We start from the raw sequence: 144,179 nt of genomic DNA, 5'->3' as shown, positions 1-144,179 counted from the left end.
ATAAAAAATATTAGAAATCAAAGGGCCACAAGATCAAGGACCTCTTCTGGGAGGCAGACTTGAGTTACATGAAGCAGAGAAAAGCAAGTCCCTAGGGCACAGACAGTGGGGAATTTCTGTGATTATGCTGAAAAGATCTCAGCATAATCACAGAAATTAATACTTATAGGTACAGAGATGATATTGATGGAGCCAAAAAAATCTGATTGTTATTAATGGGTTGTCCATATTAAAATATCAATTAAATTCACAGCTTATTAAATTGATGATCTTGATTGAAAAAGAGTTAGAAAATTTAAATGAGGCTATTTTTGAAACTTCAAAGGAGTGACATTGTAATATGCTTCCACTGAATGTAACAAAGGCAATATGTCAAAGCTAAATGTCAATAAGTGGGGGATATGGAGAAAGGGTTTGGGATTCTTTGGGGAAGAAATGGAAAGATCCTCATTTATACTGTGGTGGTGAAGTCATGACTATGTGATTATACCAGGAACCATTGATTTTTTACTTGGATATCACGGTGTGTGAATAAAACTGTTTAAAAACAAACAGAGAGATATAAGGTTTGGAGGAAATATGGAGAGAAACAAGTATCTATTCACTGTTGGTAGGAAATTAGAGATGCAGCCCCTCTGAAGGGTAGTGTGGTGCCTCCATGGCGGGCTAGAAGTGAGGTTGCCATATGATCCTGTAACCCCGTAGTTAAGTGCATATTTGGAGGAACTGAGAGTGGAGATTTGAATGAACATTTGCACACTGGTGTTTGTGGTGGCAGTGTTCATGATTTGCAATGGATGGAGGTGACTTAAGGATGCATTGACTGAAGAATGGAAGGGGAAATGGTGATGTATACCTAAAACGGACTATTGGGTGGCTGCGAGAAGAAATGAAGTCATGAGGCATGTGAAAAGTGAATGAACCTTGAGGACAGTATATTGGTTGAAATATACCAGAAATGAGAAGACAAATATTATTGTGCCCCACTAACATGGACTAACTATAATGGGCAAACTCTGAGAATTGAATTTGAGAGTATAAGTTATCAGGTAAAGACCTATTAGAAAGGTTCCTAGATTGTTTGCTCTTACAGCAGTCACGTCTATTCCAAGGTAATAACTGTTACTTCTAAGTTCTGAGATACTGAGTTCTTTGTGTATAATCTTATTGTTCCCTGAAACTCGAGACATTTGTGTGACACCTAATAGTCAGAGCTAAATTTCTGCAGCTATGAAAGTCTGCAGTATCCCATAAAGCAACTGTTAAAAACACTGAAAAAGTGAATCAGACACTAATTACAAATATGAATGAAGCTGATCTAAGTAGGACTAAAGTAAATCAGACTAACAGGGGAAGGATGATATTGACTGAATTTTAAAACTTCGACTTCTGTGTGAGACCAAAGGAAGGGATGTTTGGTGCAAAATTTTTATTTTCAGTGGTACACTATCTAATCTAACTTGTATGGTCAGCTGATGAGAACACCATAATTACATGGAACCTTGATTAGAGAGTGAGATCCTGTTGGTTTGTACAGGTTGGGATGATGTCCTGTTATATCCCAGAGTAATCTGGACAGAAAATTAAAAACTATTTTCAAAGCCCCCTTGAGGGGCAGGAGATAAAGGTGGAAATATTAAACTTCCCAACCTGGGGAAAGCCTAATATTCTCCCAATCATTGGGACCACTAATTTGAATGGACCAGGTCCCCAATCTTGGGGCTTGCCTTTATGAAACTTATTTCTGCAAAGGAGAAGCTAAGCCTACTTATGATTATGCCTATGCATTACCCCCAGAGATTTTTCTCATTGTCATTAGTACCCTGTGATTATAATGTATACCCATACAGCTGCAGAAGGATTTCTCCACCTGGTAATAGAAAAGGCAACACCCTGATTCTTAAGGAGAAAAAAAAAATCAAAGCATCTATTCTTTCAAATTACATAATCTTCTTGAGTTTGCTTCCTTGCAACACTCAAATGCACATGCATGAAAATACACACATACACAGGGACACACACAGTTTAAGATATCCTTTGTATTGCAATGAGATGGGTTGTTGTAATCATGAAAGGAAATGTACCTTGTAGAAACTTGCATTGATGGACAAAAATAGAGAATTTTATAATTTTAATGTAGATTTTCTTCCTATCAATTGACTCATCAAATGACCTGCCTCTCAGAAAAGATATGTACTTTAGTTAGGAAAAGAAAAAATGGAAATAATGGAATTCTCCTTTCCAATGCACAGGACTATGATATGTTGCATTCTAATATAGCAATGAAAGGTTTTTGCATATTTAACAGATACTTATTTCATTTGTATTATGTGCCAGTCAATGGAGCTAAAGTAGTTATGTTACAATCTTGAAAGAATATAATTTCTGAAACAATGGCATATTCTTTGAAGTTTGTAATGCAGGTTTTCAGTTATCCCAATGACATTTTTTCAAGAAACACAGTAATTACAAATTATTTTAATACTCAGTCTTTATGGGAAAATCCTTCTGTTTTTCTCTGTATTCTCAATGACATTGATGGCAGAAGTTAAGGGTTATAACAATTATCATTGAAACATCTTGAGCAGTTACTTTATAGCAGGCATATGTGTTACTTCATTCCACCCCCACAACAACCCTATATGATAGACATTATTATCACCTTCATTTTACAAATTCAGACACTGAGGCTTAGAAACATGAAGCTAGTGCTTTTTGTTCAACATTGGGTTTGCATACATTTTAAAAATTGCCTTTTCTTACTAAAACCCTAACTTTTAAAGATTTTACTTCTGTTTTCACACTGAATTTTTGCTGTACTTCTTGATGTTGCTGTTTTTTTTTTCCTTCATAAGCTAACTTCATTTCTACTACCATAATCCACTAGCTCATTATGTTGGCTTACTATGTGGCAAAAAATGGTGCTGAGTACAATGTCAAACAATGCTTAGAACAAACCCTGCCTGTGCTCACAAATTTTGCCTTTGTAAGTGAAAGGATAAGGGATTCTCAAATGTCTTTGTGAGATATTTCTATCTTAGCAATGGTGTTTTGGAACGTAATGCTCTTGGCTCTCTCTTCTCACTGGACATTCACTTTCTATAAGATCCAATTAATAAAATGTGGTATAAAGGACAAAGAAAAAGAATAAATAATATATCTGCCATTTGCTAAAATGCTTTAAAACAGCAATGAGCTTAAATAAATGTTTTATTTCAAATTTTTAAAATTTTGTTTTGTGAATTTAGAGGAATTACACATATATTACAACATTTCTTAGACTGTGAAAATTCATTAACCCCATACCCATTATGTCTTGGATAATTTTTCCTCTTAAAATGATGTGCCTAAATACAATATAATTTAGCTTACTCTCAAACTCACATATGTTCAAAATATTCATTCATAATAAGAAGAAATGGGGATTAAGCTGCAATAGATGTTTCTGCTTGGATAAGATACTTAACTCCTCTCAAGCTCAGTTACATCATCTTGAAGTTAATAATACTTCAGAAAGATGCTTGAGGGTGAAACTACTTAATGCATGTGAATGTGATTTTTTTTCTTTTTTTTTGCATGGGCAGGAACCTGGAATCAAACCCGGGTCTCCGGCATGGCAGGCGAGAACTCTACCTACTGAGCCACAGTGGCCCGCCCTGTAAATGTAATTTAACTTGTGAAAGTATATCTAAACAATCAGGTTTTATTTTTGCATAGCCATATGTAAACTTCACCAACTTTCCCAAAACCTGTGACCACGAACATGACTATAAAATACTACACGTTTTTTTACTTTTCAAGAATATTACATTAACACCTGGAAAGCTGCAAGGTCACTTCCTCAATGAACCCCCTGTTCTACCTTCTGGGAAAATAATTCAGAATTCTCATCACTTTAGTCCAATAGCACATTATCCAGTCATTTATTTGGATAATTGGTTCATTGTATGATCCTTATTTATTTTATCAATTTCCTCTGGACTGGGAGAAACTTAGTGGCTTATTTATCTTATTATCCTGTGTAACATAAGACATTGCAAATACTAGGTGCCTGAAACAGACATTTTATTGATCTAACAATATATTTACACCTCTTTACCTTTGCAAACAAACTTTGAGTTTAGTGAGCTTTCTACCACTTTAAAATTTGAAATTAATATTTATTTCAATATTTGTTTTACTTAATCATAATTGCATTTCCATATTACCCAGTAAAACAAGCAAAAATGATACCAGAGCTGGGGGGCAGGATACGTTTCTTAACATAGTCTAAGAAACATGTAATATACATGTAATTCTTCTAAACTCACTAAACGGAATAAAAAAATTTGAAATCAATCATTTAAATAAACTCATCATTGTATCAAATGTAATAGCAAATGGCAGAGAGATTATTCATTCATTTTTCCTTTCATCCCATATTTAATTAGCTGGATCTTATTACAAGTGAACATACAATGAGAATTAAGGTCAAAGCCAATAGTGTTATGTTCCAAAGCACTGTCGCTGAGATAGAAATACTGGGTACTATATGTGAGAACCCCTCAAAGATCCAATAGTAGGGAAGGGAGCATAATGAATATCATTTTATCAAAGAAAATTCAGAAGATAGCTCCAGCCTTGGTTCTGCCATGTAAAAGCTGTGTAACCTTGAGACCTAAAGAACATGTATTACTTTCTATTTAACTCGTAAATCACCCCTACTTCATATTCAAATGCTCAAGACGTGGAAACTCAGTGACTCCTCATAACTCTTTACTTCATAGTGGGTGCCAGAATCTTAAATCCTCCAATGATCAGCTTTCCTTTGGGGTAAGATGTGTCCATGCCTAAAAGCTGCTTGTTGAGTCAATTCTGTTACATACTATCCTTCTCTCACAGATTTGTGGCTTGTGTTATAAACCACAAATTCAGATGCATTCAGCATCTTAATCCACACTCCTGTGTGAGTGAACCCATTTAAAATAGGATCTCTTAAAGATGTTTTTAGTTATGTGGCCCAACTGAATTAAGTTTGGGTTTCGTGTGCATTACTAGAATGCTTTATAATCAGAAGTATTTCAGAAATAGTGGCAAAAGCAATGGGAGAAATGGACAGCACAATACTACCTTACTGTAATACAATTATGTTAAAACACTGAATGAAGCTGAATGTGAGAATGATAGAGGGAGGAGGGCTGGGGGCACAGATGAAATCAGAAAGAAAGACGATAAAGATTGAGATGGTATAATCTGGGAGTGCCTAGAGTGTATAATGATAGTGACTAAATGTACAAATTTAAAAAATGTTTTTGCATGAGGAAGAACAAAGGAATGTCATTACTGCAGGGTGCTGAAAATAGATTGTAATTAATATTTTAAAATTCCAACTTATGTGTGAGACTAAAGCAAAAAATGTTTATTTGGTACAAAATTTATATTTTGACTAGTGCATTTCCTAATATGACTTATATAGACAGCTTAATTGAACACCATAAGCACTTGGAACCTTAAGTAGGACATGAGATTTTGTTGGTGTGTCCAGAGTGATGCCCCTGATAAATCCCAGAGTAATTTGAACAGCGAATAAAAAAGCATTTGCAAAGTCCCCTTCAGGGAATGGTAAGAATGGGGAAAAATTCAACTTCCCCAAGTTGAATTCTTGATATTCTCACAAGCACTGTGGACAACCAAAGCTATAGGCTGAGCTCCCAGTCTTGGTGTTTGTTCATATGAAACTTAACCCCACAAAGGCTAGGTCAAGCCTACTTAAAATTAGACCTAAGACTCACCCCCAAGACAACCTCTTTTGTTGCTCAGATGTGGCGTCTCTTTCCAGCCAACACAACAAGCAAACTCACCACCTTCCCCCTGTCTACGGGGGACATGACTCCCAGGGGTGTGGACCTTCCTGGCAATGTGGGATGGAAATCCTGGAATAAGCTGAGACTCAGCATCAAGGGATTGAGAAAAACCCTATAATGAGCTGAGACTCAGAATCAAGGAATTGAGAAAATCTTCTCGACCAAAAGCAGGAAAGTGAAACAAGACAAAATGTCAATGGCTGAGAGATTCCAAACAAAGTTGAGAGGTTATCCTGGAGGTTATTCTTACACATTAAGTAGATATCACCTTGTTAGTCAAAATGTAATGGAGAAGCTGGAGGGAACTGCCTGAAAATGTAGAGCTGTGTTCCAGTAGCCATGTTTCTTGAAGATAATTGTGTAATGATGAAGCTTTCACAATGTGACTGTGTGTGATTGTGAAAACCTTGTGTCTGATGCTCCCTTTATGTACCTTGTCAGCAGGCGAATAGAACATATGGAATAAAAATAAATAATAGGAGGAACAAATGTTAAAATAAATTTAGTTTGAAATGCTAGTGATCAATGAAAGGGAGGGGTAAAGGGTATGGTATGTATAAATTTTTTTTTCCGTTTTCATTTTATTTCTTTTTCTGAATACATGTGAATGTTCCAAGAAATGATCATAATGATGAATACGCAACTATGAGATGATATTGTGAATTACTGATTATATATGTAGAACAGAATGATCAAAATAGGAATGTTTGCATTTGTTTGGTATTTTTTGGTATTTAAAAAGATAAAATAAAATAATTATTAAAAAAAAATGCAATGGGAAAAGTCGGTGTCAGTAGCCAGAGTTAAAGCCCAAGCAGTTGGAGGGACCATGGCCAGCAGTAAGTGCACATTCATTGCCATCAAGCCTGATGGGGCTCACCGGGGCTTCGTGGGAGAGATCATCAAGCATTTTAAGCAGAAAGGATTCTGCCTTTTGGATCTGAAATTCTTGCTGGCTTCTGAAGACCTTCTCAAGGAATGCTACATTGACCTGAAGGACCATTCATTCTATGCCAGCCTGGTGAGTACATGCACTCAGGGCAAGTGGTTGCCATGGTGTGGGAAAGGTTTGTTGTGGTGAAGACAGGCCAAGTAATGCACGGAGAGACCAATCCTGCTGACTCCAAGCCTGGGATCACGGTGGGGACTTTTGCATCCAAGTTGGCAGGAATATCATTCATGGCAGTGATTCTGTGGAGAGTGCAGAAAAGGAGAGTGGCTTGTGGTTTCTCCTTGAGGAACTGGTAGATTATAAGGGCTGTTCTCAGGCTCCACCAGTAACAGGAAGGCAGATCATGGAGCTTTTCCCACCTCACTTGCTCTCCCTCCTACGGTAGGAGACCAGGCTGTAATACATCTGGTTACTTCTAGCAACTTCTTAAAATCTGGATGGAAGCTCTTTTTGAGTTTTGAGTGTTCCCTGAACAGTGTTATGTATGCTGCCATCAGCTTAAAGTGTTTCATTCCAAAGTAGGACTTGCGGGGGGGGAAAAAAAAAGCAATAGGAAAGAACCAGAAGCAGGAACCCGTGGGAAAGGTGAGGACATTGCCATATGATAGGAAGGACAAGGAACACCAAGTATTACTTGTCAGTCAGAGACTATTAACTCCCAGAGGAAGGAAGATTTTCAGCCTCAAAACAGCGAGACAATCAATTGCTATTGTTTAAGCCAACAACCTTTGTATAGTATTTGTCATAGCAACCTTTAAAGTAAGACATGAGTATTGAAGGAAAGTGCATATTTCATTCAAATCTGCATTCTTGATAATAGATGAAAATTCAAAAATAAATATCGTAATTTAGAAGTATAGAAGAAAAGGGTAAAAAAATGAGTTACTTATGACATAGGATAGGAGGTCAACGAAATACCACAATTTATAATTGACAAAAATAGGGCTTTAAAAAATACTGTGTGGTTTTCCTTAGTCTTTTAGCAATGTGCGTTGTGATGGAAAAAGAAGGATTAACTCCCGTTTTTAAATATGCAATACTTTTTTCCAAATGACATTTACCTTTAGTAGTTTCTAGCAAAAGAGGCTCTAGATGAATTAGTTATCCAGAGTGATTTGAGAAATTAAACCGAATATTTTCAGTATCTCAGCGAAGTCTGAAATAGAAATTATGGTGCCTTTTACCTAGTTTGTTGGATTTTTCAAGTTTGGTTTTTTGTTCTCCATACTTTTTTTGGAAAGACCAAAAAGGAAAAAGAACTGCTTTGTAGCACCAGAAAAGCAATGCAATATCAAGCATGCTTCCACCCTGGTGCCAGTTATCTGGAAGAGACCCACAGCAACTCGTAATGAAAGATTGTTTGGGCGAGGAAGCAGTTAAACATTGTCCATTTTCTAACTATGTGACCCTGGCCAATCAGCATCTCAACTCTTAATTTCTATTCTCCTGAGAAGATCTTACACAATGATGTTAGAGGGCTTTCAACTGCCACTTTCTTGAAGACAAACTTATTGCCTCTGGCATAGGAAAGAACACAGTCTTCTCAGCAAATTCATTTGATACCCAGTTTACCCTTTCATATTGAATTTCAGCTCAATGTCTAGAACATTGATATATTTCCTACAATATAAATCAGTGATTAGGAGAAGAAAATAGTGATGAAAATAATTTAATCTAACTGCCCTCCAAACACAGAGCATATGCCTTTCATTGTATTTCTTTACCACAGTGAATTACTTTGTGAAAGCCAAGCTTTTCTATCTCAATCAATATAAATTTGTCATGAAAATAACACTATCTTCCCTAAAGGGTTGATGTAAAAAACAAAAACAAAACAGAAATAATACTTGTAAAGTGCATTCAACAAAGCCTGGAAAACATAGTGAATTACCAAGAAGTGGTAGTTAATAAAGATGTCTTCAGTGTCCTCCTGTCACTTTGGTAGAAAGCTCAAGCTCCTAGAGTATCTGTCCAATCTACTCCCCCTATATTTACTCCTAGTTACAGTTCCATAAAAAATCGTTCTGATCCTGGAGTCCTTACTATTCTGAATATATTTCTGTATATGGGCTTTCCTATTACTGCTCACTTCATACAAAATGCTTCTAGCTCAGTCACAAAACTTGCATAAAGATGTCTCTGACTAAAACTCCTTATTGTCTACAAGTCCACCTCCCTCATTTGTTCATGACATTTATTTGGCATTCACTTTGCCATTCAATCTGGACTGGAACATTTTTTGCTGGATGTGGGTCTTTTCTTTTCCTAGAGGGCAGGTGTGCCTTGTCTCATTATTCTGTTTCAGACATCAAAATTCCTTCTAAAACAAACCATCTCCATCTCCATTATACAGTTCAATTAGATTTCCTAAATCACTTCATGTTACTGAAAAAGTAAGTGTATTTATGAGAAATCACAATTAGTTTTATGCCGTAAGTAACGATAAGGTCTCTCACATATAGGATAGCTAGAGCGTATTTTTAAAAATGGAGTTTAAAAAATATGCTAAGCCCACAAACCAAAACTTCAGACAGTAGACCACATTCTTTGGTAAAGCAAGTGTCCTTTTCTCATCTTTGTTTACAGCAGGCAATTCTAGACTAAACTTCATTAAGCTGGGAGATTCTGATGGTCTCTCCCTGCACACAAACAGTGCGTTCATTGTAAACACAATGAGGGAGGTAGGAAGTAAACATCACCAAACACTACACAAAAAAGAATACTGAGCATCATGTATTTTTTCAAAATAGATAATTAGATCAAAAAAGTAAAAGATTTTTAGCACCTAATGTGTAAGCTAAATGAAATCAGTACTATTTTACTTCTGATTCTGCAGTGTTAAATGTTGTACAAATTTAGTTTTCAACCAAAATCAGAAGCTGATCGAGAGGATCTGTTTTTTTAAAAATCATTTACATATGTAATTGATAAATGGCCTACAATACTATCCAGTGTCTTTTGAGTTTTAACTTAATTCTCCGCGTTTATAAAATGTTCAGATTATTTCCTACGTACTAGAAAAGTTTTCTGTACATTCCCAGACTTTCTATGATATAATCTTCTCATCTATGCTAGAGAAATTGTGTATGTGTGTGTATGTATATAGACATATTTATGCAATTTAGTTTCCAATATGTTTTAAAATGAACCTTGATCAAGTCAAATTATTTAACTGGAAATTTCAATGGGTGTTTTTCAAAAATAGTCTCAAAAAATCAATCTATAATCTGTGCTTGAAGTTTAAATGATCAGTCTTTAATGCCCACTTTGGCCTTTCAAAACAGATCATGCTATGATTATAATTCAGCCCAAACACCTAGATCACTACTTTCACTTTCAGGTCAATATAAAGAAGTGTTGTGTAAATACCAACACCTAAACTACATGCTGCTATGGACTCATTAAGGTGAACAGACTCTAATAAAAGGCCTTTGGGCAATTTCCCTAATGCTGTATCACAGTATATCTTTGCCATTGATAGGGTTTTCTTAGATATGCTGGAATATTGCCATCTCAAACTCATCTGGAAAACTGGTGACTTTTTTATTCCTAGGCTATTACACTGCTAGTTTGGATTCTAAGTCATATTATGACTTCAGGAGCTATATCAAACAGAACATTTTACATGCCCTTTGAGGTTTAAAAACTTCCTTAGGACATCAAAATTATGAAGGAGTATTTTTTAAGAAAAAATGACTAATCAACCTTCCATGAAATACAAATAATAGAAATTAATAGATTTGAAAAAAAAAAAGAAGGAAGGAAAGGAGGGAGGGAGGGAGGGAGGAAGGAAAGAAAGCATCTTTAGTTATTTCATCACCCTAAGAGAGAAGGAAAAAAAAATCAGTGATGGATACCAGCTTCAAAGCATCTTCAATTAGTCCGGACTTCTGACAGTTTACTGAGACCAAACAAGAAAAGAGAATTGAAAGAGAGGGAGGAATTTTATATCAAGTTGGTATGAAATGAATGGAGACTATTTAGTTTTCACATATAAGATCCACTATATTGTGTTTTAATTTTCCTCAGACAGACATTGATTTCATTACAAATAAATATCCAATTTCTTGAATTCATTCGTTGGCTATGCTGTTGTTTTCATTTGCCATAAGAAAAATATATATTCTTTAAAAATACTGTGCTGCTCAGTAAAGGCAAAGCTCTTCAGTCTGAACTTCTTATAACAATGGATAGGCAGAATCATCAGAGCCTTCTTTAGAGTATCCAGTCACCATGCTTATATATTCTCAGCTCCATTTCTCATACTAATATTTTGAATTTAAGACACGAGTTAGACTGTAGAGGTTTGCTCTGACAGAACTGAGCAAAATGAATAATATTGTGAAATCTAGAGATATGTTTGGGTATAGTGAAATTTTTAAGGGCATGTTAAAGAAAGATATGTCTTTATTCATGAAGACACATACATTTAAAAAATAATTTGCTGTTTCTCGATATCTTAATATATTTCGTGAATGATATTGTGAATGATATTATATAGAAGTTTTTTACATAAACACACATATAATTGAATAAATCTGAATGATTTCCAGTGCACTAAAAAGAAACATAATTTCAAAATTACCCACTATATTAAAACTTTTGAAGTTCGAATTTTCTATGATATTAGTAGTGAGAGCAAACCCAAATTACTTATAATTGTTGAAGTATCCCTCACAATATTTACTAGTTGATAAAAAAAAAATCAGTACCAGCACCATTTCTTTTTCACAAGTAATGCAAATAGTCATTGACTCAAGTGACCTAATGTCCTTTACCAGACCAGTTCCTTTGATGGAAGCACCCATTTGCGGGTCACCCTGCAGGCTGATCTCCTCACTTGGCCCCTAAAAATCTAAAGTGCCCAAGTGGTCACTACAAAGGACTAAGAAACAACCAGGAACTTCTTTCTTTCTTTTGATATTTAAATAATTCAACTTCATCTGGATTTTTCTAAACTGCCAAATGAGTATCACAAATACAAGTAAGAAAAGGGACAAACACATAATAAAATGAAAAGCAAAGAAGAATGGGAGGGAAAGACTACCATTTAATGCAATGTAAGCATCAGATCATAGTTTTGAAATGTTAAGTTCATGTAATTTTAAGACAATATCTACTTATATAACTAATAGACAGGGAGCAAATGTTAGCAATAAACCAGCCATGAAGAAAGAGCTTTTATACAATTTCCCTGTCCTCAAAACTGTCTTGGGAGAGAAAACTTTCACCTTCTTAATGTGTGAACTTAAGAAGTTCAGCGTCCTATATTTCAAACTTATTAAAGTTATGGAACAATTATAACCAAAGAAAATGTCAATAAAGAGCTCTTCAGATTGGTACATTTTTTAGTGGTTCACTAACTACGTATATTTTAAAAGATTTTGTTAAATCACAGCTTTAAGAATTGTATTATGTAACACAGGATCAATAAAACTGTAGGCTAAATTACTATGCAAACTTATTTCAAATAAAATAACACACTACTTAATTCTGTTAATCATACTACACTTAACCATTACTACAAACAATGGCAATCAAAAAAATATTTATTTTACATTTGCAAATTAGCTCTAATTTTAGGAAATTAAAATTTTGTGGTTTTGTGTGTTTGGATAAGTGTTATAGAAATATAACTTTTCCTATCAGAGGGTGTAATATCTATAACTCCAAATTATTTAAAAATTTTCCAGGCATCACAATATTTTGGTATGTCTGATATGAAATACTGAATAGTGAGATTTACCAGACAAAACTATTTTCATATTTTCTCTTTTAAATAGATTTTTTAAATTAAATTTTCATTTTCCATTTAATTCCATTTAGATTAATATGGCTCAAGAAAGACATATATTTATGAATAATTATTTTTTACATAAATCAAACTGCATTCCATGTAGAAAAGGAAAGTAAGCCGGTTTCATCGAACATGAAAACTGATCCTTAAGCAATTTTTTGAAAAACATATCTAAATAAAGTGGAATCCCTTCAGCATTTTAGAAACTACCAAAATTAGTAAAATCGATACACTTCTAAGAGATATTTCAAGTTACTGTCTTCATGTTTTAGTATACATTTTTTTTTTCAAATAGATATTGTGAAATATTAACATTAGAATGTTGGTCGATGTATATGCTGACATCTCTTTCTTCCTTATACACCACCTAGTCACAAAATACACAAAATACATTTTAAGAAATTAGGTCGTATAATGTCAACAATTGAATTTTTCATCTCCAAGTAATTGAGATACAGTATTATTTTTTAAAAAATCAGATTTCTAACCCCTTCTGTCCGTAATCAGCAACCTGGAGCCAAATAAAAAACACAGGGTTTATTTAATTGCTATTCATCTATGTCTTTTGGACAGTGATACAAATATTCACATTTTATTTGTTTGAGTAAAATGTGCCAGCAAATAAAAAATACAAAAGACATTTGAAAATAATTGTGCAATTAAACATACAAGTTGCCATTGTGATTTCTTGGTCAAAATTATAAAATCAAACAAGCAAGATGTACAAACTAGGATACCTTTTATACTTCTTTGAGATAAATTGAGACTAAACTCCTTGCTGCGCTAAGCAAGATTTTTAAATGTTGTCAAAGGGCCAAAGCAATGCCGGAATAGCTCTGTGTATATTCTCAGGCCAGGGAAATTTTTCCATTTCATAACTCATTCTCCAGATGTATAATCATACCTCATATACACAGAAAACAGAACAATAAACCCTTAAATATGCTTGAGGGCAGCTTTTCATAGGGCAAGTTTACAGGATAACAGGGCTGCTTTGAGAATTATTCCTTTGCTTTCCCCACTTGTTCTCAAAGTATCCATTTCCAACAAGCTTTAAAGGTATGAAAATGTACCTCAGATGGCTGGTTTACTTGGAAACCACTTTGTCAGTATTTAGACACTGAGTTTTCACCATCTCATAATTCAGTTCAGCTTTAATAATTTTCTCTCCACTAGGAGCTTTTGGTGGTGGAAAATTGTTTAAAAAGCTCTCCATATGTTGCTGGTGTGTTGTAGGTGACTGTTGTGCTCCAAGAAATAATATATATATATTATATATGTTTCTTATATATAAAGGCATATATAAAATCCACCACCATAAACCTCTTTAAGGTAATGTTATAAAGTAAGCAACATTATCTCAGTTCTGTGAAGAGACTGTGGAACCATGAACAATGCAGACTTCTGAGGATTCTAGTCAATGTGTTTCTAAAAAAGGATGCATGTGATGGAATCAGAAGGACATTGAGGAGTCTTAGACCACTAAGAATCTGTACACTAATAGAAATCATTTCTGTTAAGGAAGAAATGTCTTATTGATTTAAAAATATAATCTCTTTCTTTATGAAAACTTCGTTGTAATAGTGCCCAATAAAACGTTAAATCCAAGAACACTGTATCTATTGAATGAGCTATATCTTTTGGAAAATTTTGAATGTAATTCGGAGTCACCTATTTTGCATAAATGCATGGTTTCCATTCACATGCAATACAAAGTGAGAGCCGCTTTCTTGAAGTGTACTATATACTGATGTTGAACTAGTATCATTTACAGAAAGGAATTTGCAAACAAATAGCAGTAGTTTTTTTGAAACCACTGTGCCATTTTTTAAATATTGAAATGTTCTGAAAATGTATATACTCTTTCATTTATTATTTATAATGATTACATTTTAAAATCAAAATAATACATTTCAGTGACATTCCAATCATTTAATGTTATTATTAATGTTGTATGTACACTAATGACTCAATAAACATTATGAGAGTAGGTATTAATATGCATACATTTAGTATCATATATTACTAAATTAAAATAACATTAAAAAAATTGATCAATTGTAGCATCAGATATACATATAATGACCACATAGTTCATAGGAAAAGTAAAATTAATCATGATAGAAATAGCTCGGTGCAGTCATTAGGAGATTCTAAACACTTTTTCACTTAATTCTTCAGAATCAATTTCTTCTAAAACTAATTAAGCTGATACAATATGCTTATGTGAATTAATTATCAAAATGTTATGTTATCAAAACTGCCCAAAATGTCCTGTCAAATCTATTCACAGTCTTCAACTTTTGTGACCCTCAGAGATACGACTTAAAAAATAATTCAGATCAGCTTAAATTCTGAATTCAGAATTCAAGGTCACATCAGGAATTGAAAATAGTCAGGTGACCTCTTGGTTACATCAATAACTACTTTCCAGCATGCATATTTGCAAAAATCTCCTCACTTGACTAACCCTATGTCTAAAAGAGATATGATGAGGACAGTCTTTTTACCCAGAACATGAAGTATAAAGATTTTGAAGATAATAAGTTTTCTTTAAAGTCAGGTTACAGCAAAGCTCTTCAGTTTTATATTGTCCACTCTTCGAAAATCCATGATTAGGGCAACCAGATATCCTGGTTTGAATATCATAATCCCTGGTTTTATGTGTTATTTTGACTGATTTAAATGATAACTTAATCTTGAACCTTACAACCATATATCTCACATCTCACCTTGATTCTTTTATCTCTGAAATTTTGCATGTTCTGATCATTCTCTTTCCTCTCTTAAGTTTTTCTGATCTCCTTACATTTCCTGCTCTCCAAATTACAGAACTGAGATGACTATCTACATTAGAGCTTGGTAGTAGATATTTGCTCTTTGCGTTAGCCCACAATCCTCTCTCGCTTCTTCTGAATGAGCATCCAAAAAATCCTTTGTGGAGCCTTACTTTCCTCAGTAAATGTAAACTTTTTCTTATGTGCAGGAGTGGACCTATGAGCCAAGCCAATTGGAGTATCAGGCTACCGTGATTACTCCAGGATGGGCTTGTGATCTACATGACTTTAGTGAGAGCTAACCTTAGCTGACCTTCTGCCCAGACAGAAGGGGTGTGTAGATCCAGTTTCAATACAGTGCAGCAAGGGAAGAGAGGCTCAGCCATCACAAAAACTTTCAGCAAATGGCTGCTTTATTATTTATGTAGCCAAAAGAGCAGGGGAAGAGATCCCATTGTGGCCAGTGCCCCTGGGAGGTCAGCTGCTTGGTCAGGGTTGGTAAAGGAAGCTCCGCAGGCCCTATTTCCATCAGAGAGAGAGAGAGAGACAAATCTGTGCTGACCCAGGGTGTGGTACTTATATAACTCAGGCAGAGGTGACCCTGCCACTGACAGTTCCCACCTTGATAAGTATTTGGGGCTTTGTTCCTGGTTTCTAGGTTTAATTTATGATCAGGCCTTTTCTTTAGACCTAACATCTCTCCCAGGCAGCTGAATGGACACAGATTGAAATAATTGTGCACAAAAGAAAAGAAGACAGATGGAGGAAGTAGATGGCTGGGTAAGCCATGGCTGGGAGATGGCCGCTATGTGTATATGTGTGACTTACCCAGAAAGAAGAGACTTCTTCAGGAGGAAGTAAAGGTGCTAAATTGTGTGCTTGGATTAGGAGCATCATAATCAAATGAGTACTTGCTAGATATGCAAATTCTCAGGCCCTACCCTAGACATATTGAATCAAAAACTCTGGGAGTAAGACCTAGCAATTTATGGTACCATGCTGGTACATTTTTGCCAATATGACTTTATTTTACTATGTTATTTCTGCTTATGTTTTTCCTTCTGGCAGCATGTTTGAGCAATTCAAAGACTAACTCAAAAGCTTTCTTTTCTGTGAAGCCATTCCTGATTTATTTTTGCAGTATTTTTTAATCCCATTTTCACTTTATGTGTGCCATATTCAAACATCTAAAATAGCTTAGCTTGTATTCTGTATTATTTATATGCATATCTCATTTACTGCATTGCTTGAAACTATTCAAAGAACAAAAGACTGCATCCCTAATTGCTTTTCCATATGTGTGTTGGTGGTTGAATAAATGAATGAATTTCCAGAGTTTAATAGAAATTAAGGTGTGTATGTGAATTAGACGAGCTGAAAGAATTTGTTTTTGGAACAAATCAATTTGAAATCTCTTGAAAAATTCCACTCAGTGCTTCTTTCTAATGCTTTTTATAGATTAATAATTTATTTAACTAGCTAATACGTTTAGCTTCTTCTGAAAACTACTTCATATTTTTAGGTTATCAGATAATAAGAGATTTAAATCACTATCTTTTTCACATCTATATAGACTATCCCTTGCCTTTCAAAAGCTGAAACAGATAAAGAGCCATGGGTAAGTTGCTGTCACAGCTAAGGCCTCATTCCAGGAATGAGCTGCTATATCTATCAGACCTGTGTACCTCAATTTCTGCCTCAGATGAACACATTACTTCTAGATTTAAAATACTGTGATTTAAATTTGTTTTATTAGTGTAGGTAATGAAAAGGCAAACAAATATATGTTGACATGTAGAAATTTAGAGTACTGATTTTATATCTTTATATAGATATAGATAGATATGCATGATATATTGCATAGTTTTCTTAGGATTGGAAAGATATGTCTAGGGTTGCATTAAATATTGTGATAAATTTTCCACTAATAATTGGATTAGAATAGATAAATTTACCTGAAGAAGTTAAGAAAGAATATTGAGTAAGCATTCCTTCCTCATGCCCAATCTGTCTTGCTAAAACAAAAGCAATAGGAATTGTGGAATAAAAAGGACAGGAAATCATTGAGAAGCAAAATATTATGTTGGTTGTGAAGTAAAAATTAAATTGTTCTAAATTATAAAAAACTCAAAACATCATCTTCTGGAAGAGGCTGGAACAATTTTAATATGAATAGACTCTGCTTTATTTCCTCTTTTTATGTCCATTTATCATTCATTCTTAAATGTTTACATAGCACCAATACTGTATCAGGTATGTGTCAGGACTGTGGATGTACATGAAGGCTATGTACACAAATTTTGCACCCTTAATGAAGTTAACTGCTACTGAATGTTTTCTTTTTAAAGTAAACCATGTAATTCCAGTGGGCAGATACTTACATTCTGATATCCCAGAAAAATTGTAGAGTCAAGAAAACCCAGATTGTGGATTCTGTTTGGAAACAGATACTCTTGCTTTTACAATGGAAACCTAATCGCTTGTCTCCATAGCGCACGCAGAGCCTGTTCTTCACACTCTCTGTGAAACACCTTGTAGGGACTTTGTGACCTTTACCTGGCTCTCTGGTCAGCCTCTTCTTTTTCAATCTTTCCAAACTCTATTCTATGAGCTACTTACAGCTAACTATTTGCAGCTTCTCAGGTTATTTCACCCTTTGGGATTTTACACAAATACTTCTAACTTTTTGAAATGCCTTCCTGCCATCACACAATTAGGAGGTCCTTGATCATCCTTAACAAGTTTGGGGTGAGGAAAACACTGAAGTGGAAAACAACATTATTAATCAAATAAAGAAGAGCTACCAAAAACCTACCACAAATATTGTGCTGTATTGGTGAAATATGGCCATCTTTCCCCCAATACAGGTGAACAATACTCTGTATTAGATATCTATCCATTGCAGCAAAGCCAGGAAAAAGAAAGAATTTGTCACTATTCATAGATAAACTCTTGGAATTAATAATTGAAATTCAGAGGGTAAGTCAATATAATAATATAATAATTCTATATGGATGCCAAAAATTAGAAAGTTAAATTTTTAAAAACACCGTTTGTAATAATAAATGCCTGAAAAAAATCTAATGAACAATGTGCAAGATTCTTCCATGGAAGACAAAAATCAACTTTGCTAGAAAAACTGAAGGATAAAATAAATAAGTGTACAATGTTCATGAACAGGACTTAGTAATATAAAGATGCCATTTCTTCCACTTTGGTTCATGGTGTCAATGTAATCCACATCACAATCACATATTTTTGCATACAGAAATTGACCGATTAAATATATTCACTCTCAAAATTCATCAAGCTGCAGCATATAACCTGTGCAGCTTTCTGCATATATGATGTACTTCAGTATTTTCAAGTCTAAGGTATATATACTTCTCATAAGAAATAAAATATTTTATTTCATTCACAATTTACTGTCTCTATGCATGTGTCTTTTCCAAAACTCTAAACATGTTTTTAAACCTTTTATATCTTTATTGAACCAGCTTTTAAATGAGAGGCATAGCCTTCTTTTTCTTTCTGCTCTGAAATGAGATTAGGTAAAATATATTTTTTGGCATTTATGAATGGGAACAAAAGGAACTTTAATATGTATTTGTCCTGAAGGGCTCATTGACCTTTGAAAACTCATAAGTCAGATGTTCACATTTTATATAATACTACGAGCATTTTTAAACCATGCCATCCTATAAATTGCCAAAGTGTTTTACAATGTGAAACACAGGGAGATGGGAGAATTTAAAGCAAATAATTAAAATAATTCTAATTTAAGTAGATTAATTCATTAAAACTTAGCCAAGTTTGTTTAAGTTACCCTGTCCTTTGAGACTTTAGATAAAGCTGGCTCATATCCTCATGGCAAGTGTTATGGAATTTCCAGTGCCATAGCTAAAGTTTCTTTCATTTTCTATGAAATTGTGTTTCCACAGTAATAATATTTGCCCAAGTTCCTACTCCCTTTGCACTCAATCTCTTCTGTTTCTTGCATAAGTGACTGTTTTCTTTTATCTATTCAGTTAGTGGTAATTTGATTCAAATAATGGACTTATATACAATTTTAAATGATTAACTGTGATCCCTTGTTAAAATATTTATTGAGCTTCAGAATTTATATAAATATGTATTCTTGTTTTATCGAAAGGGATATTGGGGCTCAGTCTAGCTAGGAAGATAACCAGATGTCTTAAAGCAGCAAAGACATGCCAACAACACTTAGTCTATTTTTCATCTCTATTCAGCATAGTTAGGATGTATCAATAATCACATGAAAAATACTGTTTATAAACAGCAACAGCAAGAACAGAAATTTTATGTTGTTTACACATAAACATTACAATTCATAAGGGTATGGAAAGTTTGAATGTAAAGATATAGGAAAATGAGCTTAAGAATAGCAAAAGAAAGCTGGTAAAACTTTGTTCACATTTCACAAAAAATTTTAAGACATAATCTTTACTTAACAACAAAAGAGTTACTTCAGCATGATAATTTTTTTCAGTTTCACCAAGAAAATATAATAAACACTTGTCTTTAACTAATAATGTGTACTTAAAATGTAGAATCAAAATTTTGAAAAAAAAACTAAAAAGAGAGTTAGACAAATTCACAATAATGGTGGAAATTTTTACCAAATATTTGTTAAAATATATAGACAACCAATTGTAAGGATATAGAAGAATTGAACAACATATTCTATTTCCTGCATCTTTATAGAATGCTACCAAAACTGCTTAGCAGCATTAGTAACAGACGTGAATACAAGAAACATTTGCAAAAAATGACCAAACAAATAAACCAATAAGTAGAAGACCATATATTGGGTAATAAAGTCAAAATGCCAAAGGATTGAAATTATACAGAGCTTTATCTCTGACCAAAATTTAATTATATTTTTTTCAATAGCAAAAATAATTACTAAAAAATGGTTTTCCAAATATGCTACATACCCAAAACATATCATTATAGAAAATGATGTCTGTTTTGGATATGTAGCATTTTTAGAAAGGTTTGAAATAAATGGTAATAAAATACTATATACCAACACTTGCTCAATGTACTGAAGCATTACCTAGAGAAACACTTTCAATTTTAAAGGCATATTCTAGAAAAGCAAAAGGCAAATGTTAATGCTCTAAGCATCTATCTGGATATATTAGGAAAAAGGACAACAAGATAAACTGTAAAAAAAAGAAGAATATAGTAAGATAAGAGAAGAAATTTATGAAATTGAAACATGAAATGAAGAGGATCAAGAAGGTAAAAGACGGTTCTTTGAACAAAATAATAAAATTGATAAATTTCTGACAAAGAAATTTAAAAAGAAAGAAAGCAGCATAAATTCTTTAGACATTCAAAAGGTAATGAGAATGTTTGTAAACAACTTTACGTCAACAAATTTGAAATGGAAAAATCTCTGGAAAAAATATACAGAACTGAAAAGAAAGAGAAAATCTGAATAATCTTATAAATTGATTAATTTCTGCCTAAACTTTTCTCTTTAAAATTTTTGTAACTATTACACATTTTCTGTATGTATAAGTTGTTTACATAATTCAATATTTAATGAAAAAAAGAAATATGAAAACTAAAAAAACCCTTGAAACAATGCAAATGATGGCATGATCTTCAAAAGAAATAACATCATGGGGTGCATTTAGCATTATATTTCTGATGCTATGAATGTACAAGTGAAGAGGTCTCAAATTGAGAATTTGCCACAAAGCACACTAACTGTAAAACTATGATTGGGTGGGCTGCTCTCATATAATGGTGTCCTCTGCTTGTGAAGCAAAGTAAATCCTTAAGAATCCTTGAAAATAAAAAGAGATGTTTTACAAGACAGAATAGTAGCAGTAAATGAAGATCCAGTAAAGTTGAGTATTCATAACCCAATTTGACTAAACTCACGTTATAAATCTACATAATTGTATGTGACCATACGAGCATGTAGAAATGTACTCGTATATATACTCAGTCTTTATTTATGCATGTGTTTGGGTTGGGGAATTAGTTGGCAGTAGTATGGAAAGAAGAGGGTAAAGAGAAAAGTAAATTAAAGAGAAAAATGAAACCTTAATAGTCAAACATGTATGAAATAATTAATGGAAAAAATACAATTGCATAAATTAGCTTAAATTATAATTTAATGTGTGATACATAATCAAGTGAAAAACAAGAGATTATGTGGTAATTTGTAGATTATGATATCATGTCATGACTATACAAACAAATGAAAACCCAAATCCTCTTTATGTACATTTATTCGTGCTTATATTTGTAATAGGAAGGGGAATCTTAGAAAAGGATAAACAATTGTCTACAAATATTGGATTCACTATGTGCAGGAGGTTGAATGGTAGGTTAGGATGAATGATGATTAAATTGTGTATTTTAAATTTATGAATTTTTTCATTTAGTACCCAAATCACATGTTAATTTAGTCATACCATTTTATGTAATATTTGTAATGTTATATGACAAATACGCTTATATTGTTTTAAGAATAATCTTTAAAATCAGACCATATGGGGCGGGCCGCGGTGGCTCAGCGGGCAAGAGTGCTTGCCTGCCGTGCCGGAGGACCCCGGTTCGATTCCCGGCCCCAGCCCATGTAAAAAACAAACAAACAAACAAAATATAATAAAACAAGAAAATGTTTAAAAATGTTTCCCTTTCTTCCTCCCTTCCTTCCTTCCATCCTTCCTTCCTTCTCTGTCTTTCCTTCCTTTCCTCCCTCTCTCTTTAAAAAAAAAAAAAAAAAAATCAGACCATATGCTTTGGAGTCCTGGCTTTGCTACTTACTATACATCCTTAGGCAAGTAACTAGCATCTCAGTCCCTCAATTTCCTCATCTATAAAATGAGCATAAGAATAGCAACCAGATTAGATTGTAGAGGCATTAGGATAGAAGATTTTTGAAAATCGCCTAGGATAGAATATGACACTAGTAATCAATCACTAGCATTTTTTCTTCTTGCATAAATGAGAATAACCTTAAAGATTATCTAATCAATTGGTATCTCTGAGGTGGTCATCATCTTAATTCTCAAACCAGATTATGATTAATTTTAAAAATGAAACGAAGATGGAGGCCATCTTTTATTATGTTTATTACAAATAAAACCCATTTATTACAGATAAAACCAAATTACATAACTTGTCATGAAAACAAATGAGTCAACCCAATGAAATTACCCCTGCACTGAATCTTGGGGAAGCCCACCAATGGAAACAAAAATCTTCAAAGACAACATACTTAGACACAGTCTGATGGAGATAAGAGTAAAGCAATGACATCTCATGCTAAGGACTTTTGAGAGCTTATCTTCATCTTCTTCAATATTGTGGACCAATGTTTGGCAGCTTTCAACCAAGTAACTCCAATCAACTAGGTATCTCCCGTGTAGAACTAGGGGTGGGGAAAGACAGCATTGTGTTTAGGGAAAATCCTCCTCAAGAAAACCAGAATTGGGGAAAGAGTGTTCCTTTCTAACACTGTCCAGTAGTTTTCAAACTCTGTATTAGAAAAGTTCTCATCAGAATTATTTTTATGGCAAACATCAATACATAAAATTACTTAAATGGAAAGCTGAGGGGAAGAAGAGAGCCATAAAAATTTACTCTAGATCATAAATCTCATTAATCAGTACTAATTCATTAAACATGGTTCTCCCTCATTTCTCTTAACCCTTATACTAAAAGAAAACAAAACAAAACCAATCAAATAAAAACAGTTTTCAAAGTACAAATAGCACATATTTTAATGTTATTGTCATTGACCTTATTCAATATATTTGAATTTTCCCTTATATTTTTTAATGCATATAAATAGTCTTTTCTGGACTGCAATAAAAGTGCATTCAAGTTAAAGTTAACAAACATCATTTTGGTTATTTTTACTGCATCACTAATTCCCCTGAAATATTGACTTTTCAAGCAGAGATTTTGTCATTGATTTTTATGTGATATAACCCATAGTAGGAACTGAACTTTTGGGTGCATATGTTTGCAATTTTGTGCATATGTGGAAAAATCATTTTTCCCTTTATTCCTTGCAGCTAAAAATAATTCATTGAGTTAAAAGGTTTTTCAGGGAGAAAGAATATAACTTCACTAAGGAAATATTATAATATTTTTAATGGCTTGTTAAAATAAAAGGAAATTTTTCTACTTTTTAAGTTTAAGAAATTGTACATATGCAAAATTAAACTGGAAAAATATTCAAACTCATGCTCAAATTTCTAGGATACATTCTCTAATATACACATTACTAGGTTTTAAATTCACCCTAAGAAAAGCATCTTTTGAAGAAGATTGTCTTTGAAAACCATAAAAATGGGTTTTATAAAAATAACTATTCTAGTAATTCCTGTTTTCAATTTTAACAAGCCAATGGTTAATAGGCTATTGGAATACTTTTTCCAATTTATTTTTTCTTAGAATGACTATATATGCTATATTGACCTGAAAATTCCCTAAAGCTGGTTGATGTCATATCTTGACTATTTTAGCACTTTTTTGCAAATAAAATTTTGCATGTGTGCATGTGAAATATTGTGGATGAAAATCCAAGTATAAAAATGTCCAAGAAATTTTGTTTCTTTTGATGTTTGTTATACACAGTGACAAAGGACAACACTGATAGAATGAACTGCAGATAGTCTGAAGAGGCTGTGGGTATTGAAGTAGAAGGGTATTGCCAGAGAATCTACCATGGAGTCCTACAGTCTTGTCTTCAAGTGCTTATAATGGTAAGAGGGAGGATAGGGAGATGGTTGGTCCTATGCTAGTGTAAGTAAATAAATGTGAATACCTGATGAATATTACTCATTATGCTTATATAATGTAATTAAATGAATAATTCTGAAGAAAATCTGTTAAAAAGATCAAATATGGTTAAACAGAACAGGTTTTCTAAAATAGATCATTTGCATAGGTAAGGTGGTAGTGTTAAATTGTTAAGACCATCTAACTTGATACCAATGAAACAGTTGGTTGTAATGAAATAAGCCATTTTATTGATAAAAAAATATTTTAGGATGAAATTATTTACAGCAGCTACATTTAAACTAGTTAATGTGAATTGAAATTCAGGAATGAACTTTCCTATGCTTAAAGTTCCCATATCAAATTTTTTATAATCTGAAGGTTCCCTGAAATAGCAATATTTTAAAATTATTATGGACATAATCTTTGATAAATCTTGTTTTTAATGCATATTTGTCCTTTGGCTTATTGTTAACAGAGCATTAAAGGGAGTATCTGTTGGCCTGTATGCTGTGTCTCCAAAATATGCTATCCAGCTTCATGGACAGAGATGCAATCTACAATCTGCCGTCTATACCCATCTGCCTAAATTTCTTAGAGCTTCAGGAAAATTCAAAAGTTCTTCAGTTGATTGTCATTATAGATGTTTCGTCTACAACCTCAAATGGGACTTAGCACCATCACCAGATTTTTGCTCTTTCCTTATATTTATTCAGTCCTCTCTCTTTCATCAAAGCAATTATTCCTAAACTAACTTTCGTTCTCTTTGGTCTCAGATGACTTTGTCTAAGATTTCCTTGAAGAAAATTGGAAATCAATTATATGCTTTTCAATTTCCTATCTTCTCACTCATAAAATGTTTATAACAACATTCATGCCCACTTCATGAAACACCTGGAGTCCCTTTTGTGGCTCGATGCAAAGTTGTCCTTAGGTGCTCTTTGTCATACATGTTCCTGCTTTCTTTAGGACATTGTCCCATCTGTTTTTCACTCCACTTATTATATTATCCACCTAGACTCCAGGGACACATTAGCTGAGCAGATAAACACTGATATTTCTCAAATCCCCTTGCCAACAAAAGCAAAAAGGAATTCAAAATCATTTCTCCATATCCCATTCCTTTAGTCAAGCAAGGTTTTTGAAAACTTTATTTCCATTCAAAGTCTCTAAACTTTGAAGACAGCTTATTGACTGCCCAACCTACTACAATTTGATTTTTGCACTCACCTATTCAAAACAGCTATTATTAAGTTTAAAGTTCACTTCCTACTAAACACACTTAAAGGAAAAATTTTGGTCTCTATATTTCTTGAGTACGATATTTGGCACTTTTGGTCACTTATTCCTTTTAAAATTCACAGCAAACTTGACTACTATCCTTTTTGATTCTCCTCATTATAGTTTCCTTTTAGTAATATTCTTGGGTCTATATTCCTCGGTTACTGTATGTTGATGTTTTCCCTGATAGCCTTCTGTTTCTTAATTTCTAACCCTTTATAATCCTCCTGTATCTACTTCATGCTCATTTGGTTTTGAAAAATTTGTAAATGTCAAAAGCATACAGTAAGACTGAGCCTTCTCTGAGCTTTAGGCTAGAGGACTCAAACCCTTGCTGTGCATATTTATCTGTTTAGTCCACAGCCACTTCTAACTCCAGATGTCAGAAACAGCCTTTGCCATCTTCCTTCCAGAGACTTCTTTCTCCTCATCTGTTCCAAGTCCATTTGACAAGTTATTAAGTTCCCAAGTCTAAAACTTGGGTATTGCTTTTGACTACTCCATATCTTTTTACTCTTACTGTAACTGAATCCTATTATTTAATAAATACTTATTTAATAATTATTTTATAATTATTTAATAAATGGATTCTTAGTTAAATTCTAAAGATTTATTTGAAAGGAAATTGTTGAAACTTTCTGTTTCAAAATTAATTCACCCTGGAATAAGCCCTATTATTTTCCATGCTTGCATTTAGTAGGTGGAAATCTGCTGGAGGAAAGCACACTGATGATTTATGAGATTTCAATAATTTCATTATAACTTTATATTGCCAGTCAGTACTACCTGAAAATTCTACTGAGTTTCTCTATTAGCTTCACTTTTCTCTCCTCATGTTTTATGTTACACCAATTTCTTTAATCAAGTCATCTAGACTTTTTCATCTACAGTTTTGAGATTGTGCTTATTTCAAAGTTCATCAAAAACGTTCTTGGTTTGATGAGAATGTCCCCATTTTCCCACAGAAAACTTAAAGAACTTGTCCTCACCACTATTTTCCTTAGCTCCTCTGTTCATATAAGGATAGCATCTCTTTCCCTATGAAACACTATATCCTCTGCTTCTTCCTTTCTTCACTCTTACATTAAAACTTTTTGCAATGGTATCACAAACTTCTTCCTTTCTGCTGTGCTAATGACTGGGAATTTGCTCTATGAAAAAATAACAGCAACTGAGAAGGTCCTACTTAAGCAAAGAACTTGTATCAGGTAATGCTGAGAAAGTTTGCCAGTGTGCCTAAAGAATAGTATGGGGAAGAGAAAAGGGGCAGAGGAAGTTGATAATGGTTTCTAACACAAATAAATGAATGAAATGAGTAATGAAATTTCCATCTATTCTTCCCTGTTCGTCAGTGTATGTAAAAGATAAGGGGAAACATATCCTTAGACTGCGAGCAACTTGAGAAGAGTTCATGATCTGATTCAGCTTCCAGAAAAGTGAAATAATAATTTCAAACTTTTTGAACAGGCAAAAATTCAGGGTACACATTTCTTAGGAACCTTTATTGTAGAAAGCACTAATGAAAAAGATAGTCAACCAAGAAATAATTAGACAACTTACAGCAAAAGAAATGGTGCTGAGATTGATTATATCTTTAACTACAGAATTAATAATGGAGAAGAATATGGACTAATAGCTATAGAAGATACCAAAGAGGGGAAACATAAGCACACTTGTTAGCATATTTAGCTAGGATCCAAAAAATACCATTTAAAGCATGTCATATTAAGTATTTGAAAAGCATAAAGGAGATGCTAAGATAATTAATAAAGTTATATTTATGAAGAGAACTGAGAGGCAAATGTACCAAGAAGAATTACTACTAATTAGTATCATTGCTCAAATTGAGTCAACAGATATTGTTCACAATTAAATAGATATTTAACAGTATTAATTTATAGTGTCAGAGCTTCCAAATCATCAAAAAGAATACCCAACACCAAATAAAACAGAGAAAATCTATATCATGTGAAGAAAGCATAAAGGAAATACACAACCTGGCAAATGATATTTCTAAAACCAATTGACTAAAAAATCTCATATTACAAAGAAAATTCAACATTTGCGGTATATATTGAGATAGTCTAAGAAACACTGAAGATAACAGGATAAGAAAATGTACAATGAAAAATCGCAAGCAAAAAAAGCAGAAATAGTTATATTAACATTAGAAAATATTGGAGAAAAAGACGGAAATTTTATATTGATAATGAATATTTTCCACATTGAAAATCTAATACTTGTACATATCTGTGCAATAAATAATACAGCATGAACATTCATAATGAAAGATAGGTATTTTATTCTACTACTTTTCTTGTCATGTTCTCTTTGTCCCTTTGTTCTTTTTTCTCCATTTTCTTCTTTTTAAACCTTTTCATAGACCAATTTAATTTTAGTTTTATTCCAGTTGATATCCTTTTTTATTGGTTTTACTAGTTGTAACTCTTTGTGGTGTTATTTTGGTGGTGCTATTTGGTGTCATTAAGGTTTTTAGCATATATCATTAACATTACTGCCTACTTTCAAGTTATGTTGAGCTACTTCACTTTTATTTATAAGAAACTTAAAACATTTTACTTCCATTTGACCTTGGGCTGGTTTGAAGCTGTTAAATTTCCCAGAAAAGCCATGTCTTTTTCCCAATCCAAACTAGTGGATCCAGTCATGTTTCTTTTAATCCTGATTAAATATTGTAGGGTGGAAACCCTTTGATTGGATTGTTTCCATGGAGATGTGACACACCCACATGTCAGTGTGACCTTTTGATTAGATGGAGATAAGACTCTACCCATTAAAAGGGTGTATTGATTAGTTTACTGGAGTTATTTATAAAGGGCAACATTTGGAGAAACTTCAATGCAGACACAGATACAGACATTTGAAAAGGCAGAAGCCCCATTAGACAGGGTTGTTTCAGAGCCAACAGAGAAGCAGCCATTTGGAGATACTTGGAGTGCGAACAGAGAGCGCAGATGCCTAAATGCAAATGTTTGGACGTGTCGCCATGTGTTTTCCCATGAGATGCTAAGCAAACCAGAAAGAAAGTTCTGTCCTGGAAGAGCCAAGTGAAAGCCCATAGTCACTTAGAGAGGAAACCTCTGGCATCAGAAGCTGAAGCAATGGAACCAGGAACAAGTACCAGCAGATGCCAGCCACATACCTTCCCATGTGACAGATATTGGCCTTCCTTGAGTCAAGGTATTTTTCCCTGATTGTCTTAGTTTGTAAATTATTCTGGACTTAGAACTGTAAAATTGTAACATAATAAATTCCTTTTTCAAGAGCTATTCCTTTTCTGCTATGGTTGCATTCCAGCAGCATTTAACAAATGAATAGAGACCCCCTCATGGTCTTAGCATTGTTTTAGTCAGATGTCATACTTCCTATATGTTATAAATAACACAGTACATTGCTATTATTTTGCAATATATGTTTTTAAAAATATAGTCTTTACATTTACTCATTATTAACCATTTCTGATATACATCTTTACTTTTTATAGTTCCAGTTTTCCTTTTGGTATTATTTTCTTTATACTTTGAGGACTTTTTAAAACATTTCTCTTAGTGAAGATGTGCCCATGATGAATTGTTTTAGTTTTTGTATGCCTAAAATGGATTTTTGCCTTCTTTGTTTTTTGAAGGATTTTTTCTCTGGATAAATAATTCTTGCCTGATTTTTTTTTTCCTTTGAAGATCTTGCTCCTCTCTCCTCAATTTTTCATTTTTTCCAGTGAGAACTCAGTTGTGATACATATCGTTTCTCTTTATGTGATGAATCGTTTTTACCTCTGGCTGTTTAACATTTTCTCCTTATTACTAATTTTAAACAGCTTGATTATGATCTGCCTTGTTTTTTGTTTTTTGTACCCTTCATGCTTCCTGTGGTTCATTGAGTTTCTTATATCTATGAGTTAAATTTATCATCAAGTTTTGAAAATTTTCAGCCATCACTTCTTCAAATATTTTTTTCTGCCTTCCTACCCTGTGCTTTCCTTATTATACATACACTTGGCAACTGAAGTTGTCCCAGAGTTCAGCATTTTTCTGTTCTTATTTTTATTTGGACCTTTTTTCTGTACTTCCTTTTGAACAGTTTCTCTTGCTGTGTCTTCAAGTTCAAGTTCACTAAACTTTTTTTCTGAAATGTCTGATATGCTACAATCCCATTCATTGTATTTTTCATATCAGCATGTGCACATTCCATCTGTTTGTATTAGGTATTTAGTGTTAATCTGTACCTTCTCTGTACTCTATTATTATTATTATTATTGTTATTATTATCTGCATGGACAGGCACCAGGAATCGAATCCAGATCTCTGGCACGGCAGGCGAGAATTCTGCCACTGGGCTACCATCACACGACCCTGTAACTCCATTATTAATTTAAATTCAATCTCTTTTGTCCTCTAAATGCAAGTAATTATTTATCTTTTGTGATAAATGTACTAGTTTTCTACTGCTGTATAATAAATTGCCACACTTAGCAGCTTGAACAACACTTCATTTACTAGATCTGTAGATCGAAAATCTAGGCATAGTCCAAATCAAGATGTTGGTGGGGTTGGTTCTTATCCCAAAACTCTGGGAAGAATTCACTTTCAAGGTCATTCAAATTGTTATCAGAATCCACTTCTTTACAGCTATATGCTGCCGGCCAGGGTGTGCCTTCTATTGCCAAAGACCACCCAGATTCCCTCTTGTATGGCAGCCTCCATCTTCAAAGCAGAAGTAGCCATATGGAGTCCTTTTCACACCAGAAATATTTCTGACAACTTCTACCATCGGCAGGAGAAAACTTTCTGCTTTAAGAACTAATGTGATTAGATCTGTCCTACCCAGATAATATTGTATCTTCATGTTAACTCTGCTGTAGAGCATAACAGAATCACGGGAGTGATAGCTCATCATATTCATAGGTTCTGGGGATAAAGGTAGGCCATCTTTGGGGAGGCATTTAAAAAATTCTGCCCACCAGGGTCTATATCATCTTCCATTGTTTCATCTGTATATTTAGATATTTTATGTGTTTATCGTCTGTGTTTATCTCTTGTGCTAAAACAGAAACAATCTAAAGGTAGGGTTCTCTAATTCATCCTTATATCTTCTCATTATTCTAGCAAGTCTTACTGTCCATTAAAAAATCATCCATTAATTGCTATCCAAATAATTGGATCTCTGAAAAAAAAAAGGGTGTTCCAACACAATTGTAGTTAATACGCAGTCTATGAAGTGACAGCATACTGTGATGTTTCCCTACAGATAACAATGATACAATTTCAATGCATAAGAATAGCTCAGATTCATTTCTGTTTAAGTGGTTGAAATATGGATCATCCAGGGGTATGTTAGAAATGCATTATTTTGACCTCATCCCAGAGCTCTTGAATTAAAATCTCTGGGAATGGTGTTCATAATTCAATATGAACAAAATCTCCAGGTAATTTCTATGCATATTCAATTTTGAGAAACACTGTGTTAGAAAAGTGGATTTAGATTTGAAAATTTATTCAGGTAATAAATACTTTAATATCTTAGAATAGATGATAGATATCTTAGAATATATGATAAATCATACATGATAATAAAGACTTCATCCTGGATGAGTAGTTAATATTGCAGTAACTTTTTCTCTAGCAAGATAACACAATGTTAACCCAAGACAAGTATCCAAACAGGGACAGTCATTAACACAGGTATTTTTATTGTCACATTTATATATATATATATATATATATATATAATTTCAAATATACAATATATATATATATTAAATTTCAAAGAAATTTGAAAGACATTTTGAAGAATATAGGTAATCCCCTCAGATTTCTGTGGGGAGAAACATTAATCTGCTCATTCCCAAAAGTAACTCGGGTTTGTGCCTGCAGGGTCAAGCAGTCTCCCTTTTGCTGTACACAGAGGAGGAAGGAATCTCTTCATTGTGTGGCGCATATGTGAATAACTTCCCTATCTCCTCAGAGGAAAGGACAGCCAAAGGTTATACTCCAGACATTTCCCTGAAGAATTTGGCTTTTAGTTCTAATCTAATCTTTCACCAGATATAGCACCACATTTAGGAATATACAGGATAATAATGATACAATTTCACTACATGAGAGTAGCCTATATTCATTTCTGTCTAAGTGGTTGAAAGGAGAATTTTCTGACAACAACACCTCCCTTAACTTTACAGCAATCTGCTCCTCATTATACATATCCCTATGAAATGTCCAATCTTAGGAAAAATAATTAACATTTTTCCCCAAGGTAACAGTGTGAGCTGTAGGGAAACGTCACAATAATAAATGGGCAAAAAGGTTGCAGCTATCGATTGACCTGGGAAAGACAATGCTTTTGGGTGAAATCTGAAAGCGGGCCTCGTATTAGTGAACCTTGATCTGTCTGAGGAGGCAGAGGAGTAATACAAGCTACAACATATTTTAAACTGTTGCCCTGAACACATCAACCTAGAGATGAACTTTAGGAGCAATGCTCACTGCATACTTTGTTGTTGCAGAAATGATGGTAAATATGAACCCTAAATACATGGTTCTTGTATGACAATAAAAACACAGAGCCACTCTGGAACCAATTAGACTAGATTTCACACCCTCTTTCTCTGGGTATTGTTCTCAGCGCCAGTGAGGCAGATGGAATGTAGTTTTGATTCAAAAGATTTGCAACCTATTAAAACTTTTTATAATATTGAAAAAAAATTAGTGCACTTAAAATTAATTTAAGGAGATCTAAAAAAGCAGATAGCTGGAGGGGGGAGATAAAAGACATTAATTAGTAAAGAAATCAGGACAAATTTAATATAGGGATGAGAATAGGAAAAAGGCAGCCAAGGGTAAGTTTTTATATACCAGATTTATTTTATAAATCCCTGCTACAGAATTGCAAGGAATGAGTGACAAATCTGACTTTGATTTCCCCAACAGCCAAGGCAGAGAGGGGAATATTGTCAGCTATGTCATTCACAATATTCATAAAATAAAGAGTTACTCAGAAGAACAACTATGTCCAGGCAGGAACCCCTGGGAGATTTGTCCAGTAATCCTTAAAAAGAGGGCAAAGCAAACACATGTTCAACAATAAGCTTATCTAAGGCCCAGCGTGTGTGCTAGTGAATATCTGATCTCTTGTTCGTAGATCACCAGGGGAATGTACTGCATGAAGCTCTATGTGCATCACCTGTGCATACGTGGTGCTGCGCGAACCATCCCAAAGTACTGGCAGGGAGAAACTGTACTGAAACCACGTTATGATGATGAGGACAAAGATATAAGCCCCAAAGTTTGAGCATATGCTTCTTTAAGAAGTATTACCTCTCATGAATATCGGTGCCTACCACATTGTGCACATATAACATTTATCTCAGTAAACAAACACATGCTCTGTGCTACTTCTCTCTGCTGCTATGCTGTTGAGGCAATTATAAAAAGAGTCAGCAAAAGCAAATAGAATAGAAATTAGGAAATAAACCTAGAAACTTAGATAACAAAAAGAAAGTTAGTGTTATGAAGAAAGTAAGATATAAAATAAAAATATAAATAATAAGGTTGTGGCCAAAGAAGTAATTGACTAAATATGATGCAAATATACTTAAGATAAAGTGAAAAAAATATACATTTTCCAAACAGAAGATTTAAAGAAAGGATATAAAACAAAGGAAGTAAACAAGAATCAAAGCAAAAACCAAAAAATGCAAATTTTTTAGATTAAAATATAAAATTCAATGAAAAAATTAGACAACAAACAATTCTTTGTGGCAATGAGATAAGAGAAAAATTTTTCACTATTGATCTACAAAACCAGACTTGTTCTTAATAAAAACAGATGTGATCAGAGGAAAAGCAGGCAGTACAAGTCCTAGGAATGTATGGACTCAAGATGAAGAGTCTCAAGGCAGGGCCTTATGAAACCCTCTTAATTTTGTCCCTAAATTAGTCTCCTCAGTGCCTTGTAGACCAAATAATCCTTCAAAAGCAGGCAATACTCCAAACAGAGAGAGAGGCACTTCCTTCTACTACTTCAATCACAGGCAAGTTATAACCTGCCATTTTTCAACAATCTCTGGCAAATGGTAAATTGTGAATAAAAAAAAAAAAAAAAACCTTTTATTTCCCTATTCTTCAAAAATGAAGGATAAAGGAGAACTAGTTCTTTTTCTCTTGGAATATTCCCTCAATATGAATTTTTTCATTTGTTTATATTATGTCTTCACAATTCTCATCTTCTTGAATTGTAGACTCAGTAATTGATTCACGTTTTTAGAACCACATCTGGCAATAATTGACTAGATCTGAATCTATTGAACAAATGAAGGGCATTTTGCAGCCTTTTTCCTTTTTTAATTGTATGGCAAGAACTGTCATTAGATTGAACACTGAATCTCAAATATTAAAAGTAGGGGGAAAAAATTATAGGAAAGGGCAGTGTGATCGTGGTTCACTGACAGAATTCTTGCCTGCCATACCAGAGACCCAGGTTTGGTTCCCAGATCTCCAGCATGGTGAAAAGAGAGAGTGAGAGAGAGAGAGAGAGAGAGAGAGAAAGCATAGGAAAAACCTCAGAAATGCTATCTTATGTAGGACATGTTACAGTAAATACTCCTTTAACTCAATTTAAATTTGCATTATAATCTTATGCATACATACTTTCAAGAAAAAAAATGAAAGAAATTTGATGAATAGTAGATGTGACGGTCATAGGTCTTTTTGTTCCTGTTAATTCTAACAACTAATTCTGAATTAATCCTATTGTGATACTGATACATAACAGGGAAGTAAATTAAGCTATGTGCATATTTGTATGAAACTAAGAACAATGAAAAGTCGAATACATTTACAGGAGATGTGTGCTAGCATTACAGGGTGGTGAAGGCAGGCTAGGAATTCTGAGATCTTTTCCTCAGGGACTGTGTCGATAGAGTGTTTATCTTTGTGACCACTATACCTTTAACAAATAATTCTAATGAATGATCTGTGCATATGCTCTTGCCTTGTTCAAACAAACAGGCTAGAGCTTGTGGTAACAGGATGACCTTACAAGTACCAAATACATACTCCTCCGGCATATTTGAGACATTGTGATAACCAGAGAGTTCAGTCTTGTATAATCTGTCAACAAACTAATAAATTATTGTGAGCAGGGGAGGAAGAACTTCCTCTCCATGACCATCTGTGCAGGGAAATAGGTTAGTAATTATAATTCCAACAAAACTGATGTTTTGACAAGGTAAATGAAGGCTTAATACTTAAAAGTCAAATCCTTTTAGGAACTGATTAGCAGGTACTTACCTTTTTCTGGAATCCTATCTGTAAATACTAAGGGATTACTAAGACTGTGATCAGACAACAGAGAGGCCCATTTAGTGCCTTACCCTGAATTCAAGAAAAAGTCCTATTTCTATTGATGTCAAAAGCAGTTGCATTTCTTTAATGGAACCACACTGGGTGCTTTCTTGATTATTGAATCAAACACAAATTTATTGAACTCTCCTGGGAAGGATTCATTATTTTAACCCTTTATGATATATTTTGGCTATAGTATTGGAATGAGTTCACCTGGATTTACATCTTATTTCTAACATGGTAACTATTTGATTTTAGGTAGCTGCTCTTTCATAAAAAATATTCTAACACAGTAACCTGTTGGAAAAGACAACTGAAGAGGAAGCCAGCAAGACTAGGACTTGGTTATAAATGAGTGGTACTTCCTTCTTCCCTACCTACTTCATGATTTTGGCTAAAACTCACCACTTGTCTATTAAACATCAACATTGAAGTTAGGACCACAAATTCATAGGAATGATTTGTGAGAATCCCCAGAGAACCATTCCTTGCTATGCAACATGACACAGTGCTTTCCTGATATATGTAAGTTCCAAATGATATATACCACGTGTTCTAGTTTGTAAGCTGCTGGAATGCAATATATCAGAAATGGAATGGCTTTTTAAAAGGGGAATTTATTAAGTTGTAAGTTTACAGTTCTAAGGCTGTGAAAATGTTCAAATTAAGGCAAAGCTAGAAAATGTCCAATCTAAGGGATCCAGGGAAAGATGTCTTGGTTCAAGAAGACTGATGACATTTAGGGTTTCTCTCTCAGCTGGAAAGGCACATGGTGACCTCTCCTAGCTTTGTCTTCAGCTGCTTCCCAGAAACAATGTCCATTCTATTGGCTCTATCAGTTCTGGTGGCTCTCCAGGTTTTTCCAAAATGTTTCCCTCTTAAACGGCTCCAGTAAGCAGCCTCACCTTGAATGGTTGGAGACACATCTCAGTGGAAATCATCTAATGAAAAATTATCACCCACAATTGAGTGGGTCATATCTGCATGGAAACAATCAAAAAGCCACCACACAGCAATATTGAATGAGGATTAAAGAACTTGGCTTTTCCACGGTACTCAACAGATTCAAACCAGCACACCAAGTTGCAGAGACGTTTTAAGAGGGATCAAAATTATTGACTCATTCCTCAGGCTTACCATAAAAAGTGCTTTAGATTTAAAATATTTTTTTAAAAAATAATATCTATGGTTTGAAACTCAGCCTAAGTTTGCTAATGAGCCTTAACAAGAGATTCATCATCTGACAGTATAAGCAATATTTCTAGATAATGGGAAGACTAAGCATTGCATAGAATTGTCTTTATAAGCAAATATAGCTTTAATTTGTCATTTAGAATGTTTTTTCATAATAAATAAAACATACATAAAAAATGAAAATTACATCCTCTGTGAGTTATGAGGCAAATATATCCAAGTCATAATCGTTTTAATGACATGAGATCACACAGACACATATCCAACAATGACTGTGCTGTTTTGTGAAGTGAATTAGTTCCATTCTATTGTTTCCTTCAAGTATGAAGGAAAAAATGAGTATACAGAACAATTAGGGAAAAATTTTAGATAAAAATATCTGGAGATAACCTTTTTTGTAAAAAATGGGATATCCAGAATTAGGCAGACCTCTGGAAGAATAATTCTTGTCATTTGATTTAGATAAACAAAAATTCCACTTTTGCAAAAGTATTTATCTTTCTTTACAAATTGCCAAGAAGGTCAAATTCAGTTCAATGTACCTTTCACATTTTAAGCTCAGCCATATTTTAAAATATTTCTTTGAACCTTAAATTTTCCTCTCTGATTTTGTATATCATCAAGATTTATATTTCTTCTGGAAACTCTCTGACAGATGGGATGGGAATATGAGCCTGTATTATACTGTGTGCTTATATGGGTTTATAATTATCTGTTTTATTTCTGATTTTTCCCTGGATTTGAATTGTACAATTTTCCATTTTCTTTCATGTTGCACACAGGGCTATTATCCTGTTTATTTCTGAGCCTAACCTTTGGTTCTAAGGCAGGAACCAAATCAACAACCTTAGTCAACCCCAAAAGCTATCTACACACTCCTTGTCCTCAATTTGGTGGGTTAAGAATGAGGTCCTGCCCCAGCTTTGTATCTTCTGGTTTCATCAATGATTGCTAGACTCTGGCACTGTTCTCTAGGCCTCTCTCTACCCATGAGTCTCTAGATCTACATCCATGTCATGATATACTAGGCTTCAAGGTCATTCCCATCAATTTTCCTTCTCTCAATTAAATAGCATTCTACTTCGGTCCCTACGCAGCCCAGTGTCCCTGTCAGCTACCCCAGCATTACTCCAGCAGTGGACTACTGGCAACCATTTAGTCACTAATAGAGGGAATCGATTTTGCTCTTGTATTAGTCCATGGCCACAAAGGCAGGGACTCCTACCTCAGAATCATTAACTCAACTAACTCTTCAATATTCCACACTGCTGGAGGCCATAACACTTCACCACTCCCCCCACACTGGAAATTCTAGGGCATACTGTTGCCTAAATCCTGAGTCAATTTGCCCTTTGTTGCATTTCCAAGGCAGCCTTTTCATTCAGGTCAGTTTCTTCATCAGATGCATTACTCCCAATGAGCAATTATTTTATTTTGCATTCCTTATTCTGAATTTATCATCAATGTTATTCAATTTACTTGGTCAGCATTATTTTAGACATTTGTGCTAGATTTCTTTATCAATTTGGTTTTATTGTTCTCAATTCACAGTTGATGAACCTGTAGCTCAATGGATTTAGGTAAATTTCCCAAGTTTTCAAACTAGTAGTGGGTAGAATTTAATTGAACAGCCTGTTTGTCCAATTCCAAATTCTGTGGTCTTTCAAAATTCAGCACCACCATGTAAAATTCAAAATACTCCATTAAGTACTATAGTTGAAGTTAGATGCAAAAGGCAAGGAAAAGGCAGAGGTAGAAATGACTAAATTTATTCCTTTCTTTTAAACAAAATTTTGGTTAAGTGCCAGGTATTTAGATGTAATGCCTTGGGAACAAAATGATAAGCAAGATGGAAATACTAGTTGCCTCTTTGGAAGACATATTTCTATCAGCCTCCGACAAACATTTCTCAGATTTTCTTCAAGGTCTCCTGTCTCTGAGGCATCCTGGAGGCTTATGATCTTTTTTCCCTGGGGTGTATCTTTCACGGCATTTGTGCTTCTACACATCTTTTCGAATAGAATCTTTCTATGCCTGAATAGATAAACAAACCTGTGTGTTCCAGTTTGCCGCCCAGAAATCACCCTTATTGCTGTTCTTTTCTCTATTCTGTAGAAGGTCACAGGTACAGGGTTCTCACAACTTTAGAATGTTTTTGTTCAAAACCAACTATAGAGAATCAATCACTATTTTCCAGAAGTATTTAAACTCAGGTAAATACAAGACTTGGCAAAATACCTCATCAAATATCCTTATCCTATTGCAAATCCCTAGTGAGAAACATGCATGCTAAATCCCCAATCCAGTCCCTTTGAATTTCCAAATGATTGCTAAATTTAATAGCAATCCAGGTATATGGTCATATGCACAATATTCTGATATATTTGTAACTTTTACAATGATTTATTAATTTGTTATCCTGTTCATTGCTGGACCATACTCGTTCCAAGAGCTCTGACCCAAAACTAGATTTAAATCACTATCATTCTTGTCTCTGACCTCAAGAGAACTTTCTCCCACTGAAAGTGAGTAAGTTTGGGATTTCGTCGCAAACTCAGGCAGCTTTTATGCCTTGTGTATTCTTTTATTGTTCATTTTAACCCCCAGAAAAGCAACTAAACAAATAGGGAAAACTTATGATGTTTTATTTGTAGAATACTTTAGAACAATAATGTTTGCTTTATACAGACCATGAAATATTGTTATATTAATTTTTTGACTTATGAAACATTAGTTACAATGCACATGTCTACATTATCTTGTAATTCATTTTCTCTTTCACAGCTGAGGTCAAATTTCAGACATTACTTTTATATATTTTCCTTCATGAGTAGAGAATCAAATCACTGGTTTACTCTATTTGCTCTTTATAATTACATGTTCTTCTTAACAAAGGCACTTTGACTCACAATCATACATATTTAATCATTTTAAACTTGCAGTATAAATTAATATCTAAGGCATGTCAACTGAAAATCTTAGTTATTTCAGAAAGCTGCAGGTGCTATGAAATTCAGCCAACTGGAATTCATCTTCCAAATGACACAGTGGAGTTAGACAGAACCTTCCTAGGATTACTTCCAAAATGTTTAAAAACTAGCATAAGACAAATAATACATTCACCAAGTGCAAATGAAGTTTAAATATCATGAACTTATTTTTAACCCTAAACAACAAAAATCTTTCCAAAACCATTTGTACTCATCTATATTGTTCCTGACAATTATCCTGGCAGGAAGAAAATTTGGAATGAAAATATTTAAAAGCTGGAATTAATCAGAAAGCTTACCCATCTAAATTCTGACCATGTAGATAAAGATTTTCAGGGAAAAACCGTCATTTTAACTGGTCAGAGGTCAACCAATTCAGACTATCAAATAAGATGTTATCTTTGTTTCAGCCTTACCAAAACATTAAGTGTAAATATTCTATCTCAATTCCAATTTTGTCTTCACATGTAGGCACCAAATGCCTAATTGAGGGTAAATGTGAATTGAACCGTGTAGAATGCTCAGAACTCCAGGATCTTCTGTTCTTTGCCAATCATGAGAAATTGCAACACTGTTTATATTTTAAACATATTTTACTCAATGTCTGACACACAAATAATTATATATAGTTTCTTTCTTAAGTAGGGCTACCTGTAAGATTGTATGTTGAGATAATTTTATTTGGAAAAGATAAAATGATAAGGGTTTATTCTATTTCAGTACTTCCTAATTTGCCCTGATTTTTATTCAACTACAGAAAGCTTACATAAAAGAAAGGAAGCAGTAACAGATTTTTTAAAATATAAGCTGCAAGAAAATCTAAATATGAACTTAAAAATTAATAACTTTATTGTTTTATAAATTTTTATTAAGATGCTTTAGCTTAAAACCCTTTAAGACCAGATACAAACATTGATCATAGACTTGCATATAATAAATCTATTTTTGGTATATGAAGGGCCAAATATTTTTGACTATTCATATAAACAAATTTGAAAACCCAGCTGATTTATCAATCAGGTTCCAGTTGGGAGACAAAAGCTACCTTGGTCATTTTATTTATTTATTTATTTATTTTATATAAGAAATAATTTCAGCCTTATAAAAGTTGCAAAACTAGTACAGATAGTTCCTGAAAAACATTCCCTCAGTTTCTCCAAATATTAACGTATATTTAGCCATAATCATAATATGATTATCCAATCCAAGAAATGAACATTAATGCAACACTATTGACTGACTGGTCTAGAGACCTTATTCCAATGTAGCAACTGTCTCACTAAATCTGTTTTCTAGTCCAATTTCTAATCCATGATCCTTCATTATGTTTAATTTTCAAGTTTCCTTAATCTGCTTGAAGCTAGGTCCCACATTTTTGGAAAGAGAGCACAGTAATGTGTTGTATCCTTTTCAGTTCATCGTATCAGATACATAATGTCAACGTCTCATTATTGGTAATAATGACTTGATCACTTGGTTAATGTGGTGTTTGCCAGGTTTCTGCCCTATAAAATTATTTTTCCCTTTTTAATCAGTAGATAAGTTATGGGGAGATATTTGGAAACTTTGCATATATCCTGTTTCTCAAGCTTTCCCCACTAATTTTTGCATACAGTGAAAGTATTTGACTAAAACAATTATTGCAGTATGTCTGCAGGATAATTTTCTGTTTCTATTATTCCTTCTCTATATCTTAGAATTCTAGTACTAGAAAAATCTTGTCCTTCTCTACTGCATATTTATCTACTTGTTTATTTATTCATTTATATATAGTTTAAATCATTATTACCTGGGTTATTCTAAGGCTAAAACTGTCCCAGAGTTGGCCATTGCTCACTCTTTGAAGTTGGCTCCAGAATTCTTTTAACATGACCCCATCATTTTTTAGTATTTGCTTACTTTCTGACCTATAAATGATGTTCTACTCTCATCTTTACTTTCCCTGACTCAATACCAATGCTTTTCCTGGCTGTGAGAAACCTGACTTTGATTAACAATAACATATTTATTTATGTGCTCAATCCTAGAACACAAATAAAGATGTTTCAGAGTTTCTAATCCATACCCTTGTGAAAAACAAAATTACTAAATTGACTTGTGTAGACTTGATTTTGTCTTAAGTCTTATACAGTATAGTCAAATATGGTTTTCCAAAGCTGCTTTGGTCAGACATTTTCTTTCCCACTCTCTTCAGTGTCTTTAGTTTATTCATTTGATATAGAGTTGGGTTCATTTCTCAAAGCTTTATATTCTATTTTGGTAGTCCCATATCATAGTTGAAATTAATAAATTATTTGTGGGGCTATTATTGTTCTAAAACTCATATTTTTAAAGGCTACTAAGAAATGTTACTTCCTCCTCATCCCTTCTTTCTTTTTCCTATTCCTGCACCATGTTCTTCCATGCTTGCAACAAACTCCTTTAGATTACTAATCTCATTAATTTAAGAATTTATACTTCCAGTATACTTCTTGCACAAAGGAACAGGAAAAAAATGTGTATTTTCTTGAATTCTCTCTTATGTATTTAGTAGCAAGCTATAGATACTCTTCGGCATTTGGATTTTTTCACTTAAGAACATATCCTGGAAAGACTCCAAATTAGTTCATGAAGGTTTTCCTCATTCTTGCTTACAACTGCACAATGCCGGATTGCATGTATCGATAGGTCAGTTGTTTAGGGTACTTTTAATTACAAAAAAAAATGCTGCAGTGAATATTTTTTTATATTTGAAAGTGTATCCTCAAGATAAACTGCATAAAGTGGGATGGCAGGATTGAAAGATAAATGCATAGGCAGTTTTGTTAGTTGTTGGACAAATTACACTCCAGAAGGTTTTACCACTGTTCATTGTTGTCAGTATTGTATGAGCATGACTATTTAACTACAGCCTCGCCAAAGAGCATGATATTATAGTTTTAATTTGCAGCAACATTACAGTTGAAAACTGGTATCTAAGTGTTTTTTAATTTAATTTTTATTTTGAGATATTGCTTATTCATATATAGTTGAAGGAAAGAAAACAGAGAGATCAAATGAACCCTTTAACAGCTTTCCTTAAATGTAACATCTTGCAAAATCATAGTACAAAATCTCAAATGGAATGGCTATTGTAGATGCTGCTCTAAGTATTACTTTATATATATATATATAAAACTTATCAATCTATCAGTGACATCATTTGACCATATTGAATGAAGTATAGAAGGACCTCCCCTTCTATAGGACAAACATCACTTTATCTCCCCTTATTTATATAATAATTATCTCAAATATCTCTCCCACATACATTTAGGATCACATCAGATATACCGTTACTTTTGCATCAACCGTGAAACTTAATTTATAAGACTCAATAAGAGAAGGAAAATCTATCGTATTTATACACTTTTACTCTTGGTTATTCCCTCCTCCTGATGTTCTAAGTTTCAATCATTCATCATTAATTAATTAATTAATTTTTATTCATTTATCTGCATGGGCAGACACTGGGAAACGAACCCAGGTCTCCGGCAAACTCTGCATGCTGAGTCACCGTGGCCCCATCATTTTCTTTTTCTTTGGATAAATGACCTTTTGCCATTCTTTTAAAGTATACCTCCTCATGACAAATTCTTTTAGTTTTCTGGCATCTGAGACTATCCTAATTTTTCCTTTAATTCCTCGAGAATACTTCATTGCATGTTGGATGGGAAATTGAGAGTTCTTTTCTTTCAGCATTCAAAAAAAGGTATTTCTGGCTTTTAGCATTTCTAATGAGAATTCTGCTGTCATTCAAATTGTTTTTCTTTTATGATAACTGGTCATTTCCCTCTCAAATTTTTCAAGATTTTTTCCCCTGCCTTTAGTTTTCAGAACTTTGACTATTAAACTTCTTTGTATATACTCCTTTGGATTTATCCTATTTCGATTCCTTATAAAAATAGTGTCTACTTATTTTCAATTCTCTGGAACAATTTATAGGGCATTAGATTAGCCAGATCTCAGAAGCAAGTAAACTAGATTCATTAAAGTTATAACAATCAGGTCAAGCTAATTTCCAAGGGTGAAACTGGGCTGAGCAGAATGCTAAAGAAGCCTGACAAACAGCACCAGCAGAGTTCAGAGACTGAAGACTCAAGGTAATTTGGTTAAAACATTAAGGAAATCACCAAATAGAACTTGTTTGAATTAAGGTTTCTTGATTGGATGCAGTTTTTCAGTGTTGTGAGAGTTCAGCTATCCTTATATGATTATACTTATACCAAACACTTTGCTTTGAATAACATGATTTGATTAGATGAGGCAAAAAAAAGTAAGAGCAGCTTTTTCTTTTCTATTCAAGATCATTTAATATTTTTTATGAAACGTTAGTTACATCCCTTGTATACATCACAAGTAACAACTCTAGGAATCATGCTTTGAATTAAAATTATTGGTCATAATAACAAAGATGTGAACAAATACCACAACCATGATTGAAAGAACAAGTCAACAGACATTTAAGGAAAGGTTTGAACATGAAAGGCAGAGACCAATGCCTGTTCGTAGGGGAAAAAAACGGAAATACAGGTAATTCTGAGAGCAGAAGAAAACTGCACACAATCAAACAAAAACTATTATTAACATTCTTAGGGAAATAAGGAAATATTTTAGATGCTAAAGAAAAATAGCTATGAGTACAAAATAAGCAGAAGGCAAGAGATTCTTCAAGGTTTTTCATGAATAGTTTTAACAAGGACATTCAAACAATTATGTTAAAAATTATGCCAGAAACTAAAATAATACGATAAAGAAATGTAAAATAGAGAAAATATAAGAGCATTAGAGATTCAACCCACAAGGTCTAACACCAAATTGCTAGAAATTTGAGATACAGATAACAAGAAAAAGAAAAAAAAAGTGACATTATCAAGAAAGCAATCAAAGAAATTTTCCAAAATTCGGTGTCCAAATTGAAAGGGCCCACTAAATGCTCAGAATATGAAAAAATACACACAAAGGCAATGAAATCATCTTGCAATTTCAGAACTCCAGGGAGAAAATAAATCCTAAAACCTTCCAAAGAGATTAAAACAGTTTACATACAAAGAATTGTAACGTGTATAATGTTATATTTGTACAGTAACACTGGACAACAAGAGAAAATGAAGCCACAACATCAACATTCTGAAAGAAAGCAATCTCCCTTCTCATCTTTTGCATTAATCAGTTTGATAATCCATCATAAGGATAGATCAAGTTCAATATGTCAGATTTAACAAAAATCATCTCTGTCCACACTCTTTTAAAGAAAGCTAATAGAAGATATGCTCCCAAGGGAAGCATACCATGAAAAACGTCATGGCATTTGGGAAGTAAGAGTCTAGTACAGGAGGGAGACAAGCATTTATGGTGAAAATAACTTCAAGATGAGAGTTGTTGCCATAATATTCAGAGAGACACTCACTTAGATCAAACAAGAAAACTTAAAAGAAAGCACTCCAATAAAATGAACTAAATAAACCACTATATATAGTATGGAATTTTGCACTTCTTGTAGAGTTTATTGATAAATTAGTGATAGATAGAGGGAAATCAAACAGAAAACATAAGACAGTGATTAACTCCGGAGAAAATAAAAAGTTGCTCAAAAAGCCAAGAAAACGTGATATGTTACAAAATTTTAACTCAAATAATATGCATATAGTTTGTAAAATGTAAAGAATAAACTTTCACTAAACTACACTTTCCTATATAGTAATATTGAGAAGATTGGTATAGAGCTTTGAAGACATTTATATCAGTCAATAATAAAATGAGCATTTCTTTGTTTCAACAAACATGCTTTAATTATTAATTAATTTGATAATTTTTCAAATTCATTTTAGTTTTTTCTAGTCTCTTTGATTTTCAGTTTTTTCATTTTTCCTTTTGTTCATCTTTATTTCTTTTGGCCAATACAGCTTTTTTTTTAATGAGCAAAGATCGTTCTTTTTTTTCTTTTTTTTATTTTATTTTAATTTTTTTAACATGGGCAGGCACTGGGAATCGAACCTGGGTCCTCTGGCATTGCAGGCAAGCATTCCTGCCTGCTGAGCCACCGTGGCCCCCCAAGGCCAATATAGCTTTTGCCTTTACTTATAGAAAGCGATCTTTACCTAACCAAATGTCTGGCTAACACAGCACTTCTGAGCAGAAGGTTGAATAGATAAAATCCTAATTAAGCATGTATGCGAATTTTAGAGTTCTGACATTCCAGCTTTCCCATGCAATCTGGAGATTTGCAACCTAAGTACCTTTACATCTCATGATGTAAGTTTTGGAGAAGAAACAAGGTTAGCTGCACGCACATATCTGTGTGTACTGTTTCAAATGTATAATTGTCATTTTAGTGGATGGTGGACGGTTTGAAGAGAAGGCAAAAATCAATTTCTTTCTACTACTTTTTGGAAGAAAATAATGTATTTAGGCTGTGATGGTTAAATTCATGTCAGTTTGGCTAGCTTATATTATACAATTGTTTGATCAACAAGTACAGGCTGATTATTACTATGAGGGCATTTCTCAGATTTAAGTAATCGTCCTCTATGCTGATAACATCTACTATCAACAAAAGAGTTTGTCTTCAGCAATGAGAGAAGTTGCATCCAACCAAGTGAAGTCCTTAAAGGGAGAACTGATGATTTCAGTAATCACAAAGAAGAATTTCTATCTCTACATTAACCAAAAAGGTTCTATTGGATGATTCATTGAAGGTTTCATCAGAATTCCCAACTTTAACCTGTCCAATGGAATTAGGACTTGCCAATGTCTATGCTCACGTCAACCAATTCGTATCTTAAATCTCTTTGTGTTTACATATACATCCTGTTAGTTTTGTTTCTCTGCTGAACGCTGGTTAATACATATGCATAAACACATATGAAATAATTTACATTTAAGTATCTATCTTTCAACTATTTTATATTCACATGCACACATTCATATAAATCACGTACATGCTTAGGATTGTAGCGATATACTTTTTTTCCAGTTATTCCTCATCCCTCATCTTGGCCCTTTCCTCTTCTCCCCTATTCTCAATCACTCACATCCCTCACCTACATCAAACCCATATTAACAACTTAGATATTACTATATATTTTTCTCTATGTACATGTTCTCTATGTACATGTTATAACTCATAGTAATGCCCCTAAGGTGATAAATTATCTTTTTCAGTGGCTACATAATAGTCCATGCTATGAATAAACAGTTTTTATGTACTATTTTCCTACTGTTGGTCATTCATTTTATTTACTCTTCTGCTTCTAAGAATAAGTCTGAAATACAGCATCTTTTTATTAGTTATCATAGACCAAGTTTATTTTCTCATTGACTTTTAATTTCAAAGTACATATGTTCACCTTTTTTACTATATGGTTGGAGGAGAAAGATTTTTGAGTTAGAAGAATAGGATAATATTAACAGCATTCCTGGAGGAATTTAAAGACAGGGAAGAAAGGGGTTAATAGGGAGCAACTAACAAAAGTGTGCTTCAGAAGGAGGGAGAAAGTAAAGGCATCTTCTGGGCCTCCATTTAAGCTCTTCTCTAGTTCTGCTGGTATAGAACAAGGATTCCAAATAGTCTGGCACATAACCTATGCCATGAGTAGTTTATTCTAACAATGCTATTTGTGAAGCTAACCCCTCCTCCTCTTCACTCTTGTCCTCTCTTCTCTCTTTTCTCAACCCTTCTCCTTCCCTCTTTTCTCTTCTGACTTCTCCAGTCTTCTCCATAATTCCTCTTCATTCTCTTTTTTTCTCAACTTTTTATTCCCCCTTCTTTTGTATATTCCTTTCAAATACATTTTCTCCACCCTTCTTCAACAAACTTCACTTCATCTTGCCTTTCCAGCTAAAAAGAGATACTGTTCAAATTCCTTCTCAAAATGTGAAAATTCTAGGCTTTAAAATTTATATCAAATGGATTCCACATGGTGCATTCTTAATTCATTTCCAGATATATAAGCTGTGAAACAGCTATATCTGCATAAATCCTACTCAAAAAAGAGGTAAGTGTGTATTATATGTACCTCTTTTTTTGCAGGAAAAAGCCATCATTCATTTTCTGCTGCAAAGTGAGGTTGGAGATTGCTAATGTTAAAACAAGCTAAAAGTTCTTATGCTAGAGTTGTAATAATAGTAACACATTAGAGAAAGTTCAGTGGTAGAGGATGTGCATAAAGAGAAGCTACAGCTTAGAGAAAGAATTGAGAGGACAAAAAGACTACATTAAGGTGACATCATGAACATAGCCCCTGGAAAATCTTCTTTAGAATCAACTAACAAAAGACCAAATTCCACTTGCTTAGAACTCTTGAGGACAATAGAAACTGGAGAAGTAATCCACAAATTCTTTTTTTTTTCATTTTTTTATTTGTTTGTTTGTTTGTTTTTACATGGGCAGGCACCGGGAATTGAACCCGGGTCCTCTGGCATGGCAGGAAAGCATTCTTGCCTGCTGAGCCACCGTGGCCCACCCAATCCACAAATTCTTAATTTATGAAAAAGAGGAATAATCTCCAAGATCAGGTAGAGAATTTTCTTCCTGTTCCTACAAATCTGGGTCACACCCTCTTCCCCCCCCCCCGCCCCTTTACTCAGTCCCACACAGCTTGGGAATCATGCAGAGGCACCATAAGCCCAAATTCCTCCTACAGCAAATGCAGACTATAGAAAATTAGAAATCCATTAACAGCAGAAAATTAGAATATCCATGCATATCCAGGTCCAGGGACCCAAACTGCATAGGTCCATGTGGAGCACAAAACCTTGAGGACTCCTGCTTGCAAAAGTGCCCCAGGGGGAGAGGGGAAGAGAGAGACAGGGTCAGAACTGTTGGCAGGAAGTGAACTCACTCAATCCAATCACTGTTGGCTAAACCACTTAAATGTAAAACCAACCTTTCTGGATTGACCCTAACTGGGTCTCTGTGGAGGGATGCCCTAATGGAGAAGAAACCTGGGCAAAAAAGTCTCACAGAAACAAAAAAAACAGGAGGGAGACTGAGCTGCTGTGTAAGACAGAATGTGTCCTAGAATTTAAAAATGTAAGGAAAAGGGGATATTCAATGAGGGAGAGAATTTAACCAAATCACAGGATCTGGGGAGAAAATTCTATCTAAAGCAAATAGGACAAATCAAGATTTCTGGAGAACGAACAGAAGAAAGGATGCTTTCTCCTGGAGATAAAACAATTGCACACACACCATAAAATGCAATCTTACACATTATACCAGAATATTCAGGACAAGAATAGTGTGAAGAGATAAGAAAATCTGAATGGTTAAACTCAGGCTACTCTAAAGGACCAGAATAAGTTGGACCAAGCATCAAAGTAGAACCTTAACAGAAAGTCAACCAATAATAAAACTCTAGACTGGAGAGAGAAGCTTATCTGCAGAGTTAACACATCAAAATAATCAGATGCCCAGGCATCGGCCAAAAATTAAAGGCCATACTAAGAAATGTGAAGATGTAGCTCAGACAAAAACAGATCAAAATTTCATAGAAAACACAGCAAATGGAACAACTAACCAAAGAGTTCCAAATACTTTCCCTAAATCGATTCAAAGAGTTAAAGGAAAATATGGGTACAGAATTAAGGATATTAAGAAGACAATGTGTGAACATAAATTTAAAGGGAAACAACTGAAATTATGGGGTTTAAAGGTACTGTAAGATAGATTAAAAATGGGCTAGAAGAATACAATAGCAGCTTTGAACAGAAAGAAGGAAAAATTAGTTAACTAGAAGTCACAACAATTGAAATCATGCAGTCAGAAAAAAAGAGAAAAGAATAGAAAAAAATGAGCAATGTCTCAGGGTTTTATGTGACAGCATGAAGTGTATAAACATACATATTAGGGATGTCATAGAAAGAGAAGAGAAAGGAAAAGGGGCATAAGTAATATTTGAATAAATATTGGCTGAAAATTTCTTAACTCTTATGAAAGACATAAATTTACACGTCCAAGAAGTGTACTGCACTCCAAAACAGAACAAATCATAATAGATGCACTCTGAGACAATTACAAACTAGAATTTCAAAGGTCAAATGCCAAAGATAAAGACAGGATTCTGAAAAGAGCAGGATAAAAGCAGCTTGTCATAATACAAGGTCTCCTCAAAAAGACTGAATTACAATTTCTCATAAAAAACCACGGTGATGAGGGAAGTGCAAGGGTATTTCAATGGTAAAATTCTTGCCTGCCATACAGGAGACCTGGGTTCGATTCCTGACCCAGGCACTTTCCAAAACAAACAAAGCAAATGAACAAACAAAAATTCAGCAAATGGTGCTGCAATAATGGGACACTCACATGGAAAAGAAATGAAATGTAACCCAAGCCATACAGCATATGAAAAAAAAAAAAAATACATGGAGGAAAGTAGGCAATGACATGATATATTTAAGGCACTGAAAGAGAAAAATTGCCAGCCAAAATTTCTTTATCCATTAAAATTGTCTTTCAAACGTATGGGAGAACTGAAAATATTCACAGATAAACAGAAATTAAGAGAGTTTGTCAACAAAAGACCATCCCAAAAGAATTACTTAAAGGAGTTCTGCTGGTTGAGAGGAAAAGACGGGAGCAAGGGGCAGAGCAGCGTGAAGAAAGGAAGATTGTCAAAAGGAAATACAAAACCCAATAGTATTGTATTCTTAATGCACAACTCTATTCTTTGTTCCCTATTGGTCAGAACGCAATTGAACAACAAACAGGCATATTTCCCAACAATGGACAATGCAAAATATAAAAAGTAATACGGGACAAAAACAAATAAAGAGGAGAAACAGAGGGATATAAGAACAGAGAACATGTCTTTTATTGAAGTGAATTTTGGTATCTTTTTAAATTAGTAGGTTACAGTTATAGGCTGTGTAATACAAACTACAGGGAAACCACAAAGAAAATACTTGCAAAATATATAGAAAGAAAAATGAGAAAGAGATATGTAAGACACATCAGAAACGATAACTATACAGAAGAGAAAGTCAAAATACAGGAAGAGGGAGACCAAAAATAAAAGATATGACATATAAAAAGTAAATGACAAAATGGCTAAAGTAAGTGTTGCCCATATGGTAGTAACACTGAATGTTAATGAATTAAAATTCCCCAATCAAAAGACACACATTGGCAAAATGGATAATAAAGCATTATCCAACTGTATGTTGTTTGCAAGATACTCACCTTAGACAAAAAGATGCAAATATTGAAAATGAAAAGATGGAAAAATATATTTCATACAAATAGTAATGAAAAAGGAACCGGGGTAAGTAAACTAATATCAGACAAAATAGACTTTAAGACAAAAGCTGTTACAAGAGACAAAGAAAGACACTACATATTAATAAAAGGGGCAATCTACCAAGAAGAAATAATGATCATAAATATTCATGCATCTACCCATGTGTCCAAAATACATGAGACAAAACTCTGACAAAACTAAAGGCAGAGATAAACACTTCTACAATAATAGTTGGAGACTTCAATACAACACTCTCAACAATTGATAGAACATGTAGACAGAGGATTAACAAGGAAACAGAGAACTTGATAATAGAGTAAACGAACTAAACCTAACATATAAAGAACATTGCACCCCACTACAGAAGGATATGCATTCTTTTCAAGTACATACGGATCATTCTCCAGAATGAATCAAATGCTGGGCCACAATACAAGTTTCGACATATAAAAAGAAACTGAAAATATGCAAAATATCTTCTCTGCCCATAATAGAATGAAGCTAGAATTCAATAATAGGCAGAGACCTGGAAAATTCAAAAATATGTAGAAGTTAAATAACAGACTCTTAAAAAAATCAGTGGCTTAAAGGAGAAATTGCAAATGAAATCAATAAATATCTAGAGGTGAATGAAAAGAACACAACATATCAAAACTTGAGGAATGCAGTGAAATCAGTGTTGAGAGGTAAATCTATAACTCTAAATGCTTCATTGAAAAAGAAAGAACTAAAGTAAAAAATCTTGCTCCACACCTAGAGGAACTAGAAAAAGGAACAGCAACCTAAACTCAAAGCAAGCAGAAAGGTAAGAAATTACAAAGATCACAGCAGAAATAAATAAAACAGAAAAAAATAGAATTAACAAAACTAAAAGTTAATTCTTTGAAATGATCAATAAAATTGACAAACTCTTAATTAACCTAACAGAGAAATAAAAAAGAAAGATGATGCAAATAAAATCAGAAATGGAGGGAGGCATTACTACTTACCCCACAGAAATAGTAAGGATCATAATAGGAAACTATAAACAACTGTATGCCAAAAAAATGAGACAACCTAAATCAAATGGACAAATTCCTAGAAACATATAAGCAAACTACACTGACTCTAGGGGAAATAGGAAATTTCAACACAGCAATTACAAGCAGAGAGATTGAATCAGCCATCAGAAACCTCTCAGCAAAGAGAAATCCAGGACCAGATGGCTTCACAGGGGAATTCCACCAAGCATTCCAAGAAGAATTAATACCAGTCCTGCTCAAACTCTTCCAAAAATCCAAAGAGGAAGGAACACTATCTAACTCATTCTATGAGGCCAATACCACTTTAATACCAAAACCAGACAAAGATACAACAAGAAATGAAAATTACAGACAAATTTCTCTTAGCAATATAGATGCAAAAGCCTGGAACAAATACTTGCAAATTGAATTCAGGAGCACATTATAAGAATTATACACCATGATCAAGTGAGTTTTACCCCATATGCAAGTGTGGTTCAACATAAGAAAATCAATTAATGTTAAAGTAATATGCCACTTTAACAAAAGGAACTGAAAATTCACATGATTACCTCAATTGAGTAAAAAAAAACATTTGACAAAATCCAGCATAATTTCTTCATAAAAATACGTAATATAGGAATAGAAGGAGACTTCCTCAACATGATAAAAAGAATATATGAAAAATTCACAGCTAGCATAATACTCAATTGTGAAAGACTGAAATTTCCCCCATAAGATCAGGAACAAGACAAGGATGCCCACTGCCCTCAATGTTTTCCAATGTTATACTGTAAATTCAGAACAGTTAGGCAAGAAAAAGAAATGGCATCTAAATTGAAAAAGAAAAACTAAAACTTTCCCTATTTGAAGAGAACATGATCCTATACATAGGAAGCCCTGAAAAATCTACAACAAAGCTACCGGAGCTAATAAATGAATTCAGAAAAGTGATAGGGTACAAGATCTACATGCATAAATCAGTAGTGTATCCTTATACTAGTAATGAGCATTCTGAGGAAGAAATAAAAAATATTCCATTTACAATAGTAACTAAAACAATACAATATCTAGGAATAAATTTAACCAAGGATGTAAAAGACTTGCACATAGAAATCTATAGAACTTTGCTACAAGAAATCAAGGATCTAAACAAATGCAATGACAGTCCATGCTGATGGATTGGAAGAGTAAATATCATGAAGATGTCAATTCTACCTGAAATTATTTATAGATTCAATGCAGTTTCAATCAGTACTTTAAGAGTCTATTTGTAGAAATGGAAAAGCCAATTACTAAATTTATTTGGAAGGTAAGGGGCTCCATATAGCCAAAAACATCTTGAAAAAAAAGAACGATTTTGGAGGACTCACACTTTCTGACTTTAAAGCTTGTTATAGTGAACAGTGGCCAAAATAGTATGGCATTGGCAAAAGGGTAGGCATATAGATGAATGGAATTGAATTTATAATTCAGAAATGGACACATTTATGACCAATTGATATTTGACAGTGCTTCCAAGTCCTCTCAATTGGGAAAGAATAATCTCTTCAACAAATGGTGTTGGGATAAACTGAATTTCTGTATGGAAAAGAATGAGGGAGGGCCCCTATTTCACACAATATACAAAAATTAACTCAAAATGGATCGATGACCTAAATATAAGAACCAATAATATAAAGCTCCTAGAAGAGAATGTAGGGAAGCAACTTCAGGATCTTGTGTTAGACAATAATTTCTTAGACTCTACACTCAAAGCACAAGAAAAAATAGATGAATGGGGCCACATCAAAATTAAAAATTTTTGTACATCAATACTACCTAGCTGTAATATAATTATGTTAAAACACTGAATGAAGCTGCATGTGAGAATGATAGAGGGAGGAGGGGTGGGGACATAAATGAAATCAGAAAGAAAGATAGATGTTAAAGATCGAGATGGTATAATCTAGGAATGCCTAGAGTGTATAATAATAGTGAAATGTACAATGTACAAATTTTAAAAATGTTTTCGCATGAAGAAGAACAAATGATTGTCGTTATTGCAGGGTGCTGAAAATAGATGATAACTAATACTTTAAAATGTCACATTATGTGTGAGACTAAAGCAAAAAATGTTTATTTGTTACAAAATTTAGATTTTGACTAGAGCATTTCCTAATATAACTCATGTAGATAGTTTGATTGAATGTCATAAGTACTTAGAATCTCAGGTAGCACATGAGATTTTGTTGGTTTGTCCAAAGTGATCTCCTGATGAATCCCAGAATGATTTGATCAGTGACTGGAAAAGTATTTGCAAGCCCCCTTCAGGGAATGGTGAGAGTGGGGAGAAATTCAACTTCCCCAAGTTGAATTCTTGATATTCTCACAAGCAGTGTCGGCAACCAAAGCTATAGGCTGAGCCCCCAGTCTTGGGGTTTGTTCACATGAAACTTAACCCCACAAAAGATAGGTCAAGTCTACTTAAAATTTAGGCCTAAGAGTCACCCCCAGAGAGAGCCTCTTTTGTTACTCAGATGTGGCCTCTCTCTCCAGCCAATATGATGAGCAGTCTCACCACCTTCCCCCTCTCTGCGTGGGACATGACTCCCAGGGGTGTGGACCTTCCTGGCAACGTGGAACAAAGATCCTGGAATGAACTGAGACTCAGCATCAAAGGACTGAGAAAAACCCTAGAATGAGCTGAGAATTAACATCAAGAGACTGAGAGAACCTCCTCGAACAAAAGCGGGAAGAGTAAAATGAGACAAAGTGTCAATGGCTGAGAGATTCCAAACAGAGTCAGGAGGTTATACTGGAGGTTATTCTTACGCATTAAGTAGATATCAACTTGTTGTTCAAGATGTAGTGGAGAGGCTGGAGGAAATTGCCTGAAAATGTAGTGCTGTGTTCCAGTAGCCGTATTTTTTGATGATGATTGAACAATGATATAGCTTTCACAATGAGACTCTGTGAATGTGAAAACCTTATGTCTGATGCTCCTTTTAGCTACTATATCAACAGAACAGTAAAACATATGGAATAAAAATAAATAATAGGGGGAACAAATGTTAAAATAAATTCAGTTTGTAATAGTGGTAAATGAAAGCGAGGGGTAAGGGGTATGGTACGTATAGTTTTTTTTTTTTCTCTATTATCGTTTTATTTCTTTTTCTGTTGTCTTTTTATTTCTTTTTCTAAATCGATGCAAATGTACTAAGAAATGATGAATATGCAACTATGTGATGATATTAAGAATTACTGATTATATATGTAGAATGGAATGATTTCTAAATGTTTTGTTTGTTAATTTTTTTAATTAATAAAAAAAGTTAAAAAAAAAAAAACTTTTGTGCATCAAAAGATTCCATCACCAAAGTGAAAAGACAACTTTTTCAATGGGAGAAAATATTTGGGAACCATATTTCTGATAAGAGTTTAATAACCAGAATATATAAAGGAATCCTACAACAAAACAATAAGCAGACAAAGAACCCAATTTTTAAAATGGGTGAAATATTTGAATAGACATTTCTCCAAAGAAGATATACAAATGGGTAAAAAGCAAAATGAAAATGTGCTCAACGTCATTAGGTATTAAGGAAATGCAAACCAAAACCACAAAGAGATACGATTTCACACCCACTAGAATGGCTACTATTATAAAAACAGAAATTTACAAGTGTTGCAGAGGATGTGGAGGTGCAGGAACACTCATTCATTGTTGGTGAGAATGTAAAATGGGCAGCCACTGTGGAAGACAGTTTGGAAGATCCAGAAAAAGCTAAGGATAGAATTACCATCTGACCTGGCAAACCCTCTATTAAGTATATAGCCAAAATAATTGAAAGCAGTGACTCAAATGGATAATTGTACTCCAATGTTCATAGTAGATTATTCACAAATACCAAAAGATGGAAGCAATCTAAGTGGCCATTAACTGATGAATGCATAAATAAAATGTGGAATATGCATACAATGGAATAGTATTCAGTATTAAAAATGAATGACATTCTGGTTCATGCAACGACATGGATGAGACTTGAAGACATCATGTTAAATGAAATAAGCCAGACAGAAAAGGACGAATATTTTATGGTCTCACTGATGTGAAATAACTAGAATAAGTAAACTCATTGTTCTAGAATCTAGAATATAGATTATGAGGGGACAGTTGCAGATAGGCAACAGGATATTAATGCTTCATTTGTACAGCATTTCTCTTTGAGTTGATTGTAAAGTTGTGGGGATGGATGGTGAAAGTGGTAGCACCACATTGTGAGTACAACAGTTAACAACTGAGTTATGTATGTGAATGTAGTGGAAAGGGGAAATGATATATATATTACAAGAATAAAAATTAAAAGATAAAACATAAGTGAACAACACTGCAAACCCTATTGTAAAGGATAAGCTATAATGAATAGTATAATTATAAAAATATTCTTTCATGAATTATAACTAATGTACCACAATAATGCAAGCTATAGTAATAGGCTGATATATTGGGGAAAAAAATACACCATAATGTAAACTATGAACTTTAGTTAACACTATAATTTTTTTCAGCAATTGTAACAAAGTACCACACTAGTGCAAAATGTTAATAATAATGTGTTAATAATAATGTGTTAATAGTTGATAATAGGGTGGGTCACGGTGGCTCAGCAGGCAGAATTCTTGCCTGCCATGCCGGAGACCCAGGTTCATTTCCTGGTGCCTGCCCATGATTAAAAAAAAAAAAAAAAATAGTTAATAATAAGGGGGAATATGGAAACACTGTATTTTTACATGTTTTTTCTGTAAACCTACAATTTGTCTGATAGAAAAAAAAAATTTAATTAAAATGCCAGCTAGAGAAGACTCAGGAGAAAGAACTACCAGAGGGGAAAGGTGGAGAAAATAAACCTGGTTGTAGCAAATTCAGGGGTATAGGCATCAAAGACATAAAACTAAAATTTAATCAGCAAGACCTGAGAAGGGACAGCTTATGGACAGCGAAGTAGACTGGAAGTTGTGAAATTGTCAAAGAATCTGAGTTTGTGAACCAGTGACCAGAGCATTCTGTTCCAAGGCCTGTGGTAACTGAGTGAGCAATTTTCATCCTAACATTGGAGGTATGTCTGGAAGCCAGACTCAAGAGCCTTGCACGTTTAAAAGGACAGAAGTGGGGAGAAATGTGACTTAATTAGTATGTCCATAAGAAACCGAATACATCTGGATTAGTGTGTTTTACAGATCTGTATGAAATGGGTTCTCCATTCAGAAAACAGACATAACATCCTCACACGGTGTGCATCCAGTGAACCATCAAGTCGAGTCTGCACCCTTAGCATTTGATGGAATATGACTTACATGATTTCCTGTAGACTGCTGATTTGTCTGATTGCAGTGTATTTGGAAAAGAAGTCTATTTCTTTATCTCTTTCATTATGACTGTGAATAAGAGCACTTAACCCACTTAAGATCCATTCTGTTGGATACTAGCTCTAGGTTGAGAAAATGTTGACTGCTATTTCCTCCCTTAAACTGAACCATCAAAACATGCCACTTTAAAGAAATGATTGTAGCAGTATCATAAAGTCGTAAAATTTCAAGTTAGAAACAATGATCAATAGTTGACTAAAAATGGGAATTTATCACATTGTTGAAAGTGGATTTTAAGATACTTTTTTGTGTGGGTAATAAGATGGATACGTTCATTTGACATAATAATGGGCACTCGAACGGTCCCATGCATGATTCAATAAGATTTCTTAATATGTTATTTTAATGGACCGTTTACTTTCTATTTTGAAGATTATCAAGACTGCATTATTTATTTAGTTATTTATTGGATTTAAAACATAGGCTCTCAAAGGCTACGTTGTATACGGTGTTTATTGACTACCCACTTCTCTAAACTCTTAAATATAATGTGCTCATGGCATGGCTCTGCCCTTCTAATAATACTAGCATGATTATATACTGTTTTTAATATACTTATTATTTTTCTATTTAATAATATAATTCTTTAACGGCCATATGGGAACCTCCATGCAACTAGTTAAACTTGGAAAAACTCTTAAAGGGAGCAATGTGGGTGAGCTTTTTTCCCCCTTAAGCCACACAAAGCTATAAACTTCTTTTCTTTCTGTTAAAACTCATTTCCCTTCCTGGTTCCCACTTTGTCTAACATTTTATTGTAATGTTTCTGGAATCTATTTTGTAGATTTTTCTTTGGGCTATAACTGTGCACTGCAGTTTCCATTAATACTATTTTTCTCTTAATGAATTCTATGCCCCACAGAAAATAATTATACCTAATTCTTTTGTATCTTGGTTGTATATCCATTTATAAGCAATAGAGTAATAGAAAAATATAAAGGAAATAAAAGCTGAAAACTTCACAGGCGTGGAACTAAATAATTTTATATTTTTAGTTTTGTAGAACTGATATTTAGGCCAGACACTGTCCACAGAATAGATTTTTTCAGCTTTCTTCTTTCTCTGGAAGCGTCTCCAAACAGCCTCTACCTCCCCAGCAATTCTTGCATGCAACCAGCTGATCCTTGCATACTTTTTGTCTAGGAAGGATTTTTTTTTTAGTTCTTTGTATTTCCTCTTTTCCCTGTTATCTGTCTCTCTGCTATATAAAACAATTAGCAAATGCTTTGTCCACTTTGCTAAGCTACAAATGGTACATAAGATAATAAAAAAAATTTTTAACGGAACATAGAGTCTAATTACGGACAAAAAAATATCTCAAGTGAGGCAGTTAAGTTAGTATGATTACCACCATTGCCTATAGTAATTTCTAATCTTCAGAGTCTTCACTTAATGCTAACGCTTTTGTATCATCTCACTTAATGACCGTGAGCCTGAAAAAATCTCTTCGTCTCTCTATGCTACAAGTATATATATATTTATAATATATATATATATATAATTCATATAATTAAGAGATCTTATTGCTACATAACAGAGTGCATATTTCAAGACCAGCTGTAGTTCAATGAAGACATTAGTATTGGATGCAATACTCAAGAAAGGCTTTATGAAAGAGACAAAATGCAGACTATTAATAAAATAATAAATGTTGCATTTAAGTAGATGAGAAGCAGTGGAAAATGGATGAAATGCACGTGATATATGAGTGTGTTTTAAGAAAAAACAATAGGGAGTCTGACCCATTAAAAAGTTATTTCTGCCATACCCTATTTCAAGCTCTTTAGGATACATTACAAAAGTGGCAGAAAACTCCTTAACATTAAATTGCCACACACTAAGCAAAGGGAAAGATGCAGCATTTCTCTAAGGAAAATGGTCACATGAAACCACCCGAACTGCAGAAGGCAATAAAGCAAGTTCCAAGCATACATGAAAATATGTGAGGCAGGAATATATTGAGTATACAATCAGAACCAGAAGCAGCTGGACAGAACTACAAAACTTGTGATGGGTTTGTTCATATACGGTGAGTGTGTTCTTGGAAGGTATTAGGAAGAAGATGCTTTTGAGCAGCATTTTAAGGAGAGATAAGAAAAATGTTAAGTGGCAAAAGTGATAAGAGACAAGTCATACTTAAGATAGATGGTCCAAGTCACCAGAAGCCATTATTGGAACTATCAAATTAATAAATTTTAATTCATCTTGCTGACTGCCACTGTTCATGAAAATGTTACCTAAAGGAATTAATACCATCTGTTGACTTCTAATATTCACTTAAAAGAATAGTTTGTACAACTTTAAGATATTTCAAACCTTAATTAAGAATTGTCAAGTTGAAGAATATTCTGAATTTGTTTCTGTGTGTGGCTCACATTATATTAGGAGTGTTTTCTCATTTTACATTGCCATGCTATTTTATTTACCATTTTCAGAAGTTCACAGCCATCTTGCCTTTCACCCTCCAGGCACGTACCCTTTCATGTTACAGAACTTTATTTGGGGTTCCTCTAGTCCTTCCTGGAGTGCTCCTTCCTGCTGTTTAATAAGATGGTTGTTCTTCGCTGGTGGTCTTTGCTGCTGATCGCTCTGCTCATTCCCAGAGCCCCAGGAGAAACACGGTGAGCGTTCTCTTTTCATTTTTATTTGGTTTTGAATTATTTCGTAGACTTTGAGCATATTAAAATTATAATTCAAGGGAAAATGTGATAGGAAATATTCAAAGACGACACTAAGAACTTACAACCTATTTCTTCTGTCAAAGGCACATTGGAGACAAGCCACAGCTGATCCATATTAAATTTCTTATTCAACTAGACTGCTGATTCAGAATTATTTTCAACTAAGAACCACCGAATAATAGTCTATTAGTATAAAATGATTCTTTGAACCATGCATGGATTTTAGTTAAACTCAAAATCCTGATAAAATAGCTCAAAATAGTATAATAATGCCATTATCATTATTATATGTACTCTTTTTACCATTATTATTCTCATCGATTTTACTGAGAAGTCCAAAACATTTTTTATATATTGGCTCATTAGTTTGTATCCCTTATCCTTCAAGAAAGATAAAAAAGGAAATTTTCCCCTTTTAGTCATAAATAAAATTAAAAAGAAGACATCAAACAACTCTTTTTGGTCTTTGTTATAGCCAAAATAAGAATCTAGTTGTTTCAAAGCAGAATAAGAATTACAAGTTGCTATCCACATGTCAGGTGCTTATTTCTTTCTCTTTTGAAAGTTAGAAAACTGTACCTTGTTCCTTTCTTGCAACCATTAAATAATAAATATAACACACCCATTATGTAAAGGTATTGTAGAAGTAAGAATTTGACTTTAATGAATTTGTATAAATAGCATATTACATATAAACAGAAATTATACAAATGTCTCTGCTAATTTGCCATAAAATGGGCATAAGTCAAAAAAATTCTGCAATGTTGTTAGAAGAAGTATTTTAATTTAAAGGAAAATGAGAGTTTTGTAGTGTGGAAGACATTAAGTGAAAGGGAAAAGGTTGGATAGATGTATATAATGTAACTAAAGTGTAAGGGAAGGTAGGGAGGAACTGAAAGTACAGTAAAAAAGAGTTGATTTGTAATGATTTGATAGAGAGAGTCATCATCCTTCAAATCACATGAATTGACAGGCTGGTTGTTCTTAACATGCTCATTCCTTCAAGGACTATTTGTCAGGTTCTTCATCCTCGATCTCTCCTAGGTGCAATGCATCTCCAAATAATCATGTAATAAGCTCTTGGGGTTCCTTTCAAATATTCTTGAACTTAAACTAAACTAAACTTTGTAGGTTAAATTAGTGGTTCCCAATAATACATCCCTGGATTTTTCTGGGTCCATGAGAAGGTATTCACATGTTTATTTAAAACCAAACAGACACACACACACAAACAATCAACTTTAGTCAAATTTTTGTATACATTATACATTGAATTTAGAAGATTTTTTCCTAAGCATATACATTTTCCAACTTTTGGTGTAAAAGCAGCCTTGATTTTATAGCATAATAGTGATAATAATGGTAATAATAATAATAAATGATAGATTTTAGAAAATTTTTGTCTGGAAATAAAAATTGACATATTTTAAAAGATACAAATACAGAAAAACAAGAATCCTGCCAAAATGCAGCTTTCAGTTCAATGGTGGAAAAACAAAACAAAGCAATTTCAATAGGATTTGGTAAATCCCGCAATTGAAGGCATTGTGTTGGGAGAGAGGATGACAGAATCTTCTATTCTGAGCTGTCAAGGGGAAATTCACAAAGGAGAAAATACTAGTCTGGCTAGTAAAGAATGAATGGGATTCACTAATTAAAGAAAAAAAAGAATATGCCCGAGAGGACAATGCAAAATCATGAAGACATGGAAGGACATGATACTTTCCGAGAATGACTAGCATTTTGGTATAGCCAGAGTGTAAGAAGGGAAGGAAAGAAGAGGAGAAGGAAGAGAGGAGAGGAGAGGAATGGGAAAAAAGGGGAGGAAAAAGGGGAGTGGAGAGAGAGCTAAGCCAAGTGAGTTTTAACTTCATTCTGTAGCCAAAGGGAGTGCTGATATATAGCAAGTATATAGACAGAGGACAGATTTAGGAGGACAGGACAAAAGTTTGAGAGAACAAGTAGAAAACTGTTATAATCATTCTATAGAAAAGATGTTGAGGGTCCAACCAAGCCATCAGAAAGAAAACAACAGGAAGAATCTAAGTGCTGTTTAGGAAGTAGAATTCATAGAAACGTGATCAAGTAGTTGTGTGGGATAAAACACTGGGAGATCAAAGGAAATCAAGTAATAATTGAAAAAAATTATTATTAAAAATAGGTAAACTAAATATACTGGCAAAGTAGACATACTTAAAGAAGAAGGTTTATAGGAATAGTTTTGGAAATACTGTGTTTAAGCTCTGCAGAATATCTACAGTATATTTCTTTGAGAGGATATGTCTTACATAGATAAAATAGAGAAAAATAATAAAAAGGTCACAATGGTTAGCTAAGGCTCTATAAACGAGGTGAACTATTAAACATCATTCTGTTGCATGCACTTGCATTTTTCCGATATTCTAAAACATGGACAGATAAACATTTGTCACTTCTCACTATATAATTTGTAGTAAATTCATTAATTTATATACCTACTCAAGCATTAAGTTTCTGACTATATTATGCTTTTGAAAGACTAATTCAAATTGAAATGATAAAAACATTTTATTATCTAGTCATGAATTGTACAAGGAGCTGCTTTGGAATGTATAAGGATATATTTATATATATATGTATATATAATCATCAGAAGCCTTTGAAATATGTTATAACAGCATCATCATCGATAACAAATCCTTAAATAGCACTTGTGGTATCCCAGTACCTAACTTATATTACATAATTTAATAATCAGTAATTTAATTTCACAATCATAATTTTATCTCACAAGTGAAAAAATTATCTATTCGGTAGATTCTAACTTAGGCCCATTTCTCTGATGAACAAATTGAGGAACAGATAATTTAAGAAACTTGCCTTTTATCACACAGCTCATCAATGGTAGAGATGGATTTTAAACCCTAGTCATCCAAATCCCTAACCACTTTGCATACTTTACTGACTCTACACAAAAAGAATATTTGTCCCCATTTTAACAGACATAGAATCCCAGGTCCAAAAATTTATTTCAGTTACTTTTCTATAAATTTTAGATATGACATTCAAATTTTCTGCTTATGTAAGTGGACAAAGCAAATACTATTTAGAAGAAACAGTTTTCATTAAGATTTTTGGAATAGCCATAAATGAAATTTACAATTTCCATCATATTATAATTTTGTCATTACCACCTCTCAAAGCGTGAGGATTCTACTAACGTATTCAATGGTGACATCTGATTCAATATTGTAACTTAATAATTACCTTATCTAATAGCATTAATATTACCATTCTGTTCATAGCACTCTCTTTTTTTTTTTTTTTTTTTTTTTTTTTTTTTTTTTTTTTTAAAGGAAAGACAGAGAGAAGGAAGGAAAGATAGAAGGAAGGAAGGAAGGAAGAAAGGGAAACATCTTAAACATTTTCTTGTTTTATTGTACTCTGTTTCTCCGTTTTTGTTACATGGGCTGGGGCCGGGAATCGAACCGAGGTCCTCCGGCATAGCAGGCAAGCACTTTGCCCGCTGAGCCACCGCGGCCCACCCAGCACTCTCTTTTTTAATGTGTTTTCATATATGAGTGAAAGTGTGTACATATTTTCTCCTAAAAGTACTCAATACAAATTGTATCGCTTTGTTTGAACTTATAATATTTAGTATTCATTGTAAAATAATGCAATGATGGCTTTCCTCCATTAATGCCATAAATTTTAAAATTTAGTAACTTAAAAATTGTATATATAATGCAGTAATTTAATTGTTCTGAAATATTTTTAAATGTTCATGTTGGAAATCTCAAGACTGTGCTTGAAATAACCAATCCTGAGTAAAGAACTGATCGATTAGAACATTTGGAAATAGTATGTAGAATTATTCATCTTTCAACAGCTATAGAATGCGTTTTTCCTGCTGGGGTAGTAGTAGGTCGTAGGTAGCTAAGGCATAAAATGTACTGTTTAATTTAGGACAATGGAAAAGTTTTGATAATGGCTGGTGCTGTTAGTAAAACACCAAAGTGAATATATATTTATATATAAAAGCTGAATTATATATTTGAATGTGGTTAAAAGGAGAAATTTTAAGTTGTATCTATGATACAAGAATTAAAATTTTTCAAAAAGTCTATAACTGCACGACACAAGCTGTGAACTCTAAGTTAAATAATGGACTATAGCTAATAGTACAATTTTAAAAATATGCTTTCATCAATTGTAACAAATGTTCCACATTTGTGCAATGAGTTAACAATGGGGCAGTAAATGAGCATTCTGTATTTTTTACATAATTGTTTGGTAGACCCACAATTTCTTAAAAAAAAATTCATTTCTCAAATTTTAACATAATTTATAACCCAAAATATTGATGTATACAATGAATAGTCTATTTAACAATTGCTTTTAATAATCTCATTAATGCTTGATTTTGTGCAAAATACGTTTTTATTTTTAAAAAGAAAAATAGATCTTCAGTATTTTTAAGTAAAGAATAAAATAATATAATTTTTCATCGTATCAGGAGCCTTTATTCTGAGTGCTCACACATAGCAACTAAATATATTCATCACAATTACTCATTCACAACAATGCACCTGTATTGTAAATACAGGGCTTGTAGGAAACATTCTCTTAAATCTTGGGTGGTCTCTTTGCCCAGGTTTGATTAAATATGTTTTTTCACAACAGGTGACTTTTTAATTGTTTTCTTATGGCAACCCATTTATTCCTCGGGATTTGTTTGGCTTGCTTTAGTTTTCAAAGTTAATGACCATGTGTGAGGACATGCTGAGTACAGGTGGCCAAATGGCTATGCTGAGAATGTAGTGTTATAGCTAATGCAGCAAGCAAATGATTTAACTTTACAGTGGCTAAATAGGTTCCTAACCTTCAAGGCCTTACAAAAAGAAAATAATCTCAGAATAGGCACTTGGTGATGCAAGTATGAAATAAAGAATATAACAGCTTGTTCTTTGCATTTATTGGGCTCTCTTTCTACAGTGGGCTAAGTTTTTCCTGTGCAAAACTTAAGGAACCTGATCAGCTTTAGAGACTGGCTTTTCTGTATGGCCAGTACTACTAGGAAACTTAGCATTTTTCTTCCTGTGACATTTGGATCTTGTTCTTCTAGAAACCTGTCATGCTAACAATTTGAGCTTGTTTATTTCTTCCTGGCCAATAGATGAAAATTTCTATAATGAGTTGCATTATATACTTTAGGACCCAAAATAAATTCTAATTATTAGTATTCTTAAGTTAAATTAAATAATAGAAGTCAGACGGAGGGTAAAATTAGTATACCAAAGTGATCCTCTGACTGAGGAGAAACAAAAGGAAAAAATAAGATCTTTGGTTTACATAGGCTGCCAGAAATTAGAATCTCAGAAACAAACACAGAAAGAGCTATTCCACTGGGCTTAATTTTTTTTTCCTTTCCTTACTGACAAAGGGAACATTTGTTTGCAATTAGCTTAGGTAAAGGAAATAGCATCTGAAGTCTTGTTTTCCAATTGGGATGACCCATATGACCTGCTATGAAGACACTAAGATGCACAGTGTATATTTCAAGTAAAATAAAATTGACTCAGTCTCAATTAGGTATGTGTAGGATGGGGACAATTTTAACAAATGCAAGTACATTTGCCAAATATTTTTAAATTTCAAAGTTATGCAAGTACCACATCAGGACATAATATTAAAAAATACTTAAAAGTGTTTTAAGTGAAATATACTAAATTCAACCACAGCACAACTTGGGATTGTAAATATCCTTGATGTGTGCTAAATTAATAAATAAAACTAAGCAATGTAGGTTTCATGGTTGGTGTGAGGACCTGCCAAAAAACAGAATAGTTATAGATTATGCCTACAAATAATTCAGCTTTGTTTTAAACCAACAAGGGAGTAATAAATAAGAACCATGTAATCTACAGGGAAATCCATGTAAGTTGTACTGCATCTAGTTTCCTTGCAACACATCAACTAATTCTCGTAATTGTTGCCTGACAGTAAAAGAAAGAGTTGGAATTTTACTGGCCTTATTTATAGGATAGTCAAGTATCTTCCAAATGATCTCAATACTTTGGATTTGCAGATTGGTTATGCAGGTTCTCCCTATTGCTGTGCTCAAATTATAAAACTTTGAACAAAAACACTATTTTCACCGTTTTACTTTTAATGCAGTCATTAATTCTGACCTATACCAACTTATTTATTTGCATAAAATTGAACCAATACCATTGAATTGAGAGAAAGAGTGCCTCAATATGAAAATACTTTGAGGAAAAAAATCAACCTCCTCCTCACCATCCACCACACCATCAACTCTTTATTCAATTTTACTTGAAATATACACTGTGCATCTTAGTATTCTCATTTTAGAGGAAAATAATGAATAATTAATTGATAAGAGTGTGGTTACTCTCTCTCAACTTTCCAATACGAAGATTTATATAAAGGTAAGATACGTACTTGAAGTTTGGAAGTGCTCACCTAGGCAACCTCACAAGTTCACAGTAAAAAATGTTTTCTTCCCACATTATGCATAACAGCTATATTTGCATCTTAACTTTCTCAAATACTTACTGCAATAAAGTAGTAGCCAAAATATCCTTGTGTACCTAAAGTTTTAAAAAAGAAACTCGGGCTTCTAACTGAAATTAATATGAGAATGGTATAGGAGCGAGTGGCAGATTTATTGTCTGAATTGAATACCTGAGACAAATGTGTTTAGGGGTACTTTGCCAGTTCTGTCCTAGATCTCCCTCTGTTGGACCCTAACCAATGTGTAAATATGGCTGCTAACATTTCAAAAGTCCCTGAAGAAATAGTTGCATGAATACATAGAGGAACAACTATTCTTCTCTTTTAGAAAAGTGAAATTCTACCTTTTACAAGAGCCATGTTCAGCTATTTCTATTGTAAATGTGAATACATAGAGGAAGTAATAGATTATGCTATCTTCTTCTCTTACAAAACTCAGAGATCATACTATGTAGTTGATTCAACATTATGCAATCACATAAAATGCTCAATCAAAGCATGAGGAGACAAAACAAAAGTAGAAGACAAAAAAGAAAACAAAGAGTAAGGGCAACACTTCTCTCTGCTCCCCCCTACATGGGACATGACATCTGTATTTGAAAGTCTCTCTGGAGACATGGGAGATGACTCCTAGGGATAAATTGCCCCTGGCACCATGTAATCAATAATTCCGTCCTGACCAATAGGGGGGAAAGAAGTGTAATTAATAAAGTATCAGTGGCAGAGAGAGTTCAAATAGAGTCGAGAGGCTACTCTGAAGGTTGCTCTTACACAAGCTTCAGTTAGACCTTGCTACCTATCATAACCTGCCAACCCACAATCAGGACCATTCCAGCCGATCATAAAGAACATGTAGGGCAATATATATATATATATATATATATATATATATAGATATAGATATAGATATATATAGATATAGATATAGATATAGATATATATATAGATATATATATTGATATATGTGTGTGTGTATATATATATATATATATATATATATATATATATATAAAGATCCCAGAAGAGTTCCATGCACTAGTGTAACTTTCCAGAAACCTACAACCTCCAGATGGGTCCCTGTATCAGATAGGTCCTGAAATTCAAAGGACCCAGCCTCTTCAGAACATCAGATATTTCCATCTCCCTATCCCATATTATTGATAGACCCTTTCAACATGACAAAGTTAGAATGGCCATAGCTCAAATACCCTTAAAGAGAAGGATAGAAAGATCAGGGGTGATCATGGAGTTATACAGAGAAGATAAGATTTAACAAATGAATATGATTACTGAATCATTAAATTGATATCTCTTTTATTCTCCTGTATCTTAGAGTAGCTAGAAGTAACAACATAAAAATCTGGAATTATAACCCATGTCAAACTCTGAAATATATTCTACAACTAATTGTGGTGCTGTGCTTTGAAATTTATTGCTTTTTTATGTATATGTTATTTTTCACAAAAAAAAGAAAGAAAGAAAGTTGATTGTGATGATAAAAAAATATGTACACCTTCTAGCCTCCTATGTTCTGGAACAGCTAGAAGGAAAGCAGCTAAAAGGAAAAATCTAAGAGAATCGTAAGGTAGCCCATGACAAATTCTGGGATCTGTCCTGTAACTACTTGTTGAAGAGAGCTTTGAAAACTATTGCTTTCTTATTTCTTTGCTTTGTATGTATGTTATACTACACAATAAAAAAGCTAAAAAAAAAAAAAAAAAAAGCTAAACCTGAAAATAAAAAAAAGAGTAAGGACAACAAATAGGAAAGAGTTGCAAATATGGAAGCTACTAACTGAACTGCATCAATGATCATTCTAAATATAAAAGGTCTGGAGGAAGATGTGGGGCATGATGGTGACTTAGGGAGCTGTGGAATTTAGTTAGTCCTCTGGAGCAGCTATTAAATAGCCAAAAACTGTTTTGGAACAACTGTTTCAGGAACATTCATGACCAGACACACATCATACACCAGTCTGGAATGGGTAGTAGGGCCAAGATTATAACACAGAACTGTAAATGAAGCCCCAAATGCTGGAGACTGGCCCCCTCCCCCTCTGGCATGGAAGACTAAGTCTGGAGACACTCCTTATGGGAAAAAAGATGCTTTCTCAACTAGAAGCAAGGGTAGGCAGCTCAAACAAACTCTAATAATCTAACATTAATCAGGGAACTTTGGTCAAAGTTGAGGTTACAAGATGTCAGAGATAGAAAGATGGTAGAGATTGGGAATTGGATGCCAAAGGAGTACAGAATGTTCAAAGGTACTGTTTGCAAAGGTCCAGAAATGGAGAGCATAATACTATCTGATGGTAGCACAGTACAGTAAGTACACTGAACAAAGCTGAGTGTGAATATGGTTGAAGAGGAAAGTTAGAGGCATGTACGACACCAGAAAGAAAAACAGAATAAAGCCTGAGACTGTATAACTTAGGAAAGCCTAGAGGTGACAATGATGGTGATTAAATATACAAAAATAAAAATGCTTTTACATGAGGGAGAGCACATGAATGTCAACAATGCAAGGTGTTGAAAATGGATGGTATATGGGAAAAGTGCAATCAATGCAAACTAGGGTATGTAATTAACAGAAATATTATAATATGTTCCCATTAAATGTAACAAAGGCAATATACCGAAGCTAAATGTCAATAAGAAGGAAATATAAGGAGGGGTATGGAATTCTGGGTGTTGTTGCTGTTTCTCCTTTTCATCTCATTTATTTTTTATTTATTTATTTTTAGTCTCCTCTTCTTTCTGAACAGAAGAAATTGAAATGTTCTCATATAGATTGTTATGGCAAATGCATAACTACATATCAGGAACAACTGATTGTTTTCTTAGGCTGGATTGTATGGTATGTGAATAAAATTGTTTAAAAATAAACAAAAAGATACAAATGCAGGAGAAAATGTGGAGAGAGGAATGTACCTATTCACTATTTGTGGAGAAGTAGAATGGTGCAGTCACTCTAGAGGGCAGTGTGGTGGTTCCATAAGAGGCTAAGTATAGGGTTGCCATATGATCCTGCAAACCCATTATTAAACACATACTTAAAAGAACTGAAAGCAGGGACATGAATGGACATTTGCACACTGGTGTTTATAGTGGTAGTATTCACGATTTGCAGTGAATGGAGATGACTTAAAGGTACATTGACTGAAGAATAGAAGAGCGAACTGTGGTGTGTACATACAATGGAATATTGAGCAGCTCTAAGAAGCAATGAAGGTGTGAGGCATGCAACTAGGTGAATGAACCTTGAGGACAGTATGTTGAGTGAAATAACCAACAATGAAAGTTTAAATATTGTAATACCTCACTATATGGACTAACTATAATGTATAGACTCTGAGAATTGAATTTGTGAGCATAGGTTATCGAAGGAAGGCTTATTGTAAAGGTTCCTAGATTGTAAACTCTAACAGGAGTCATTTCTATTCCTGAGTTATAATATTTTCTATAGAAAACTAATTTATCTTGAATGGTCAGTTTATTCAATCACCATAATTACATGAAACCTTGAATAGAGAAAGAGATCTTGATCATTTCCATAGGTTAGGGTGATGTCCCAATACATCCCAGTGTAATCTGGGCAGAAGATTTACAAAGTACTTGCAAAGTCTCCTTGAGGTATATACAAGAAGGTAGTGATGTGACTCCCTCAAGGGAAATGAGGGTAGAAGTGGGAGAATGTGGGGGAAAAAATGAGCCCTCATCATTAGAAAATAAATAGAAAATGGAAGAAAACATGTAAACAGTCTAAATACAGCAATTAAAAGATAGAGATTGTCGGGGGGAAAAGAAAAACACAAGATCCAAAATATCAATTCCACAATATATCTACTTTAAATATAAAGGGACATACAAATTCAAAATGAAGGAATGAAGGAACATGTACCATCCTGATGGTGATTGAAAAAGTGGATGTGTCAATATTAGGAAAACTTTCAGGGATAATAGAGGGGCACTGCCTCAGGTAGAGAGGACAATTATCCAAGAAGGCATAGAAATCCTTAGTATGTGTACACCAAAAAGCAGAGCATGAAAAATGCATGTGGCAAAAACAGATTGTGCAGCAGGGAGAAGTAGACAAATCCACTATGATAATCAGGTTTTAATGCCTCTCTATCATTAAGTGGCAGATGAAATAGACATAAAATCAGAAAGGATAGAGTTAAACTAAACAGCACCATCAATCATCTCCATCTAATTGATATTTATAGAATATTTCTTCCAACAACAGCAGAATTTACACCCTTCTCAAGCTGACAAGGAACATTCACCAACAAGGAGCACATTCTGGGCCATAGGCATAACTTAACTCATTTCAAAGAATGCATATCAACAGAGTATTATCTCAGACCACAATAAAATTATACTAGAAATCAGTTACAGAAAGATAGCTGAACGTCCTCACTTATTTTAAAATTAGACAGCACACTTCTACATAACTCATGAATAAAAAAATGTCTCAAGAAAAATTTTTAAATATTTTTGAATTAATGACCCTTCTTCAAAACTATGGAAAATAGTTAAAAGCCTGCATGTACTGGGCACGTGTCAAATCAAGAAAGCGCAGCTTCAAAGAACCACTGGAGAATTTCCTACCCTTGCTAGTCCCTCACTTACCTGCTTCCTAGGCCATTTAGAGGGCCCTTTGGTGGGGGCCTTGCCTCCTTCCAGCTGGAAAAGACTGACCTGGGAAATGCCTCCCCTACTAAAGTGGTGTATGTAACAGTAATTGAGTCAGGCAGTTTGGGGCAAAGGCTTAACTGAGTTAAGTCCTGTGGTAGAGCACCTGTTCTCTAGGACATTCAAATTCTTAAATACAGGAGAGCTCCTAAGACCACTAGCAAGCCCAGAATCAAACACAGTCTCAGGAAAGACAGGGAGGACCTTGAACTTTGCATTTGCCTTGGGCTGACCTTCTTGAGGAGGGCTGAACTCTAAAGGAAAACACCAGCTAACACAAAGCCAATTGGTAAAGACTTTAAACAGTGTGCTTTTGCTTTTGTTGGTTTGGTCTGGTAGCTCCTGACACTCAAGAAAATCTTTGTTATATCACTAGCTGTTTACAAACAGAAGAAAGAGACAGTCAAGGAACTAAATCCCAGAGTTAGCATTTTAAAATATTAAAATGTACAGTGTGTACAAAATAATACATCACAAAGAAAAAAACAGAAAATGATGACTCATCCAAAAGAAGAAGATAAAAATCCGGAAAACACCAACCAAGAAGACCATATTGTGGGCATATTGGACAAAGACCTTTTAAAAATTATCTTAAAAATGCTTAAGGAGGAGTAAAAAAGTAAAATGATAATTTACACAATGAGAGAAAACATTTAGAGACCACATATACAAAAGGGCTTAATATCCAGCATATATAAAGAAATCCTACAGCTCAACAACAAGAAAAACAACCAATTGAAAAATGGGAGAAAGACTTGAATAGACATTTCTACAAAAAGATATATGAGTGACCAAAAAGCACTGGAAAAGATTCTTCATATAATTAGCCATTAGGGAAATGCAAATCAAAACCACAATGAGATACCTTTTCACACAAACTAGAATGGCTACTATTAAAAAGTAGAAAATTACAAATGTTGGAGGGGATGTGGAGACATAAGAATACTTATCCATTGTTGGTGGGAAGGTAAAGTTGTGCAATCTCTGTGGAAAACTATTGTTTCCTCAGAAAGTGAAATACAGAATTACTATATGACCCAATAATCCCAATTAAAAGCAAGAACTCAAATAGATAGTTCTACATTGAGTTCACAGCAGCATTATTCACAATTGCCGAAAGATGAAAACAATTCAGATGTCCATCAGCTGATGAAGATAAACAACATGTGGTATATACACACAATGGAATATCATTCAGTGAAAAGGAATGAAGATCTGAAAAATGCAATAACATGGATGAATGTTGAAGACATCATGTTGAGTGAAATAAATGAGACAGAAAAGGACAAATATTCCGTGATCTCATTGACATGAAATAATTAGAATAAACAAATTCATGGAATTGGAAACTGCAATATAGGTTACCAGGAGCCAGAATGGGGATAGGGAATGGGGAGTTAATGCTTAAATTGTGCAGAGTTTCTGTTTGGGATGATGGAGAATTTGGAAGTGGATGGTGACGATGGTAGTACAGCAGCACTGTGAATGCAATTAAGAGCAATTATATATATATATATATATATACATACACTTGAATATGGGTAAAAGGGGAAATTTTAGGTTGTATATATGTTCCTAGAATAAATATTTTTTAAAATAAATATCCATAAAACTATACAATACAAACAGTAAGCCCTAGAGCAAAGCATGAACTATGTTAATAGCACAAATATAGAAATGTTCTTTCATCAAATGCAGCAAATGCACCACCCTAGGTGTTAATAATAGAGTAAAATATGGGAACTCTGTATTTTCTGCACATTTCTGTATACTTCACTAATTAAAAAATAAAACTAATACAAGTCCCTATAAGCATGAATACAAAAGGAGTTTATTAAGGGCTCAACTAGGTGTATCTTTTGACTGTGGCCAGCTATAGGGTACATTAGGCAGACGGGCTGGTCAACAATGTCGAAGATGACTTAACTTATATGTCTACAGCCTTAGCAGAAATGAATTAGAATGTGGGCTCATCTAGGACTATCAATCTAAGTGCCTGCATATGACATCTCCAGCAAGGTGCTGCCGGAGGAACTGAACATTTTACGTGCAAGGTGGCCCAGGATCCCAAAGACAGTATTCTAAGGGAAAGGAAGTAGAAGCTGCTAGTTTCTAAAGGCCTGATGCCAGAAACTTGTGCAGCACCACTTCTGTCATATTCTTCACAGAGCCTACCAAGATTCAAGGAGAGGAGGCCTAAAACCCAGGTTTGATGGGAGAGTATCAAACAATTTCTGGATATCTTTAATCCATTGCCATCTTAAAGATAATGCTAATTTTAATTCATTTTAATTATAATAATAGCCCTGAATGTTGTAGATTCTTTACACCCCTTATCAGTTTAATGAAATTTCTTCCATTTATAATTTGATCATTTTTAAAGAATTGTCGAATGTTTTGAATGCTCTTGCCTCATCTACTTAGATGATCATATTGTTTTTCTTCTTTATTTTATTAATGTGATGTACTGCCTGAGATATAGATTCAGTAACTGTAAGAATATCACAATAAAAATGAAACATGCATCCCAAACAAGTTTGGGAAATGTAGACTGTTTTCTTGGAAAGCACATGCCCATCCAGTAAATTGTCATTCTGGGAAAGTTTTTATCAGGTAAAAATTGCATTTATTTGGAAAAAGGAGAGAGTAAATATCAATATATCAAGAAGCAATAAATAACCCTGTCTCCTGTAGTGAATTATACTAATTGTATTTTTTAGCATTAATTCAAGTTTGAAATCCTGAAATAAATGCAATGAGTTCATGCTATATCATTTTTGTTGTTGTTTTACAATGAGGATTGGCTTCCTATTATTTGAGTTTACGATTGTTTCCATAAGGGACTGGCCTAAAAGCTCCTTTCATATACTGCCTTATGCTGTTTTTGTATTAAAGTTATAATAGTCTCAAAAAATTAAATGGGGAATGAGTCCTCTTTTTAATTCCTCTTTGGTATCAATTCCTTGAAGTTATGTCTACTTACTGGATGGAGGCATTAACAATCTTAAATCACTTTAGTTGCAGCTTCTACCTGAGGTTTTCTGACCATGCAGGTAGCCTGAAGTAGCACAACTTGAAATGAGGGTTGACAAGTTTTCCCTTCCTTCCAAATGGCAAGTTGAAGACAGATTTTGTTAGTTTGGTGTGCTTGTTTTGCTGACATATTATACATGGTAGTTTTATTTGTCTTTCTTCTTTTTAATGTTAGTAGAATCCTTTTCCAACATTTTTGTGAAGAGTCTCTCACTTAGGCTTCTCACCTTTGGCTAAACTTTTCTCCTTTCTGATTCCCATACATTTTTCAGAGCAGCAACTCAAGGTGTCCATGTATTTTCAGAAACGATTAAGGTGAAAGCAAGCTTTCAAAGCTTGTTTATCTCCTAGATTTTCTGCTTTCATCTCATTTTTGTCCTCTGTGATTCTCCCTGGTTTGTCAATTCAGCAATGCAGACTAAGCATTTGGTCCCTCCCACCCTGGTGGATTAGTTGCTCAAAATAACATAGTTCATCAAGGTATCAGGTCTGCTTTGCTGACAGAAATAGAAGTGATTGAACACATCGAGATTATCTCTCCTGTCTCTCCTTCATTAAAAGTCTCTGCCATTGGGTGGGATCTCTTATTCAGTTATCTAATCGTATTTATCAATATAATAAAAATCCACACATTACTTTGACCAAAACATATAAGTAAATGAAGAAAAGGTAATTTAGTGTAGTTTCAGGTAGTTGCTTTATTCAGATTTTTAAGTAAATTTGTGACCCCCAAAATATAACTGATTACATGGCTCTTTTGTTCATAACTCTTTCACTGCTCACTATTGACAAAAGAATGATGCTTCTATTCATTAAACATACATTAAAGGAATTTCAAAACTGGTCTCAATTGACCATTCTATACTTTCCCTAAATTCATGTTTCTCTGCATACAGCATGGGCTACTAACCAGAACAGTCACTTCATGAAAATTATCATCACTTTCTTGCTTCTGTGATGTGGTCCTGAGGTACTATCCACCTGGATTGGTTTTTATTCTGATAGTTACCTATCAAAAATCTTACTTATCCTTAAGAATGAGCTCAGTGATACTTTGATCACTTTTTATGTCTACTAGCCATGTGCTTTATCTCCTTTCTCTACATTATGAAAACATTTTTTCAAAAACCCTTCAGAATGAAGTAATCTCAAGATTTGAATCATAATCATTGATCTAAATGTCTATCAATTTCTCTAAGCAGTATCATTTCAGGTTATATTAATTCAATAAAACCTCAGGTTGAGCATGTAACTAGTTGCATTTCTGAGGACACATGCCATGCTTCAGTCACATCCAGATCTCCTTTGGAACCTAGTTGTTTGCTTATTAATGCATCTATCGATATGTTTTATTGAGTTTTGATTACATTTTCCTCTTTCAGTTTCTTTTACATCATAGAACAATAAATATAGGCTCCTAAAATTATCTATTTCAAGCCTTGCAGGTATTTTCCATTGAAATTTCAATATAAATAAAATAAAATAAAGTAGTAAGATGAAATAAAATATGAGTGCAGAGGACTCTTTAATAAAACAACGAGGGGATTCTTGTGAGTGGAAGGATTCAGCCTGGAAGGCAGGAGTCCTCATGGGCCTGTCGTAACTGTGCAGCTGTACCGCTGGCTGCAGTCCGTAGTTCGAGATATTTTCTAAGTCTGTTGTTGTTATTAATTTGGGGAAAAGAGGGCTCTGTAAGAAAAAAAAAATACCAAGATTTTTTGTTTCCTCTTCTATCATTCATAGTCACAGTAATGTCAACACCACTTAGGTCAAATTTCAGGCTTTCAAAACGTGCAGCTTTGTCCAGCTGCAAGAGCTAAATATCTTTTAGGGCACTATAGCCTGACCAATAAAATATGTCTGAGAGTGTTAGTAACAATTAACAGGTGTGTACCGTCCCTGGGCCCCTGGAAAGCTTTCATATGACATGAAATGTGTGAAGTGCACTTGGATTTCATAAGAATTACATATAAGCAAATATGTATCTGTTTTTACTAATGGATCTCAAAAAACTGGAGCCGTATGTAAATCTATGCTACAAAAGCTGCCTCTGCCTTCGTCAAAGGTGAAGTTCTCAGTGCACAGAATCATAGGCCCTGCAGCTCAAAATCCAGGCCCTGCATTTCTTCTCTTCCATTTAGCAGGAGGATTAAAATCCTCTGCAAGACACTTAATTCATCTATCTCTTAATTTCCTGATAAATAAAGTAGAGATAATACTAACTCATGGGGCTATTATCACAAATAATCATGGTAGCACAGGAATAGGTTCTCATCCAAGATGAGTAATCATAACATTTTAGGTATTAATATTATTATAATTATTATGACTTAATTGTCATTAGACCACAAAGAGATTCCTATCCTTCCACATCTCCCATACCTTCCCTTCTTCTATCTTCATCTTCATCATGCTTTTTAGTACCTTATTAATTCCATTTTCTGCTTGGCTGTGACCCACACCCTTCCTTTCCACCTTACTGAAGCTAAAAACCACAACCACACAATCAGGCCAATAATACACTCACAAACAACCTAAAACTCCCTTCTCTTTGTTTCCTATTTTCACTTTACCAGTCCCCATATTTGAATTATTCCTACTACCCAACTTCTCTCCCCATGTTCGAAGGCTGAAGCAAGTCACTAAGCAATGTTGACCCAGTCAACTGACCTTAGCTGGGCCGTCATTGTATCTCAGCAATCCTTTTATTTATCGCTTGTTGACTCCCTATTGCATGCCTCCCTGCAGCTGTTCTAAATGTTTCCGCTCTGCTCCAGGTCCTAATCCCAGCCTTCCTCCCGTCCCTCTCAGTACATAACCTCACCTCCTACCGAGAAAATTGAAACCATCCCAACCTAAGCTTACACAACTGTCCTCCTCTTCTCCTCCAAAATCTCTGCATAGCTCCCTCTTTGCCTTTTTGTTGTTTCAAGGAAATGATTTCTTCTGCAGAAAAAACAGCATCATGCCCTGGTTGAGTGCCAGGGTTTGAAGCTGGACAAGCCAGATTGGATGCTCTGTTGACATGATATGACCTGGACAAGTTAGCAATCTCACAGCCTCACTTTCATAATTTCTAAAATAAAAGTAATAATTTCTATTATATGGGATAGTAAAAGGATATGTAACAGATTTTTGGCAGATAGCAAACATCCAATAAATTGTAGCTGTTTTTATTATTTGAAAAGCTAGAGTTCTCAACTTGCATTGTCAAGTCTATGCTGAGAATAATGATGATGATAACAATAATGATGATAAGAGTAAATAATGTTCTCCCCTGCTTTTCCTGGTAAGTTACCTCCTCAATTTTTTTTCCTCAAGTTTTCAATTCAATCCAGTTCATTGGATTTCTTTCTGCCTAATACATGGTAGCATCTTCCTTTTTCTTAAGGAGAAAAAAAATTTGCCCTATTTTCACATTAACATCAACTTTTCATGTATCCTTAATTGACACTAGTTGCCTTTGTGGCTTTTCCAAGCAGTCTTTAAAACTCTTAATCTAACTTTCCAACATAATTCAACTGTTCCTTGAAAAGCCCATTGAACTCATACCTGTCATACCAGCATTTCCTTGGTTTCACCATTACTCAGGGATAAATCATTGGTTTCCTTCCTATATTTGTCCTCAGAAATCTCATCAATTTTTATGCTTTAAGGATCAAGTCCTCAGAGATAATGTCCATACATAGGCCATTTTGGATTCCCTGCAAAGGTTTATCTGTCTTATCTATATAAAAATATTTATAAATACTTGCAGTTTTATATTCATATTAATGTCTTTTTCTCCTTTTCTTTCGAGCTTCAAATTTCCAATTGCCTTTCAATGTCTTTGAAGACCTGGAAGTCCTATCTGACTTCAAATTCAGCATGAGAAAGTTAATTTGTTTTCTTTTCCTACAAATGATACTTCTTTTGAGTTCCCTATTTCCATTCAATAATAGCTTCATATTTTAAGTAACAAGCTTGAAGTAGTAGAAACATTCAATCAGTAACAATTATTTATTGATCCCTACACTTCAACAGAGCTGGGCACAGCAGTGAACAGAAAAGAGTGGTTCCTGAATGTAGAAATTGCAGTCTAATATAAAAGTACACATTAAGCAATCAAATGAAAAGTTTGTCAGAAACAGAAAGGAGTACAGTATGCAACAATAATGTATAGCAGCAAAGCTTAACTAGTCTGGAGAGCTAGTGAGAAAAGAGTTAGAGTAGAGTTAGGCCTGGTGGGGAAGCCAAGGAAGAGGATGAATACAGGCAGAAAGAAGAGCATGGGTAGATGTACTGATATGAGAACAAGAGTGAGGAACTGAATAACTAGGAGAATGTGGTTTAAAGGGAAGTAAGTGGATGTAAGATCATATAGAGTTGTGAGCTCCATTAAAGATTGAGGATTTATCCTAAAAAGGAAGATTTGCCAGTTTTAAACTCTTACGTACCCCAGAAAAGCCATGTCTTAATCCTGATCCAAACTTGTGGGGCCATAGCTACTGTTAAGAATGGGAAACTTTGGATTATTTCTGTGGAGATGTGACACCCAGCTGTGGGTGCAGTCTTTTGATTAGATGTGATTAGTTGGTGATGTGACTGTGCCCATTCCAGCTGGGTCTTGATGAATTTACTGGAGTCCTTTAAAAGAGGAAGCATTGTGGAGAAATCTCAGATGCAGACGCATGGAGAACAGTTGCTTCAGAGCTGGCAGAGATGCTCAGAAATGCTTGGAGTGCCAACAAAGAGAGCAGAAACCTCGACAGGGATGTTTGGAGCCCAGCAGATGTCACCATGTGCCTTCACATGAGATGCGAAGCAAGTCAGAAACCAGAGTTGTGTCTGGAGGAATTAAGTGAAGGCCCACAGATGCTTAGAGAGGAAACCACTGGCATCAGAAACTAGAAGCAATGGAATCAGGAACAAGGACCAGTAGTTGCCAGCCATATGCCTTCCCATGTGATAGACATAGGCCTTTCTTAGGAGTTAAGGTATCTTTTCCTGGATGCTTTAGTTTGGACATTTTTCTGGCCTTAGAACTGTAAACTTATAATGTAATAAATTCCCTTTTTTAAAAGCAAATTAAAACAGAAGGTGTTTTAGTTTGTTAAGCTGCCGGAATGCAAAATACCAAAAATTCAATGGCTTTTATAAAGGGAATTTATTAATTGCAAGTTTACAGTTCTAAGGCCCTGAAAATGTCCAAGTTAGTGAACCAACAAGAGATTACCTTCACTCAAGAAAGGCTGATGCCATACAGAACAGTTTTGTCACCTGGGAAGTCATGTGGCTGGCATCTGCTGGGGTCTTTGGGTTCTGAACACCTCTCTCAGCTGGGAAGACACTTTTTATATATTCTAGCTTTCTCTCCTCATTTCATAAGACTTCCCATGGGGTGACTTCCTCCTACATCTCCAAAGGTCTCTGGCTATGTGGGCTCTGTTGGTTCTAAAGCTTTTTCCAAAACGGTTGCTTCTTAAAGAGTTCCAGTAAGCAACTCCACTGTAAACAGGTGGAGACACATCTTCATGGAAACCATCTAATCAAAAGTTACCACTCACAATTGGGTGGGTCACATCTCTATGGAAATGATAAAAAGATCCAACCCTGCAATACTGAATGAGGATTAAAGAGCATGGCTTTTCTGGGGCACATGTCTGCTTCAAACTGGTACAGAAGGAAAGTCATTCAATACTTGAATAAGTGAAAGACCAGGAAAATAGCCACATTTGTTTTTTTAAAATGTCGATCTCAAGTTGGTAATAGTGAATGATGATAGGCCATATATGAGGCTACTATCCAAGAAAGAGAAGAGGGTAATTTGGATTAAGATGCTGAATGTAGAGGTACAGAAAAGAAGAGAGACAAGTAAATAACTTAGGAGCAAGAATCCATGGATTTGGTGATTAATTGCCTTTGAAGTGAAGTATTAGAGAAATAATGACCAACCAACAGATTTCTGTCTTGACCAACAAGGTGGAGATCAAAGCCACTTATTCACCAAAGTAGGTAAAGCAGCAAAAGAATATTTTAAAAAATAATAATACTTATTGACCACTAACTGTTCATGTAAGTAATGTACACTACATATATTGCACATGTCATTCATTCCATACAACTCTGTTATATAAATGTCATTATACCCATTTTATAGAGAAAAAAATTGAAACTTATCCAAAGGCACACATCAGGCAGGAAACAGAGCCTAGGCTTAAATTCCGGGCATTCTAAGCCGTAGTCTATACTTTTAATCATCATGTTAGGAAAAGATAAGAAGATAAGCGTGGAGCATGTCTCCTCTTTGACTTCTCCATTTATTTTGCATTCATGTTCTACTATCTGCAAAATCCTACATCTAAATTCTACTTCTGCAGTTAACTTTTATTCATCCTCTCATTTACACTCCAATTCACATTACTTCCAACGAACACAACCTTTGCTTATACAATTTCTTCTTAGAACTATATTCTTTGGTTGTATGTTTTTCAGTTACCATTTGAAACTTCACACAAGTAAATGGTTAGAAAATATTTAGATATTTTTTCCATAACTTACTCCCAGATTTATGGCTATATTTTTTACTCATGTTATCCCCTACCACATGGCCTTGCACAGAAGAGGAGTTATTTCTTGAATTAAATAAAAATAACTATTGAAAAATATTTTTTCATAGTTTTAGGACAGTCATGTTTTCAGTGGTCTTATTTGGTTCTGATAGTAGTCAAGGCTATTATTTTTCTGAAGTTCATCAAGTCAACATAAAAATAATACATAAATTACAGACTATAAAGATACTAGTTATTTTTTTAACACTAATATAAAACAAATTCACACTTAAAAGTATCACATACATTTGAAAATATGGTCAATATTTTTTTCTAGTAACCTCTAAAGATAAGAATCCCAAGAGCAATTACATGCTTTATCTAATTAATTACAAAGTTAATCAAATTATGTATATAATGTGTATGAAATATTATTTATAGTATTGAAAAAGTGGATTGTCTAAAATGTCCATCAGAATGGAAATTGACAAATGAGTGCTTTGCTGCACTTAAAATACTCAATTATATTTATTAAGGTTAAGATATTGTTTTGTGAAAATGATGAATAACAAATAAATTATAGGTTTTTACATTTAATGAAAAAACAATAACATATGTTAGGCAACGAAGGAGCTGTGATTAGGACTTTGCTGGTCAAAGATGACTTTATAAGTTCAGCTATACTGCTTTATTTTTTATAAAAGATGATAATTTTATATATTGTGTAATTTTAAATTTATTTACATATATATTTAAATAATTTTTAAATATCTTGTGTATTGTGAATAGTTTCCTTATAATTAAGAGATCCAGTTTCGGGTCTTATTTATATCTTGTCACTGTTGAAGGTATTGCAGATTACTGTTTCCTTTTTATACTTGTCATGAGAAATAGATTTATGTTTCACTTTAATTACACTTTTTCCACACACACACAAAAATTGGCGTTATGGGACTTTAATATTACCTAAGGTCTACATCATTAAAGTTTGGAGAACATTCATATCACCATGTGATTTTTCTTAAGTGCCAAGTAAAGAGATGTGAAAAAGCTTTTGACAAGCATAAGCATACAAACATGCAGATTCTTATCTTAACAAAGTAAAAAATTGTGAATCTCCCTCAAAATGACCTCAAGTTTGGAAATTTCAAAAAGTTGAGTCATAATAACTGGAGAAGATATATAATAGGAGATAATTACTGAATTACATATTTATTGATAGAAATATCCCCAGAAGCTGAAACCGTCAAGAATGAAATTATTACTCAGTATATCCTTGAAGCAAAATACAATTTTAGAATAATGTATAATGAAGTTTTTTTCAGACCTGTAATGCGATCCTACTTTTAGGATAGAAATAATAAAACGTCACAAGTTTCTCTTACCCCCCCCACACACACACACACACAGGCAGGTACATACACATATACACACACACACACACACACACACACACACACACAAAATAAAAATTATGTAACGAATACTCACCTGGCAGGGGAGATACCATGATCATGAAGGTGGTTTTCCCAGGGCAAGGCTTATCCATTGCACTCCGGATGTGCTGACCCCTGCGATTTCCCGAAATGTGGGAAACTCGACTGCATAATTTGTGGTAGTGGGGGACTGCGTTCGCGCTCTCCCCTGGTGAAGAAAAATAAAATAAAATAAAATAAAAAATAAAAATTGTGTAACGAGATCTATGAAAAAAAAATGGCATGTCCTGTGTACTTGGTTTCTCTGAAGTGAATAAAACATTTATTGAGTATGTATTTTGCATCACTAAGAATACAAAGATAAATAAGGAATAGGAAAAACAGTCTTCTTAGACTATAGTCCAGTGTGTAAGGCATATATAAAAAAGAGCTTCAATATAAATACAAGTGTTGAAAGATACGTGTACACACAGTGTTGAGGAAACACAGAGAGTGAACAACTGCGGGACCATGGAGTGTTTCTGAGGAAGGCGGCATGAGCTCATCTTTGTTTTGAGGTAGTCAAACTAGATGATGTCAGAGGAGAATGGATTGGTAAAGATACTTGTTTATTATCTGTGATGCTAGAAAGGCAATAACATGAGCTGTTTTGATGAAATTACATGACAGTAATTACAGTTCTGATTAGAAAGAAATCAAGTTCTCTTTGGAGAAATACAAAATCATGCAGGGCTTCATTAATTTTCAAAAAGTCTCTATTATTCAATAAAAAAGTACCAGACATTCCAACACTAGGTATGGGATGGCTAAGAACAAATAAAATATAATTATAAAATACTCAAAATTGATTCAGATATTGGAAATACCAGACAGGATTTTAAATTACTGAAATTAATATAGTCAAGAAAATAGAAAAGGAAATGGATAGTCTTGCCAGTGAACAGGAATATATAAAAGGAATCGAAATAAATAATGAATAATAAACAATAAATTTAATTAATAATACAATAGCTAAATTTAATAGCAAACTAACAGAACAAAAGGAAGATTAGCCAATGGAAGACAAGTTAGTGGATATTATATAAAATAAAACACAGAAAAGGATGGAACTAAAGAAAAGTATAAGATATATACATGACGTAAAAGTTACAACACACAAACAATTGCTGTCTGAGAAAAAGAAGAAAAAGAAAAAGGACAAGAAGCAATATTTGAATAAAATATTCCAAAACTAATGAAAAATATCAACTACTTATTAAACCAAGATCTGCAAACCCTAAGAAAGATGTTACAGTAGAAGACCACAACTAGGAATATCATAGCCATAGAGTAAAACCAAAACCAAACAATTCTATGTCAATACATTTGGAAATTTAGCTGAAGTGAACAAATTCTTAGAAGACACCTATTACCAGAACTGATAATAGAAAGAATTTGAAAACTGGTTAAGTCTTATGTCTGTTAAAGAAATTGAAACTACAAATTACAACCTATCTACAAAGTAAACTCCAGGTCCAGATGGCTTCATTAATGAAATGTTAGTTTTTAAGCCAGAAATAATTCCATTCTTGTGTAACATTTTTCCAGAGAAAAAATATTTCCAGCTTGTTCTTTGAGACTAGGATAATCTTGATACAAAAACCTGAGAAAATCACCAGGTTCGGTTCCTGGTGTCTGCCCATGAGAGAAAGAAAAGAAAGAAAAAAGTGACAGATATTACTATAGCCCATTCTTTTGATTATTCAATAGCTACGTGTCCCCTTCCTTTTATACCTACTTTTCATAAAGAAAGGCTCCCATCTAACATGATACTTTCATGATTCAAGGAACTGAAAAAGTCACCCTCTTAAAAGGGAAACACCCCAAAGTCCGATCTCATGTTGTCCCCAGATCAAAATATAGATCTCTGTGGCATAATCAGTTCTGGTCTAGTTCTGTCATGGCCCTATATTCTACAACTTGTGAACTAAATTAAGAATGTAAGCATGATAAGCAAATCCTATGTTCTAGTTTGCTAGCTGCCAGAATGCAACACACCAGAGATGGACTGGCTTTTAATAAAAGGTGATTTATTTCATTAGCTCTTCAGAGGAAAGACGTAATTACAATAAAGTAGTTACTGGACATTTAGTTTGAGAGGAAGCCCCCAAAAGGATTTTCCTAACTGTAGCATAGTTTAAGATATTTTTATCTACAAGTTTAGTCTCAAGTTCTGTCTTTTTTTTCCTCTAGTCATCCTACTGATCCTGTTAGCTATCTAATATTCTGTAATGAATTCCCTCTTTCCTAAAATGGCCAGCATGCTTCCAGCTTTTGCTAAAAAAAAACAAAAAAAAAAAAAAAAAACTACTCCATTATGACATCATTTTAACTTGCCTAATTCCATCTGTAATGATCCTATTTCCAAATAAAGTCATATTCTGAGATTCTGGAGAATCTTTTTGGAACATACAGTTCAATCCCTAACAGTTCTCCTAAAAATCAGTGTCCTTCCAACATACAAATACTCCATCCCAAATTCCAAAATTCTTTAACCATTCAGCATCAATTCTTAACTCCAAATTCTCCTCTAAATCAGTTATGGGCATGTTTATTTCTGGGGCAAAATTCCTCTCCATCAGTGGACCTGTGAAACCTAGAAAATATATTATCTGCTTTCAAAATACAATATGGGACAGGCCAAGGATAGACATTCCCATTTCAAAGGGGAAAATTAGCAGGACAAAAGAAGTTGCTAGTACAAAGCAAGTCTGGAACAGCAGAACAAATTCCGCTAGATTTCAAGGCCTGAGAGTAATCTTCTGGGCTCAATGCTCTGTCATCTGGGCTCACCGTGGTGGTGGCCCCACCATCTCCGTACCCCAGCGCAGTGGACCTGACTTATTGGCTGGAGGAGATAGATCCCTTTGTTCAATTCCTCTGCACGAATATCTCTGTCCTTTCTCATTAAGATCATTTTTCCTCCATTTCATACCATCTCTGTCCAATTCAGCCCAAGCTGGAAGTGTTTCTGCTCGTACAAAATTCTCAAAAACAATGCCCATCTACTGTGCAATTCATGGGGGTCCAAACCACAATTCAAGAGGGTCTTCCACAGATCTTTCCTGGATAATTGCGTTTTTATCCCCAGCTTTTGCTGATAAATCGATTGAGATCATGAGTCACACACCTTACTCTTCAGCAAATGATTATCCAGCCCTGTTCACAAAGCACATTATCTGGATAGGTTGAGAATTTTCCAAATGATTAATTGCTGGTTTCTCTTTACTTAACAGTTCATACCTCAATTCTTCACTTTATCATTTTACTATAAGCAGCAAGAAGAGACCAGGCCACGTTGTACACACTTTGTTCGCAAATCCCATCAGCTAAAGACCCAAGTTCATTGCTTGCAGTTCTACTTTCCATCTAATGCTAGCATATAATTCAGCTAAATTCTCTGTCATTTTATAGCAAGGATCACCTTTCCTCCAGTTTCCAATAACACATTCATGATCTCCTTCTAAGGTCTTACCAGAAGCACATGTAATGTCCATATTTCTACCAGTCCCTTCAATACAATCTAGACTTTTCCTACAAACACCTCAAGATTCTTCCAGTCTCTACCCATTACTCAATTCCAAAACTACTTCCACATTTTTTAGGTATTTGTAACAGCAGCACCATACTCTTTGTCCCAAAAACTGCATTAGTTTCCTAGGACTACCATAACAAAGTACCACAATCTGAGTGGCTTAAAACAACAGAAATTTATTGTCTCATAGTTTGGGAGTTTTGCAAGTCCAAAATCAAGGTGTCAGCCGGGCATGCTTTCTTCAAAATCAGAAGGGAAGAATGTGTTCCATGCTTCTCCTAGTTTCTAGCAGTGTCTTACCATCCATCCATGTTGTTCTCTGCCTCAGTCAGCACAGGGCATTCTCCCTTCTGTTTTTTTTTTTCCCCATATCCAAATTTCCTCTTATTATAAGGACATCAGTCATATTGGATGAAGGGCCCACCCTACTCCAGTATGACCTCATTTTAACATACCTAATTTCATCTGTAAAGATAAAATTTCCAAATAGAGTCACATTCTGTGATACTGGGGATGGCCTTCTTCTTATTCTCCATCATCACCCTTATTCTCATTCTTGTTGACTTCAGATCCCTTTCTCAGTCACTCTTCATCCTCAACACTGCCATCACTGCTTTGTCATTCCTTATTTCACATTGGTTGAGTAGGACGGCTTACCATAGAAACAAAACATGGAAGTGGCTTAAGTTCATAGAAAGAAAATGAAATTTCTCCAGACAAAGGTACACAAGTGGTAGTGGGGTATGACCAAAAGAACAAAACGTTTTATTTAAAACAGCAAGAACAGTTTTTTGTTTGTTTGTTTTTAAGTTTGAATAACCCAGGGTGATGTTACAGTAAACCTTGAATACAGCACATGAAAAAGCTATTCTGCTTAGGGCTTCAGGGTTTTAGAAGGCCTAAGACACCAGCTTGAGATGGCCAGTGCCTGGCCATAGTATAATGGATCAGGTTTGGTATAATCAACAGCACTCAGGTCCTAAATAGACGTCTCTGCCAGAGTTAAAACTTGGTGGACAGGGAAAGCTGCAGATAAAGTCCACTTTTATTCAGTACGCACTTACTAGTAACACAGGCAGGAGTGTAAACCTCCTGACCAGAGGCCAATGTCATGCATGGCTCTGAGAGCAGATCTGGACTAAAGCAAAGAAAATATATTATTTGGAAATAATACGGCCCTCCATTAATTCATTCCCTAAAATTGGAGGTTCCAGAAATTAGATTCAATTTTGTTCCAGCAGGGAAATGTGACTATTGGAGAAATCTTCCCTTAGTGTTTGGAAGACTCCCTTCAGTATTTACTTATACTTCAACTTGGAATCTATGGGGTGGCTTCCCTGGGTTCAAACAGTTTTCACTGGCTGATTCCTTTCTCCATCTCCAAATGTCTGCACCTGAGCTACTGAGCTCTCTTCTAACATCTCTCTTTAAGCCTCCAGCACTTGAATTAAACATCACTCATTGTGAAAGCCACTTCCCTTAGCCAACCACAGATGTAATCAGCCATAGATGTATTTCACATGCTGATGCTTTAAGTCCACACAACAGAACTAGGCACTATCACCTGGCCAAGTTGACCTCTGAACCTAACTACTATAGTACCTAAAGGTGGTCTATAACCAGTGGTTGTTTGATGTTACAAAGGCAGTTAACTTTCCACTTTGTGTCCTCCAAAATTTCAAATATTTTTATTTACAAAAAACTTTTTTCAAATGAAATAATACAAGAAGTCTCAATGAATAAATAGTTGCAGAGGGCAATGCACCTTAATCTCCATGCTGGCAACTTAAGAACAACCACAGAATCCCTAAGACTCTGAAAAGCATGACCCTGGAAGTAAGTAATAAATAGGAAAGTGTGTTTCCCACCTCTGTTTCTCTAGATACAGTATTTGATTATTTCTCTCTCTCAGAACTGTCTGCCTCAGGCCAGTGGACTATGGACTACTCTTCATATATATGAGTATATATATGTATTTATTCTTTCTCAGAAATACCAAGACAGTAATTGTCTTGATAATAAATCACATTCTAATGAAAAAAATATCATAAAAGCTAGAATTGAACTGAACCTCTCTATATAGACATAGAAGTTTTATCTTTTTCACAAATAACCTATGGTCTTCCTTCTGGAATATCAAATAAAATCAGATATGCTAAATAATATTGTCTATCTTATTCACATTACTTGTAATTTAAAATGTAATTTCTACATGCCCACTGGAAAAGGCATCATTCATCATCTCCAAGGTTCTACAGTTGTAATGATTCTCCAAGTTATGATTTCTTTGCTGTGTGATAAATTACTAAATATTATATCCACACTATAGAGATTAATATTAATTTAATAGCATGCAACCCTAGTGGGTTGGTATATGGAAATTCTGTATTTTATGCATGATTGTTCTGTAAACCCACAATTTCTCTAATAAAGAAAAAGAAAATCTATAGGTAAAGTAGATTTTCTTTCATTTCCTCTCCTGAGGTACTGATTTTGATTGTGCCTAAAATGGTATGAATTTATAACTTTTTGTGTGATTGAATAGCAGCTACCTGCAATCAGATGCAGCCAACTTTGTAATGAAACTACAAGCCATGCAAAATTTACCTCATTTTTATTTCACTACAAAGATCCACCATCAATTTAGGTTATTAAAACATTTGGCTCAGGTGAGTTTTGAATTTTGATTTTTGTCAATATGAAAATGTAGAGGGGAGCTTACCTACCAGCTCAAAACTTGTTAAAATTTGCCCAATTGAGAAGCTAATTTTATGTTGCTTATGTTACTATTAAATTAAAGGTCAGGAGACCTAAATTCTTCAATGACTGTCTGGAGAATAATTTCATGCTTCAGCTTACTGTTTCTTTTAATAAGGACAGATATTAATGTGAAAGTTAGAATCAGGACTGCCAGAGATATCAAATACTACAAAGCTTTGCTAAAACAGGTAAATATTTTTCCCTATATTAGAGATAAAAGTTACAGAGTAAGTAGATAAAAAGAACATTAAAACACAGGTGTCAAAATTTTAAACAACATAGTAAAAACTCTGGTTATCAAGTGAAACAAGTATAGCAATATGAGATTTTATTAGAACTGAATGTCACAGTCCTCAACTGATTCACATTAAAAATTCATTTATAAGTAAATAAGCATACACGTTCTACATGGGCTCATTATCTTTTGGTTTCTGCAATAGGAACTCCCTAAAAATGATTATTATGTTTATGATAACATTTGGAAGAACATTATCTTTTCAATTTAAGTGTCCTTTACAACAGGGAATCTTTCTGTAAGATATATTAAAATAATTGTCTATAAGATATTCATATTTAAACATGTTCCCTCGCTCATATGGTGGCAAAAAGCAACTTTGTGGGGTAAAGGAAGATTCAAAACTGGTGTGTGAAGAGGGTACTAAAATCAGTGCTAAAAAGATAAACAGAAGGCAAAAGATCATGTATACAAAGAATGTCATAAAGTCAATAGAGTCAGATTTACCTCTTCGTCCTAAAGGACTAAAATTTTACAGTCAGACAAGTCTCAGTAGGGTCTATCTCCTACAACAGTTAAAAATAGGTTGAATAAGAATAGGATCTGTTATACAATCTTTTGTAATTCTGTTGTAAACTGTCGTGAATTACTTTATTGCTATAATAAAATTTTAAAAATCAAACTTTAGGACAGTTGATAAAGACAGTAACAGTTTCTCTTTAGTTTGGTCTACTTTATCATTAAGTAGTTTAAATATAGTGGAAAGTCTATGGAAAAAATATAAAACCAATTTACAAACCTACCCAGGATTAGGACACCTGAGCATTTTGCTCTATATGTTTTGAGTCTTTAATAATCTTTCCATTGTTTAGCTTTTCCTGATTTTACTTCCCTCCATCTCTCCTCTGAGGTATTCAGTAACAGGAATTTGATGACTATCATTCTGATAAACCTTTTAAACTGTTTTACTCTGTATCGATGCAACCATAAGCAATATTGACTATTATTTTCACTATTTTAAAATGATGTAAATAGAACCATAATATATATTATTTTAGCCTTCAGTATCATACCTAATATCCATATTGATATAAATTGATATATTCTTTTTGATTGCTGTACACTAATGATAACATAAATGTATAATACATTTATCACATTCAGTTGTTGATAGATATCTAGTAATTACATTTTTCACTATTATAGCCAACAACCCAATGTTTCAATAAATCATCATGAACATGACTTTTTTTGCACATATGTTAGCATATTAAAGTCTTTCATTTATATAAAAACATATAATGTAAATATCTTCAACAATTGCAAAATACAGATCATCATTCGTATCAACAGTTTATAAGAGTTCCTATTTCTCCACATACGTGCCATATTTTTAAAACTTTGTGCTTAACTGAGGAGTGTGATATGCTATCACTGTCATTTTATTTGTATGTATGTGTTTACTAGTGGTATGGGATATTTTGCCGTATGTTAATTAGTCATACTTTTTAATTTTCTATGAATGGTATGAATATTCATTTCATTTGACCAACTTTCTACTGGAGTTCTTGTTGCTTAGTCCTATTAATTCGTATGACATATATATATATATCTTATATATTCCCCCTTTCCAAAGTATAATTGTTTTCTTTGTAGTTTTGCACTAGCTTCCAGTACAATGCTGGTTAGGAGTGTTGAGAATGAACATCCTTGCCTCATTTCTCATCTTGGAGTTAAAAAATCAATATTTTACTATATGTTAGTAACTGCACATTTTTAGTAGATTGCATTATCAGGTTGACCAAGTTTCCTTCTATTTCTTGTTTGCTTAGAAGTATTATCTTAAAAAAGTGTTGAATCAGTCAAATGTTTTCTATCTGTTAAGAAGACCTCATGTTTCTGTTGCTCTTTTCTTGCTTTCCCTCTGCAAATACAGTAAACTGCATTGATTGATTTTTTAATGTTAAACCAACATTGCATCCCTGGAATACATACCATTAGAGTATGGTAAAATACCTGTATTCGTTTTCTATTGCTGGTAAAACAAATTACCACAAACTTAAAGTAGCTGAAAACATTATAAATGTATTGTCCCACAGTTCTGCAGATTAAAGTTAAAGGACTGTGCTCTTCTCTGGAAGCTCTGAACTTCTGCTTCCTAATCTTTTTCAGCTTGAAGCCACCAACAGTTCTTGGTTTGTGATTCGCATCCTCCATCTTCACACCCAGAAACACTGCATCTCTCCGACCATTCTTCCTTAGACAGATTGTCCCTTTCTTCTTCTTTTTTTTTTTCTATTGCTTTCCTCTTCTGCTTTTAAGGACTTTAGTGATTATACTGAATCTCCTCTTCCCCAATAATCCAAGAAAATCTCCCCATTTCAAAGTCCTTAACTTAATCACAACTGCAAAGTCCCTTTTGACATGTTCTGCAACACAGTCGTAGGTCCCAGAGTTTGGGGCAGGAGGTGGGGGAGGGATTTTTCAGCCGATCACAATGCCCTTTTACTTATTTCTAGATTTCATTTCCTAAAAAGTTTTGAAGTATTTTCTCATTTATGTTCATGAGAGACATAGGATAGAAATTTTCTTTTCATGAAATGATTTTGTGTCTGTGGTTTCAGTATAATGCTAGCCTTCTAAAATGAGTTACAAAGCACACCTATCTTTTCTATTTTTGGACAGAATTAGTGTAGAATTTGGTATTAAATATTTAAATATTTGCAAAAATTCTCAAATGAAGCCCTTGATCTTCAGTATTCTAGGTGGTAAATATTTAATTATGAATTCAATATATTTAATGGATATGAAGCCATTCAGATTATTTATATCTTTATTGAATGACATTTAACAGCTTACTTCCTTCAAGGGTTTTTCCCATTTCATCTACATTGTCAAAGTTATTGGCTTAAAATTGTTTGTAATGTTCACTTAACTTAGCATTCTTTTTTTATCTGTAAGGTCTCTGGAGATGTCATCTCTTTCATTCCCAGCATTGGTAATTTGCATCTCCTTTTTCCTGATCAATCTAAATAAAGATTTATCAATCATATTGGTTATGCAGAGAGCCAAATTTAGTTTCATTATTTTTTCTTTATTGTTTTTCAGGTTTATCAATCATTTCTGCTATTATCTTTATTTGTTGCTGAATTATGCTTATGATTAATTTACTCCTTTTTTTTTTTGTCTCTTACCCACATATTTACCTTTTCTGAAGGCCCTTCATTCTTTGGCAGCTCCATATTTTCATGTGGTATCATTTTCTTTCTGCCTGAAGGAGAGAGAGATAATAGTGCAGGCCTGCTGGCGATGAATTTTCTCCCCTTTTGTCTGGAAATTCTTTATTGCACTTTCAATGTTGAAAGTTATTTTCATTGACTATAGAAGTCTAGGTTGAGGGTTTTCACTCCCTTTCAGTGCTTTAAAGATAATGCTCCAATGCCTCATAGCTTTGCTGGGGTCATCACAGACAGGTTCAGCAGCTATCTCCCAGCCCTCATTTACTCCTCTCCTTTTCTCTGGGTGCAGATGTTTCAATATGCTTCTATTCCACAGTATGGGAGAGACTTTAGGCCTAATAGAATAGCCTGACCATACCTTGAAACCAAAATCTGTATCAAGCAGCCCCAGTTGCTTATTGGGAGGGATCTTTGCACAAAGGTTGCTTGATACATATTATTTGCTCATTGGCAGAGCTCCCTCCCATTTGGGGTGTATGAATTCTCAGCATTCAAATATCATCTCTGACATGAAAGCTACTTGCAGAGCCGCCATCCACCAAATCTGATGAGAGCAGTTGGACTTCCCACAGGATCCCCACAAGGAGATATCCTTCTTCATCTTTGGACACTTTGTCTGTGTAAGTAATAAAGCAGCCACTGCTGAAAGTTTTCGTTGTGCCTGAGCCTATGTTTCCATGACACACCACATAGCAATTTGCTCTAGAGATTTTTGTAGTGTCTGATGAAAAATCTGTCATAATTCATACCTTTGTTCTCCTTAACAAAATGCCTTTTTTTCCTCTGACTGCATTTAAGTTTTTATTTGTTTGGGTTTTTTCCATTATTACTGCTTTTCAACACATTGGATAGGATAGCTCTTTCTAGGACCCCAATGGCATTTACATTAGAACTCTTGATATTGTGCTAAATGTCATTGATGTTTTCTTTCTTTCATTATTATATTTTGGTCTTTTTCATATATTTCGTTCTCTTTCCTTATTATTTAAGGAGAAAAGATAAACTTAGTCCTGTTACTACATCATGGCCAGAAGCATAAATCTCCTAAACATTTATTTTAAAACATTTACCCCCAAATTGTTCCATATTCTTTATTTTTTCTGATTGACTGACTTGGTTTTCTTAGCATCAGATTTTTTTTTCACATTTTCGGAATTTATTTTGTAGTATTATTTAGAAGAAACAATTATCATTTGTTTTGTTTTGCTGTTTTATTACTCTTTTCATCTGTACTATTTTTGTCTTATAATACAGCAGTTACCTCCATCTTGGCCACAGGACTTCTCACATGGAATCAACTCTCCAAACGTCCCTTGGGGATAATGGAGTCGATATTATAGGTTCAACCAAGTGGATGGTGGGACTGAGCTACTTCTAATCATAAGAATGTGCCTGTGACCTCTGGTCTCCCCAGCTCAGTAGCCTTTCATAAGACAGAACCCTTCTTTAAAATAAAATATTCTTTTTTTCAGATCTGAAGAATAGGTAATCCTCAGATTTAGCCTCAATCACCTCTTTGAACTACTGCTTCACTTTTGGTCCACAGAGGGTATCATACATAGCAAAATGGCTATACGTTCCTCCCATCTCTATGTGAACATCCTTTCACAAAATAACTTTGCCACTCTTTCATCAAACTGTGGGGTTTATTATCCTCCCTTTGAATCTTGGCATTCCCTTCTTGCTTTGTGCAATGGAGCAATAGCAATTGTAATGAAAGTAGAAGGCCAACAAGTGCTGCTTCTGTATTGGAGCTTGATCTCTCTGACTGTTGGAGGCTAGGCTTGTAGAGGATAAAACACTGTGCAAAGAAACCTCAGTCATCCAGGCCTTTTCAGCTGAGGTTAAATGAGGCCATCATAAACCATCCAGTCTCAACTAAGATGTCCCACAACAGAAGAAATGCCTGACAAACCCACAAAAAGAAAAATAACAAATGTTTGTTCTTTTAAGCTATTAAATTGTGGAGTAGTTTTTATACAGAAAAAATAACTAAACAGAGATGTTTATCTTCTTGTTTATAGTCTTTCCTAGCTGGGCTATAACATTGTGGCTCTCTCTTTTTAAATCCTATTGATTATTATTTGTTGTTTGTTGTTTGGAACAGAGAAGTCTAACTAATCTTGACATTATACTGTTCTGACTATAACAGTAATTAGTTGGGGTATGCAATAAACTGAATTAACCCCAAAGATAGCAGAACATAACTCCTAGTACCTTTAAATGTTACCTTATTTGGAAAAAAAAAAAGGATTTCCACAAATATGATTAAACTAGGAATCTTCAGATGGAGCAATTATCCTGGATTATCCAGATAGGTCCTAAATCCCAAACAAGTGGACTGTTAAAAGAGAGGCAGAGGAGATTTCACAGATACACAGAGGAGATTGTATGTGAAGACAGATCAGGGAGAGATTTGAAGATGCTGACCTTGAAGATTGGATTGACGCACCCACCAGAAACTGAAAGAAGCAAGGAATGATTTCTCTCTTAGAGCTTTTGGAGTGAGCATGTCTCTGCCCCACATTTATTTCAGCCCAGTGATACCAATGTCAGACTTCTGACCTTCAGAACTGTAAGAGAATATATTTCTATTGTTTTAAGCCACCTAGGTTATGGCAATTTCTTACAGCAGTTATAGGAAACTAATACAGGTTCTTAACCTTTACAATTTTTGCACTAACAGTCATATGAATACACATAATTAAATATTGAATATTATTTACAATAATATTTAAACCCAGTGTGCACACTACGTTTTAAAAATATACTTATGAATCATGTATCTCTCAATTTTTAAGGAAGAATTATTTTGGTAGAAATGTATGTTTAGACTTATCTTCTCCCTCTTCCTCACTATTCACATTACCAAGCACTTAAGAGTTTATACTTAATGATCTCTTAAATATGTCCACTTCTCTATAAATGTTATCACTATTAACTACCACTTTAGCCCAGAAATCCATCCTCTATAGTTACCTATTACAATACCTCCTGTCTCCTGTCCTCTAATCCTGATCAATCAAATTGATTATATTTACCCTTCAACTCACAGTAGGACCAAACTTTCTAAAAATCATACCTGATCATACAAAACTTCAATTAAAAATTTTTTTCAAAAGCTCTTTCAGCTTTATAGCCAAAATCCAAGCTCTTTAATTTGGCTTACAAGATCATTCATTCATTATTAGGACCTTGTTCAGTGCTCTAGACTAATCTCCTGTTACTGTCCTACCTGGACTCTCTATTCTGATTATACTTTTATCGTCTCTCTATTTGATTTAAATGCCCCTGTTCTATGCTCACTTAGTATTCGGTAAAGGCCTGCATTATAGCAATTATCACACTATATGGCAAAAATGTATTCACTTAATTGTTTCACATAGTTTACTAGAAACTTCTTTAGGATAAGGACCACATGTTATTTGTCTGTTTCTACTCATTAAAAATATAGTACGAGCTTCACAGTTGTGTTTATTTAACGGATATTTTGCATGGATGAACTTGCACTAAATACAAAATTCCCAAACCTGTATAGATACATGCTAAATGAGGAAAAGTTTTGGTGGAATTCAGAGATAAAATAAACACTGGCCAAAGTTGCAGCTTTGAGTATAATATGAAAGAAGGCATTAAAAATCATCTAAAAGTGAGTGACAGATCAGCTCTTTTGTTGTTACTATTTTACATTTCTGACCTTAGAGGGAGACTAAGTGTCTGCTTATATAAAATGAATGTGTATAAAATGAATGTAAATTCATTTGAAATGAGTGTAAATTGCTAATTATATATTTGATTTGTCCATTCCTTAATAATACCTGCTTTCCTTTCAAAGGGGAATGGCCAACTTTATTGGTTTCGAAAAGATTTAGCACTTAAACATTTTTTTTTTAGTTTTTAATATTCCCAGTTCATTTCTCTTTTGCTAGTAATATTTTAGATACATTGCCAAAAGTGTTATGGCAAGCAATTAAGGTTTAAATATATGCTGTCCAATCCAATTTTAATAAATAATTAGAATATTAAATGCCTCAGAGAACAGCGTTATCTTTACTATTCAAAAATTAGTTTACTTTTGTGGATGTTCTATTGCCTGATAGGTGGTTACAAAAATGGATACATTTAGGAGTTAATTTTTTATATGTTGTGCTTCAGTGCTTTAAAAGAAAGAAAGAAAGAAATACAGGAACAGATGTTACTGCTTTACTAAAGCACTAAATAGCTGACCTGTTTGGTCCTAATTATTGATAGTTTATCACAGCACTAGACTTGGCTTCTATAAAAGCGTTAGCAGAATTGACAGCAGGAACACACATGATTTATTCATTAGGAATGATCTATAGCTTCCTGCATTTTAAGCTCCAGGAACTCACACTGTACAATGCCATGTCATTCAGCAAGAACTTCTCTGAGACAGGAAGCACTTTAGCATGTTTACAGAAATCTCCTTTTAAACAGACTTAACTATCAGACAACCCCCTTGTAAAGCCCTCGCACTAGGAGACCTGGGTAAAAGATTATCACCCTGCATCCACAAAATCAATTTTGGAGACTGACAGTTGTTCCAGACTGATGTTGAATTTCCTTTTTTCATTGAATTGAATTTTCTGTAGACTGTGAATATACTAACATTTACCAGGTGCTTTTTCCTGATGATAACTAGTGATTTAAAAAAAAAAAGACCATTAAAAATCTCCTCCACATTTATTAAAGTATTCTACATATCCGATGGAGAAGATTGTGATTGGTAGTTGTTTAAGGAACCAGCAATTTGTGAAAGGCAAGCCTGCTAACTTTTATATATTAAATTATAATCATAAGATTTATAATAACATTAACTGACACTTACTGAGCACAAAGTCAATATCAGCACTTCATACGCATTAATCCATTTAATCCTCAACAGAATCTGTCTGAATTAAATGCAGTTATCATCTCCATTTGACCAGCATTCAAGCTGAAACTATGTTGAGTATCTTGCCCAAAGTAACATAAACATTTAGGGAGTTTATCTTGGCATCAGATCTTTTGGAGTCCAGGGCAAAAACTCTCAGTCATTATGTTATTTTTCACATTATTCGACTCTAGGAGTAAATAACATATGATTCTATCACCTGAATATCATAAATAAATTTTATGTTAAACATTTCCACATCTGTCTCCTAATTTTAGCATTTTCCTGAACTGCAGGTCTATTTTCCCCAATGCCTACAAACATCCTTTAACAGCATTCACACCCTCTTTTCCTCACACTGTGCCATCTTTATTAACCCTTGTTCACTCACTCGTTTCTAGCTATTCTTCTACAATTCACATTCCTAACGAAATTCAAAATTAGTCTTCCCCAAACTCCATATTGATTTTTTTTCTTTTTCTTTTTTTGGACAGCTTTCATCTAAAGGATAGAGAATATGTGATCATCATGAGAAAGAACAGGTAGTGACTTTGGCAGTTATAATGGACATAAAAGGGCCTCCTATCCTCTTTCTCTGTTCTTGATTGCTTACATACCCTTCTCCCAATTAGTCCCCAATACATATACCCTGCTTCACTCTTATGTATCATGCTATCCTCCTTTTCTCATTGTAGGCACAGGCTCTTAGGGAAAGATCTGAAAACAAATGAATCAATGAACAAAAGAAAAAACCTATTAAAATTCATTTGTCATCCTTTCCTTGTATATTTGCATTAAAATAAGGGACTGCACGTGTGAATCTAATCATAGAATTTTATTAATCAGAATGCCAACTGTTAGAGGTCTTAATTGAGCAAAGGGGCCCTTTGCTTTTTACATTTATAACAAATTGGTATTTTCTTATTAGCACATTCTCAATAGAAGATTGGGGCAAGAATAGAGAGAAGATCTAGATGGGAGAGCTTTCCTCATACATGGAGAGGATGCGTGCCATTTGAAAGTGACTAAAAGAGCCCCTGGAATGTTAGAAGTGGTTTTCTTTTGAGAATCTTCATATGGTTGAATGGCTTTTAAGTGGTCAAAATAAAATCAAAGAGAAAAAATTGAATTCCAATATTGTGTTAACAGTAACAACAAAATCTTTTAGCACCAGGAATTTTAAGAAAGCTGGGAATATAAATGTGCATAATATTGCCCACAATGTTAGAACTTTAGTACCATCAGTCCATAGGTCCTGAACATTCATGGAGAAATTCTACCAAATAGGCAGATTTGTCTGACTATAAATTTATGTTGTCAACTTACCTGGGACTTCATGCTTCTCAATAATCTTAGACTTTCTTTAAGCAAATTTATTACATCCTCCCAAATTATTTCAAAACCTTAAAAATTTTCCTCATATCTCCTATTCAAATCTATTCCTCTGCCATTTCCAAAGAAAATGTTCTGAAAGTTATTTAGATGATTGATATTTTTGAGCTACTTTAAATTTCTGTGCCAAGTATATAAATGTATCTACACTTCCATCTATTGCACTCCTTTTGTACAATCTCAGAGACTGTGATATCCCTCTTCCTGTTTAAAATCAATCTGTCCATCTGTGTAATTGATCTTACACTTTTCCATATGCTGCATTGCCTTGGCTCCATCAATTTTCTTCAACTAATAATATGACTCCAACCAACTCTCCTGTTCCTGCTTTTCTTCTCCTAAGTCAATAAATAGTGTGCAATCATCTCCATCCTTAAAATCCCCCTTTCATGTTCCTCCTACTTCAGTCTAATTTGTCTCCTTCCTTCCTTTTTCAAACAAGCCTTTAGAAATTGTGCATCACCTCTTATCTCATAAATTTTTCATTCACTTATGTATCTATTCCACTAGGCAGAGTCCCTTGCGGGAAGGGGTTCTGACTTTGTTTCTTGGCACTTAACAAGGTGCCTTGCACATAGCAGGTGGCAAACCCTTGTCAGTGAAGTGAGTAAATGAATACATGAATATTGGATGGATAATTTTTGTGGATCTAATTGAATATTTAAATGTCATTCACCAAGCATTTGGCCTCTTAATGAGTCATCAATTGAGTTTTACAATAGGCCATGAATGAACGTATTATATTCAAGGTATTTGAGAAATTTTATATGAATAGTCTCTGAGAAGGGCCTAACTAAATAAGTGAGTGATAATAACCCTAAGATCTCAATGTCATAGATATTTGAGTTAATAATTACAGTAAATATTCATAGAGATCTTACTTGTGAGTGACTTTGCTAACACTTTAAATAAGGTCTCATTTAGTCCTAACAATTCAAAAATTAGTTAAGCAGGAACTATATTGTCTTGTTCACTCCTTATACCCCAGAATTTAGCAAAGAACCTGCATATAATGGGCAGTCAATACAGGTTTACTTATTATTTTGCGTATTCTTCTTGAACATGTAAAGAAATAGAAATAGAGAATTTCGGGGAATTGCTCAAGATTACCCAGCAAGTAAGTGGAGAAGCTGGGATATCAATTACGATGTGTTTCACTTCGCAAATGGATCCTTTAACCACAACATTACAGATGGTATGCAAAACCTCGTAAAGTTCTCTAGTCTCAAAGGCAATCAGAGGTATCTCAGAAGTACCTTGTCAGCACTGTCTAAAAAGCTTCCTACCAAACATAACTATCTCACTCATTAGTGTACACATAATGTGTTTCCTTCAGGGTCCTGGGCACTATGTAAGAAATGCCGATATAAGCCATACATTTTGACGTTATTGGGTGGAAGGCAAGGAAAGAAAAAGGCTAGAATAAAAAGTCATTTTCTACTTTAAGTGCCTGGCGAAATAGTGATACCTTTGATGGAAATAAATTTTAAAAAAAGAAACACAAAGGGAGGAAACACTAACTTGAGTAGTTATGTGTGGGAAATCTAGGTGAAGAATTTGAGAAAAGTAAGGTCTAGGCAACAGTTTAAACTTTGGGTCTAATAGGTAAAGCTGCAGCTGTAGATTCATCTGTTCAATAAATACACAAGAAACTAGTATGGCAATAGTGAACAAGTAGGCAAGCCACACCCTGATATATTAGAACTCTTTATCCATGTTCCAGATGTTTCTGTCCAGCGTTTGTTCTTTTTTCCCTCAATATTTATTCTTTCAACAGTAAGAGGAATGAATTGTCTGTTCGTGTTACATTCACTGGGCCAGAATGTTGTGTCTGGAATTTCTGCACCTTAAAGACCAGAAACCTTTTTTTTTCTTCCCCAATCCCATCCTGCTTTCAACTGCTTGACTCACTTAGGTAGGCCCAGGCAAAGCCTCCAGAGGGAGGTTTGGCCATCATCTTTTTTGGGATGTTCACTTTCTTTTCATTTCTGTTCTAGCTGGGTTAGATTGCTACAGGTTAGTCTCCAAGCATATTTATCTTCATAGACCTGTGCAGATATAAATTGGGCAACAAGATCCAATAGGTTCACTAAATTCAAGAGAGAAGTTTTCCAGGAACTTGCCCTGCTATAATAAAATCCCATTCTGTTACCGATCCTTGTGTTTCTGCTCGCTGCACAGAAACTTCAGGGTAAAAGCTAGAAGAGTTGTTATTCAAGGGGAAAAGAGAAGAAAGGCAAATCTCACATTCTCAGAAATGGTGATACCATCTTAGTCACATATGGAGAATAGGCTTAAGGTAAGGTAAGACTGTTCACAGCTGGGATTGTATAAACTAAAATCCTGAAAATCAATTTAATGAATCTTGTTCTGAAAAAAAAAAAACATGAACAGTTAATTTAAAACAATAACTAACATTCTGTGCTCTAACTGGCATCTCATATTCTGCACTGATGTTCTTGCCACAGAGAATGAAGATCTAGCTGTTTTCACCATAAACGTAGATAGCAGAAATACATTTGCTGGAATAATTATTTCATCAGCACAATGGTGAGCACATCAGTATTGATTCATAAACCAGGAACATCTCATGAGTGAAAATATATTATCCCCACTGATGGCTACTTATGGTGAGAGTGTCCTCTTCCCAGCCACATTAGAACCTGAGATAAGCAGAATGGCTTAAAAGGCTTTGAATTTTGGAGGCCTCTCTACTTTTGACTTTTGTTTTTAACACAGCAAAGTTTAATGGAAAGAGGATTTGGATTAGAGAAAATATGATAGAATCTTAATTTTATCCTTCAAAAGTTTTGTGACCTTGGGTGAATGAATTCACCTGAGCTCTCTTTTTCTTAAGAAAAATGCTAATTCCTGCCTACCCAACTAACAATGTTGATGTGAAAATTAAATGAGATGAGGTACTGAATGCTATTTTATTAGCTCTAAGCTCATTTTTCCAACAAGTTGAATGCAAGACCTCTGTATCCAGGCATTGCTGTGTCTGTCAAAGAAAACAAGATGGTGACAATATGGGGGTGCTAGAGATTCAGAAGTATAAATGAACAAATAAGTATGCTGGGTTAGGAATTAACAAATCGGTGACTGTGGGTAGAAGTTAGTGTGTACTTGGAGGTATGGAGGAAAACAAAATTATAAATGTAATCAGGGTCCAGTTTAACAAGGATCATACACATCCTGAGAAGTTTAGACTTCTTTTTTGTGCTTTTGCCAAGGAAAGCTAATAAAGTACTTGTACCATGAAAATCACATGATCAATTTTATATTTTCAAATCTCCTTTTGGCAATCATTTTAGATATTAGACTATCAGAGACTTAAAGCTCAATGAATTCAGGGATGCTAACCCACACCTGTAACTGATATACTGCTGACTTTGTACATATATTTATTATAAATAAAGATAACAACACTCTAGCCAAGATTTCCAACTTATAGGGGGAGTTTGTCTTATCTTTACACCTGTCTACATGCCTGCTTTTCTTGTTCTGCCACTCATTCTACAAGCAAATGTTCTTATCTCTACTCAACAGATGAGGGAACCAAAGCACAGAGATGTTCATTGACAAAATACATGATAATCAGCCCTTGTTAGAAATAGAATACAGCATATTTCCTTTCAAATAATGAGTACACTATTTCAAAAACCATGTAAGAGCAGAGTATCTCTTCTGCCTATAGACATGTACAAAAGTCCTACTTATGTCTGAATTTGGTTCTTTATTTTGGAGGATGATGTTTGAGCCAACTCCAGATCTGACCCAGGAGAGAGAAAGAAATATACCTGAACACATCATTGAACTTTGCTCTGGCTTCAGGAACATGCTACACCTTTATATTTCTGGTCTTCCTACTTTTGTTTGTATGTGGTATGTTTGCAGTATTGAGAGGGAGAAATTAAAGTACTTACTGTGATGTGCATGCATGTGGTCAATGCTCAGTAATAGGCAATGTTCTACAGTCATTTTTCATAACCTGATTATGTGGTAGGAGAAATAGATACAGAAGCAATTTAAAGGGATATCTATAATAATCAACAAGTGAACCCTGAAAGTAAAGAGGTTCAGGTAATTTGCATGTATGTATTTGTAAAACAGTTATTTGGAATCCCATTTAAAAGTAACAAAGATAATTGTGTATCTTTGAGGTAAATAGCACCAAAAAACATGGACGACATTACAGTCCATTTCTTGTCTTCAATGAGTCTCAAAGGGGAATATTTAAAGAACAAGAACTAATGTTATTTATGTCTTCTATTGAAAATTATTAGGCTAGTATGAACATCCTTCTCATCCTTAGCTGTGCAGGATAAATCCTACCCCTTCTATGAAGTCTTCCATAAATATTCCACATAAAATGAATGCTATCAATTGAATTTATCTTCTTTAAAAAAGTAAATTGAATAGTGGCAGGATGGAAAATGAAGGGACTCAATAAAATTTGACTCTAACTCTAATATTCATTCACTGAGACACCCTAAATAACTGTTTAATTTTCCTGAACATCAATTTTTATTCTCCCCTTTCAGTTAAATTCCTTTGAAACTGACAAAGTATTAAACAAAATTTAGTAACTGATGATGTATTATCAGGTATGATTCTCTGGTTGTTTCCTATGCATAAAATTTAACTCCCAAATGGAATTATAACGTTTTTCAAAATACCTAGTCTAGTTCTAAACATATAATTCATTACCTTAAAAACTCTGCTTTTATCTCAGTTTTTGTTTTCTTCCATTAAAATGTTAATTGACAATTGGATATGTAGTAACTCCTCTGGTTAGATTTGTGAAAGCAGAACATTTGTCCCTTGAATTTCATTAGTATTCCAAGACAAGCAAGTAGTTGATAAAGAGACCCTGTGCTTTCTGTAGCATTTTACTGTGTTCAATGGTATATCTTAAATGAGGGATAAAGTGGTAAATCGAACACAAAATTTGAGAGCAAAGGATCAGCTTCTCTGCAACTGGTTTTCAGAAAGGTTGTAAAATGTACAATTGTGTGCAATAAAAAAGTACCTTAAAAAGCACACAATACATGACAAGACAGGCTGAAAGCTCTTCTTGTGGAGTTATTACTTTGGTTGAATTATTGAATAAATGATACCGATCTTTTAAATTCATGGGAATAACATGTTGTCATTTGTGTAGTCAGTTATTTTTGCCCAGTCCACATACAGAAGTCAACCTGTGTGTGAATGGAGAAGCGTAGCACGAAGTCAGATAAGCTGGAAATGGAGGAGTTATGACTTTGTGGTGGCCCCAAAAAATGCAAAGACAGCAGGCAGCTATGGAGATTCTGCCAAAGCCTAACTTACTTAAAGGACATAAAAATAAGGAAAGTGACAGCTACCCTTTTGTCTCCATTAGCACTTGGTTTGCAATTTACAGGGAAGCGTTTTGCAAATGCAATCTAAATAATGAAGTTAGTGACAAAAATCATGATTTTCAATAGACTATGCTAATATGGAATTTTAGGTATCTTGTAAATTGATGTTTTTTAACAAAATTTACAATAAAAACTGTGTGCATCCATAAAATAGATTTCCTTCCATTAAAAAATGGTACAAAACAAGTTGTTTTTTTTTTTACAACTGTCATTGTAAACATGTAGCCTATGATCGAGGCATGAGAGCTATAAGAAGTATAATAAAATCAGCACTGTTTTTATATATTCATTTCTATGTTCATTCTTGTGGTTAGTGAATACTTTATTGTTTACTTCTCACTAGCTACAAAAGTCCTTAAGAAACAGTAACATTTGCTATTAAATCAGAAATAGGAAACTATCGACGCGTGGAAATAAAGATAACTCCATTAATGATGATAGAGAACTGACTCGGAAATAATTTGAGACTCATCTTTTGTTTTTACTTTCAACTTCAATAGATTAATGAGAATCATCTTTTTCTTCTCCTGTTGCTTCTCATGGCTGTCTGTATATGTGTTGGAGAAATTGTAGGCACTATATAAGGCAAAGATGACCTTTGGGAAAGAAATGCATTAACATATTTTAAAATAATATCTATTTCTACTGTGTCTTGTCAACAGTCCTAAATCATTATTGGTAAAAGAAAACCTCGGCATGAACCACTGCTCCGCAATCAGGTCTAAGTATATAGGTACTGTGATGTGTGGCTTTAACCACAAGAATCAAGAGTATGAATAACCCAGGGCTCCGTTTGTTAACTGTTGAGTGTTAAATGTGAAAGGTGTGTGGCCTCACAATATTAAATGTAAAATGATTTTTATACCTTTGAGGATGTAGCTTATTAGCAAGAAGTGTGACAAAGTTACATGGATTTAATATTAATAGAAAAACATTTGCTGAAATACAATTAATACAAAATGAAATAGTAGAAGTGAATTCCATTAAAAGATTAAGGTTTTTTTCCCTCTTTCTTTTCATTCTTCTAATTCTCTTTCTCATGCTTCTTATTCTTTTCATCTCATCTCTTCAGCACTAAACATTTAGGAATCCATCTTTATCTACCTGTCAATACCTGGCACTCCTTTAAAAGTCACTTTAAATTTTAAGCACCGCTTCCTCCATTGTATATCTCCAAGTTCTTCTAAAAAAAAAGAAGCATGATGAATTCAGGAAATGAAAAGAAGCATGTATTGACGAACTGGTGGTATTTAGAGTGTTAAAGCTGAAAAAGTGGGCAGGAACCATCCTAAAAAGAATCTGGATTTTTAAACAGACAAATTTAGACATTATCCTGCAAGTGATGGAGCACATAACAGACTTTAAGCAAAGAAGAATCATTTTCTTCTTTGTGCTTTCTAAACATTCTTCTACCAGCAAGCAATGGATAGTTTGGCAGTCTGTAGCCAGGGGAAATATTTTGTATCTGAAAGATATATCTAATCATCTTATCTTATTGAAATAAGAACATGTAAACACAAAATAGATTGTAGAGCTTTTTGATGGCATAGACTGAATAAGTACTTTATTGCCAAATGATGCTGTTATAAATTTATACTTGTGAGGACACTGAACTTTGATGGCCTCTGTAAATGTTATTACATTTTAAAGTGTGGAGGAACTAAAATGTCGTGAGTCATTGAACACCCAATTCAACAACTTTCCTCCTTAAACACACACTCGCATAGAGCCTAAGTTTCATTGAAATAGGTAAAGTCAAGGTTTTATAAAGTTTTGGTAATGGATAGTGCTGATGGTAATATATCATTGTCAATGTAATTGCCACTGAAAAGGGAGATGCAATGATTTGAGTGTTATATGCGTTTAATAATTGTTTAATATATACCTAAGAGGCAACACATTTTAGTATAGGCTTTGAGTGAGAAAACTTCGCAATGCTTCTTTGGTTCAACAAGTTTGGTTGGCATTTTCTTTAAGCTACCTTCCCCCAGTCATCTTCATAAATTCATTTAGTTTGTCAAACAGTCTGATTTGATTCCCAGGAACATGGTTAAATGTTTAATTCAAATAAATTTTATCTGCATTTGAGAAAATAAATTGTTGAAATCCCTAGTTTGGGGAACCCTAAGGAAAAGCATTTCACAAGCCAAATAGTAACAAAAATAACAAAGTAAAGGACATTTGACAGATGAAAATTCAGATTCATTTTAACTACCAAAATTAGCATAAAAAATCCAGTAAAGTAGAAAAACTGTGAGTGGTGGGTACTTAAAAGAATAAATCATTTTTCGTCTGAAAATTGGTGGATGGTTTTACCACACGCTCTCACTTAAATCCTATATGCTTGAGTATTTTGTCTGAATATATAGAAATTGTTACTTCATATGTAAAAGGCACAAAACCTTAGCAAAATATATAAATGGAATCACTGTTAGTCTTATTCCATTTCTGTTAAGCCTAGATTTTACAGTTTTGGTTTAGTGCAGTAAAAGTGATTGCCAACAGCAGTTCAGGACTTGAGGCATTAAAATCCAGAAAGATTAAGATCAGGTTAATGCGTGCTACAAAAGCATGTTGTTATGTTAGTGTGTGTCTATGTTAGTGCATAGTGCGTGTCTACAAAAGCATCCACAAAAACTTCAGGGAGCACAGAGAAAAAGAATATTGGCTTTGTTATCAGGCATACTTGAGTTCAAATCCCAGTTCCACCATTTAGTCCTGAGTGGGACTGAGCAAATTTCATAAACTTTCTTGAAGATGACTTCCTTATTTGTGAGATAGATGTAATGACACTAATTTCATAAAGTCGTAAAGATACAATGAGGTAACATATCTATCAAATCTAGCACAGAGTCTAAAAACAATGTCTATTCAATAAAAGGTAGCAAGTGCTACTGTTGCAAACTGAACTGTCAACAAAAATCTGCAAATGCTCAGTAGAGCATAGTTAAAATGTGATTATTCCCAAAGGAGAGGATTGGAAGGAATAAAAGAAAGAAGAAAGATTTAGCAAAATTAATAAAAGAATCCTCAGTGGCTTGTTAGAATTTTAATATGCAAAATTGATGGAAAAGTGCATTTCAAACACAGAGAACAGAAATTAACGTGCTCTGAACAAGTAAATACTATTAAATAACTTCTTTCCTTTATCAAGAGTATTTCCCTCCTATTTTTATTTTTAAAGCTAATGATCCACTTAAGAATATCTACAAATCTCCTCAGGGATGAAAATGAAGTCATACACATTACCAATTATCATAAGTCCTGTAACATTACAAAATTATTGTGAAAATTATTTTTGTACCTTAGCAATGGTATTTTAACAATTTTTCCACAAGTATTCTAACATTGAGAGCTAGCACACAGGAAACTCTTTAGAAAATTGCTTTATAAAGAATTATATGCCCAACTGTGGGGATGTGTTATTTGCAAAGACCCTAAAACTTGTCTGAACTCATGATGAACCATTCTTTCTCTTTTCCTTTAAAAGGCCTTGTAGGTTCTTTCAGAACAGACAAAACTTCCTTGCTACTGCATAATAAACACAGACTGATCTCCCCTCCAGTAAACATTCAACAGAAAGAAAACAGCTGGTGCATGAAAGAGAAGCTTGCTCACACATTTCAAGATAATTTCCGATTAGATGCATCTTTAGATTATTCCAAACCACAATGTTTCTGGCTTGAATATGAAACATATTGAGGTTTTCAAGGAGGAATATTTGTTTCTGAATGCCAAGCTCTGTGCTCAGCCTAGCAGAAAGGGCTCTTATCCCTTTGGGCTCCCATAGGCTTGTGGAATAAAAGTGAGTGTGCATCGCTGGTTTGCTGTGGTCTCCCAAACTTTATCAAACTGCCGGTGTCGTGCTCTTCATTCAACAGATGGAAAATATTGCCTTGCAGCCCAGTGCCAGGAAGGGAGGCTCATAGGGAGAGGTGAATAGGGGCCCAGAGAGACAGACAGGCCATATGCATTCCAGTGAGGGGTTAGCGGTCAGGGAAAGTAGGAGTTCACTGAGGCAAGACAGAGAGAAATGGCCAAGCTGCTTTTGTGATTGATGATAAGTGGAATGCAAAGGAGAGAAGAGAAAATAAGCAGAAAAAGACATTTCAGTACAGAACACAAGGTATTAATAGTGACTATCACAACTATCTCTGATGATGATTTATAGTGTGGCTCTGAGGCAAACCCTCCAATCTAGGAACTGCTAATAATATGCGAATCATGGAACAACACTCAAAAAATGACAGCATACATTACAGCCACAAAATTTCTTTTGGAATTTTGCTTCCTGTTTCAGTATTTTATGTCCTCATTCAATATCTAAAGTAATCCATCTAGATAGACTTCCATGGTGCCTACGTGGAATTTCAGTTAAAGTGGATTTCCATGAAGCAGAATCATCTGCCCACTTCTCACTAACTTCAAAATTTAACAACCCTGTACCACTTAAGCTACTTTTCAACGTGACTGATTTTGTATTTTCCAATTTTAGTTTTCTCCTTTTTAGCTCATGTAGTATCAGCCTTCCTCAAAAGTACAATGAGAAGCAAAGGTCTTATAAAACAGGCTGTTCAAGGTCTTACAAATGCAAGGTAATGATCCTCAATAAAGCATGCTCACCTCCAGTAAGGAGAAGACTCTAGTCTTTGCACAGCAAGAGAAATTTTTCATTTAATCCAGTTTACAAGGTGTGTTCCTATCTCTGTATGGTCTTTAAATTAGAGCATGTGTAGAACTTTTTCAGGGCAAGTCCAGGATAGGGAGCATCAAATTCAGGTGGCTACTAAAAATTCCTAAGCACTCTAATAACTCCCAGGAGGACACACTTGTTTACTTTTGAGATAATACCTTTGTCCATGTTGAATGCCTTTTGTAACAAGGCAGAAGGTAGATGGAGAAAGAGTAGAAAGACCAATAGATAGACATGAATATATATATATCTTTTCTTTCATTATGATATTTGTTAACATTTAGTAAGTGCTTGCTATGTATCAGATACTTTTATATTTGCCTCTTCTGATCCCTATTTAACATTACAAAGCAGGCTGCCTTCTTGGTTGCAAGGTTTTCTGATATGGTAATGGAGGCACAGTTTCAAAGTCACAGGATCACTGTATGGTGGAGCAGGTTGACACAGTCAAGGCAGATGCAGTCCATGGTCTTAACTGCTCTGCCAGGCGCATTTTGTTCAATGAGAGATCAAAGTATGGCTCAAAATTCAGTTATTTTACGAGCTCCTGAGCTGGCATAAGAAAGATTCTTTCTCCTCTTCTGACCTGAAGGGTACGTATTACTATACCCTCCGTGCTCAGAGACTTAATGTACTCAACATTAACAAACTCTTGTGCTGGGGCTGAGGAAGAGTATTGAATCTTTTAGTTAGAGAAGCACAGTGAAGCTCTCAGGTCCAACTCACCCCACTCTGGGGTGCACCCTGTGCAATAGCTACACAGTACAACCTTTTCTTTTTCAACATGCATTATCTTTACTTTCCTTGTGGTTTGCTAATGTTTGCTTTCAGTAAGTCTCACCATTGATTAAAGTCAGTGTAAGCACTTAGGCCTACCAGGATATTTCAATCAATCTCTGAAAAGTGAGTATAGAAACATAGAATAGTATTCACACAACTGAGCAGTCAAATGTAGTAGTAATTAGTAACTGCTTATTTAAAATTTTGAAAAAACTTAAAATATATACACAACAAACTTTTAAAAGGAGGTTTGGGTTTGTTTTGGGGACACTATCAGATAAGTACATTCCACAATTTGGGGAAAAATAAGCACTTAAGCAGCATACTGATAACTTTTGTCAGCAGCCACTGGGAATGAAATCAATGAGTGTTGCCATAGCTGTACTTTTTTTTTTTTTATTAATTAATGGGAAAAAAGAAATTAACCCAACATTTAGAAATCATACCATTCTACATATGCAATCAGTAATTCTTAACATCATCACATAGATGCATGATCGTTTCTTAGTACATTTGCATCGGTTTAGAAGAACTAGCAACACAACTGAAAAAGATATAGAATGTTAATATAGAGAAAAAAATAAAAGTAATAATAGTAAAAAACAAAACAAAACAAAACAAAAACCTATAGCTCAGATGCAGCTTCATTCAGTGTTGAAGTGTTGAATTACTTTACAATTAGGTATTATTGTGCTGTCCATTTTTGAGTTTTTTTATCTAGTCCTGTTGCACAGTCTGTATCCCTTCAGCTCCAATTATCCATTATCTTACCCTGTTTCTAACTCCTGCTGGACTCTGTTACCAATGACATATTCCAAGTTTATTCTCGAATGTCGATTCACATCATTGGGACCATACAGCATTTGTCTTTTAGTTTTTGGCTAGACTCACTCAGCATAATGTTCTCTAGGTCCAACTACTTTTATTTGCAAGGAGAAGTTTTCATTAAGTTACTTCAAGTAATGCAAGATTTAGCATGAGAAAATGTATAGATACAAGGAAAATAAGTTATCACCCACATGGTACCAGATTTCAGAGGAGCCCAGGAAGCCACTGAATCACAACTCATTGCGACACCAAATGGAATGACATCAGGATTATAGTTTCCTTCAGTTACCTGGATAACTTTTCTTACCAACAAGAGCAGCAGTTTACTGATGTCTCACCACAGTTTGATTGAAAATACCTCCCCTCTTTCAGTCCAGTCTATGTAACATCATGTTGCTTGCATAATTTTCTTTCTTTCTTTTTTTTTTTTTTCACATGGGCAGGACCAGGAAATGAGCCCAGGGCTCTGGCATGTCAGGTAAGAACTCTGCCACTGAACCATTGTTGCCCACCTTACTTGTATAATTTTTAAGTAAGCAATACCTTTGTCTTTATTTTATATAATAAAAAATAAACATTACAAACTCATCTTTCTGAAATAAACTGGACACTGCTTTTCTGATAAACAAGAGAGAACTGGCTTTTAAAAAAATATTTTGAATTTTGATTTATTCCAGATAGTGAATTATCTGGCAGTAGACAGCTCCAGGGTGGGTTAACTCAAACTTTTGGCCACATCTTGGCCATAGATTGATGTCTCTAATACTTTCAGTTTTCCTTCACAGTTCAAAGCATAAATTCTTTTGCAGCAAGAATTGAATACAGGAAAAAAGCCAAAAGGCAAATAAAAAGTTTTTCTTTAAGTTAGTTTTCAGAATATTACATAATGAACAACAATAATTAATATGATTGCTACTTGGGCATATTTGCTTTCTTAGCTAATTTTTGAAAAGTAGAATCCCATGTTTAGAGAGCTGTTTTATGAAAAGATATCATGTTACAAATCTTTTTCACTCACTCACAGGACACGTCTTTATTAGGAACTATTACAAGTCAGGTATGGGATAGAAACATTGTCTTAGAACAATGCATACCATTGCAGTAAAGTCAGGTTTACATTAATTTCCAAGTTTCAAAAAAAGAAAAAGTCTCCATCTGCATATATGTCTGGAAGTGGGAAGATGGATGAGGCAAGAGAGCAACAAACCAAGGTAAAAATATAACCACATATTTCACTTATTAGCATTATTAATTCTACCTATTTCTTTGACTGAGGACTTGCAAATACCTGACACCAAACTCTATTTGCTACTCCTTTAGAGATTAAAATTGTAAGATTTAAATGGGACAATAATTCACTTAAAATTTGTTGCATAAGTCCTATATACGATATTCCGGATTTAATTACTTCTCAAAGGCAGAAGAGTCAAGCCTTATAGTTTAAAGGAGTAAAAGACTAGATAAGCACAAATGATTTACACTATCATATAAACAATGGAAGCATATTTGAGTTAGGCATCAACACACGAATACTAAAATTAGAATAGGGTCATATGTTTTCTGGGTGGAATTTGCCACGAGACTGAGTCAGTAGAAATTCTCCCATAGAAGTCGCATCCTGATTTTCTTTAATAAATCCATGTCCCCATACTTTCAGACACACATAAACACATACCTCTGTGCATAACTTTCAGACACACAAAAACACATAATTCTGTGCATAACACCCTGATTTTCTTTAACAAATCCAGGTCCGCAACTTTCAGACACACCCAAACACATAACTCTTATGTCACACATAACATCCTTGCCCCTGATTGCTTGGGCCTTGAATTAATTTGTTTGGGAACAAAACTTCTCTAATACACAAGAAAAAAATAATTTGGGGGAAGAAACTAATGAGTTCAATCACCATAGTTAGTCATGAGGATGAAATAAAAAGATTAACAGAAAAAGGACTTGTTATCTCTAAGAAGTGTCAGTTGATTAATTTGCGCTCTATTGTAGGTTACAGCAGCACTTTACCTAGGGGCTTTAATAGAATGGATAAGGGTCTGAGAGAATGATTTAGAGAAGAGAGGAAAGTGAGCCTGGGGCACTGAGATATGCTCTGTGAGGGTATCCATCCTCCAAATCTGATAAAATTTTCCACTGAAAATAACCTAAGGGACAGAATGAATTTACAATACTTCTTCTATTTCCCTTGTTTTTTTTGTTTTCTTTTTGTCTCCTCATACTCATACCATTCCTATGTAATGCTTTTTCTATCTATTCTCTCCACCACTGTAGGGGGCTCAGGGGAGGGTGTGATATATATATACATATGAAGAACCAAGCTAAAAATACAAAAAAGCAATTTACAAATCTTTAAAACAGATGTCAGGTCCAAGTTTCCAAGGGGTTATTAAATAACAAAGTTAAGCACAATATGTTTTTAGCATGTGTTTTTAGGCTAACCATATCCCTTTACTTGCTGCTACTAATCCTTTCCTATTTCTTTTTTTTTTTTTTAAGTCTGGAAACACATTGCATGTGTTAGTAAAAAAAAGCTAAAAGAACTTAGTAAATCAGTATTCTATGCATGAGTAACTATTGAAATAACTTAAAAGTAGAAATATTCACCTACAATGAACTATGATGAGAATTACTACAAATTGAAAACTTGTATGCACCAAGATTATGACTTACTTTCTTCAATAATATGACCTAAAAAAAAATCAACAGAGAAATATCCTTAAAGAAAAGTACATGATTAAAGGTGGGGGTGGGGGTAAGAGGGATAAAAGTCTTACTAGCAAGTACCACTGCAGCATTTTGATAAGATGCTAAGGGCTCTGTGGTACATCCACAACTTATATTCCTTTGTCCCCACCTTCTTTCTGCATACCTCTTTGCATATAACAATATTAATAAGTTCTTCTGGTACACAAAGTCTGTTATTGATAATAAATGCAATGCATTTAATCTCTGTTAAAATTAATGTGAGAGATGAATGACTAGCATAGTTTCCCAAGCCTTATCCATACATTTTTTTTAAGCCAGAGTAACCTGGGATTACTGAAAAGAGATATAAAACCTATATGACAAAAGCATTATCTACTGGGGGGGGGGGGGAATTAGACAATAAAATTATAACAATGCAGGCACCAGAGGCAGAGATATCTCTTACCACCTCTGATGAAAAAGAAGCTATACATAACATAACATTATCTAACATATAAGAGTGCAGGTGCATAAACAAAATTTAATTTGGAAAATGAATGGCTAGGATTAGGCACATGCTAACTCATCATTACCTCTAATGGCAAAGAATAATTCTTTAAGTGTGTGATTGACTGATATTAATTATACTCACAGTATTGCACGACCATCACCACTACCTATTTCCAAAGTTTTGAAGCAAATATGTATATATTTTATGTATATATGACAGGAAAAGAATGATAATTGATAACGAATTTAGCAGGCTTCAGGAAAATTAATAAGAATATTTTCTAGATGTTCTAAGAGTCACTATTAAAAAAAATTTATGGTGATACGTAATTTAGGAAGAAAGACATTCTGAATCTACATTTTGGTAAAATATCCAAATGAAAAAGTAAACTAAAGAGAGTATTGATATTAGATTTATAAAACATAAAAGATATTGACATATTTGAACATATTTAGATTATGAAGGGAATTCTTTCATTATGATTTGATTATGACAACAATTTATTTAGCTCAGTGGTTCCCAAAGTGCGATTCCCTGCACAGCAGCATCAGCACCCCGGAGGCACAGGCTAGAATTGCCGATTTTCAGACTCCTCCAATCTACTGAACTTGAAGCTCTGGATTGGGGCCAGGCAATCTGTGTTTTAACAAGCCCTAGAGGTGATCCTAATTCACACTAATTTACACAGTTGTTTTAGATAAAGCCACAAAGAAAGCTAAATTATTATTTTCAAATTGTAATACAAAATTAACAAAGGGAAAGGCTCATTACAACACACATTAATTCTTCTCATATTTTTCCAAAGAGTTCAAATAAGGATAATGAGATACTGTCTTAAAGAATAATATCTCCTTAAATACAATACATATAAAGCACTTCTTTTCCATACACTATTTTATTTTCCAAGTAACATTCTTCCCCAAACATTTGTCAAAACATATCTTCGTAATAGGTCAATTTCCTATTGAACTGTAAAAGCTGCTAAATATTGGCAAAATAATTGCCCTGGAGTACCAATGTCCCTAGACAGAAATTTACATGGGTTACTGATTAGGCTAAATCCATGAAAATGATATGGAGAAACATGAAAAATTGCAGGTATTGATGAATTTCAAGGAAGGATACATCTGCATAATACTTTTGCTTTTTTCTACTCTTTGATTATGTTTCTAGGCCTCATATTGAGTGACCTGAAATTGCTTTCAAAGTTATTGTCCAGAATATAATTTTTAGTCACTGGGGAGTAAAACAAGTACTGTAACCATGGCACAAGTCTTATGTGACCTACATCTCTCACAAGGAGAATTCTGAATGAAGCTTTAATGCTTATGAATACTTTTAGCTGCATGGCCTATTTGCTATCCCTAGGAGGTTGGTATTTAATGTGTCAAACATTTGTAAAACACCAAGAGCAGTATGGCCTTTGACCTGGGTCACTAAAAATGCACCCCATTCTAGTGAATTTTTTATTTCAGCCAGCAGATCCCATACATTTGCACTGTGCCTTATGAAGAATGCAGGCAGAGTATGATCTTTGACTTCTGGCCACCTGTGTCCCATACTTTTTGTGTGAAAGAAATAAAATGACAGGCTTGGATATTAAGCCCTGCGCTCCTTTTTTATTCAGGTGTATTGCCAGCTGAGCTGAATGACCCAAGGGTGCCTTAATTTATAATTTTTTTACCATTATAACTTGAACCAATGCATGTGTTATTGACAAATTATCTTAACATTGGTGTCATAAATGGGTTCTAGTTTTTGGTAAGTGGTATATTGATGCAATAAAATAATTCTAACATTTTGTATGCACACATATGTCCACATCCTTAATTGCTGCATGTGTTTTCCATATTAATGTCATCAGTATTGTTTTTAAATCCAGGATCTCTGACATTTTGGAATGCTTTTCACAGTCTTGCAACTAGTTTTATATATTACTATTCCAGAACCTATCCTGGGAATAACATTTGGGGATTTTGTTGTGAACAAGTTTTGTTTTAACAGTTCTGAAAAGTTCTGTGAGAATCAACAACCAAAGCATCTCACTAATAAAGAATAACATCTAGGGTTCTCTTTAGAAGCCTATCACATTAACTCACTAACTCAAGAGATAATTATTCCAATCCATCTATGTTCAGAGCACTATGCCAGGCACTGTGGAAACTATAAAGATGAGTTTCTTAGAGGTGCTAGGATATGTGTAAAAATAGCTTGAGCATGGGCTCAGATTGCATAAGTATAAACCAGAGGTGCAAATGGTGGTTATAAGAGCTTAACTGAGAGAGATGAGGAGAGGCTGCATGGAGAAGTTGGCATTTATTTTAGGACTTAAATAATGTATAGAATTTCGACAAATATAAATTAAGAGAGAAAATAATAGAATGGAGCCGATATAGAAAATGTCAAGCAGTCTATACTGAATGCATAACCAGATATGTGGAGAAAAGTAGTGAATCTTACCCAGAGAAAGTAGGACAGAGCTGATTATGGCAGATGTTGAATGCCATGCCAAGGAATTTTAACTTTATACCACTAGGGAGTTAGAGACATCATATTTTTTTTTTATTATTTAAGAATAAATTTTGACTACCAAGTTTAAAATAAGACTGTATCAGTAGCAAAGATCATGGTCCCTGGAATCACACAGATCCAGTTCCTACTTCCAAATCTAAAACTTTGTTGGTGATGAGAACATAAGCACATTTCTTCTTCTTATGCCACAGTTTCCTCATTTGAAATATTTGGAAATAATTACCTTTCTAACATGGTACTTGTGAAGATTATATCAGGTAATGTTTGAAATACATCCTGACAGTGTGCCTGAGCTATAGGAGATAAAGAGAAGTACTGTTTTTCTCTATTTTTCTCCAAGTGTTTAAATAATAGGCGATTGAAGGCTGGAAGTAAGAAAATAAAATGACTATATGAATCAAAATGTTAACAGAATGATTATAGTAGAGATTTCTGTAAAATAGATATGGGTATTTAGTATAGTGTTACTACCTGTTTACACTATATAGATGCAATACAGGAACATTTAGCTGATAATTTACCCTACCTCATTTCAGCATCATGTATGCAAAAGTCAAATTTATAGTTTAATTTCAAGTCATAAAGCTAATCCACATAAGTAGTCTACTCCAACCGTTTCTACAAATCAAATGAATCTGTCTCTTAGTTTAAGACAGCAGTGTCTTCTACTTTGGCAGAATTCTAAACAGTGTTTTAATGCCTTAAATAACTTTCTCTGCCTTACCCCTCACACACACATGCATACATGCAAAATAGTTTTTGCATAATTTTTACATGTTCATATGAAACAGGATGCTGATTAAATCAATTCAACAAAATGTTACCAACAATTCTCAATTCAAATATGAACAGTTTGACATATGACAGTTTTCCTTATGGGCAGTTTGACATATGGATTTTTCCTACTTCCAATTCAGGAAATGCATAAAAATATTAAAACGGGTCACCTGAAAAAAATGTGTCTCCTGTGCCTCATTAAGCATCCCATTTATGATATTCCCCCATCAAATATGTTCTTTAGTTTATTGCACTGCCTTTTTGAAGATTTGGTCATTAATTAATAATATGACTTCAGAGTCTACCAATATACCTATGTTTGCAAAGACTGCCAACTCAGTCAGAAGATACCTATCTGGATGTGTTATGGTAGGGAGGTATGGTGCCAAGAAAAAACAAATATGAAATAGATTAATAAAATCCAAAACAAGTATGTAAATTAGCTAAATCTTGGACATTGCCAAATCTGAGTCCAATTTTGTATTACCAAACTTGTCCTCTACCCCCAACCCTCTCCACTTCACCAAACCTTCTCTTGGGAATATCTGAGACTATAAAATAGAGCTGGCAAGGGACTCAGAAGAACTGCTCAACTAACAGAAAACGTTGGAAGAGGGACGGTGAAACCACTATACTTTGCCCTGAGGGCTGCAGGCAACAGCCTGAACCTCTGCACATGTTAAGACACTTCCAATCTGAAGAAACGACCTCGACAGTTTCCTCAAAGTGACAATTCTCATATTTGCCTTTTATATGTGAGCATTCTTGCATTCTGCAGATTCTCAGTATCACATCCCAAAAGAGACTGGTGTTGAGAATTGAGTTTGAGGATTATTCCTACAAATGAAGTAGTTTTTGTACTCACATCTGGTGAAGCCTAGGATAGATCGGTTGCCTAAGAAAATAACAGTTTTCATTCATTTCTGAGCTGCCAATCTACCCATACAAATTTGCAGCAACAACTTCTTTTACTCTTAAAAAAGAAAAAGCAAGTTTTACATCAGCCTTCACCTGGGAATATTTGTACAGTAGAAATTTTGCACTTAAATAGACTCTAGAAAACATAACAATCCAAAGAATTATGTAAATGTACTTAAATAAAGAAAGATAGTGTGTGTGTGTGTGTGTGTGTGTGTGTGTGTGTGTTGAGGGGAGAGAGTTGTAGACATATACCCCAGTCCTGAATTGATTTCCTTTTTTTTTGTATTATATCATCAGCTACCTCCGCACCCTCCATACATTTTCTTTCCTTCACCGCCTTTTTCTCCTCTAATGGGTGAGGGATGGAAGTTGCTGTATATACTACTAAACTTAAGCCAAAGAAAACTAGACTAAGTTGTGAAAAATTTTTATGTCTATGATCCAGTCCAGGTCTCCTTGGTGCTGATTTTCAGTGACACATATGTAGCAGCCAGTGTTCTAGCTAATGCTGTAATATTGAGAAGATTTGTTTACATTATCCAGCAATTAAGATTTTACTCCTTTTTAAAGGAGCCAAGTTTCCCAAAATTTGAAAATTACCCATTTTGTATTAGGAAAGACATCTTAAGTGTCAGTTAAAGTTAGGTCCAGTCTCCTGCTCAGTCACTTCCTGGCTATGCGATCTCGGATTAAACTCTCTGAATCTCAGTTTCTTCAACTGTAACTTAAGTATCAAAATGTACCGTAGGGTGGTTGTGGAAATTTCGTGAGTCAATGTAAAGTACTTAGCATGCAATTTACTCTTAATAAGTGGTAACAAGTCTTATTAATACTGCCATGCCATTGAACCATAACCCTTTCATTATCTTGGCTAGGGTTTTGTAATGAGATAAATAAAAGCTCACAAAAATAAAATATATTATTTTAGACAGAACTTCAGTATACTTTGAAAAATAAGGAAAAAAATGACAATAGCCTTCACCATACCTTAAAATATTTTTACTTGCCAAAATAATAAAAACATTGTGATTAAATTTTATTGACATTGTCTAATAATTTTACCTGATGACTTTTTTTTTAAGAGCAGAAAGTAACCAAAGGGTAAGGCAATGATGCGGTACCACAATAGAGGGGATTGTGTAATTCTCAGTGGGTTTCTACTTACTATGTGCTAGCAAAGCATATATGGAGAAGTTGCTGAAAATAATAAGCAAAGGTTAACAATTAAAATGGAGTTGACTGAAGTCTTTAAACTCTTTAAACTCTTGTACATTAGATTGAAGAGTAAGGACATTGCTCATAGTTTCTCTGATATGGGTCAACCTACTAACAATGAATAAAGAATGTAATGATTGTAAGAATGATTTTGTCAAAATGCACAATAATCTGTTTACTACATTGAAGGACAAAAATAAACAAACTCTAACTATCCTCTATATAAAGAAATACTTCAAAAGAACAGTTATTTCTGTTCCCCTTATTTATTTAGCTTATAAACAGGGACTAGAAAACTATATAGAATGAGAGAATTTGATTTATAGTAAAATTGTTAAATTGCTTGAGATATACTACTGACTTAATGTCTACAACCATTTGTAAGAAGTATCAGCACAAGGAAAGCATTTTTCTTAAACCAAGTTATTTGGTGCAAAAATCAGAATTCTGTGTCCTGGAAGTTATATGAATCATTGAAGCTGATATAAAAGAAGTTCAAGGCAAAAGCTGAATAAAACTCTGAAAAAGGCAGAATAGAGTAGTGAGGAGAAGATAAATTTTTGGATTAGACAGAACCTGAGTCAGACAGACTTCAACCACTTACATAATTTCTCTTAGATTTATCATCTGTGGAATAGGGATAAAAAATATCCCTTTCGCATGGCATTCTGAGTACAATTATGAGATGCAAAATATACAAAAATGTTAATGGAACATTTTTAACATGTATCATTTATTGTAACAAACTCTTTACTAAAGAGTTTGTGTATTTTACCTCATCCTTATATAGCCATGATGATCTAATGAGGTGAGTGCAATTATTTCCCTAGTCTACATATGAGGAAATAGGGTTAAGCATCTTAGTCAAGGTTACCAGCCTAGTGAGTAGAGGAATTTGGATATGAACCTGAGCCATCAAGTTCCAGAATCCAAATAAACTCCACAAATATAGAAAGGAAGAGACAAACTATTAAAGCATTTGATCTGGTGAGATAATCTTCCATTGTTATGCTCTTGCTTGTTTTACTTGCAAACATAAATGAAGTTTTAGAATTGAAAATGGGTATTAGCATGAATAAACTGACACCTTTACACAGTTGTAGATGATAAAAATTTACCGCATTCATGTAAGATTATTGAAAGTACCAACCCTAAATTTTCACTGTAAGCCGTTCTTATTTCTACTTTTAAATAAAATATATAAGAATACCCACTATTTGTCCAAACAAAATTAATTTTTGAAACATTAAAATAGATCTTTACAACAAAATAGTGCAACTCATTACTAAATTAAACATGAGAAAAATTCCCTTTCTTAATAAAAAATTTAATACTTCATTTGGGAAATAGAAATGTAATCTCTTTATCCTTCATTCACACTTCATATTTTATTTTTCAAATTTTGAACCTATGCTAGGTTTATTTCAAAATCTTTATTGCCAAGTAAGATTTCATATAGAAGCCAGGAAATCTTCGTAATAGGAAGAAAAAAAATGTGCTTGACCACTCTTGGGTTTATGCACTGACAATTTCTGTTTAACATTTCACAGTGAAATACTGCAATCCTGAGAAGTAATAATAAGTATATTTTCCATTTAAGGGAAATTTAGAAACTGAGGTTGGGAGGGGTCATCCAAGCAAGTTATCATGTTTACAACTTGTCATTATAAATTAATTTTTTGTCATACTGGTTATGTACAAGATGCTCAATGGCCAAGTTCATGGTATGGTATGATGAAAAGTACACATTTACTTGTATCAGGGACTTCAGAGCTGATAGTCATGTCCTGGACCAGCACAACTTCATTAAGCTGACAAATTTCATCTCATGAGGTTGCCTGGGAAATAATATTTGCTTCCTCAGTCTACAGGGAATATCGACATCAATAATAAGTATGTTTTGTATTCTAGAATTCTAATTATACTTAGCCTTATTTTGACTTCTGTTTATCATTGATCAGTTTGTAGCTATGACAAAGTATTTTATATTGGTACCATTTAACATGCTTTTGGATAAAAAATTAAGGCCAGAATAGTAAAAAGACTTTATTGATGGAGTATTTTACTCCTCACTGGAAAAAAATAGCATAGGAAATTTTTGTGAAATACTTTTAAAATGCATGCTTCTAATCTAAAAGAAACTGGCAAGAATATTTTTTATCATCCCATTTACAGTAATACTATGCACCAAATAAAATTCTATGCATTTATTCAATTATAAAGGAGAATTTAAAAGTTTTCATTGTGTAAAGCACAGTTGTAGGCACTGTGGAGAGGTCTTAAAGAAAATCAAGACAGTCCAGCACAGGAGATGGGGCAAGATAGAAAGTAATGATTGCAATACCAGAGGTAAGAATAATAGGAGGGAAGATATTCAATCCAGATGGGGCCTAGGAAAGGATTCCTGGGGCAGAGGGTGTTTAAACTACCCTTGCAGGACAGTAAGCCACTTTTGAGTCATCCTTAGACAGGTTTATATTATACATCTGATAAAATCTTCTAATATGTAGTAGTTACTGTATCTGAGCTGTGCTCATAGAAGCCCTGACACTGCCTAGTTTAATCAGCACTACAGTACTTCATCTTATGACATGAGATATATATGGGAATTCCTTTGTTTCCATTTGCTGACCAGAGTCAGCAGATATTCACAGTTGGTTCACTCCCTCCTTTTTGAAGAAACATAACATCTTCCACTGAGTGAACATTAAGGGCTGCTACTAGTATCTGATTAAAATATATATGTATATATATCATCCTTACAGCTGAGGGAGTCAGCTAATATTTAACTTATATGTTTTAGGATTAACAATCTCATGACATTTATTACACTTCATGAATGAATTGGAAATGAACTTTGTTGTGTAATTTTATTTATATTGGCTTTTAAATTAGTAAGTAAGATTGTAGTGTGTCAACCCCTGATTTAGATAACTCCCTTGTAAAAATGGCCGCCACCATTGTATTTTAATTAACACATTCGATTTTTTGGTTTATTACCGAGTTGATGGCAAGTGGAATTAACAATAAAAGAACAGAGAAAGACCTAACACACAAATTATGTGTATTTGCTAAGCAAATTTACATGCCTTCAGAATGCTACAGTAAGTTTCACAAATTTATAAGAAATTTGAAGAGAGAAAAATAGTATGAGAATTTATTCATCTCGATCAAATTCAAATTAGCTGTCATCAGTGGTTGTTTTTGATTGCCAATTATAATTCACACAAAGCATACATTATCATCATTAGTCACATCAAATTAATGTTGAAAATTTTTGTTGCATTTTATGGCTTTGTTTTATTTAATATACAGTTTTGGTTTTATCAGACATATAATCATACTAAATTTATATCTAACTTCATGCCTCTCTATATTTAAAATAATTGTTAAAAAATTATGTCAATTAAAATTTAAAAGGCAATGCTCATGTTTCATAATAATCCTTCTTTTTCTTTCTTTTCTCATATTTGAAAAGTATTGTATACAAAAATGTTTATTTTGATTAGTAGTTAATAGTGCAGAAATGTTCATTTTATAGGTGATGACCTTCATCGATTGCTACTTCATCTTATGTGAACTCTCTGCTGAATAATTCAATAGTTTCGATCTTTGTAATGATTTTAGTATTATAATTTCAAATTAAAGCTTTCAATATTCTTCATCATATTAAAATTTTCTTCTGATTACTTTTTATGATCATAGAAATAAAATAAATTTAAAAGTCTGTAAGGAGTAAACAAAACCCTTCTTGAATTTTCTCTGATATCATTGTAAAATGTCAGTTTCTAAGATTACTACTGGGTGGAAGCTTTATTAAGTCCATGCAATGTACAGGGAGAGGCCATTTGGTCTGAAATGATTGATGACCCACCATTCTCAAACATCTTAATAACTGGTGAGAAAGAGATTGAACCTTTTCTATAGAATTTTTTCTATTGGTTAATAAGGCTACCTTGGTTGATTCCATAGAGTAAACTGAGACTGATAACAGTAACAACATTAGAAGCTTTGCCAATAGAACTGAAATGGATCACATCATTGTAACTCCTTAAGAGAAGATTCCTTTCCAGGGATCTAGTAATATTACTTGGACTTTAGAGGGTAGTTTTAGAGATTGAACCTTTTCTATAGAATTTTTTCTATCGGTTAATAAGGCTACTTTGGTTGATTCCATAGAGTAAACGGAGACTGATAACAGTAACAACATTAGAAGCTTTGCCAATAGAACTAAAATGGATCACATCATTGTAACTCCTTAAGAGAGGATTCCTTTCTAGGGATCTATTAATATTACTTGGACTTTAGAGGGTAGTTTTAATTCAGATTAGAAAGCAATTTAATTATAATAATGCTAATAGAATTTGAAATTTTTTTCCTACTCTCATGCAGTACTACTAATCCATTAATTGACATTGCATGTGCTTTTTATTTCCTCTGTTTAAAAAGGGTCAAGTCAGAATAAAATCATGAAGATGTAACATTGTGGGTGAACCTTGAGGACATTATGTTGTGTGAAATTAGGCAGAAACAAAAGGACAAATGCTATATGGTTTCACTAATGTGAACAAACATCAATGAGCGAATTTTGAGAATTGAAGTTAAGAACACAGATCATCAGGAGATAGAAATAAGGTAAAGATTGGGTAATTGCTGCAGAATACAGATTGTGCAACAGGACTGACTGTAAATATTCAGAAATGGATAGCTCAATACTACCTGATTGTAGCACAATAATATAAGTACTGAATGAAGGGATGAGTATAATAGAGGGAGACGGCTGGGGGTACGTATGAAACCAGAAGGAAAGATAGAGTATAAAGACAGACAGTGTAATTCAGAAATGCCTAGAGTGGAGAATGATGGAGATTAAATGTACAAATAAAAAAAAAACATTTGTGCATGAGGGAGAACAAATGAATGTCAATATTGCAGGGTGTTAAAAATAAATGATATATGGAAAATAACAAAAAAATAGATGGTATATGGGAAAAAGTACAGTCAGTTCAAGCTCAGGTTTATAGTCAATAGTAATATTGTAATATGCTTCCACTGAAGGTAACAAAGGCATTATGTCAAAACCAAATATCAACAGGCAGGGGGCATGGGGAAGGGGTATGGATTCTCTGTGGAAGAAAAGGAAACATTTTCGGATAGAATATGGTGTGAAGGCATGTCCATATACTTAGGTTGGATTGTATGATGTGTGAATGAAACTGTTTAAAAATGAACAGAGAGAAATAACTACTAGAGAAAATGTGGAGAAAGATATGTACCTATTCACTGTCAGTAGGGAAACTGAGAGGTGCAGCCCCTTGGACGGCAGGGTGGTGGTTCCACGGGAGGCTAGGGCTGGGGTTGTCATACGATCCTGAAACCCCATTGCTCAGTATATACTTGGAGGAGCTGAGTGTGGCAACAGGAATGAACATCTTCACACTGGTGTCTCTGGCAGCAGTGTTCACAATCCACAATGGGTGGAGGTGGTCTAAGGGTACAACAACTGAGGAATGAAAGGGGAAACTATGGTTATAAATACAGCGGACTACTGACTGGCCAGTAGGAAAGAAGTTGACAAACATGCAATTAGGTGAATGACCCTTAAGAACTGTATGTTGATTGAAATGTCAGAAACTAAAAGACAGATATCATAATGCCTCATATGGACTAACTATAATATAAAAACTTGGTGAACTGAAGTTGAGAGCAAAGGTTATCAGGTTGGGACCTAATGTAAAAGGTCCTAGATTGTAAACTGTTACAGCAGTCACATATATTCATGAGTTGTAACTGTTGTTTCTAAATTCTCAAATACTGAGCTGTTTGTTTATAACCTGGTCATTCCCAGAAACTTTGGGTATTTATGTAACATCTGAGACTCAGAATTAGAGTTCTGAAGCTTTAAAAGTCAGCAGAATCCATACAGGAACTGTTTAAAAAGTTGAAAAAAGAATCTGACTTTGAGTAGAGATATGAATGAAGCTAATATGGACAGGATGAAGGTAAATCAGAATACAAGGTAAAGGATGATACCGTCCATATTTTAAAACTTCAACTTCTATGTGAGCCCAAAAGGAGAAATGTTTATTTGGTGCAAAATTTCTATTTTGGGTAGTACATTTCCTAATTTTACTTGTATGGTCAGTTTAATTGAGCACCATAAGTACATGGTATCTAGAATAAGGCGTGAGACTTTGTTGATTGGTCCAGGTCGGTATGATGTCCCAATATATCCCAGAATAATTTGGGCAGTGAATAAAGATGTATTTGCAAGGTCCCCTTGGGGCACTGGGGAGAAAGGAGGAAATGCTCAACTTCTCCATTTGGGGAATTTCTGATATTACCAGAAGCAGTGGAGACAACCAAATCAGTAGGCTGAGCCCTCGATCTTGGGATCACCCCTATGAAACTTATTCCTGCAAAAGATAGGCTAAGCCTACTTAAAATTAGGCCTAACTGTCACCTCCAGAGAACCTCTTTTGTTGCTCAAATGCGACCTCTGTCTCTAAGACGTGACAAGTGAGCTCACTGCCTTCCCCCTTCCCCCACGTGGGACATGACTCCCAGGGGTGTAAATTTCCCTGACAATATGGGACAGAAATCCCAGGATGAGCTGAGACCTGGCATGAAGGGATTGAGAAAATCTTCCTGACCAAAATGGGGAAGAGAGAAATGAGAAAAAATAAGGTGCCAGTGGCTGAGAGATTTCAAACCAGTCAAGAGGTTATCCTGGAGGTTTTTCTTACACATTATATAGTTATCCCTTTTTTGTTTATGATGCATTGGAGTACCCAGAGGGAAGTACCTGAAAATGTAGAGCTGTGTTCCAGTAACCTTGTTTCTTGAAGATGATTGTATAATGATATAGCTTTTACAGTGTGACTGTGTGATTGTGAAAACTCATGTCTTTTTATCTAGGATATGGACAGATGAGTAAAAAAATATACATAAAGAATAAATAAATAAATAATAGGGGGACAGAGGTTAAAATAAATTGGGAAGATGGAAATACTAGTGGTCAGTGAAAGGGAGGGGTAAGGAGTATGGTATGTATGAGTTTTTTTCTTTTCCTTTTTTTTTGTTTTTGTTTTTGTTTCTGTATGCTGTATGGTGGGGTCACATTTCATTCTTTTTTCCATGTGAGTATCCGTTATTGCCACACTATCTATTGAATTCTTTCTTTGTTTTTTGTTTGTTTGCTTCTTTTGAGAAGTGCATTGGCTGGGAATCTAATCTCCTGTATAGCAAGTAGGAATTCTACCGCTAAACTACCCATGCAACCCCTCTTTTTTCTTTTTTCTTTTTCTTTTTCAAGAGTGATTCAAATGTTCTAAAAAAAATTGATCATGGTGATGACTACACATCTATGTGATGATATTCTGAGCTATTGATTGTACACTATGTATGGAAAGCTAGTATGTTATGAATTTTTGAGTATTTATGTGTTAAGATTTACCAATAAAATATTTTTTTAAAAAGGTCAAGCCTTTGCTATCATAGTATTAGCTATTTATTTGAAGCTGTTAATTTCTCATTGTGTTTTATAAATGTATTCATAAGACCCTCCCTCTACTCCTAAACTTATTGACTACCTTTGTTATTTGTGTAAATACCTGTTTCGTTCTCTTGCATCCACATCCTTTGAAACAGGATGGATTTCTTTGAGTCTTATATAATACTCAACACAATGCCTTACACATAGCAGCACTCAAAAATGTCTGTCAAAATCATTTTATGAATTTTAGTTGTTTGTTTATCTATTTTTCTTCACTCTTGGAGTGCAAAGGAGAAAATATTTCATTTATCTACAGAGATGATTGTTAGGATTTCCTTGATAATTTATATGTACCTTCCAGCCCAGATGAGCAGAAAAGACTGATGGTCAATTTTTCAGGCAAATTAAAGATGGACTTACATTTTTCTGATTGCAAAATAAATCAGTCTGAGCTATCGTAGTGTTCAGATTTCAACAATGCATCCTGATTTTTTGTTGGTCGTGATGTGCTTGCTTGGGACACTGACTCTGAATTAAGATGTTTGATTCTTGCTTCCACACTCACCCATTTAAAAATTCTTACGCTGATCCATTTGTATGATGAATCCAGCTCTATTAATTTTACATAACATGCTTTGTTATTTTTGCTCTCTTTGTTTTAAATTTTTATTTGCTGATTCTGTATCTGCTTATGCCCTTGTATTGGAAATTCTTCATAAACCTGCATAGCTGCCTGGTTTGAGATATGTTTTTCTCTCTTTTGAAACAGGTCCTGATATTTTCATCCCATAAACTTAGGGATCTGTTAGGGATCTGTTCAAGGATCTGCAAACTCTACTATGTCCTTACTATAAGCATAGGGGTATTGGAGATCAAAGTAGCAAAGCTAAAGTATTCTAAACTCTTATCTCCATTCATCTGGGCATTTAAAAATTAGCATATTGTCTCATCCTGGTAGCTATTAAGATTTTACCATTTTTTAACTAATGTAATTATTCAAGCAAAATATGAACATTAAGTGCAGCAGGTAAAGTGAATATACTTCTAAGATATAGAAATAATTTTATTGTCTTAGTTTAAGTGTTTTGATGCTACAAATATTGTTCGAGTTCCAAGAATATATTAGTTTAAAATATATCATGCAAAAAGTTATACTAATAAAATTATAGAGAATAGATCCCTTGTGTTGACTGATATAGACTCGTGGGCACATTTTCAAAATTATTGCAATAAAAATACACTTTTATCAATTATGAATGTGCTACCACAAAACAAATGAGTATATTCCAAATCCTGTCTGTGCTTCATAATGATGCTTTTTATCATAAAACAATGAACTTCACACTCATAGTTGATAAAAATCTAGCTCCACACATTTTCTAGACAATTATTTCACTGTATCATTAATAGTAATAGTTTTTGTTTTCCTTTTTTTGATTCAAATGAAGCACTAAAAGAAAGGCCACAAACTTAGAACTCGCTTTATAGCAGGCAGCATGATTTGGGTTCTACAGCTTTTTCCATGAGACAGGAAGCAATTGAATGTCTCCCTGACTTTATTGAAAGTTTTTACAAGTCTAGACAAAGCTCTACACAGAAACTGCTTGCAACCCTGTAACAGAATGAATATGTGCAGCGGGACTCTGCACGGAGAGTTAATACTCCAATTTAGACTCCTGATCTCCAATAGTAGACCATTTATTTGTTTGTAACTTAGTTACAATTCCAAATATTTTTCGGCCCTGATTTAAACCTCACTCAATTGGAGATTTTATAAACTAATAAAATAAGGCCTTGGTATTATTACTCTAGTTTATGCTTTAACCCACCTGTAATTCAGTATTGCAAATTAATATCTTAGTGTTTTCGTTTTTTTAACCAAGATGCAAATCAATTGTATTGACACTGCTGTATTGCATAGAATTGAGTATTTGAAATACATTTCATAACATTAAGAACATTTATTTAAGAAAAACAAGGTATAGAAAGGCAAGGGCAATGTATTGGGTAAAAAACAAAATGTCTTTGTAAATAATCAGTCCTAATATTACAATTAATTGCCCATTCATGCATTTGAAATTGCCCTTTAAACACAAGAGTAATAAATACAATCTATTAGGCTTTTAGCAGAATTTGATTTAATGTTGTGTGCTGTCTCTATCATCTAACTATTATTCTAAGTCTAATGACATTTAAACAAAGAATTAGAAGATAGGAAACTTATGTTTATTAATACAGGTAACAGAAACCAACCAGAATTAGCTGAGATAGAAAGTGGTTATTCAATATAGAGCTACAGTAATTCGCACAGAACAGTAAATGGAAAAGTGGACAAACTACTCACTAACCTTGCATATCCCCTGTATGAAATCTGCTTCATTATTTTCTCTATGAGCAGATGAACCTCTTTGCTTCTCTCACCCACAGATCAGGTGGAACATATGTTTCCTGGTTATATGTCCATCCTTAGTTTGAATTCTAAATGTTGGAGACAGATTGTTGTTGACACACAGATGCTCAATCCTGGCTCAATTAATAACGAAGAGGGGCCAAGGACACCTTCTGCCCAAACATGACAGGGCATTGTTGTGAAATAGAATGTCCCTATGGGTCAGAGGTAGCTATTAGAAGAAAATAGTCATGGTGAGCTGGGCAGTCACCCAATACAAAATTAAGTTATTATTACTATAATTACCTGTTTTATTAGCATATTAATGACAGTAGTTTCACAGTCATTTGAAAGGAACTCCGGTGCAAGGAGCTTTGCTGTAGATATCGAAATATAAAGATTAGTCAGATATGATTCTTATTCTCAAAGTGTTTACAGTTGGATGTTTGCAACTGAAGATTTTTCCAGTTATCTCACTATTTGCCATGAGTTTATCACATTTTAACAGTACAAAATGAATATTTACTGACTTTAAAAGTATAAGGAAAATTCTAAGAATGTTATTATTTTTCTTGGTAATCAGGAAAGTAATAAAATACACACATCATTGAAGAAAGATTATATAACCTGTTGTGGGAGGATATATTGGTCAACACATTGATATACATAAGGTAATCAAAATGTATAATGTAATTGTGGCAATATAATAAAGAAGAAATGATAATGATAATAATAATGATAAACTCACCAATGTAAGTGAGCTTTCTGCTGCTCTAGCACCCATAGAACATGTACGCTGACTAGTTGTCCAGCTCCTAGAAATTGCAATTAATCTCTTCTAGTGGTTGATTACATGAAGGAAAGCAATAGACAGTTGCTGAAACACAATGTTTTAAATGAAATTGAAATTCAAGATCTACAGTATAACAGAATGGTCACTATCCACAATTTCTCTTGTCATCTGAAAGATCAGCTCTGTATGAATAACTTACTTAGGTATTACCTACATGGCCTACATAGGATTTTTTTTCCATAGATGTGATTTTAACTTCAACACCAACAACAAGAAAAATTCAATGGTTTAGAGGGGGGGAGGGGTGAAATAACCATATCTGCCGGAAAAACTGCCATCTGACTGTGAACTAACTCTTGAATTTCACACAGGGCAAGTTTGTTCCTAGTCTCACAACTATTGAAAAAGCAGGAAGTTTTTGGAAGGGAAAATTAGAGCTGGGAATAATGTGGTGGGGATCTAATATTTCAGTGTGACACATTTCTTACTGAAACTGTGCCCAGAATTTTTGTTTCCTTTCCATTTGAGGGACAGGGGCTGCATAAATAACTCATAAACAGAGATAAATTTTCCCTGGAGAAGATGGGAGAGACAGGATATTCAGGGCAAATAAGGTCTGACACCAAACAGAAGGGACAGTGGATCCTGTGGTCAATAAAGAACAGTGAGAAAAGCAGGAGAACAGTGAGATGAGAAGCCCAGAAAAGACACTGACCATGAGGTCCTGAGGGCATAGGAGGAGGAACCAAAATAACAAAGACAGCTTTGAGAAGGGGGGCGGTGGGACAGTCAAAGAAAAAAGTACCCAATACTCTAACCCAATGATTAACAATCACAAGCAACTGGAGACATGGAAAGTTTTTTAATGTAGAAGCAAAGAAAAGTATTCTCCCTAAGGAAACAATGAAATTCACACAAATATATGTATATAAAAGAATATAATGCAGCAGTATTTATAATATTGAAAATATTAAAGTAATCTGCATATCTCAATATATGCTACATGAAATATATGCGACATGTATGTATATGGTTTTTGTGTGTGCATATATGTACATATATATTGGAATAATACATAGCCAATATATTATTTTAAATTTGAAAATTTTATATATTTTTAAAGGTTTATAGAGCAAAACTTATCCTTTTTATATGTATCCTAAATACATGATACATATATAAACATATGTGCAGAAAATAAGAGACTGAAAAAATACATCAAAATATCAACAATGGTTTTCTCTGGATGATGCATTACATATGATTTTAATTTACCTTCTCTATGCTTTAAGATGTTTACCAGATTTTCTATAACAATAGGATGCTCCTTTATATTTTACATTTTTTAAATGCAAATCATGATCATTTTTTAAAGTTTTAAGTAGTATCCAATAACTGTTAAATAATGTATGAAAGCTCCCAGCTCTATTTATTCTTAAGCTCTCCTTAGCCATTTAGTCACAATCTTCCAGTGTACCATATTTATCCATTTGCTTCTATCTTTTTTATTAGTTACTCACAGAATTCTAAATAATATTTATATTGTATACTACTTACTGTACATATGTTTTGATGCTTTTCCCACTCTTTATTGCCTCTCTCTGTGCCCAAAGAAGTTGAATTTTATGAGCTGCTTCTTTTCAGGCTCAGTTGTCAGCTTGATTCTGGTTGTATTTGGTTAAAAGGAGGCAGGAGATCAGATGCTGTTAAAAAGAGAGGCTGACATATTTCATCTCCAAATATCTCTGCTTTTGTGCAGAATCTCTACCCAATGAGTGTACCATCCTTGTCGTTTAAGCTTTCACTGGGCTCCAGATCTCAGTGTGTTCCCCTGGTAGCTACAGCCATAAGATGGTAATAGCGCTCTGATATTGCTAACCTTTAGTTTTGTCCCTTTGCACAGCATATTTGAAACATTTGGAGTAAATTCTGTTTCCTGCCAGTCACTGGAATGGCTGAGCATTTGTTACCAGAAAGGGTACTAGGAAAGGACAAAAAAAATCCCCAAAATGAATTTAAGGGGAAGGGATGTTAATTGCTGAGCATAAGGTGGACCACTGGCCAGGCAAAAAATGGGTCACTTGGCATGGTAGGTACGGCATCTACTTAATAATATTGCACTGGTGGTGTGGGACAGAGTAGCAGTGGAGCACAAGCTCCTGAGTGATCAAGTGGCTGATGTGTGTGATCACCATGACAACAATGGTAAGGACATAATCCTCATCATTGTTGGGAAGAAAAGCTGTCTCTGATTTCTCTATAAAGAAAACAAAACAAGAAAGAAGCTCTGAGACTTCACCTTCCAGCTTAAGGCACTTACGGGAAAGCAGAAACTTCCATGATGAATTTACAGTAATTCCTGCAGAGAAAACATGGCCATGTTAGTTTCCTATCGCTACTATAACAAATTACCACAAACTGAGTTGCTTAAAACAAGAGAAATATATTATTCTACAGATCTGGAAGCCAGAAGTCCAAGGTAGTTCTTCCTGGGTTAAAATCAAGGTGTCAGCAGGGCTGTATTCTTTGGAGTCCTTAAGGGAAGAATCCACTCCCTTTTCTTTTTCAGCCTAGAAGCTGCCTGAATTCCTTAGATTGTTGCCCCTTCTCCCATCTTCAAAGTCAGCAGCCACGTAGCTTCTTGAATCTTACTCTCCCCTTGACTCTCCTGCTACCCGCTTTCCTTTATTAGGTCACTTGGGATCACAGTGAGCCTACTGCATAACCCAGTACAACCTCTCCATCTCAAAGTCCGTGACTTAGTCCCCCACCTGCTAAATTTCTGTTTAAGGCAACAAATTTATAAATTCCAGAAATCGAGACACAAACATCTTTGTGGGATCATATTTTTGCTTACCACAATGGCTTAAATTAAAGCCCTCAATCGAATTCTGTGTGTTTCCAAATTAAAAGATAGTTAAATTCCTGACTCATGAACTTTTTCATTCCAATAATAACAATCATATTATAAGACTTCAAGTAGCTGATAAACCTATCTGTAATCAGTTGGGGAGTTTGTTAACAAAATAGGTCCCTGTAGTCACACGCCCCTCCCCTGCCCTGCCTTAAGTCTAGTTTAGTAGGTCTGAAGACCATGTATTTGTATTTTCAACAAGAAGTCTGGGTGACTTTCATGTTTTTCATAGTTTAAGAACCATTTTTTTCTGTATATTTAACCTGGCATAATATAGCATGTAAGAGGCACTCAGTAAATATGTTTAAATGGGTGGATGAATAAGTGAATGAATGAATGAAAACACACTTAAGAAGAAACCAAAGTCTGAGGATCATTGTCTCTATGAATAAAACTTTATTTCCACATCTATAGAATTTGTGAACCAATAGGCAGTAAGTGGCAAAGGTTTATAAGCCTATCCAACCTCAACTACCTCAACACAAAAATGAAAGCACTGCTCACTAGGTTCTTAGAGGATTGCTTTAGCTAATTTATGTCAATCCCCCAATGTTTAATAGATACTAAATAAATGGACTCTCATTCCAGAAAATACTTATATATCCGTTTTCGGTTTGCTAAAGCTGCCATAATGCGATGGACTAGAAATGGATTGGCTTTTACAAATGGGACTTATTAAGATACAAGTTATAATTCTAAAGCTATGAAAATGCCCCAATTAAGACAGCAACAAAAAGATATCTCCTTGGAGGAAAGGTAGCTGGCATCTGGCTTCCTCTATCACATGGGAAAGCACATGGTGATGTCTGCTGTCCTCTCCTGGCTCTCTCAACCTCTGTGGGTCCTTCTGTAGCCTCCTGGGGTGTTTTCCTTCTGCGTCTCCAAACATGTGTACCCTGGTTTCATCTCTCTGCTCTCCATGTCGGTTCTGAGCTCTCACTCTATTTTCTGTCTTTTATTCGTTTTATAGAAGACTCCAGTAAATAGCCCAAGACTCACCTTAAATTAGGTAGATCACATCTCCATAAAACCTAATCAAAAGGCCCAACCCATAATTGGGTCAGTCATATCTCCATAGAAACAACCTAGTCAAATGATCCCACACACAACTGGGTGGATCACATCTTCACAGAAACAACCCAATCAAGACATCTCACCCATAATAGGCCTGCACCCATGTGATTGGATTGATAAGTATGGTCGCTCTGGGGTACATAACAGTTTCACACCAGCACAATATTTCATTTTCTTATTCATACAATTAAATGCACTTACTTGAAGCTTTTGAGTTTTTCTTTTCCATTCGGGTATAATGATCAAAGTCATACAAAAGAATTGGACTCAGGCTACCTTATGCATATTGCTTTGTTTTCAGTTACATTACTTTTCCTTTAAGGTGTTAACTGAGTTAAAGAAAGGAAACAGCAAGATAACCCTCTAGCTGAAACCATAAATAGAATTACATTTGGCCTGCACTGTTTTTGATACCATAGAAGAAGGAATCTTTTAATTTGTTGGGAGGAAAGCAGAAAGAAAAACAGGCTTGGGGGAAAAATATATAGATACCTTTGCAAGATGTAGTCTCTTATTCCCAAAGCAAATCTATGAGTTAAGCCCCAGAATCCAAGTAAGCCATAGGAGTTCACACATGTTTGAAAAAGCTGGATTCTAGCAAAAAATTGAAGGTAAATACCAGGATGTGATATCACAGAGAAGTGCCAATTAGAGAAAGTCTATCAGAAAGATTTGCCCACCTCCTCAGGTACAGCCTCACAGTCTTTAGTCATGATAATTTAGTGGGCAATACTCAGAGGCTCACACAGTTTGCAGCTTGGAGACAAAACTTCCCAGAGTCACATTTAAAAACTGACGAATGCTGTTTAATCTTAATGTCAAAACTCTGAGATAATATAATGACTCCCAAAGGATGATTTTGCTGGAAAATAGAAAAATACCCTACATAGTATATGAAGTACCTGGAGAAATATATTTTTAAAAGCATGTTATTAACCTATAAAGGATGAAGAAGCTTGTTCTGGAATTTGTATGTTTGGATTTTTTTGAAAAAAATAATATTGGGCAAGCATATCTTACTAGTTCTAAAATGATATGTGAACCTGCTTTATTTTTCTACTTATGAGCAATAGAACATAATTTATCAAATATAATCTAAATTATTAAGAATTGATGGACATAAGGAATGCAAATGTCCATAAGCACAGCAAATCTTTAGGACATTATACAATGATTAGGAACTACTGCAGGCTTTGTTGCCACCATATCTGCAAAATATTGAATGATATATTGAGTATGAAAAAGTCATATTATGTTCTGTATGATTTTACTAAGCATTTGGAGTCTAAAATTACCTGAGAAGTATCTGGGGAACAGAAAGATTGGAAAGTGATCATTTAGTCTACTATTATAAATCCAGACTTTCTAGAGAGTTAAGGGAAGACTGGTCCATCTATCAAGATTTTGGAGTGGAAGGGCATGAGCCTAAAGCCAAGGGTTATTGCAATTCCATGTTGTTTTCCACAAAGAAAATGATAGATCCTGGGCTTGTTTCCTCTGAAAATTTAGGATTATCTGCAGGGGAAGTTGTATTATAAAATAAGAGGAACGTTGTGGCCTCTAGTTGGAGTAGCTGTAGTGAGAGTTACACCTGACAGAGGAGACCACCCAGACAAAGGGATCAAAGTTCAACAAAATCCCCTGGCAAGTAGAGTATTCTGCAGGAAAAAGCAGGGCTCAAGATAAATATTTCATTTATGCCATTACATTGTCCTTGTTACTAAGGAAGCAATTTAAGCTGTTATAGAAGTCTGCTTGCTTAGCCTAGAGAGAATGTTTTACTCAGGAAACAGTACCTGCCAGAAACCCTTCAGTTTGCCAGCTTGCGACTCAGAAATAATGAAACATGATATATCTGTAAGTTGGAGTTCTTGGTTTCAATTCACCGAAAAGCTCCAAGTATGTATTTATGGTTCATTCTTTCATCATGGATAGGCGACATTTAACTAGCACACATTCCATTAAATGATGGGTAGATACCTACTCTGAGTTCAACTGCCTAGAGAAGCAATATGGATATAGATGCTCCTAAGTTTCCTACAGAGCAGATAGAGATAAACTGCCATCAATGGGGAATTGAACCTACAGCCCAATAAAGAGCCCCAATATATCTAGAATATCCTCCAAAGTGTAAACCACTTATGGCAGCAAGCCAATATTCTGTGCTACATTTGACAAGGTCAGTTAATGAATGACACTGGCATATGCATAGTTCTGCTGTTAAAAAGAAGAGCTCAAAAGTGTACAGACTAGTAAGAAAAGTAACCTCTTATAGGAATAACAGAAATGACTAATGGATCCAAGGTAAATTTCCTGAAACTGACTAATGCCACTTCATATTTATGAGAGCTCTTCACATTGACTTTGATTACTAATACCAGATGTAAGATTCTATTTCCAACATAACCTACAGATCTCAAAACAAAAACAGTGTACATGAATAAAAGATGCACAACATTTGCCAGATGAATGCAATTAACATATAAGCAGAACAGGCAGCTCATCTGGAGAATGTGAACATGTAGAAAACCATCTGAAACGAGTGCCTATTAGACAAGATTTGGGGTAAAAGTGATAGAAATTGAATCTAAAATACTTCAAAAAGAAGAAGGCGGAGGAGGAGAAGAAGAAGAAAGAGGAAGATGAGGAGGAGAAGAAAAGGAATGTAAAGAAGGAAGAGAGAGTAGTAGGGAAGAAGGAAAGAAGGGAGGGAGGAAGGAAGAAAAGGAACTATTTCCATATGTAACTAAAAAATCTAGGGAAAACACCTTTTCCTCTGCATTGGCTCCATTCTTTCATACAGACAAAAAATGGCTGCCAACAGACCCAGAAACTCTAGTTGCAACTATGACTTCTTTTCAAGAACTCTGATGGAAGTCCCCTAAATTGGGGCTCGTTGGCTCACATTGAGTCTCACTGCCATCTCTGAAATTCTGTAGATGAAAGGGAGGAATACCCCGATTGCCTAACATTGTCCATCTGGATGCAGTGGGTAAGGTTCACTCCACCTAAACCACATCAAATTGGAATGAGTAAGGAAAATCAGGAAGCTGTTACTAATAAAAGAGAGAAGGAATGTTAAACAGGCAAAAACAGCTTTTCTTCTGAAGTATGCATAGATTTCATGTCCAGCAAGGGGAGAGAAATGACATAAATACAGTATCTTAGCCTTGGCCTTTATAGGAAACTTATGTTCCTGTCCTATTCCTTACATATCTGCCAACCACAAGGGACCAGCCCCTGCCTCCTCCTCATATACCCTTCTTCCTCCAAGAACAGGTCATTGTCAAAGGCAGGAAATGTTATTTGGCCTTGGTCCTTCTCGGCGGAGGGTTTTTGGTTCAAAGTTAAAGCTCAAGTCAGTAGTGGTGGGATTTGCTCCCACATGTTTGGCAGGTGAGATATGTCTGGGGCTGGTTCCATCTGGAACTGCCCAGAAAGTTGATGTTACACTGGGATTCAGGGCAAAAGCCGCATTATAATGAAGAATATGTCTTAGCCTGGCTTTGCCCTCTGTACACACATCTCTGAGGCACATTGTGTTTGGGGTGGTGTGGGTTGGGGAAGGATTCACTTGGTTGACATACTGGGTCCTGGCACAAATACCATGTCTTCTCAGCCTTTAACATGATTTACATTTGGTCCAGTTTCTGCCAATCAATATATGTGCAGAGAACTTGAAATTAGGAGGAAAGCTCTCTAAGAGAAAGAATGAGGCACATGCTTTCGGAAAGCCTGTTTATATAAAACTGTAAGTGCAGCTGTGCCTGCTGAGTAATATCCCATATGCAGGAGGCAGGATCTGATGTTAGTGGGTATCAGGATTTATTTCTCCTTCCAGACAGGCTCTCTTGGGAGCCCTAAATGGCAAAAGCAGTGAACCTCCATATGGGCTAAGGTAGGCCATAAGTACTCTTCTGCATATGGGATTTTTTGGCCATGAGCCTTCTCACCTTGCTTTGAACTCTGTATTTCCTCTTCTTTGCCAGCTGTGTGTAGCCTGTATTCCGGATCAATGATGGATTTGTGGTAGGACTAAATTGGGCGATTCTTGTGAAATATCTCTGAGACACCCATACCACTACTGGTAGGTCCATCAGATAAATCCTCATCTCTGTACTCAGACGGGAAGACTCAAAGAAAGACAATCTTGTGTTAACATGCATGGCTTGCCTGCAAATAGTCAACTGTGTTGTATTCTTTTGTATTAGGAACTTAGACAATACACTTGATGATCCCTGAACTTTGTGGCAAGTTTCAGACTACTGACGTGTAGATTCAGCCATACTGAGTAAACATATGAGTAAACATCACTAAATATATGTGTCTTCTTTTTTAAACTCAGGTAGATAAACAGAAGCTGCCACAAAATGAAACTAAAAACAGTAACAATTAAGTTAAGCTGTGTGTAAAAATAAAACCCCAGCTTAATAGTTGTTTTAGCATTTATATTTATCACTCAAATAAAAGTCCTTCAGAGGAGCATAGTCTATGGCAGGCTTTATGGTTCCTTGTTCACCAGGTTTCTTTTGCCTTTCTGAATTACCATCCTACCATGAGACACCTGTTCCTAAGTTTCATTGCATTTTTTAAAGTGACCACTGGATTTCCAAGCAGCAGTTCAACCTTCCAAGTAAGAGTAATGCTGGAAGAATAAAAATTTCCAACTTCAGGCTAAGCCAACTCTTCTTAAGCATATCAGAATTTGGCCACACAATCTCAATTTGCTCCTAGCCAGGCTGGAAAAAATACCTTTTAACCTGGTCCAATGTTAATCTGAATAAAATTTAAAATAGGGTGCAAACCAACATTCTTTGCCACAAGGAGACAGCCCCAAATGCCTTCAAGCCTAGTTTTTTGACTCTCTGATAATCCTCTCCCCCAAAGACAAAATCAACAGCCCTACTTCCCAATAAGCATAGCTATTAAGCCAAACTGGGTTAAAAAAGAGAAACAAAGGCTAAGTTGATATTGGCCTTTTTGGAAGAGTTTAGAATATTACTCATTTCCTCCTTCCCATTCACACAACACTCTTGGATCTTTCCTCCAGAAATATGTAAAGATCAGGTTCAAAAATAGTTTACTGGGTAACAGTCCTGGCACTGGGTCTCTCATTTTCACAAAGAGAAGCTTAAATTTTGAGATCTGAGGAGTACACACTTTCTCTGTTCTCTCCCTAGAAATGTCAATTTTTATTAATCAAAATACTCTAGGCTATTATGTCAATCAATGGACAATTTGCTTTAAGATTCATACTTCCTACCCCCCTGCCCCCCACCCCCTCATTTTGCTCAGTATTGCAGGAAACCACATTCTCTAGCTCCCTTTCCTTCTGGATTCTAAGCAGGAACAGTCAATGGGAAGCAGTGATGTGAGATTACGGGAAGATAGGGAGAACAATGACTATCCCCTCATTTTTGCTTTCTGTTGCATCTTTTACCAACTCCCACCAGATAGCTCCTCCCTCTATGGTTCTAGCTTTCTTTAGGCAGGACCATTTTTGATTCTCTCACTGGCTTCTAGATTAATACCAACTTCTCCCATTGTCCCTCTATGTCAAGGGTAATAGCTTCTTGCAGTAACTAATCTCTGTGTTGCCTTTCGTCCCCTGTTTGCTTTCTCTGCTTTTACATCATCCTTGTAACCAATTTCCTGCTCTTAATTGCCTGCACTTACTCAATTTGAACAATCTGAAACTTTTTTTTTTCTGGTGAGCTCCTGACTGATAAAATTATGCTGTAGTAATCAATAAGTCCCAAAATCTTAGTTGCTTAAAACATAAAATCTTATTTCTCACTCACACAATGCTGATGTAGGGCAGCCACCTTCCACATGGTGGTTCAGAGATTCAGGCTGCTTGCTTTTTTGTTGTTGTTTGTTTTGGCGTGGGTAGGCTCCAGGAATCAGACACGGGTCTCTGGCATGGCAGGTGAGAATTCTGCCACTGAGTCACTGTTGCACTGCCCTACTTGCATTTTTAACCATGTTGTTTGGAATACATGACTTCTAAGGTCACTACAACAAGGAAAGAGAATGCATGGAGAATTCAACTATGCTTCATCCAGAAATGATGTGTATTCACGCCATTTATAGCCATTGGCCTAAACTAGTCATTTGGCCAAACCTGATTGCAAAAGATGCTTGAAAATACACTTTTCCTAAATATTTATATGTGTGTGTATACACAGAGACACATACAGAGATAAAAGAGATCATTATCTTGGAATCTCACAAAGCGTATAAGAGATGAGACAAAAAAGGGGAAAGATTTGGGTAACTTGGATTTTGGAACTGAGCCAAGTGTGATCTCTTGTCTCTGTATTTTAAGCAACACATCTTTACTCTTGGCAATGGCTGCCACATCACCTGCTTTTTGAGAACTTTGTTTTTCAACATCTAAAGGCTTCCACTGTGGAAATTATGTTCTAAAATCATGTTTCAGTATATAACTCTACCTAGATAAAAAAATCCAAATGAAATAATTATGAACTTTCCTATAACCAGGTATATTAGCAGCTGGAATCATCAGTTAAATGGAAACAAAAACAGAATCTATTCATAAGATTGTAATGAAGATTAAGTGACTATATTTATAAAGTGCCATTTAATAGTACCTACAGGTAATAAGTATTATATAAATTCATGTTAAATATATTTTAAAAGATCTTTTTGTATAAACATTATTTCAGCAATAACTATTATTTTGTGGACTCCATTTAGAAATGTCAGATGAAACTCTTGCAATAATGAATAGCTATAAAATTGTCCTTTTATAACTTATGTATTACTAACTTCGGTAACCATGGCAATCCATCACAGTAAGTGTAAATCATATGCTGATTAGTCCTAAAATAAAGATATAGAGAAAAGCCAGGGAAGCTCAAAGACAAAAGGAGATTCCTTTTTATAGGCTCAGAAAGAAAAAAAAAAAAAAAGACTCCACTGATTTGCAATCCAATATTTCATTTACTGGCTGTGTGTTCTTGGGAATTTAATTTAACCACTCTGTGCCTCTGTTCTTTATCTGCATTATGGGAATAGCCATAGTAATTTTTGTTGAGTTATTGTAAAAAGGAACTGAAAAACTTAGAATTTCTGGAAAATAGTAACAGATAAGGACTTGTGGTGGTTTGAAGTTGTATGCACCCCAGAAAAACATATTCTTAAATTTAATCCATTCCTGTAAATAAGACCTTTTGATGAGGCTATGTCAGTTAAGATATGATCCACCTCAATCAGGATTGTTCTTAATCCTATTACTGGAGTCCTTATAAGCAGAATGAAATAGAGATAGAGATAGAGATGGGAGGTGGAGACAAAGGAAATAAGAAGCTCAAATTAATGAAACCCAGAAGAGAAAGGAGGGACCAGAAGATGCCACCATGTGTCTTGTCAATGTGACAGAGGAATCAAGAGTCACAGCAGCCACAGTCTTTGGTGAGAAAGCATTGCCTTGATGAGTCCTTGATTTGGACTTTTTCCCAGCCTCAAATCAGAGGGAATACATTTCCATTGTGTAAGTCAACCCATTTCATGATATTTGCTTAAGCAACCTAGGAAACTAAAACACATTGTCTAATACAAATCAATGCAATAAGGGCCATTTGCCACAGTAGAGTCCCAAGTTTAAACCTACTAAGCACAGCTGGAGCCTTAAAAAATGAGATAAATTAAATTGAAATTAATGAGTAAGTCTAAAAAGTACTTGATCTTGTTTTTCATTTATTTTACCTGAGAGGAGCCAGTATACACAGAAGTCAGGTTCATTTAATATATCCTTATTTAGCATCTACCATGTGCTAGTTGCAGATGCATGCCCTTGTCTCTTGAAGTTTCTATTCCAGTGTTCCTAGACCATATGAGCAAAGATTAATACTATGGATGGAAAGATTGGAAATGTGGGTACACGGAAGATTATGCATGGATTTGATGTTTGGGAAAGAATTTTCAATTTTATTCTCAATGGCAAGGCATGGAAGAGTTTTTAATAGTCTTATGTGGTTCCCTCCTCTTTCTGATTTATGTTTTTTAAAAATAACTCTGGTTGCCATATGAAGCGTGGTTTTGAATAAGCAAGAGTAGAAGCAGAGAGACCAGTTAGAAAGCTACTAGACTTTGTCTAGATGAGAGATTATGATCATTGGAAATGTTCTAGAATACAATGCTTTTTCATATTTGAACATCATCCAAAAAAAAATGGATAAAGTAGACAGGGCAAACATTACCAACCCGATAATGAAAACTTTTGTCACTGAAAGTCTAAGTCATGTTCCAAGAATTTTGCCCCCAGATTTTTATTTTTTTACAGTTTATCTTCAGTAAAATTTCAGAAAAAGAATGCATATAATTGTGTGTAAGTAGAATAAAGGCACAATATATGGGTTAACTGATATTTTATGGGCTTAACAAATTCTGAAATATTTTGCAATTCATAATATTTTGTATGCATAGCATTATTAGACATGGGTGAGGTTTCTGTAATCACTGGTGTATGACTGCCACCAAATGTCCTTGGATTCATGCTACCCTGTGTGGATAAGGGTCTCTATTGAATTCTGGTAGAGGTGGGGCAGCCAGTCTTCAGTCCTCAAAAGCACTTTCTCACTGCCAGCCAAAGTAAGATGTGGTTCTGTCCTCACTACAATTTCTATTTTGGTAAAAGAGTCATATCTTTGCTTTCTAACGCTGTTACTGATTCAGAGTGGGATTGGAAGGAGGAAATGGTTTCAGCATTTAAAAAAATAAAAGAAAGAAAGAAACGTAAATTTCTCTTTGAAAATTTAAGAACCAATTGAGAGAGAAAGATTTCCGAATTAAGAATTTTTTTTCTGAATTTTTTTTCAAAATTCAGAAACTGCCTTTCAAAGAAGAGAAATGGGCTTCCAGAATTTTGTAATCTAAATTTAGATTAGTTTAAAATTTAAAAAATGTTACTAAACAAACCTCAAACTATGAGTACATACTTAATGTTGATTTAAAAATAGTTATAAAGAGCTTACTTCTGTACTGATATTTTCAAATGTGTGGCTTCTCATTATTCACTTCAATAAGAAAATAATTATTTTATAGCTCAGAAACAATGAGTGGACTTCCAGGAAGATGGCTGAATAGAGTAGCTTGAGATTAGCCCTACTCTACAGAAAAGTTAGAGAAGAGACAGGAGGGTGACTGAGTCAGCGATTTGGGAGTAGACTGACCTTCTTCTGTGGGGGAGCCTTCTGCACCACATGTGGCAGCCCTAGTTGCAGAGGTGGAGGAGCTAGAGCCAGAAAGCTGGATCATGGCGCAGAGGTGCAGGGTCTGCGGGAGTGCACGGATGGGAGCTGGGTCCTATGAAAAAAGCCAGGCCATGTTTCTTCGGTGCGCTACCCTCATCAGCGCAGCCCCATAACTGGCAACTTACCCCACACTCCATGTACCAAACCCCAGTACCCACTTCCATTCCCCATGCTCCAGACGCCCCCACCCCACCAGCCCCCAGTGTACTTACCTGCACCACACCCCAACCCAAGTACAGCCCAACCCACCTCTCCTGCACTCCTCCCAAGCACTACCTCCCCCTCCCTATTTCCTGAAAGCTGTTACCAGCACATAAAGGCTGCAGGCACTAACCTCCATACCCAGGCTACCCTTATCCCCCTGTCCATGGTGTCACACAGCCTCATCCAACTCCCCCTGAGCTCTGCACATCCGTTTACAGCACTCCTAGGTCCATGCATGTGCCCCCAGTCGTGTCATTCAGCTCTAGGAACCACACTTTACAAGAGTCCTATAATTGCACACGTGCACGGTCCTCAGTAACATTTTCCAGATCTGAGAAAATGCTGACCCACACAACTGGATCACATCTGCCCCAATCCATGAAGGTATAGTGCCAACCTGCTGCCACAGGTCTATACATACACACAAAGGGTCCCATGCCTTAGACCAGCACACACCAGGGGTACGCCTCACAGATTGGTGCACCCACACAGCTACAACCTACCTGACTGCTGGGTGCCCATGTTCACAAGCATCAGCATAATGTCCTCAACCTGCACCTATACCTGCCCTGAAACAAATCACTGCACTGAGTGTCCCATCACATACCTTGCTCCCTGCTGTTCAACCATCCCGCAAACAAGGCTTTAGACTACTGAAAGAAAGAACTCCTGAAGTAAATCATTCAAGATACTTACATACCACAAAGACGGCAACAGCTCACTAAGCACTGAGCATATCACAATGTAGACAGATATAGCCCTGACTGATGACCAAATTAAAACACGAGAGGAGACACAGACGTTGGAACAACTAATCAAAGTTACTCATACAACTCTACTTAATAGAATAAGTGAGATAGAAAATGATATAAAGGAGATCCAGAAAATGGTAGAAGAGCATAAAGAGGAATTTGAAAGAATAAATAGAAAAAATAGTGGATATCACAGAGATTAAAGACTCTGTTGACCAAATAAAAAACATATTAGAGGCATACAACACCAGATTTGAAGAGATGGAAGAAAAGAATAAGTGATATAGAGGACAGGATAACTGATTTCAAAGACTCAAAACAGCAAATGGCAAAAAAGATGGAAAAATTTGAATTGGATCTCAGGGAAATGATAGACATAACAAAGCACACAAATATAAGATAGAATCATTGGTGTCCAAGAAGGAGAAGAGAGGAGTAAAGGGCTAGGAAGAGTAGTTGAGGGTAAAACTTTCCAATACTCACAAAGGACATAAATATACAAATCTAATAGGCCCAATGAACTCCAAACAGAATAAATCCAAATAGGCCTTTCCCAAGACACATACTAATCAGTCTGTCAAATGTTGAAGAAAAGCAGAAAATCCTGAAAGCAGCAAGAGAAAAATAATCTACCACATACAAGGGAAACCAAATAAGACTGAGTTCAGACTACCCAACTAGCACCCTGGAAGCAAGAAGGCAGTGGTATGACATATTCAAGATCCTGAAAGAGAAAGACTTCCAGCCAAGAATTCTGTACCCAGTCAGCTGTCCTTAAAAATTGAGGGAGAGATTACTACAAGAATCTAAAAGAAGGACAAACAAATAAAAGGCATCCAAATTGGAAAGGAAGAAGTAAAACTCTCATTATTTGCAGATGATATGATACTATACTTGGAAGATTCTGAGAAATCTGCAGCAAAGTTACTTGAGCTAATAAACAAATTTAGCAAGGTGGCAGGGTATAAAATTAATGTGCAAAAATCAGCAACATTTCTATATACAAGCAATGACCTAACTGAGGAGTCAGTTAAGGAAAAAATTCCATTCAAAATAGCAGCTAAAAGAATCAAATACTTAGGAATGAACTTAACTGGAGAGGTAAAGAACTTGTACATATAAAACTATATACCATTGCTAAAAGTAATCAAAGGAGATCTAAATAGGTGGAAAGACATTCCCTGCTCATGGATAGGAAGACTAAATATAATTAAGATGTTAATTCTCCCCAAATTGATCTACAGATTCAACAGTACCAATCAAAATTCCAACAACCTACTTTGAAGATTTGGTAA

At 34.5% G+C, this 144,179-nt stretch overlaps 2 long non-coding RNA genes, 1 other non-coding gene and 1 pseudogene across 13 annotated transcripts; 3 read left to right on the top strand and 1 right to left on the bottom strand.

Moving 5' to 3' along the window:
• The first annotated feature begins 6,672 nt into the window (after window positions 1-6,672).
• LOC143679435 (nucleoside diphosphate kinase A-like) lies at window positions 6,673-7,032 on the top strand (annotated as a pseudogene).
• A 48,353-nt stretch (window positions 7,033-55,385) lies between these two features.
• LOC143679434 (uncharacterized) lies at window positions 55,386-106,768 on the top strand. Its single transcript, XR_013173761.1, has 3 exons — window positions 55,386-55,490; window positions 59,108-59,260; window positions 106,516-106,768. It is a non-coding gene; the product is annotated as an uncharacterized LOC143679434 (long non-coding RNA).
• Window positions 81,577-81,740, top strand: LOC143681821 (U1 spliceosomal RNA). The gene has a single exon (XR_013174878.1). It is a non-coding gene; the product is annotated as a U1 spliceosomal RNA (small nuclear RNA).
• Window positions 103,483-131,332, bottom strand: LOC143679432 (uncharacterized). 11 transcript variants are annotated; one of them, XR_013173752.1, is made up of 7 exons: window positions 130,983-131,332; window positions 130,220-130,365; window positions 128,618-128,746; window positions 128,176-128,246; window positions 127,829-128,084; window positions 104,130-104,208; window positions 103,483-103,621 (listed from the first exon to the last, which is right to left on the bottom strand). It is a non-coding gene; the product is annotated as an uncharacterized LOC143679432 (long non-coding RNA). The 11 variants fall into 11 exon arrangements; XR_013173760.1 differs by having other exon boundaries at window positions 130,220-130,326; window positions 130,983-131,021; XR_013173756.1 differs by lacking the exon at window positions 130,983-131,332 and adding an exon at window positions 130,542-130,900.
• Window positions 131,333-144,179: the final 12,847 nt, after the last annotated feature.

This window comes from Tamandua tetradactyla, chromosome 4 (genome assembly GCF_023851605.1).
Source record: "Tamandua tetradactyla isolate mTamTet1 chromosome 4, mTamTet1.pri, whole genome shotgun sequence".
In the NCBI taxonomy this organism is placed as follows: Eukaryota; Metazoa; Chordata; class Mammalia; order Pilosa; family Myrmecophagidae; genus Tamandua; species Tamandua tetradactyla.
This window is presented reverse-complemented; position numbering and strand designations above follow the sequence as displayed.